This window comes from Passer montanus, unplaced genomic scaffold (genome assembly GCF_014805655.1).
Source record: "Passer montanus isolate IOZ18808 unplaced genomic scaffold, ASM1480565v1 scaffold77, whole genome shotgun sequence".
In the NCBI taxonomy this organism is placed as follows: Eukaryota; Metazoa; Chordata; class Aves; order Passeriformes; family Passeridae; genus Passer; species Passer montanus.
In genome coordinates, this window is record NW_024372923.1 from 2,872,368 (window position 1) to 3,012,751 (window position 140,384).

The 140,384-nt window shown below is 53.1% G+C and overlaps 3 protein-coding genes across 8 annotated transcripts in view; 2 read left to right on the forward strand and 1 right to left on the reverse strand.

The window, feature by feature from the left end:
• JAKMIP3 (Janus kinase and microtubule interacting protein 3) overlaps nucleotides 1-29,393 on the forward strand; it is a 52,545-nt gene extending 23,152 nt beyond the window's left edge. Inside the window, 23 exon segments of the mRNA XM_039731426.1 lie at nucleotides 104-293; nucleotides 1,401-1,898; nucleotides 6,879-7,094; nucleotides 8,705-8,824; nucleotides 9,226-9,372; nucleotides 9,764-9,895; nucleotides 10,377-10,412; nucleotides 11,814-11,873; nucleotides 13,804-13,932; nucleotides 15,323-15,451; nucleotides 17,200-17,283; nucleotides 18,062-18,124; nucleotides 18,798-18,896; nucleotides 19,324-19,422; nucleotides 19,507-19,566; nucleotides 21,301-21,366; nucleotides 21,704-21,772; nucleotides 21,844-21,921; nucleotides 25,076-25,279; nucleotides 25,556-25,621; nucleotides 26,664-26,705; nucleotides 27,420-27,435; nucleotides 27,438-29,393. Of these exon segments, the coding sequence (XP_039587360.1) occupies nucleotides 159-293; nucleotides 1,401-1,898; nucleotides 6,879-7,094; nucleotides 8,705-8,824; nucleotides 9,226-9,372; nucleotides 9,764-9,895; nucleotides 10,377-10,412; nucleotides 11,814-11,873; nucleotides 13,804-13,932; nucleotides 15,323-15,451; nucleotides 17,200-17,283; nucleotides 18,062-18,124; nucleotides 18,798-18,896; nucleotides 19,324-19,422; nucleotides 19,507-19,566; nucleotides 21,301-21,366; nucleotides 21,704-21,772; nucleotides 21,844-21,921; nucleotides 25,076-25,279; nucleotides 25,556-25,621; nucleotides 26,664-26,705; nucleotides 27,420-27,435; nucleotides 27,438-27,715 (2,826 nt within the window). The 5' untranslated portion in view covers nucleotides 104-158 and the 3' untranslated portion in view covers nucleotides 27,716-29,393.
• Nucleotides 29,394-37,949: 8,556 nt separating this feature from the next.
• DPYSL4 (dihydropyrimidinase like 4) lies at nucleotides 37,950-50,534 on the forward strand. The gene is made up of 14 exons (XM_039731378.1): nucleotides 37,950-38,258; nucleotides 40,238-40,326; nucleotides 40,594-40,778; nucleotides 41,534-41,698; nucleotides 43,057-43,118; nucleotides 43,204-43,284; nucleotides 44,711-44,779; nucleotides 44,895-45,015; nucleotides 45,628-45,784; nucleotides 45,952-46,093; nucleotides 47,055-47,225; nucleotides 47,899-48,078; nucleotides 49,046-49,217; nucleotides 49,732-50,534. Exons 1-14 carry the CDS (start codon nucleotides 37,950-37,952, stop codon nucleotides 49,821-49,823), a joined length of 1,995 nt encoding a protein of 664 aa, XP_039587312.1. The 3' UTR covers nucleotides 49,824-50,534.
• A 3,398-nt stretch (nucleotides 50,535-53,932) lies between these two features.
• STK32C (serine/threonine kinase 32C) lies at nucleotides 53,933-118,455 on the reverse strand. Of its 6 annotated transcripts, XM_039731437.1 has the most exons (12): nucleotides 118,312-118,455; nucleotides 81,980-82,035; nucleotides 65,223-65,374; nucleotides 63,120-63,293; nucleotides 62,665-62,702; nucleotides 61,896-61,985; nucleotides 61,242-61,345; nucleotides 61,035-61,151; nucleotides 59,546-59,671; nucleotides 59,291-59,422; nucleotides 58,610-58,677; nucleotides 53,933-57,802 (listed from the first exon to the last, which is right to left on the reverse strand). In XM_039731437.1, exons 1-12 carry the CDS (start codon nucleotides 118,394-118,396, stop codon nucleotides 57,685-57,687), a joined length of 1,260 nt encoding a protein of 419 aa, XP_039587371.1. In that variant the 5' UTR covers nucleotides 118,397-118,455; the 3' UTR covers nucleotides 53,933-57,684. The 6 variants fall into 6 exon arrangements, 5 of the variants coding, with proteins under 5 accessions (XP_039587371.1, XP_039587375.1, XP_039587372.1 ...); XM_039731441.1 differs by lacking the exon at nucleotides 81,980-82,035; XM_039731438.1 differs by lacking the exon at nucleotides 61,896-61,985.
• Between the last annotated feature and the right edge of the window lie 21,929 nt (nucleotides 118,456-140,384).

The window sequence follows — 140,384 nt, forward strand, 5'->3', positions numbered from 1 at the left end:
CACACCTATCCCAGGGAGTGCAGCCCCCAGCTGGCCCTCGGGGTGTTTCGGGTGCTGTGTCCCGGCCAGGCAGTGACAGCCTGTGCCCTGTCCCTCCCTGCAGGCCCCAGAAGATGTAGAGCGGGAGCAGCGAGCCGCGGGGCCGGGCGTCCCTCACCATGGCCAAGAGGGGCTCCAGCAGCCGCGCCAGGGGGGACAAGCCCGACGCCTTGGCCGCCCTGCAGGCTGCCAACGAGGAGCTCAGGGCCAAGCTCACCGACATCCAGATCGAGCTGCAGCAGGAGAAGAGTAAGGTGGGCAGCTTCCCCTGCCGTGGGTGCGGTTCGGTGTCAGCGGAGGGGTCAGGAATGGCACAGTTCTCCCTGCTGGTTCTTCCCTTTCCCTTTGACACTGATGCCATTTGGGTTTGGCACTCTGACTCCTCCAAAGCGAGTGCTTACCCACGTGTGCAGCACTAAACCCCAGCTGTGCCTCCTGCCTGACTCCCAGGTTCCAAGGAGGCACAGCTTCTCCCTCAGCCTTTGGGAGAGGGAGGGCAAATGGGGCTGGAGCCTCAGCTCTAAGAGTTCCAGCCCTTGCCCTCAGATCACTTCTCAGCAGGAGCATGGAATATTATTTGTTTTTCCCCAATTCTCCAAATCAGTTTCCACAGATAGACTTTGGGGGGGTTTCGGTTCCAGAATAGAAATGTGTTACCCTGCAGGGACAAAATGATAGTTTGCATTTTCCCATGAATTTGCATCACTATCAGGCATTTCAGACCATGAATCTGACACACAGGTATAAATACATAGAACATCTGTTGATCCTTTTGCTGTGCAGCAGTATTTGCAGTGTTAAGGCTGAGGACTTTGTTTTCCTTCTCCTTGTCCTTCACAGCCACTTCTGGCCATGGCTTCTCTAGAGTTTATGGCATAGATTTAAACTGAAACATCACTTGAGCCTTGTGTGGTCAGGTACAGTCAGTTATTTCTGCTGAATAATTCAGCACTTAAAAAGCATCTGGTAAAGTGCAGCTGTTTGGGGCTTCACAGGAGCTTGCACAGAGATTTTTGTGTCCTGCCTGTGCATGTGCAGGTTTAGCCTGTGTGCCTGAGCGGGCCACAGTGATGGCCTTGGCATCTGATTCTTCCCTTATCTTGGGGGTAATGTGCTGTGAGAGCTTCTGCAGAATAAAGTAAGGACTCGGACTTACTCGGAAGGTGCTGACTGATTCCTGAATGTGTATTAAACATGAGCCTGCAGTGAAAGAAGGGTCTTTGCCAGCAGCAGTTTGTAGACACAGACATACCAGCACTGAGGTGTAGTACTGTAAAGTCATCTGTACTACTTTTAAATAATATCATGATATGTATTCATTGTTTGGTTTACTGAAAATACTATTTTTTTTTCCCTTATAGGTCAGCAAGTTGGAAAGGGAGAAGAATCAGGAAGTGAAGCAGATCAAGGAGCACGAACAGCATAAAAGCACAGTGGTGGTCACAGAGCTCAAAGTCAAACTTCACGAAGACAAAATGAAAGAGCTCCAAGCTGTCCGAGAAACTCTTCTGAGACAGCACGAGGCTGAGCTGCTGAGAGTGATAAAAATTAAGGACAATGAAATCCAGCGGCTGCAGACCCTGCTGAACGCCGTGCGCGACGGGGCCCCCGACAAGGTGAAGACGGTGCTGCTCACCGAGGCCAAGGAGGAGGCCAAGAGGGGCTTCGAGGTGGAGAAAATCAAAATGCAGCAAGAGATCTCCGAGCTGAAGGGGGCGAAGAAGCAGGTGGAGGAGGCTCTGACGATGGTGATCCAGGCTGACAAAATCAAGGCGGCGGAGATCAGGAGCGTGTACCACCTGCACCAGGAGGAGATCACCCGCATCAAGCGCGAGTGCGAGAGGGAGATCCGCCGGCTGGTACGTGTCCCTCCCTGCTCCTGCAGCCCGTGCTCTGCAGGAAATGGGCACTGCTGGGCAGCTGTGGAACTCCGGGGCTTGCTCCAGGTCTGTCTGCGTTTGCTCGTAGAAAGGGCAAAGTGGTTTTTAAAGGTATCAGGATGGTTGGTGAGAAGCTCCTTTATCCACGTGGATAAAGAACCTGTGGATGTTGTTCACATTAAAGGTAGCAGGAAGAGCCCTCAGGTTCCTGGCTGCTCAGGGGAATGCTACAGCGGTTATGTGTCTTGGGTTATGCCCCTATTTCCTCACCCAGCCTTCCTTCCTCAGCCACCTTGGTCCCTCCTTTCCTGCCTTCGCTGGTTCCCATGGACATCCCATAGTGAGGCTTACAGAACCCCAGATGCTCTTTGCCTGCACCCCTGGGTGCTGCCCACGCAGCAGGGCACTCAGGGGAGTTCTCTCCATGCCCACCGTGGTGGTTTTCCCCAGGACAGGGCTGGTTCTGCTCCTGTGTGGCTCCCCCCTGAGCAGGTGCCTGGGATCTCACCTGGCCTCAGGTGTGGCTGCTCAGCCTGCCCTCACCTCACCCAACACCTGATCCTCAGCTGCAGCAGCTGCACTCTCAAAGGGATCAGCTCCACACCTGGGGAGGATGGAAGGGCTGCTGGTGCTTGGAAAAGGGGGCAATCCCTGTGGGAGGGAGCTCCTCACAGGGAAGGCTTTGCAGCAGAGCCTGGCAGGCCAGCAGCGCCTTGTGGGGCTCAGGGGTCACTGCTGCTGTCCCTGACCCACACGCTGAGCCCCCGAGGGCTGCTGCCCTGCCCAGGGCTGGGTCACACCCTGCCCTGAGCTGTGTGTTGGGTCTTGTCTCAGTGCCTGTGTGGTGTCACCATCGTCCTGTGTTTGCCATGCTGCTTTACAGCTCTCAGCGTCCTGGGGCAGACACAGCCAGCTCTCCTCTGTATCATTAGCCCTCGGCTGTTACCCAAACCCTAAATAAATTTAAAATGCCCACAGAGCTTCAGCCTGGCCCCAGATCAAAGGCTGGCAGTGTGGCCATGCTGCAGAGACCCCCTGCAGGACCCCTGTCCTGGAGGATGCTGTCCAGCATCACCTGAGCCCTGACCCCCAAAGGCCCTGGCAGGGACTTTGCAGTGTTCTTTGCCTTTATTTAGCCTCCTCTCAGACTTCAGGCTGTTAAGGTTTTTCATAGATTATTTTATTTTTATGAAGAGGATATTAAAAACCATTTACAAGCAACTGCTCCATTGATGCTGCTCAAATATCCTGCAGTGTAAGTACATTCTCCACTCACCATACATCACTGGTGCATTGATTTCATTCAGCACAGTGAATGGGGGGCTAATGGACATCCTAAATAAACTTGCTGCATCACCTGGAAAGGTCCCACTAATGGCCTTTAATGCAGAAGCTGTAAAGTAAATATGGTCTTAGTTACAGGGAACAGAGTGGTTCAATGGGGTGTCGTCTAAACTGCCTTTGAAAATCAAACTTTTTTTTAAAAGTTCCTGCTTGTAACAATCAGATTGGCTCACTGCACCAATGAAATGACCTGATGCCATGGCTTTGCCAAGCCCTGAGTGCCTCAAGTGCTCTCAGCTCCATGGGCTCCTCAGTTATCCTGGTGGGAGCTGGTGGCTCCTGGCACCTTGTGGGGAGAGCCCTGGGGTCTGGTGCAGGGCTGTGCAGTGCCCTGCTAACAGGGAATCGGGGACTGGCTCAGCTTCAGGGCACTGTCTGTGCTTGCATGGACTGGCAGCCAGGGACAGGAGCAGAGGGAACGGCCCCAGGCTGGGCCAGGGCAGCTCAGGGTGGGCACAGCAGGAATTTCCCCATGGAAAGGGGGCTCAGGCCTTGGCACTGCCCAGGGAGGGCTGGAGTGCCATCCCTGCGGGTGTCACCTGGAGGTGGCACTCAGAGCTGGGGATGGGCACAGCTGGCACTCCAGGGTCTGTGGGTCTGGGTGTTCTCCAGATAAACCCCAGCTCCTCACTGCAGCCATTCCCTGGCCAGGTGGATGCCAAAGGTTCCAGCCCCTTGCCGTGGAGCAGGGCTGGCAGCTCCCAGCACGGCAGGCGGCACAGGAAGGCAGTTGGGTGTTTTGGGGTGTTTTTGAGTGTTTTTAGGTGTTTTTGGGTATGCCCAGGCTGCTGAGCCCCCGGTGCCATGCTGGCACACGTGGCTGCTGTGCCTGTGCCTGCCCGGGCTGGTTCAGCTGCCCTGGCTCACAGCTCAGGGGGGCCCTGCAGGAGATGGAATCCCCCCGCAGATGGCAAAGAGCGCCTGTGGCAGCAGCCTCCCTTGGAGAGAATGTCTCATTTTAGTCAGCCGCTCTTAAATTTCAATTTGTGCATTCTAAACCGCCTTAAACCCCTGCATGGCTGTGTGTAATGACATTTGTGTGGCAGGAGCACGCCCTGCTGAGTGTGTGCACAGCCAGGCCAGCAGCTTTCAGCCTGCAGCGCTCCCCAAGCCTTGATGCTTGCTAAGTAGGACCAAAATTCCCTGTGGTACAGAGCATTTAAACTTTAATTAACTCTGGGTTGCTCAGGAAGGAGGAGCTCTGCACAGCCATGGCCACTGCAGCCTCCTCACTCCCATCTCCTTTTTCAGGGGACTGAGAAATCAGAAAAACTGAGGAAATGGGATTTGCTGGAGCCTGGGGAGTGGTTATTTTCAATCTAGATAAACTTTAGCTGATCAGGAGTATAAAAGCTTTAATAACCTGTGCCAATCCCCCTGTGAGACCACTGGAGATGGAGAGCTTCACAGCTCCCTGGAGGCAGGGCCACCCACAGCCCAAGAGGGGGTCAAGGTTCTGAGCCTCTGCTCTCAGAGACCCTGAGCCCTGCCAGACGGTGCTGAGGTAGTGAAGATGTCTGATGCCAAGGTGGGGTCACATGGAAGGGTAGGAAGCTGACTTTTAAATATTGATTTTATTGGTGATTGATTCAGTCTTTACCCTCTGCTTTTGATTCCCTCATGTGTTGAGGAACCCCCATATCTGGGACTGTACAGGTGGCTCAGCACCTGAAAGGCAGACACACGTTCAAGGTGAACTCTTCCTTCTTCCACCTGGGGATTTTTTAGTCATTTGTGGTTTACCACAATTACCATTACTCATTTACCACTTTTTTTTTTTTTCCAACTAAACCTGCCGTGCCCACAGACCCACACTGCTGCCAGTGAGTTCTGGGCCCTTGCCCTGCCTCTCCTTCCTCCCTCCGTGTGCTCAGCACATCTTTCCCCTCCGTCCCTGCTCTTCCCACACTGTCTCTGTCTGTCAGTGGCTGCAGGCTCCAAACTTGTGCATGTGTCATGTAGAGGAATTTGCTCAGGTGAAGGGAGATGTCAGTGCTGGTGTTTGCTTGTGGTTTATGAAGGTTATGTTTAGGGATTTGGTTTTTTTTTCTGGAAAACAAACCGTTAGTGAAATGCTGTGAAATGTTTTGTGTTTTCTCATCTCTTTGTTCCTCCCAATTTCATGTGTTGCCTTTGTTGTAATGTCTTTGTTTCCGTATAAGTAAGAATCAACTACCCAATATTCTGCTTATTTTCTACAAACAATCATTTGATGATGTGTTATCTTCTCATCTGTGCATCCATTAAGTTTCTCCTCATGAGGCATTTAGCAGGAAGACTTCAGGTGCTCTGGAGCCCCTGTGTCTTTGTTTCATCCAAAGCCAGCAGACGCTGCCTTCACGGACATTGCTGGAAGGGTCGTTAGTCATGGCACCCAAAATCCCTGTCATTTGCTCCATTTTGCTTTCCTGGTACCTGGGTGACCTGTCCTGCGTGGGCCACGTTGGCATTTACTGCAAACCAAGTCCTTGCAGTGACTGTTGCCTCCCTCTGTCGTTTTTTCCCAGGTTTACAGACAAAGCAGAGATAAAAGTAATACAGCTCTTACAAGGCAAAATGTTCTTATTTGAAGCAGGCCAGGTTTAAAAACTGACCATTGAAATTAAATGTCTGAAGTTTCAAAATCCGAAGGCAAAAATCCTGAGTTTCTGGAGGCTGAAAGAGCTGGCAGAGCCCTGGGGCAGGGCTGTGACTGCTGCCTTCCCGTGGAACCCCTGCCACTGGTGCTGAGAGCAGCTCTGCAGCCCTGGGGATGTGCCAGGGGTCCGGCCCGGGCAGCACCCAGCCCTGCTGGGACCAGGGATTGCCTGTGCTGGGCTGGGATCAGCTGGGCTGGGACCAGGGATTCCCTGTGCTGGGCTGGGATCAGCTGGGCTGGGACCAGGGATTCCCTGTGCTGGGCTGGGATCAGCTGGGCTGGGACCAGGGATTCCCTGTGCTGGGCTGGGATCAGCTGGGCTGGGATCAGCGATTTCCTTCACTGGCAGGACCCAGCTGCCCTCATGAACTCCAGCCAGACCCCAGGGTCAGATCCTGGCTGATCCCATGGGATGTGCACAGGCAAACAGGGAAGGAGAGTGTTAGAGGTCACTGGGCCTTTGTCATTTAAGCACTTCATGATTTTGCATAATGTTTATTATGTGTAAGTAAAGCCTCTCATGGAAGAGGAATTGCTCACAAGGGAGAGTTTTGGACAAAAAAATTTTTAAAAAAATTATATTTCTTCTAGGAATTTTGAGTATTTAAAGGATACTGAGGTTTAAAAATTAATAATCTACATTTTCTAGAGGTGACATCCAAGCAAAACGCTGCAGAATTGTTAAAGTGTTTGAGTGAAGCCATCCAAGTGTGATGCGAATGTCAAGCCTTAATTTTTTTTAAAGATACTCTGAAGTGGCGATAGGAATTTCAGGCTGTTTGCCAATATTTCACTGCAAGCTGCCTGCTGAAGGAGGGGTTTGCTGCTGCGTGGCCTGGAGCCGGGCGGTGCTGCAGCCTGGTGCTCAGTGTCACTGTCACTGTCACCGTGCTGCGGTGGCGGGCAGCGGTGCCGGGCCACCCTGGGGTGCTCGGTGCTGCCGAGCCCTGTGTGACTGTGTTCTGTTCTCCTTGTAGATGGAGGAGATTAAGTTTAAGGACAGAGCAGTCTTCGTGCTGGAGAGAGAGTTAGGGGTGCGAGCCGGGCATGCTCAGAGACTGCAGCTCCAAAAGGAGGCTTTAGATGAACAACTGTCCCAGCTCAAAGAGTCTGACCGGCACCTGAGCAGCCCCAAGCGGGAACTTCCTTATGCAAGTGGTGCAGGAGACGCTTCAGATCATTCGGGAAGCCCCGTAAGCACTTCCACGTGGTTTCACCTAAACGAGCGACCAAACGAGTGGCAGAATCTTGATGAGTGCACCCTGCAGCAAGGGCTGTCCCATGGCTGTGCAGGGCTCCTGAGGCACCTGCTCGTGCTCTGGCTTTTGTCGTGCCCAAACCGTTGAGATTTCCAATCAAACCTCGCCATGGGAGAGCTTTTGCTTTCTGTCGTTTTGTTTCCCAGTCAGTTTGGTTTGGTTTGGTTTGATTTGGTTTGGTTTTGTCAGCAGGGTGGAATTCTCTGTTCTTTCTCTCCTTTCCTCACCGTACCATGCTCAGCCACCCGCCTTGGTTTGACGGTTTGACACGGTTCTGCCAACAAACGATGCAAATGCATTTCTCACCAAGTGCTGTTTGTGTGCGAGCTCTGGGAGGCGCGAGCTGCGCCTTGGGGAGCAGATGTACGAGGCCAGTTCCAGAGGGGACGGGAGGGCAGGGCAGGGCAGCAGGAGCCCTGCAGCCCCCAGGGCAGCCCTGTCCTGCTGCTGGCTGTCAGCAGGACACCAAGTGAACCAAAGACCTCCTAACCTCTTCTCTGCTGTTTATTCCCTGCAATAGCCAGAACATTCGATTGGAGTGACCCCTCCACGGTGGCTTTTGCAGTGTAACTCTGGCCCCTCCCTGCTGGGACCCCCTTTGCCCAGACAAGCCCTGGGTAACTGCCCTCGTGCCTCTGATGTGTGCAGGTCGTCCTCATTGCTGATCCTCATCAAGATTTCTTTTGCGACAGCCTTGCTTGTCTCAGTACAAGTGTAAAACTTATACCTGAGCAGACCAATCTGTTTTATTCTCTGGCCCAAGCCTCTCCTGCACCTGTTGAATGAGGAACCCTAGACCTCCCAAAAGTGCCACCAGCACTGTGGGCACTAATTTGCCTCTCTCTAGCTGTACTCAACTTCTGTCAAATGCCAGAACAAGTCATAGAGAAGGGGGAAAGTCTGTCAGTAGCTGTAACTCCTCTCTGATTCTGAACGAGAACACATCTACCTATATCTCTATTCATTCCTAATTTGATTGAAGCATTTTCACTCAGATAAAGTGCTACCCCTGTGGCCTTACGAGTGACCCTTTAGGACCCCTTAAGGGCCACAGCTTTCTGGAAGAAGAGCTTATTCAATGCGCAATTGCATGGATTTTCCCCATTCAGTAATTCAGTAATTTTAATACCAGTTTCTTACGACCAAGTCCTCAGAGTGGTCGATGTGTCTGAAGCTCTCAGTTCAACAGTGGCATCATTGGAACACGGCCTTCAGTTTTGATATTTTCTGTTGTTTCCAAGTTTACCATTTGTAAACTTTGTGTTTGCACATTTGTATTGTCACATTTGTGACGATGTATTTGCATATGCATATACATATGCATATACATACCTCTGCATTTGCATTCTTTGTTACGTTTCCACTCCTCACTCCCCATTGGGCTCACCCTGCAGCTTTCCATGGTCTCTTGGGCTCCACGGGTTACACTCTGCCCGATGACATTTAAAGTGTTTGGATTCGGGATAAGAAAAGGTTTGAGCTTTGCCAATGTGCTCTTGCATGTACACTTATGAACAGTTATTTGCAGTTGATCTTTGTTTTAGGAACAGCAGTTGGATGAAAAGGATGCCCGGCGCTTCCAGCTGAAAATCGCGGAGCTGAGCGGGATCATCCGCAAGCTGGAGGACAGGAACGCGCTGCTGTCGGAGGAGAGGAACGAGCTGGTGAGTGCAGCAGTGCCAGGCCTGTCCCACAAACACCCCGGGGTTTGCTCCTGGGCTGCCTGGAAACCAGGCGCTGCCTCCTTCTCCTCCTCCTCAGCTCGCTGCTCGGGCTCGGCCGTGGCCCGCTTGGCTCGTGCAACCATGGATTTTTGAGATGGCATTAGCTCGAATTAGATGCATTTCTTCTTAAAAATATGTACATTCTCTACATTGACTGTTTGCTACACAGGCATAATGACTTCTCATGTGGGAATGCTCTCTTCCCAATGGAAAAGCACAAGAGTTTTTATCAGTTCTGCTTTGCATCGGGAGAAAATACTTCTAGCGTGATAGTTACAGAAAGTAGTTAATGTATTTGATGAAAAAGCCCCATAGGTGTTATTTTTCTCGTTATCTTTCAGCTGAAACGTCTCAGAGAAGCAGAAAGTCAGTATAAGCCCATTTTGGACAAAAACAAACGCCTCAGTAGGAAGAATGAGGAGCTGTCACATGCCTTACGTCGAATGGAAAACAAACTGAAATTTGTGACGCAGGAAAACATTGCCATGGTGAGTGCCTTGCTCCTGGGAGCAGGGGCTGTGCAGCTGGTGGGGCTGAGCGAGTCAGGCTTTGGCCCACACTTGCAGGTTCCATTCTGGCAAGGTCCCTTCCAACCCAAACTAACCTGGCATTCCATGGTTCACCTTCAACTTTCCTGCCAGAATCACCTCCCAGTCCCTGGGAATCTGCACCAGAGACCCTGCCCCTGTTTCCAGCTGGAGGAGCAGGATGTCTGGCACACATGGAGCCCGATGGGGCTCAGCAGAAGGGCAGCAGGAGAGCTGCCAGGGCAGCCACTGGACAGATGTCTTTTACTTGCTGTAAAGGGAAGGGCCAGACAAGTCCCTGGCAAAGCCTCCTGATCATTTCCTCTTCTGCCCTGTGGTTTTTGGATTCTAGAGGCAAAGAACGGGAGCAATAAGGAGACCAAGCTCCCTAAATGACCTTGACCACAGCCAGGAGGAAAGGGAAGTGGATTTCCTGAGACTACAAGTTATTGAGCAGCAAAACATCATTGATGAGCTCTCCAAGGTGAGATGGGAGGCTGCTGTCTCATGGGAGACTGCCCAAGGGCAGAGCAGAGGAAGCCCGAGGAAGGGGTGCCCGAGCTTCTGGCAGCTGATGGGCACAGTGGGCAGCAGGGGAACCTGGCAGGCATTTCTGTGCTTGCTAGTAATAGAAATTATCTGTGGTGTGGTGTTTGGGAAAACCCTTTCAGTCTGCATTGGCCTGGCATGACAGAGCCCTGTCCTTGCATGTGCTGGTGGCCACATCTGGGAGGGAAACTGTCCGAGCTCCTTCAGCTGGACACACCCCCAGGGCTGAAGATTCCTGGGTACAGGGAGGGGTCTGCAGTCCTGGGCTTGGGGTTTTGCTTCCTTCTCAACATGTTCTCAGTCCTTGGAAACAGAAAACCCCAAAATCATGATACTCCTCTGGAAAATAACTTTTGTTCCTTCCCTCTCTTTTTAAGCCTGTCCAGTTACTGACATTATTTCATTGTTTTCATTAGACCCTGGAGACTGCTGGCTATGTGAAGAGTGTCATGGTAAGAGTGACATTAGCTTCCTCCTCATCTATATATGCTTTAAATTGCTGTTCATGGAAAGCAGGCAGGGTACAATAATATTTATTCCCCCTTCCATCTGTGAAGGGAGCTGACCCAGGGGTTTCCTCAGAGCAGATTTTTATCAGCAGCTGTTCACGAGAGAAAAGCACAGTGAATGTGGGGAGGAAAGCTTTAATCCCCCCACCTGCCCTGATGGCCAAGGGAAAGTGTCCCCATCTCCAGGGCAGCTCTGTCCCCTTGGAACTGCATTTCTTCACCCTGGCTACCCCTGGCTTTGTGCCACCCACTGCAGGGTGTGCTCAGCCCTGCCCTTGCCCCTTCCCTGGGCTGGGGTGGGCAGGGATGGTTGGGGTTCCACCGGGGATGGGTATTGATGGGATGTGCTGTTCCATTGCCAGGCAGCGGGTGTTCAATGTCCCTGCTGCTGGCCCGGGGCTGGCCACCAGGCTGAGCAGCAGCACATGCCAGTGTCCCCAAGGCTGAGCAGCAGCACATGCCAGTGTCCCCAAGGCTGAGCAGCAGCACATGCCAGTGTCCCCAAGGTCACCACGGCCTGGCACCCGGCGGGTGAAATGGGACAGATGAGGGTTTCCCTTGTAGGGCCTCCCTCTCTGCACTCCTGGGCTTTACAAGTCCAGAACACAGACTTTTTCCTGAGTACTGTAAAAAATCCACCTAATACCACAGAGAGGAAGAAATTGTTCCCTGGCAGGGTGGGCAGCCCTGGCACTGGGGCTGCCCCTGGATCCCTGGCAGTGCCCTGGATGTGGCTGGGAGCACCTGGGACAGGGGAAGGTGTCCCTGCCATGGCAGGGGTGAAAGGAGGTGATATTTAAGGTCCCTCCAACCTGGAATTTGAGTATTCTATTATTTCCTCCAATTGGAAAAATTGCTGGCAGCAGTAAAGGCTCAAACCTCCCTCCAGAGGCAGAGGGAACCTGCAGGTCCTTAGAGAAGGGGCTGAGCCTGGAAGTGCAGGGTTCAAGAGGCCCTGCAGTGTGTGCAGGGCACTGCTGGGCGTGTGCCCCTTCCAGAGCCACCAGGTGCCACCAGGGACGGGGCAGGAGCAGAGCCAGGGCAGGGGCTGCAGGGCCACGGTCACCTAGGGAGCAGCTCCAAGGGGACACCCAAACCCTCAGCATAAAGCTCATCATCAGCTTTATTTTAGCTTGATTTTCATGGACATAAAGAGCAATTCCTAGCTGTCTGTGGCAAAGCTGGAAGATGTTGGAGTAAATAACCCAGGAGTGGTGACAGTGTGGGACAGTGGCCAGCAGGGACATTCCTGTCTGTTGCTGCCCCATGGCTCCTTGTACTGACGAGGTTCATGTCAGTACCTGCTCTCTGAAAACAGCTCACACGTGTCTCTGACTCTTGCAGGAACGTGACAAGCTGCTGAGGTTCAGGAAGCAAAGGAAAAAAATGACAAGAATTCCTAAGGTAAAAAACAAAGCCTTCCACGGTGGCATGCTGATGGACAGGGCTGGGGTGCTCAGAGCACTCAGGGCCAGGGCAGTGCTCTCCTCGGGGGTCTGCAGATGGGGCCTGAGCTCCACTTTGGGTGATGTAGTTCAGGGGCATTGGCAGACTGTATTGGGATATTCAGGGGACCTGTTTGCATCGAGCATTCTGAGCCTTTCCATGCTCTGCATTTACCCTGTGGGACTCTGGTGGGATGTGGTTGTCTTAAGAGCAGACAAATTTTATGAATTAACACATCTCCGAATGATCTTCTAATGGTGCTGCCTGAAAACATGTGTACATAGTAAATAATTCATGCTGGAGTTCAGTAACTTGTGAAAATTGCTGGTTAGGGAAGCGATGGATAGAGCTCAGGGAAAAGGGGATGCTGGTTAATGAGGGCTTGGCAGGGTGTTAATGTAAATATTAACACTAAAATGCCACAGGAAGGTTTAATGGCAGGGCTGCTGTGATCCACAGATGAACAATTAGAGGGAGGCTGGAGCTAATGAACCTATGAATAACTAATTGAGGTCGATGGGAGATAACTCCTGTCATCCTGAACATCTCATCCAGGCCTTCCAGGGAGCCACATTCTGTCTCTGAAAGCTGGGAGGGGCTTTGGTCAGGGCATGGAGGGACAGGACACAGGGAATGGCTCCACTGCCAGGGGCAGGGCTGGATGGGAGATTGGGAATTGGGAATTGTTCCCTGGCAGGGTGGGCAGGGCTGGCACAGGGTGCCCAGAGCAGCTGGGGCTGCCCCTGGATCCCTGGCAGTGCCCAAGGCCAGGCTGGACACTGGGGCTGGGAGCAGCCTGGGACAGGGGAAGGTGTCCCTGCCACGTTCTGGGATTCTGTGATTCTCCTTCAAAAGTTACCCACTGCAAATTAAAACCGAAGGCCAAAATCTAGGCATGTTTTTGTAAATCATTAATTAAAATTATCTTTAGATCTGTGAAGTGTTGTCTTTGACTTTCAAGCATTTACAGTAAATCTTTCTTCACCACCATTCCTTTAAACAAAAAGCAGCTTTGAGTGGAAAACTGGATTTCTTCAAACCATAGACACATTGCTGTGGTGATTAATTTCAAGTCAAATCCTTTTTGAAGATCTTTTCATGTGCAAGTCGTGGTGCTGACAGGAGAGACACCATGGTGATGACAGGGGATTAAAAGACATTTCAGTGCATGGCTCTCCCCTCGTGCTGAGCTGAATGCTCAGAACAAAAGTGGTGTTTGGCCACAGAGAAATGGGAAAAGGCAGGGCCTGGGAGGGGTCACAAATGTGCCAGTGCAGGGATCCAGGCAGGTTCTGCAAGCACGTGTGGGAAGGACTGGGCTGGTTCTGGAGGGCAGCAGGGGGAGACCTGCCAGAGGGGGAGACCTGCCAGAGGGGTGAGACCTGCCAGAGGGGGAGACCTGCCAGAGGGGGAGACCTGCCAGAGCCTGGCGTGCTGCAGGCACCCTGCTCAGCCCCAGGGCTGGCTGTCTGTGTGCAGACAGTCTGTCTGTCTGTCTGTCCGTGTGCAGGGCAGTGTGTCCAGGTGTCAGGGCAGTGTGTCCAGGTGCAGGGGAAGTGTGTCCAGGTGCCAGGGCTGTCTGTCTGTCCCTGTGCAGGGCTGTCTGTCTGTCTGTCCCTGTGCAGGGCAGTGTGTCCAGGTGCAGGGCAGTGTGTCCGTGTGCAGGGCAGTGTGTCCGTGTGCAGGGCTGTCTGTCTGTCCCTGTGCAGGGCAGTGTGTCCGTGTGCAGGGCAGTGTGTCCGTGTGCAGGGCTGTCTGTCTGTCCCTGTGCAGGGCTGTCTGTCTGTCCGTGTGCAGGGCTGTCTGTCCAGACGCAGGGCAGTGTGTCCAGCTGCCAGGACAGTCTGTCCAGCTGCCAGGGCCACTGCCTGACCCTGCTCTCTGTCAGAAGCCGGTGGTGGAGACGTTCTATGGCTACGACGAGGAGGCTTCCCTGGAGTCTGATGGTTCCTCCATCTCCTACCAAACGGACCGCACTGACCAGACCCCCTGCACGCCCGAGGACGACCTGGAAGAGGTACTCCCCAAAAACCCCTGTGGTTTGCTGCTGACCTTGGTGCTGGCTTTAATGAGCTCCCTGCTCGGTTCCATCACTTCTGTCTGTCATTGCTGCTCTCTCGTATCTGTTCTATCATTCTGTCACCCCAGACCACAAAATGAACACTTTGTTAAATTTGGTGCAGTGCCTGTTGGTCGGTATCTCTACATCTCAGGTTGTCAGTAACTTCACTACTTCCATCCAAGCTGGAAATCCCATATCCTAAGAATATTGAATTTATGGCAGGGTTGCAGGTCTAAAAACTGAGAAATTGGACAGGCCTTGGGAGGTGTGTTCACTCTGAGCCTGGCTGCATTTTGGCAGGTGCAGTTTGGGCCAGCCGAGCTCAGCACTGAGCAGCAAGGTCTGTGGTGGTGGGGGCTGAAAGAGGGAGTGAATGCTCCCCTGAGCTCTGGGCTCCAGGGAAAGGCTGGTTCCTGGCTGGGCTCCGGAGGCTCTGAGAGCAGAGCACACAAATGTCATACAAATTAAAGGGATTATTCCTTGGGTTTGCCAGGGCTTCCCCACAAACGCACTCCCCAGTGTGTGTCAGATCACTGGCCCATTACACAGCTCTGGGCTTAACAAGAATCTTGTAATAAACAAGAATTGCCCCTGATGATGTGCAGCCTTTTCACGGTGTGCTGGCTGCAGTGTGTAATTCAATCTGCTGAAAGGGAACCTGCAGAATTCCTCACTCCATCATGAAAGATACCTGATGGTTACCAGGCTGCACTGCAGGAAATCTGAATGTATTTGTGTATGCATGAGCCTGGTTATTTTTCATTCCTGTATTGACATTCTTCCCCCCCGTTCAGCCAGTGGGAAGTTGATGCGTGCACCCAGCAATGTAATTCCATTTCATGTTGAGTGAAATATTCCGGTCAGCCTGACATGAAAGCGTTCCATACTGGATATTGTAAGGAGGGTGAAGAAGATGAAGGGCTCCTTTCATGTTGCTGTCACCACTTCAACAACTATTAACTCTGGATTCGTGTTTTAATAATTGAGTGAGGCTGTCAGGCTTGGTTTCCTTTCCAAATTGAAACCTTTTGTTGTTAAAGAAAGCTGCATTTTCACCTTTAATGTGATGATTTTCCCTGTTGCAGTAAGAAAGGGTGGTGCAGTCATTAGTGTGCTATATGGAAGGTAAGCCTTTATCTTTCCAAGGCAGGATTATCTTTTTATTTCTGTGTTGCATTTCCTGGAGGTAAGAGCGTGCAAGATGTGTGTGGGACGGAGGGGACGCAGCTTGGGGGCACTTAACCGAGACTTTTTGCACCCTGCTTCCAAACTGCGTTTCAGAAGCGGCAATTCTGGCGCTTTGGAGAGCAAGCACAGCCAGCGTGCTGTTGCTTTGTGCTTGCAGGGCATGGCCAAGGAGGAGACGGAGCTGCGGTTCCGGCAGCTGACCATGGAGTACCAGGCGCTGCAGCGCGCCTACGCCCTGCTGCAGGAGCAGGTCGGGGGCACCCTGGATGCTGAGCGAGAAGTCAAGGTCTGCAGGGCTTGCATGGCACGGGCAGGGGGCCGGGGGCTGCCGGGGTGGCTGGGACCCACAGGGCCGGCTCGGGGTGTCCTCCAGCTCTGCTGGGGCTCGCCCAGGCGGCTCCAGGAGCTCTGGCTGCTGCCAGCCCCCTGGGAAGGGCTGCTGAGAATCCACCACGGCTGCAGCTCGGGCTCTGCACCTCTGAGCTGTTCAAGGGAAATCCAGGGAGAATTTTCCGTGGGAAATCCTTGAAAGTAAGCTCTTTTTCTGTAAAGAACTGGGACAGATAGCCTTAAATATATAATGCGTGGTCTTTAATTCCTTCTGGGCTCTGAGAGATTACATGATTCCTCATAAAATGTTTAGAAGGCTTATAGCTGAGATTTTTCTGTTAATTAAATTGCTAAGTGCCCTGTGCTATTCTGCCTGTCTGCCTCACAGTTCCTGTGGCAGCTGGCCTGAAGTGCTGCTTTTGTTAGGAGCTTGTTGTGTGCCGAGGAGTGACGGGGGAATTGTTCCTGGCAGGGTGGGCAGGGCTGGCACAGGGTGCCCAGAGCAGCTGGGGCTGCCCCTGGATCCCTGGCAGTGCCCAAGGCCAGGCTGGAGCACCTGGGACAGGGGAAGGTGTCCCTGCCATGGCAGGGCTGGCACTGATGGGATTTGGGGTCTCTCCCACCCAAAGCATTCCCTGACTCCCTGAAGGGCTGGCAGGATGGGTCATGCCCAGCCTGCAGGGGTGGCTGCAGTCAGCAAAGGGACAAATTTGCTGTTTAACAGGAGAAAGGTGCCTGGGGAGCCCTCACTTGTTCCTACACCTGTTCTGTGGAGGTGTTATCCAGGAGCACTGGGAGCGGGTCACGGTGTAATGCATGAAAACTGACATTCCCAGCATTGTTCCCAGAATGAGCACCTCTGAAACATCAGGGATTGCACCTGGAAGGAAAATCCCAGCGAGCCAAGGCGTGCCCAGCTGTGAGAGTGACTGGATTTTAGTCTTTCCATAGTGGGCCAAAGGAGGCAGCAGAGTGGGTCATGTAAACAAAATCACTTTCAGTGTGAACTATGGGATAAATAGCAGAGAAACGGCTCAAGGAAAGAAAACACGCTGTGAAAGTGTGTAACAAATACAACAACTGACAATAATTACATTTGCTCTCCAGAAAACACGTGTAGGAATGTGGTGTCCATTTCAATAAGCAGGAAGCTACAAATACAGTACAAACTGAGAGAGGGGCATGAAATGGATATGGCACTACATCATAGATGAGGTTCTAAGTCACAGATAAGGCACCAAAGGCACAAAGGTCAATGAAATTTGCCAGTTTGCAATGTGGGCTCTGCTCTGAGTGTTCAATGTGTCCCAGATTTAAGGGTGTGCCCAGAGTTGTGCCATCATAATTGTCATTGGTTTTCCTGGAGAAAGGGAGGCTCTGGCTGCAGCTGCCCAGAGCAGCTGTGAGGGGCCAGCTCTGCTTTGCCATCTTGTTAATCTTCAGTTAAATCTCAAAATCAGTAATCCTATCTCCCAGACTTGATTTGATTACATTTGATTATTTGATACTCTGTGCTCAGCTGCAAATTTCTTCTGCCAAAGAACTTTCAAAATCATTTGTTAAAAGCATTTGGTGTTTAAAACATTTTCTGTAACTCCATTAGGTTTGGTCTTTTGGAGAAAGTTTGATTCTATTTTAAATTTATTTTTAAATTCTTCTTTATAGATTTTTTGGGTTATTTTGTTTCTCTCTCCTATCCCACAGACACGTGAGCAGCTCCAAGCAGAAATACACCGGTCCCAGGCTCAGATAGAAGACCTGGAGAAGGCTCTGGCTGAGCAGGGACAGGTAATGCTGACTCCAGCCCTTCCCCACCTCTCTGCTGGAGGCCCAGAAAGGTTCCCAGGCTGGTTACAGCTTGTGCACCTCTTCTGCTGACAAACAAACAAACAAACAAACAAAAAAAAACCACAGCAGTAAACAGAAAATGGTTTTGAGGACAATAAAATATTAATAATTCAAACATTGCCTTCCCAGCTTAACCCCTTCTAGTTGTTCTTGCTGGGTTTGTGGGTTTTATATTCCTCAGACTGAGATTAGCTTCCAGATAAAGTTTAGTTTGCCTGATCTGCAAAAAAAAAAAAAAAAACAAACCAGCAGTAAACAGCAAATGTTTTTGAGGACAATAAAATATTAATAATTCAAACATTGCCTTCCCAGCTTAACCCCTTCTAGTTGTTCTTGCTGGGTTTGTGGGTTTTATATTCCTCAGACTGAGATTAGCTTCCAGATAAAGTTTAGTTTGCCTGATCTGCAGAAATATGTAATTTGCATTTAGCAAAATAGAAATTTGATAGTAAACACATAGTTGGGAATATCCCTTTGAATGCAAACCAGATTTTAGCTGAAAGAGTTTTTTAATCACTGGGATGTGTTTATTCCATTTGCCCACTACAGAGCTGTTAAAATGCCAGGGCAAGTTTAGCTTAGGAGGTTACTTTGGGAAGTGATGGGCTCCCAGACTGCCGGCTGTCGTTGCTCTGCCCTGTGAGGCTCAGTGAAACCCCTGCTGCTGTGCTGGTAAATGCCCAGCCTCACCTGCAGTGCTGTTCGTTTCCTCCCCAAGGACATGAAGTGGATTGAGGAGAAGCAGGCGCTGTACAGGAGGAATCAGGAGCTGGTAGAAAAGGTACTCAGCGTTTCCATTTGCTTTACTCAAATAACACTTGTGATTGAGGGAGGCAGAAGGGGCAGTACTCCACCTGTGTGGCACTGCCCTGCTGGAAATCACTCATGCCAATACGAGATGCTCAGAAAGCTGCTGGAGAAGCAGGGCTCTGGCAATGCCCGTGGTGCTGAGTGTGTCCTGTGCACGAGGACAGTGCTCTGGGGCCAGACTTGTGTGCTCTGGGGGTGTGTGTGTGTGCTCTGGGGGTGTGTGTGTGTGTGGGTGTGTGTGTGCCCTGGGTGTGTGTGGGTGTGTGTGTGCCCTGGGTGTGTGTGTGTGTGTGTGTGTGTGTGTGCCCTGGGGCCAGACTTGTGTTCTCTGGGTGTGCGTGTGCCCTGGGGGTGTGTGAGTGTGCCCTGGGGGTGTGTGTGTGTGCCCTGTGTGCCCTGGGGGTGTGTGTGTGCCCTGCCCTGGGGGTGTGTGCCCTGCCCTGGGTGTGTGTGCGCCCTGTGTGCCCTGGGTGTGTGTGCCCTGCCCTGGGGGTGTGTGTGTGCCCTGGGGGTGTGTGTGTGTGTGTGTGCCCTGGGGGTGTGCCCTGCCCTGGGTGCGTGCCCTGCCCTGGGGGTGTGTGTGTGTGTGTGCCCTGGGAGTGTGTGAGTGCCCTGTCCCATGCCCGTGCCCTGTGCCCTGGCAGATCAGGCAGATGGAGGCCGAGGAGGCACGCCTCAAGCACGACGTGCAGGACGCCAAGGACCAGAACGAGCTGCTGGAGTTCAGGATCCTGGAGCTGGAGGTGAGCCGTGGGCAGCCCCTGCTGCTGGGCACTGCGCTGTGGGGGCACTGCAGAGGGGCCAGCGGCTCCGTGCACAGGCTGCTGAAGGAGGAGAACCACAAACAGTCACAGACTCACACAATCATGAGGCTGGAAGAGACTCTGAGATCATCGAGTCCAACCTGTGTCCTAACACTCTAGCCCCAAGTGCCATGTCCAGCCTTTTTTTAAACACATCCAGAGACGGTGAATCCACCACCTCTCTGGGAAGAGCACTCCAGTACTTTATTTTTCTTTCAGTAAATTTTTTTTTCCTCCAAAAGCAGCACCAACACCGCCGGTGTGGTTGACAGGTGCTGTGGCAGGAGGGTGGGTGGGCTGAGCCAGGCCGGTCCTGATGCTGGGTGTGGCACAGAGGGGTAACCAGGGCTCGTTGTTGTCCTTGCAGGAGAGAGAGAGGCGGTCCCCGGCCATCACCTTCCACCACGGCCCCTTCACGGAGGGGAAGAGCCCCCTGCAGGTGTACTGCGAGGCTGAAGGTGTCACAGTAAGGGATGCTCCTTTCCTCTCCCTCCCTGGGCAAAGCCACGCGCCCTGTGCTGACTCCTGCTTCTCCCTTTCTCTCTGCCAGGACATTGTCGTGGCAGAGCTGATGAAAAAGTTGGACATTTTAGGGGATAACGCCGTAAGTGTATGTTCCTTTAATCAATTGTGCATGCTTTGGGAGCACCTGTCCTGGTGTGCAGTGGGCACAGCTGCCTGCCTTGGTCTGCACGGCCTGTCTGCCTCTGCTCTGGGCTAGAGCAAAGCATGTGCTGCCACGTGCAGTTGTGCTGCCTCCTGCAGAGTGACCTGCAGGGGCTGGTGTCACCACAGTGACACCACAGATCCCTGCTGCTCACACTGCTGCTGGGGTTTGCTGCTCTCTGGCCACTGGGCACACTCGGTTTCCTGATGTGCTTGTCTGCATTTGCTTTGCTTTTGCGTTTCAGCAGCTGTGAGCTTTGAGTGTGCCAATAACCCATTAACCCTTGCGACTCACCAGACCATTAAACAAGAAGCCAAGACAGCAGCGTGAAAAGGAGAAGCAAATACAAGAAACTTGCAGTGCTTCTCCTTCAGCCGGGGCAGTGAATAACTGCACTCATGGAAGGCACACACGTGCTGTGGGTCGTTCCTGTGCTCTCCTCTGTCAGCAGAGCCCCAGGGCTGTGAGGGGCAGGGAGAGCAGAGCCCCTCTCCAGCCCGAGCTCTCACAGAGCCCTCAGCCACGCCAGGGCCCTCCTGGGGACCCCACCCCAGCACTGGGGCTGCAGAAGGGTCCCCACTGTTCTCACAGCTCTGTCCCTGGGCTGCCCCAGCTCTGCTCTGGGCAGGCTGGGCACCAGGGGCTGCCCCAGCTCTCCTGGGGACAGGCTGGGCACCAGGGGCTGCCCAGCTCTCCTGGGGACAGTTTGGGCACCAGGGGCTGCCCCAGCTCTGCTCTGGCAGGCTGGGCACCAGGGGCTGCCCCAGCTCTCCTGGGGACAGTCTGGGCACCAGCAAAGCGCCATCCCCAGGACCATGGCACAACCTGGAGGTACCAGAACTATAAACACCTGAGGGTGGGCAGGGCTGGCACAGGGTGCCCAGAGCAGCTGGGGCTGCCCCTGGATCCCTGGCAGTGCCCAAGGCCAGGCTGGACACTGGGGCTGGAGCACCTGGGACAGGGGAAGGTGTCCCTACCAGGGCAGGGGTGGCACTGGGGGGGATTTAAGGTCCCTTCCCATGCAGAGCATGGCAGGATTCCCTGATTCAGTCCCTGCAGGGTAGCACTGCCATGTCCCAGCACTTCCATGTGCCAGGAGCTCTCCACAGTCCCCCTGCTCAGCACCTGCCCTGGCTCTGCCTCGGGGTCCCACACGAGCCAGGCCCTTCTGCTGTACCTGTGGTCACACTGAAGCTTGGGGTGAAATGCAAAGCCCAGTGCCAGTACCTTGGTTTCTTTGAGAAAGCAACAGGAGATGGATGGAATGGCCAACATCTCAACAAATGCTCCCCAAAATCATCACCTGGCTGCACCAAGTGAGGATGGTGCGTGGGATGAGCACTGCATCTCTCCTCCCCATGGCTCTTTGTGCTGAGCTTGACCTTGTCCTGTGTAAATGTCTGTTTATTCCCTGTGGGGTACAAATAGATCCAGTGTCCCTTTTCTTGACAGTAAATATGAGAATTTGGGAAGAATTATGTGTGGCAAGGATTGGTGCTGAATAGTGACAATGCCTTTTACAATGATTTGGCATTACAATATTAATTTTCTCTGCCTCAGTTTATGATTCTTCAGACATATTTAATTCCAGACACGTTTGAAACAGCAGTGGCCCAAGCAGTGGGTTAGTAACGAGGCACGGGGATTTGTTGTAATTGTGCTCTGTTTTTGGTGCAGAACCTGACCAACGAGGAGCAGGTGGTGATCATCCAGGCCAGGACTGTCCTCACGCTGGCCGAGAAGGTAAGGGGGAGCACAGGCTGGGAGGGGAGGCAGGGCTCCTCCCCTGCTCCTGGCAGCACCAGCCCCTCTGCCAGGGCAGCTGGGGGAGCTGACAGCCCCACACAAAGCCACGGTGCTTCAGGAGGAGTGGCGCTGGGCTTGTCCCAGCACAGCAGGCAGCAGCAGTGAGCACAAGTGCTCCAGTGGCTGTGATGAGCTCAAAGCCAGGGCGGACGGGAAGGGCCAGGCTCTGAGCTGTGGCTGCTCAGAGACAGCAGAGGCTGGCTGAGCTGGGCTCTGCTCTCGGAGCAGCGCCTGCCTGCTGGGCGCCAGGGCTCAGGCTCTGCTCTGTCCCCAGTGGCTCCAGCAGATCGAGGTGACCGAGTCTGCGCTGCAGCAGAAGATGCTGGACCTGGAGAACGAGAAGGTACCGGGGAGGGGCCGCAGGGCACGGGGCTGGGCCCTGCTGGCACTGACTGCCCCTTCCTTGCTCCCCAGGAGCTGTTCAGCAAGCAGAAGGGCTACCTGGACGATGAGCTGGACTTCAGGAAACAGTCCCTGGACCAGGCTCACAAGGTGAGGGCTGCCAGAGGCGGCTGGGTCAGCACACCTGGGGGAGCCCTGTGCCCTGGGCAGTGCTGCTGTGCAGTGCCCAGGGGCCGTGTGGGGTCACAGTCCAGCATCCTCTGCACCCGAGCTCACCAGGACTGCCTCGTGAGCAGAGCTCCTGGGTCTGAGTGCCCCCCCAGGGTTAGCACCTGAACCTTACCTTAACACCAGTTTTAACGCAGCCAAAGCTTCAGTAAAGGACTGACAAGGAAATTAGGTTTTCAGGTTTTCATTTGTCTTGTGTTTTAAAATATATATTTTAGCCTGCATGTTTCTTTGGGTTTTGGATTACACCCTCTGTAACCAGAGCAGCTGGAGGTATTCTGGGATGTGTACATTTGAAATGAAACTGCTTTTAAGTCAGGCTCATCATTAGCTGATCCTAAGGCATTTCACCCATCTTTTCAGTCATCAGCTGTCTTGTTTCTATCAATGACGGAGAGGTTATACGTATATCCACAAAAGGCATACAGTTTCCCCTCAGTTTATCTCATTTTCCCGGTTCTACATAAACCTAGAGCACAGTTTCACGTTCTGAGGAGCAGTGGGTGTTTATGCCTCTGTTTCTGCCTCCTGTTGGCTACTTGTGTCTTGAACCATTTGGGGGAGCTTTTGCTCCATGCATTTTCCGTCCTGTGGGTGATTTTTAGGGCTGATTTTGCCACGTTCTGAGCTGTGTCTGGAACCAAGGCCCAGTGGAAAGCTCGGAAAGCACACGAGCCCCCTGAGCTGTGGCCCCAGCCCTAAAGCACCTTGCAGTGGAATGTCCCTGCCCGTGGCAGGGGATGGAACAAGGTGGCCTTTGAGGGCCAGTCTGGGACTCTGGTTCCATCATCTCCTGTCCTGGCAGCAGTTTGTGCAGCCAAAGGCTGAGTCTGTGATGGGAAGCAGTGAGTGCAAGGAGTGTGCAGCCCAGGCAGAGGGGGCTGAGGCTTATTTGCATTTTCCTGTATTTTCTGCAGGCACCACACACGTGTCCCAGGCACAGCTTTGTTCCAGGGCACAAATGCAGCCTGAGAGCAGCAAAGGAAGCTTTGTTCTGCCCTGGAATTCAAGTGGAAAAAGCTCTTTTGCTTTACAAAATTCGCTTCACTTCCATGTTTCCTTTGTGCCCTGGAGATGAGGAGCAGCTAATCATGATCCCCTGAGGCAGAGCCAACAGGATTAGCAGGCAAAGCCTCAGCCTGGCTGCTGCAGGGTCCTCTCCAGGCAGCACTGGCTGGCCCTGCTGCTGCTCGGGGGGCCAGGAGGGTCCCCCTGCCCCTCTCTGCCCAGGTCAGTGTCTCCAGACAGGGCTGCGGTTGTGTCTGTGAGCCTGGGGCCCGGCAGAAATCCAGGGGTCAGACAGCACTAGGCTAGCAAGGTGGTGCTGTTGTTTTCAAAGGACAAGCAGAATCTTCTCCTGAGACCTGATGTGTTCTTCAAGGATATGCCTGGTTTTCAGCAGGGATCAGCAGTTACCATCAGTTTTCAGCAGTTATCACCAATTATCAGCAATTATCAGCAGTTATCACCAGTTATTGACCAGTTATCAGCAGTTATTGACCAGTTATCACCAGTTATTGACCAGTTATCACCAGTTATTGACCAGTTGTCACTAGTTATTAACCAGTTTTCAGCAGTTGTAGCCAGTTGTCACCAGTTATCAGAAGTTTTCATCAGTTGTCACCAGTTATTAACCAGTTATCAGCAGTTATCACCAGTTATTAACCAGTTGTCACCAGTTATCAGCAGTTATCAGCAGTTACCAGCAGTTACCAGCAGTTATCAGCAGTTATCAGCAGTTATCAGCAGTTATCAGCAGTTATCAGCAGTTATTGACCAGTTATCAGCAGTATCAGCAGTTATCAGCAGTTATTGACCAGTTATCAGCAGTTATCAGCAGTTATTGACCAGTTATCAGCAGTGCCACAGCCCCTGCGTGGTGGCACTGCTCTGCTGGGAGCACTCTGCTCCCCTGGCTCTGCTGAGACCAGTCAGACCCCAGCAGCAGCTCAGCAGGAAAAGGTGCTTTTGAGCTGAGCTGAATGATCACCACAGCCCCAGCAGGGATTTAGATCCCTGTGCATGTGGCACTCGGTGGCCTTGGCGGTGCGGGGGGACAGCTGCCCTGGGGGACTTGGAGACTTTTCCAGCCTCAACAATTCCATGATTCTGCTGCAGTGGGGTTCCCCCGAGGCCATGGAGAGCTCTGCAAGGTGCCACCAGCTCTGGAGGGGGTGTGCAGAGGTGCCACCAGCTGCTGCCTTTTCTCCTGCTCCGGATCAAAGCTGCTGAAATAGATTTCAGCTCGCTGTAGGCTTGCCTGGGGGAACAGCCTTCATCCTGGATTCCAGGGCAGGAGACCCTGCCTGCCAGCACCAGGAGGGTGCCAGGGATGCTCAGAGACCCCAGGGGAGGGTGGCCAGTCCCTCTCCTGCACTTCTCCATCCCAGTGGATGCAGGGGGTCCCTCTCTGCCTGGGAGGGGCAGGACCAGTGCAGGACAGGGTTGTTTCCTTGGGCACAAACCCTCCTGGAGCTCCCAGAGGAGGTGCTGGGAGTGTCTTCCCGTGAGGCTTTTCCCCTGGCTGGTACCCAGTGCTGCACACACACGGCAGGGAGTTGTTCCTTCTGGCAGGAGCAGGGATGGTGCTGCTGTGTGCTCTGCTGGGTAGCAGGAGAGCTGGGAAAGGACAACGAGGGGCTGAAAAATACATGTAAAAATATCTGTAACTCACAAAATGAGTCTTTTATGAACCTCTTTCCTTCTTCCTTTTCCTGTTTACAGTTTCCCTCCTCCCTTTTCCCTCTCCCTTCTCCCTTCCTTTACTTTTTTCCTCCTCTCCCCACGGCCATGTCCCATGCCCAGCAAGGAGAAGCTGGCTCCCACGTTTGTGGGGCAGACCAGGCTGGGCCCAGAGGCTGTCCCAGCCCCAGAGCTGCTCGGAGCCCTGCAGGATGGAGGCAGCCCGGGGTGTTTTCCCCCTGGATGAGTGTCCCGTGCTGGCCTGGTGGAGGCTCAGCACGCAGCCCCTGCACTGCTCCCGTTGCCTTTCAGGGTGGGATGCTCCTCTCCTCACAGACTCCTCACCCAACCAGGGACACGGTCCAGCTGACAGCTTTATATTGTTTTTGATTAGCAAATTCTGGAATTAGAAGCCATGCTCTATGATGCCCTGCAGCAAGAAGCTGGAGCCAAAATTTCCGAACTTCTTTCAGAAGAGGAGAAGGAGAAGCTGAAGAGCGCCGTGGAGCAGTGGAAGCGGCAGGTGATGAGCGAGCTCCGCGAGAGGGACGCGCAGATCCTGCGGGAAAGGATGGAGCTCATCCAGCACGCCCAGCAGGTGCGTGGGGGCAGGAGGGAGGGATGGCCCGGGGGCTGTCCCGAGCTGGCCAGGCCTTGCGTGGCCCGGGATGCCCCTGCACAGGGCAGCGTGCTGCTCCTGCCTTTGTCACACACGGTGACAGCCTCAGAGCGCTCACCCACAGCCTCACACCCACTTGGGTTTGGTAGAAGCACAGCACATCCAGTCCATGTCCCCCATAACCCCCAAACCCATCTTCCGGGTACATCTGTATTTGGTTGGTTAATAAATATTTTTTTATTTGAAATCTGACAGAGAATTAAAGAGCTAGAAGAAAGAATTGAAGGCCAAAAAAGACAAATAAAAGAGTTAGAGGAAAAGGTAAGGTCATGCAGATGGAACAGCTGCTGTGTGTGCACATGACCATTCCCCATCTCACCTGGGCCAAGGAAACCACCTCGGAGAGAGCTGTGTGTGTAGTGCAGTGAGGAAAGGGGACAGCTCCAGGCAAACAGCTTCTCCCTCTGAGGAGGGACATGAGCTGGTTGAATTGAGTCCTCCCTCCCTGCTACCCTTCAGGGCAGCCTGAAACTGGGCAGGGATGGAGCCATGCCCTGGAAGGGCCAGAGCTCTGGGGAAGGGGTGTTACTCCCTGTTCCCCCCATCCCATGCCAGCCCCTGGCCGTGCAGTGCATGGAGCAGCCTTTCCCAGCAGGAACGGGGGCTTTGCTCCCCTCCCTCACCTGCAGCCACAGTTCATGTCATAGTGTGTTCTGCAGGCAGCCAAAACTGCTGTGTTTTACCCAGAACGGCCTCAGTGAGCCCTGCCCTGTCCCAAAACGGCTGTGTTTTACCCCAGAACAGCCTCAGCGAGCCCTGCCCTGTCCCAAAACGGCTGTGTTTTACCCCAGAACGGCCTCAGCGAGCCCTGCCCTGTCCCAAAACGGCTGTGTTTTACCCCAGAACAGCCTCAGCGAGCCCTGCCCTGTCCATGGCATGGCTGTGTTTTACCCCAGAACGGCCTCAGCGAGCCCTGCCCTGTCCCAAAACGGCTGTGTTTTACCCCAGAACGGCCTCAGCGAGCCCTGCCCTGTCCCAAAACGGCTGTGTTTTACCCAAAACGGCCTCAGCGAGCCCTGCCCTGTCCATGGCATGGCTGTGTTTTACCCCAGAACAGCCTCAGCGAGCCCTGCCCTGTCCGTGGCATGGCCAGGCTCAGGTACAGCTCAGCCCCAAGCACTCAGACTTTACCTCACACTCCATATTTCTTCTCACCTGAGAGTTTTGTTGTGCTCTGTCTGTAACCACAGCTTATTTCTCAGTTAAACACACTGTAAACTCTTAATCTCTTTCTTCTCTTCCATTTTTTCCTCTCTTCTCTCCCCTTTTCAGTTTTTATTTTTGTTTTTATTTTTCTCTTTAGCTTTCATTCTTTGGTCATAGTCCTTCAGGCCACATGCACAAGGTAAGCCCTCGAGTCTCCTCTGCTCTCTCCTCTTCTCCTCCTAGAGCATCTCTATTTTCCCATAGAGAAAAGAGCTTCCTTTTGCTGTGTCAGCAGGATTGAAGGGTCTCTTGGGCATGCCAGAGAACCCAAAAATGGAAATCTCCAAATCCTTAAAAAAAAAACAAACGTGAAACCTGGACACCAGCAGGCAAAAACTTGTCAAACAGAACTTCCTTCTTTAGAGGGAAGGACAAGGAAAAATTAAGCAGGCTTAAAAGCAAGGAAACCTCTGGCAAGCCGGGGAGAGCCCCCAGCCTGGGGTGACTCCTGTGCACCAGGGGCAGCTCCAGCTGATCTGTGCTGGAAGCCCATGCAAACCCTCAGCCCCTCTCCTGCCAGCCTGTCCTGCCCCAGGACAGCACCAGGTGGGTTTGGGTGGCATTTACTGGGGTGTGTTCCTCCAGGCATTGGGCCCCAGGGCCTCCCTGAATCCCCTTTTTCCCGTGTAAATAGGGGATAAATTGCCCTATTTCTGTGCGTGCTGCCAGAAATGACCATGGCACGGAGGGAAACACTCCCCACTAACAACAGAAATGGAATATATCCCAGACCCTGCTTTATCAGTTGTACAGTCCAGCAGATAATTGTAAACAGGACCTCACAGAAGTTTAGTGAATGTTATTTTTGCCCAGGGGGGCTTTCTTTGACTGCTGTTTTCCTCTCCTGTTTCAGCCCCCCGAGGCCACTGCAGTGCTCCTGCTGTTCTTCCCAGAGGGACAGCCCTGCTTCCCGAGACCCGCACAGACTTTCCCCGTGCCCCCAGACCTGCCTGGCTCTGTGCTGCTGCCCAGGGCAGGTGCCCTCTGTGGCACTGCCAGCGAGGCTGGGCCGGGCTCTGGGGCAGCCCCTGCACCCCCGAAACGCCCGAGGAGCCTCTGGAGAGGACAGAACTGAGCCCACAGAGAAAGCCAAGAGCTCTGCTCCCGCCCCTCGTGCAGCCCAGGCTGCTCTGGAGTGCCCATCTCTGATTCAGATACACTGAATTTATTCCGCTTCCCTGCTAGGCAGGTGGCAAATTGCTTCTGTGTAGAAGTGCCCGTGTCCTGTTTGTATGCCACACGCTCACGTTCGTTCCACAGTTCTTCAAAAATCTGTCCTGAAAAAGGTTTTAGGAAGCGTTCCAGAGGAGTAGCTCATGAGAAGATGGATGTGAGTGAAAATGAAGTGGTTTGTTCCAAGGCATTTCTCTGTTGCACAGGGTACAGCCCATGCTTTGTTGAATATCCCACGAGCCCAGTTTTAGGAAAAAAACGTAGAGCTACGTTCAGGAAACCAAGCTGTAATTTTTTTTGTTTGTTTGGGGTTTTTTTGTTTTTCTTTTTTTTACTTGTCAGTAAACCATGACGAGAAAAATTACGCAATGATTTATAATTGGCTGTCCCTGAACAATGACAAAAGGCTTAACACTGTCCCAGCAAAAAGTTCAATCTGGAAAAGAGTGAGCTAAACCCGATTATCCCTGATCCACATGTGCTGGGCTGGGAGAGGGAAGAGAAGATGTTGTCACCTGGAAGATGTCCTCACCTGGAAGGTGTCCTCACCTCGGGGAGAGGGAGCACAAGTGCCACAGAGCCCAAGCCCGGGAGGCTGGCACAGGAACCAGGACAGAAAAAGAATCCTCTAGAGAAACAGGTGAAGAGGGGGAAATCCAGAAGAAATTCCAGAGTGTGACTGACCACGCTGGATCCACAGCCAAGCACAGAAATGCAGGGATGAGGAACAAAGCCAGGGATGAAGGACAAAGCCAGGACCAAGGCCAGGGTGAGGAACAAAGCCAGGGATGAAGGACAAAGCCAGGACCAAGGCCAGGGTGAGGAACAAAGCCAGGACCAAGGCCAGGGTGAGGAACAAAGCCAGGGATGAAGGACAAAGCCAGGACCAAGGCCAGGGTGAGGAACAAAGCCAGGACCAAGGCCAGGACCCTGCTGGCAGCCAGGGTCCCACGGTGCCCATTCCCTGGGAGCACAGGAAGGGATCAGAGCTCTGGGCAGGTAAGATGGGCTGACCAGCTGGAAACCCCTTTATCCTGGGATTCTGTGGAACTCCCTCCCCTGCTGGTCTCTCTCACTTGGGTTAAAATACTTCAGGTGGTAACAGAGGAAATACTGAATTTGGTATTGGAATTACCAAAGTCTTTATGCAAATACTATTTAATTATTGCTAATAATTTTGGTGTTAAATTTCTGTTGTGATATAATAACAAATGCTGGGTTTGTGTTTTAGATCAGTGGTCACTCTTAATACAAAATTATTGGGAGGTAATTAAATGCACTGTCAGATTTGTATGGACAGCAAGCAGTCATGCTGCTTTTAAAGAAACATGTTTTAAATGCAGGAAATGAAAATATTTTTCATTTTGCATAGAAAATATAAATACTAATCAGAAAAGTATTTTATTTCACAGTTTCCCCTCACTTTTTTTTTCAAATTTGTGCTGATAAGGAGTTACTTGGCAGATAAACAGGGTGGGGAGAGCAGCAGAGAAAGCTGCAGTTGCACAAGTTTTATAGAAATGTTATTTACATGCCAAATGTATGTATTAATTAGGCATCAAATTGTAATTCCACTACGAGAAGAAGCTCTCCTGTGGGCCAAAGTGGGCAGTGCCCAGGTGGAGTGTGGGCACCCAGGGGTGCCCCCCAGCAGAGACCCACTTTAAAAAGAAAAAAGCAAAAACATTTTAAATGCAGGAAACAAAAATATTTTTAATTTTGCATAGAAGAGATAAATACTAATCGGAAAAGTATTTTATTTCACAATTTCCCCTCACTTTTTTTCAAATTTCTGCTGATAAGGAGTTACTTGGCAGATGAACATGATGGGGAGAGCAGCTTTATAAAAGTGCTATTTACGTGCCAAATTTATGTATTAATCAGGCATCAGATTGTAATTCCACTATGAGAAGAAGCTCTCCTGTGGGCCAAAGTGGGCAGTGCCCAGGTGGGGTGTGGGCACCCAGGGGTGCCCCCCAGCAGAGACCCCATCAGTGGCACCCCAGTGCAGGGTGCTGCAGCCCGGGGAAACTGGGAGCTGTGTGCCCTGGAGGAGAGAATTCTGCTTTACAGGCCATCTGATTGTCCCAGGCAGGATTGGGATGGTATTTCAGTTATTTTTCAGTGTCTCTTTAACTTTGGACACTGGAGGCTTGCAGGGATGGGTAGCACTTGCCTGTGACCAAATAAATAAATTGTCAGTTACCTAAGAGAAATTTTTTATTAGAAATTAACTCTTACATCTATAGAAGAGGCTTTAATGTCCATATTTTTTTCCTTGATTATCTTAATTAATTAAAATTCCCAGCATTTATTATAGCTCCATATGATATTTGTTCATTCAAAGGAAGCAACGTGTGGAACGTGCTGGAACAAATAATATTAAATTATTGCTTTCAATTTTCCAGTGACAGAAGGATAGGGAAAGCACCATGGCAGAGGGGGGAACTACCTGATCTCTGCAGTCCCTTGCTCCCCAGGCCAGTCTGTGTTTGTGATTCTGAAAGCAGCTTGCTGTGTTTAGCTGGGGTCTGTGGAGCTGAGCGTGCCCTGGGGCCGTGGGGAGGTGCCTCTTCCCCAAATGCCAGCCATGGCCACCAGCAGCAAGCCAGTTTTGGCTTCATGGTGGACCCACCTCTTTTCAGATCCTCCTCTAACCCTTGTGTTTCTTACAACAGTATAAATTCTCTTTAGAAATGGCCCTTAATATTTCTAATTAAGAATAAACAATGTATTTCCTACTGCAGGCAGCAATCAGAAATACCAGTTGCAGGAGTTCAGAGCTGGGTGGTTTTATTTCACCGCGGTTACAGGTGTGGTGGGATGGGGACATTTCCCCGGGGGAACCTCCTTCACCCCAGAGCAGGATGGGGACATTTCCCCAGGGGAACCTCCTTCACCCCAGAGCAGATCTGTCCCCGTGAGCCTCTCAGTTTTGTAGGTAATTCCTTTTCCTTGATGACTTTGCCCACGGATCAGTTGAACAGCAGCAGGTTGTTCTGTGCTCCTGGCGTACCCCGCTGTCAGCAGAGGGTGGCTTTGGGGTTTTTCCCCCCTTCAGAAAGGATCCACAGGGGGATGAGGAGCTGCTGGAGCCCTGTGTGTGTGCTCAGCCCCTCTGGAAATGACTTCCTCCACAGGGGCACTAATGAGCTCAGCCTCAGAATGCTAATTGGCGAGTCTGCTGTGCAGGGTGACCCCGGACATCCTTGTTTGAAGTGAAGTGTGGGCAAATTCAGGCAGTCAAGGAGACTCCCATTGAGCAAAGGCGTTCCTGGGAAGGCACTGACTCAAAAGCTTTTATTCCTTTTACCGTGCTGTAAATCTTGCAGGTTTCTCTCTCTCGGTGGAGAGCAGGATTGGCTCAGCAATGGAGGAGAGATTTCCAGTGTGTTAATAACTGTCAATTTGTATAAGAGCAGGGGGTGTCTCCTTGCACGGCGGCTCTGCTCCGCTGTCTCGGGGCTGCTGCAGACTGCAATGCACAGAAATGACAATGTCGGTCTGAATTTGTGCTGAGGCGGGGGACATGGAGGCCCTGGGGCAGGCGAGCGGGGCTGGTGCTGGAGGAGGGCATGGCTGGGAGCTCACCCAGCTCCCCACCGCTCACCCAGCCATCTCTGCTGTGCAGAGGCTGCTCCTCCATGGCTCTGCCAAATCCCACGGGGAAACCCTTCAACAAGGCCAGCTGGGATTTTCCTTCTAAGCAAAACATCTGCTTAATTACAGCAGGCACTTTTGGTTGTGCTTCCTGGGCAGGCTCCGGGGGCAGCCTTGCATTTACCTCTCTGCAGCTAAAGCCTCCCCCTCCTGTGCTGCTGTGGGGGTGTCACACACAGCACAGGGTCCCAGAAGGGTTTGGGTTGGGAGGGCCTTGCAAGGTCACCCCTGCCACGGGCAGGACACCTCCCACACCCCAGGTTGCTCCGAGGCCCCTCCAGCCTTCCCTCCAGTCATTTACATGGGCGTTCCTCTTTCTGTGGGAAATAGAGAAGAGCTTTTTTGGGGTGTGAATTTGTGCAGCAGCAGAAATTTGGTGTCCTGTGTGCTTCCCCCTCAAAACCCCGGTGCCTTCCATCCTCAGCCTGCTCTCAGAAAGAAAACTCCACCTAACTGGCAGGGTAAAAGCCTGCTCCACCAAGCTGGTTTTAAAGATAATCATTCATTTCACCTTTCATTCCCCAAATGGGGATGAATGAAGCTGGGCAGAGCAGCTTCAATTCTCATCACAGCTGAAGGGTTCTACCCGTAATCAGAGTCTTGCTGAGCTCTTGCAAATAATAAGGGCACGTATCTTTGTAGTTTACCAAACTCAGTGTTAGCCTGGAGAATTATTCAGCTGGAAAATCTATCATAAAGCTAGTTTTGTTAAAAGAATGCATTCTGTTTGTAAGCTGTGTTTGTGTAACTAGCCCTGCCCTGGAGGGCTGGGTGCCCAGCGATATGTCTGCACTTGCAGGGCAGCAGAAATGCCAGAGGAAGCTCCCCGGGAAAGGAGAACGTGTCCCAGTCACTAAGGCTGTACAGACCTCACAGATCCGCAGAGGCAGCTGAGGAGGTGCTGCTCTGTCAGTGGCTTTTCCTAGGAGAGCTGCCCGGGGGGCACTTTGCTCCTTGCTGTAAACAAGGATGCTGTGAACACCCCTGGGAGTTGGGGAGGGCAGTGACAGGATTGTCGGGCTGTCACAGAGGGCTGCGCTGGCAATCCAGTGTGGAAAGAAAATGCTGTGGGTTTCTGTGCACATATTTGTATTTATATATGTGTGTGTGTGTAAAATGAGTAGTACCAAGATTTTATCGCAGGTAAATAGTTTGTAATGGAAGGAAACATCTTTTAAACCCCTGCTGTTATGCCTCGAGGGAGCAGCCCTGTTTTCTGCTGCAGCAGACACAGTTTGCAGCAGGTCTGTGTCAGAATCCCCCCGTGCCCGTGGGGCAGAGCCTGACTGTGGGGCCACAGGAGGTGATGCCAGTGCCAGGGCCCAGCCTGGCACGAGAGTGTGCAGGAGGTGGGCAGGAGGGGCTGGAACCAGCCGTGCTGGCTGCTCCCTGCACTCCTGGCCTGGCCGAGCAGGGCTGGCACTGACGGGCACGGCTGCAGTGATGCCCAGCATCCCCAGCCCAGCTCCAGCCTCCCCCGGGCTCCTGGCGCTGCTGGAAACCTTCAGGGGGCCGGGAACAGCGTTTCAGATTCCAGCCCGTGAATATTGATGAGGTGAAGTGCTTTTATGCTCGTGGGTAGTTCCTCTGCTCAGCAAACACTCACAGCGTTTGTCAGCGTAAATGGATATGGTTGGGAACGCTCCTTCCTTGGTAAATTGGACTGGAAAACCCCAGAATTTTCCAAGTCAGTATAGACAGGAACAAAATACACCATGGACATGTTCACTGGGATGTCCTATGAAACAGTGCTCTTAATCATTAAATCTAAAATGAGGAATTAAGTAAGAAATTAAGTGGACAGTGAGGGGCTGCTGATTGCTGGGATTCTCAGGGCTGGTAGCCCATCCCCCAGCCACAAAAACCATGGGACTGGGGCCTGAAATGCAATCAAGAATCTGAATTTTTGCAGAGACTCTGTAGTGAATTGCCTGAGTGTGTTCATGCCCTCACCCTGCTCACAAAAGCAGGTGTTAAAAAATAGCATCTTAAAAAAGAAGGTGCACTTTGTCAAAGCTGGGGGTGCAGCTGAGATTTGGGTAAGTCTATTTGTGTAATCTATTAACTGTTGTTACCCTGATCTTTGGCTGCTTCACTGCAGCCAGCAGTTTCCTCTTTCTTACCAGGAAAAGGGGGAAAAGTAAAAAGAGCTTCCTCTTCTTCCCCAGGGACCTGTCCTGCCCTCTTCCCTGACCTCAAGTGTTCCCCTTTCTGTGGAACCTATTGGAACTAAATGGCCACCGTTTTTAGATGGTTAAATATCTCCCCTCTGTATTTTATTCTGCTTGTGGTTTCTCATCTTCCTGTTCTCTGGGCCCCCTCCCTGCCCTGCAGTATGTCCCAGTGGGTTATTTGCATTTGTGTCCATGTGCACAGGAGGGGTTGAATATGCCATAAATGCCCTCTGTGAATCCAGTGGAGAGGAAGGGAAAAGGCAAGGAAGGCAAGTCTAGCCCATTGTTCTTTGCATGGACGTGAAACTCCACCTGTTTATTCTCAACGGGGGCATGAGTGGGAAGATGAGAGATTCCCCATCCCCACCTCCTGGGGCTGCTGGGGTCCCAGTGAGGATGGGGTCCAGCCCCCGAGGCCACAGCCCCCCGAGGGGCTCTCTGATCCCCTCCTTCCCACTGCAGGGATCCCAGAGGGATCCATGATTTACTGTCCCACTGGCAGGCAGCAGCGGGTCCCAGGCTGGATTCAGGTTTAGCAGTGATGAACCTCAGGCTCCTCCAGGCAGACTCTTCGTTGGGAGAGAGGGCTGAGCTGCCTCAGAACCACCTCCAGCATCGCTTCACCTGCTTGGTAACTCTGCTCAAGGGGCTCAGTGGGGCATTCCCTTGGCCAGTCCAGGTGCTGCCCGGTGGTTCTGGTGCCTTTTCCTTACTCCCCAAACATGTCCCAGCTTTTCCCAGCAGCCCAGGATGCTGTCAGGTGCCTCCCCCAGCCATATGGTCCCTTGTGATATATATAAATAAACCTATGTATATATAAATAAGCATGTAAATATATATGCATAGATAAGGATGAATGTGTAAATATGTATCTCCTTCACTGCAGCCTGGGTAGGAGGCTGTGCTGATGAGGGTGATCATTCTTCTTCAGAAGTGTTGTGACAGGACAAGGAGTAATGGATTCAAATCAGGGGAAATTTAGCTTACATCTATGGAAAAAACTCTTCCCTGGCAGGGTGGGCAGGGCTGGCACAGGGTGCCCAGAGCAGCTGGGGCTGCCCCTGGATCCCTGGCAGTGCCCAAGGCCAGGCTGGACACTGGGGCTGGAGCACCTGGCACAGGGGAAGGTGTCCCTGCCATGGCAGGGCTGGGATGGGTGGGATTTGGGGTCCCTTCCCACCCAAACCATTCTGGGGTTTTGTGATTCCTTTCTCACATGAAATTTGATCCCTGATCTTCGAGGAGCTGCATTCCTGCCTTGTTCTTTTCAGCAAAGCTGCTGTTTTCCACAAGCCAGGAGTGCCCAGAGGCACAAACATCAGCGCTCCAGCCGTTACCGTTTTTCAAAGGCTGCTGTCCCAGTTTTACAGCTCTCTGGAACAGGTCCGTGTCTTCGGCGGGGTGAGCGAGGGGTGACTGTGCCGTGTGCCAGGCTCGCAGCAGCCCCGGCGGGGACGGAAAGGAAAGGAAAAGGAAAAAGGAAAGGAAAGGGAAAAGGAAAGGAAAAACCCCGTGTCAGCCGCTCCTGCTTCCTCTTCTGCCGCCTGCTTCTCGGTCTCTTTTCAGAATTGCTCCTGAAATCCCTGGGGTGCTGTTGCCAGCCGTGAGCAGCATCCCTGTCTCAAGGCTCGGGGGACAGGAGCCGCCTGGCCTGCAGGACCTGCTCTGTGCAAGGTGTCCCGGCTCGGTTCGAGGGCAGCCCGGGGTTCTCTGCCCTGCCGGCCGGGCTGGGAAGGGTTAACCCTTTCCCGCACAGTGGCTGCGCCAGGGAGGGGATTCAGCTGCTGCTGGGACTGGGGAGGAGAGGCATGGAGCAGGGGATGGAGAAGGGACAGGGAGTGGGGGATTCCCTCGGCTCCAGCCATGGGCCGGCTGTTCCCTCCCCCGCATTCCCCGTCCGGCTGCTCCCGCGGCTGGGTGGGAGGTGGGAGCCGGGCACGGGGCCAAGGAGGGCACGGGAAGGGCCGGGCAGCTGCAGCAGCCCCCTCCCACCCGCGGGCACCGCGTCCTTGGAGCCGCCTCGCCTCCCCCGGGAGGGGGAATTTGGCTCCGCGGTTATTAACTCAGATGAGGCAAATTTTAAATTCATCGTTCCTCACGATCATCACCATATTCTGAGTGTTACCCAAAGCTGTTAGGGGAGTGCTGCTTAAGGAAAATTAATTGTTTGATCTGTGGCACAGCCTGGAGAAAACAGTACATTTAACGTTTAATAAATTATCTCTTTTTTCAGGGAAAAAATAGTAACTGGCTAAGCCTACTCCAAGTTAGACTTAACTGTGAGCTGCTTAACAACCCAGCACAACCTATGGAATGGAAATGTTGTAGATTGTGGGATTAAAAATCCCATGTGGAGGAGAGGACCACAGCTGTAGTTAAACTTGTGTTTATTTTATTCTGTAGGTACCTGCGCCACTGGAGCTTCTAAAGCTATGAAGAAAAGCCTTGATGCTGAAATTGTTCAACCTCTTCCTGCTCTTGTACATCAACCATGTTTTAACCCAGCACAGGGAGCTCAGCTGCAGAAACAGAAGGAAGGGAGTGGTCAGAGAAGCGTGGTATTTGAACCAGAGGAATGCGAAGTTTTAAGGCCAAGGTTGTGGATTTTGGTATCAGCAGATGACTATCATGGAAATGATTTAACAAGCTCCGATCCTACCAGATACCAATACCAGTGCTGGGATTCTGGGATGAGCTGCGTTTTTGCTTCTGCGTTTCATGCCTAAAACAAGTTCATTTTGGGTTCTACTGAAATACTTCATGTCTTAAAATACTGTATTCACTGGAAGCCCTGCAGGTGGTGGTTGAGGTGACAAGGGCACGTTAGGAATTGGCTTGAGCCCATCTCATGGCTCTTCATTCAGGACGTGCTCTTGCCCGGTGTGTCCGTGTGTCTCAAATTCCGGTTCTGTTTTCCGATTGACTTCCTTGATCCTGGGGGTTTTAAGTACAAATCCAATTGTACAGGACAGGTGTGTGTGTAAATAAGGTATTGTGCTTATCTGTATGTCACTATAAATATGTATGAAATTTTGTACATAGGGAAGAGAAAATGGCTCAAAGAATGTTTCCAGAACTGTTTTCTCCGTTTAAATGCACAGACAGGAGATGACCATCCACGGGCTCCCTCTCTCCAGGAAGGGATCCCACTGGTTCCACTCGCTGCCCGTGTCCCGCCGGCTCTGTGAGGAGTTTTTTGGTAGCCCGGGGCCGGGCTGGGCTCTGTGTGAGGAGTTTGTGATGGCCCGGGGCCGGGCTGGGCTCTGTGAGGAGTTTTTCGGTAGCCCGGGGCCGGGCTGGGCTGTGTCGGGTCTCGGCTGCTCCCTCCTCGCTCTGGCCCCGTACATCTCTCACAACCACCGTCTCCGAGCCCCGGAGGGCGGTGGGGCGGTGGCCCGGCCCGGGGCGCTCCCGCAGCCCCGTGCCCGGCGCGGGGCAGCAGCCGGAGCAGGGGGTGCCCCGGGCCACCCCCGCCCCAAACCCGCCCTGTGTGTGCGCCAGGCACGGACTGCTTGCTCCCGCTGCTGGAGGACGTGGCTGTCATTTCCAGTATTCCGCTCTATATCTGTAGCCTTCAGTGATTCCTTGAGTGCCTTACGTGGCTTGTGGACAGAATTCCTGACCAGGAGGAGAAAACGCCCCTGGACCGGCGCCGGCTCCTTCGCACCCCTGTGCCCCTCGGCGGCAGCGTGCACAGGAAGAGATTTAGCTTCGACTCAGGAAATCGCCCTGTGAATATGTGTATTAAACCCTGTATGATGTGCTGTACAGTTTATTAAAAGGGACTATTGTAAACTTATGCAAAACGTAACACAGAGAAGATGGAGGTTTTTGGTCCACTGGCTGGCGTGCCGTGACCCGTGTCCTCTGATCCTACTCCAGAATCATATCCAAAATACAGAACGCTGGGTTCAGTGCTGTGACAGCAACCGACAGCCCGAACACAGGGGCTGGAGCGATCGACTAGAGAATTTTACAGATATTTTTGTATTGTGATTCCTATGATATATATCGAGAGACTTTCTATTCCTTTGTAAAATACATAAATTATTGTCAACTTTTAATTAAAAAGATCTGTTTTAAACCTTCAAATTAGAAGAAGTGGTTTGGGGTTGAGGGGACGGGGAGGCTGGGCGGTGACAGCTGGGGGACCGGGAGCTGCCCGGAGGGCTCGGGCGGGGGGCGGTCACCCTGTCCCGGCGGCAGCCAACCCCGCGCTGTGTCTGCCCCCGCAGACGCGGGAGATGTCACCTCGCGGTCGTACGTGGGGCCGGGCACGGGTGGATGGGCACCGGGAGGGACGGGGGTCCCTGGGCGGCTCTTAACGCGGCGCGGGGCTCTCCTGCCCAGGGCGAGCGGCGGCGGCAGCGGGGCCCATGTCGGGGCGGCAGGAGCAGGCTCTGCCCGCCTGCTTTGCGGGGCTGGGTGCGGGCAGCCCGCGGCCGCGGCAGAAGCGCAGCGGCATGTTCTGCAGCGTGGAGGATGCCTTCGACAACAAGACGCTGAACTTCGCCTCGCTCGCTGCCTCCGGAACAGCAACACCCGTCGGGGGGCAGCGCCGCGACACCCACCCTGGACCGAGCCCCGACGCGGGACCGAGCCCCGGTCCCGACCCCGATCCGGGCCCGGCCGCGGCCGCGCTGCCCCCGAGAGCTCCGGCGGCGCTGCCCGACGGCTGCCGGCAGGTAACGGGACCGCGCCGGGACAGGGGTCTGGCCGAGACCGCGCCGGGAGGGCGAGCGGGGACCCGGCCGGCTGTCCCCCTGCCGTCCTGTCCCGTCCCGTCCCGTCCCGTCCCGTCCCGTCCCATCCCGTCCCGTCCCGTCCCGTCCCGTCCCGTCCCGTCCCGCGGAGCTGGCCCGTCCCTGCGGCGCGGGTTTGAGCGGGGCACGGTGCGAGGGCGCGGAGCGGCCGCCTTTCGCTCGGGGGACAGGGCTGTGAGCGCCCGGCCCGGCTCGTCCCCGCTCGGCCCCGCTCGGCCCGTCTCAGCCCGCGGCCGGGCGCGCACGGTGAGGGTGCCCGCGGGCGGGGGCTGCGGGGCTGCCGGCCGGGGGTCGCTCCGGCCGGCGGAGATGGAGCGGGGCGGGCGGTCTCGCACAGCCGGGGAGCGCCGCGGCTCCTGCCCGCCCGGGCTGCCGGTGCCGGTGCCGGTGCCGGTGCCGGTGCCGGCGGTGCCGTTGCTCGGCGGGGCCGTTGCCGGCGGTGCCCCGGGGCCGAGCCCTGCCCTGTGCCCTCGCAGCCTGCCCGCTCCGCTCCGCTCCTTTGTTGCAGCCCGGCCGGAGCCCGGCTGTCCCGACGCTTTGTCCCGGGGCCGCCCGGGGGGACAAAGGCGGGCGGGCTCGGCCGCGGGGCTGCCCCGCCGTGCCCCGGTTCCCGTGCCGCGGGGCCGGGGATGTGCTCCGGGCACGCTTTCACCGCGGGATGGGCTGGGCAGCGGGAGAGCATCCCGCGGCCGGGCTCTGCTCCCCGCCTCTGCCCGGGGTCCCCCCGCGGCTCCCCCGGCCCCGGCCGCGCTGCGTGGGAGGGGATTCCCTCCCGCCGGCGCTCCCCGGCAGCAGCCGGCAGAAATCCCTCGATTGCGGTGCCTTGTGTTTTGTTTTTTCTCCTCTTGCTGGCTCGTGGCAGAACTCCTCGGGAGAAGCCCGGGGGGTGCGGGAGCCGGGGACCAGCCGCGTTACTGGCTGCGGGAGAGGGTCCTGGGCCTGGGGTGGGCATGGGGTGAGGGTGAGGACGGAGTGAGGATGAGGATGGGGTGAGGATGGGGATGGGGTGAAGACGGGCCCCACAAGGGGAGGGGCCGTCAGGCTCTCCCGTGGGGCAGCAACACTGAGGCTGCTTTTGATTGATGTTATGGGACAAGAGGAAACAATAAGGACAATAAGTCCTTGACAGTTAGGAAAAAAAAAAAAAAGTAATGCACTTCTTTAGTTTTCCTTTTATATGCCAGCGATGCTCTTTTAAACAAGCCCCAAAATGTTTCCCGGCAGTTTTGCCTCCGGACCCGGCTCTTTGTGGTGTACATCTCCAGGCTGTGCTCCACGTGCTCAGGCGTCCCTCGGCTGGTTTTGTGCCAGGCCATGCTCTTTGTGTTGCCCATTTCAGCACTGGAAATAATTTTTCAAGCAACACCAGAGAGCAGGAAAGGAATCCTCTGAAATTAGGCTGCAGCTCCACATAGAAATCAGTGCTGCTGCTTCCCAAATTTTCTAGTTAAAGATTCTGGGTGAAGATTCTGCAAATCTGAAAACTGTGCCAGTGTCTGGCTTTGAAGTGAGGCGAGTCCTCGAGGCTTTATCTGCCTCTGCCGAGGCAGTGAAAGCGAATGAATGGCAATAAATTACCAGGTTAATGAGATGCACTGAGAAGCCTGCAGCCGGAGCTGAGGCAGGAGCACGGCTCAGCCTTGGAGCTGGGGGTGCCCAGGGCTGCTGGGCTCAGCCATGCACCCCCGGCTCCTGCCACCCTTCAGACAGCTGGGCTCCTCCAAATGACAGCTTCATATGGTTCCTCTTGCAAATGTACTTGTAGAACAGTCTGGATAGTCGCTGAACTTGAGTGATTGGAGGGAAAATACTAAACCTAGATTTACTTAGAGCCTGGAATGAGTGAAGTGGAATCCAAACAAAAAAAATCTTTTAAAAACTGTGGATTTTTTTCCCATTAGAGTGACCACATCCTAATCAAAGGAGGAAAAATTGTCAACGATGATCAGTCATTTTATGCAGACGTTTATGTGGAGGATGGCTTAATAAAGTAAGTTAAAAATTTATATTTGCTAATGTAATTTCTTAGAATGATGCAGTGCCTTGGGAGGTTCCTTCCCATAATTTTTTCTTCAAAATCTTTTAGAAAAGTAAGGCAGCACTTCCGAGTAGTGTCAGGAAAGAGCTACCCTGGCGTAGCTGCAGCTGGAAAGACTTGCAAAGCACTGGCAGCCTGGGGAGGAGCAGCAGAGGTTGTTTGGGCATCCTCACTCTGCAGCTGCTGCCGGTTAAGAGGAGGTGTTGATTTCCTTTGCAGACAAATCGGGGAGCACCTGGTGGTTCCCGGCGGCACCAGGGCCATCGATGCCCACGGGCAGCTGGTGATGCCGGGGGGCATCGACGTCCACACGCGGCTGCAGGCGCCCGTCATGGGCATGAGCTCGGCCGACGGCTTCTTCCAGGGCACCAGGGCGGCGCTGGCAGGAGGCACCACCATGATCAGTAAGGAGCAATCCCGGGCTGCTGGAGTCACTGCAGGCGTGTTTGTTCGCCTTCATGGCACAGAAATGTCAGTTTCTGCTGGGCAGATCCAAACACCACACAGCTAATTGGAGGTGTTGTGTACCGTGCAGAACCTCCTTCCCTTGCTGCACGTGGATATTAAAAATACACACGTGTATTAAAAATATCTGTCTGCTCCTGCCTCACCTCATCAGAGAGCAAGACAGAAGAACACTTTAAACGCCTTTTAATATGTTTTTAACAGCTCTGCAAGTGTGGGGCATTTTTGAATTTCTCAGCTTTAAGCACAGGCTCCATTTTTGTGTTAATGTAAAATAATTTTGCTCTCTGTTCTGTTCCTATTCCATTCCCAAGAAGCACTGCAGGAGCAGTCTCAAGAGTCCTGGCACAGCTCCCCAGCGAGCCCACGGCCAGTGCTGCAGGGAATGGGAGCAGAGCTGGGGGAAGTGACGGGCAGTGGGGGCTGCCCTTGGGAGCTGCCCCAGAGCAGAACCCTCACCAGCACTCACGGTGCTGTGCTGGCTGACAAGCATGACAAAGCCAGGGTTTGTTTGGGGTTTTTGCACTTGTGTCCCTTGGTGTGGGAGATCCTTCCCCGTGTCCCTCTCAGCGCTGTAATGAGCTGGCCCTGCCGTGTCCATCCCCGCAGCAGCAGCTCTGTGGCCAGGCCACGATGCCCAGCGTGTCCCCTCCCTGACACGCGTGTCCCCTCCCTGACACGCGTGTCCCCGCAGTTGACCACGTGTGCCCGGACGCGGGGAGCAGCCTCCTGGCCGCCTACGAGCAGTGGCGTGGCCGCGCCGACGGCCAGGCCTGCTGCGACTACGGCCTGAGCGTGGACATCCCGCGCTGGCACGAGAGCCTGAGGGAGGAGCTGGAGGCCCTGGTCAAGGACAAGGGTAAGGGACGTGCGGGGTCGGGGTCACCGCAGGGTCCTGGGGTGGCGGTGGCACCCCGCTGTCCCCAGCGCTGCAGGGACATGCGCAGGCGGCCGCGCTCCTGCCCCTGGAGCTCGGACCTCCCTGTCCTTGGCCATCCAGGAGGGAGCTGTGGACGGGGATGTGGGCACCATAACATCTGGGTCTGTGCCCTCACCTTTGGGCAGCTGGCAGCATGGTCATGGACAGGGGTTTTGGAAACTGAAGGAGTGGGGTTGGCCACCCTGGCGTGGGCTGCCAGACATACAGACGAAACATTTAAAGGAAAACCTCTGAGACAGGGCTCAGAGAAGGAAACTCAGCTTTAAGCATTCCATAGTGGTTCCATTGTGCCTGTAACTCCTGTGCATCCCCAGGTATCCCTGGGACATGGCTGGCTGGAAAGCAGGAAAGTAGACCACGGCAGGGATTCATGCATTCATTAATACCTATTGCCGTGTTTGGAACTACACTTTCCTTCAGATATGCTAATGCAGAGCTAAATGTCTTCAGTGTAATTTGTAGTCTTGCAAGCAAGGGTTTAATTGGCCAATTACCATAGAAATTCACAGTGAATTTCCTATTAAAATGCAGAGTGGCTGAAGTAATGGAGCTGTTCCTTGGAACACATATGAAATACAGCTGTAATTTGATCATGGTTTGGTATTGCTTATTGCCTCTATCCATACAAAATACAGCAGCAATTCATAGAATCATGGAATGGTTTGTATTGGAAAGGACCTGATCCCTTTTCCTGCCATGGCAGGGACACCTTCCCCTGTCCCAGGTGCTCCAGCCCCAGTGTCCAGCCTGGCCTTGGGCACTGCCAGGGATCCAGGGGCAGCCCCAGCTGCTCTGGGCACCCTGTGCCAGCCCTGCCCACCCTCACAGGGAACAATTCCCCATTCCCAATCTCCCATCCATCCCTGCCCTCTGGCAGTGGAGCCATTCCCTGTGTCCTGTCCCTCCATGCCTTGTCCAAATTTGAGAATCAGGCATAGACTGAAGCCACCAGTGGAGGAAAACCAGCCTGGGAGTGAGGCAGCTGAGTGTGCATTCAGAGCCAGTCACAGAGGGTACCTAACCCCAAACATGGACAAACCCCCCCAAACAGGGGGTTTCATTTTTTGCTTCAAGTGCACCATAAAGTAGGGGTTTATTGTCTTTCACAACTCCCAAGCTTTGGGGTCAGTGGGGACATTTCCACATCAGCCCTTGGCTTTGCTTTGCTCCCAGTGTAACCCTTGTCAGCACAACCCCCTGGTCCAACCAGCCCTGCCCAGCCCACACCAGGGCAGTGGCAAAGGGACAAGCCACACGTGTCACTTTCTTTTTTCAAGGTGTGAACTCCTTCCTGGTGTTCATGGCTTACAAGGACAAGCTGCAGTGCACTGATGGCCAGGTAGGACACCGGGATGCAGGGAGAGCCGCGGCCTCGCTCCGAGCCGGGCGGGCGGTGGGGGCTCACCTGGGCTGTGTCTCGGCAGATGTACGAGATCTTCTGCGCCATTCGGGACCTGGGGGCCATCGCCCAGGTGCACGCGGAGAACGGGGACATCATCGAGGAGGTACCGTGTCCCCTGGGAGCCAGGGGCACCAGGCCTGGGGAGGAGAGCCCCTGCCCCAAAGCCTTGGAGGGAACGGGGCCCTGTGCAGCAGCGGCTGCAGGCAGAGGGATGTGCAGGAGCATCAGGGTGTGCTGTGGAATCGCCAGAGTCCTCATGGATCTTCACATGTGCTTGGGTTCCCAAAAAGCACTCTGGGGGTTCCTAATGGATGACTGACTGCCTTAAGTGATGCTTTGTCCCATTATCTGTCATGTTCAGGAGTTTGGTTTACTTGAAAAAATCAGGAGGTTTGAGGATTTTACAGTAATGTCCATGACATTGGCAGTGTTTAACCCCACCTTCAGCACTTGGGAATTCCTTGGTGTTGCAGCCTCTGCTCTTATTTTTGCTTTTTACCTGTAGAAAAGACAGTCTTGGCTCCAGCATGGGTCAGATACATGAGGTGGAGTTACAGTGGCAGTTCCTCAGGCTCACAGTCACACCAGCCTTCAGTCTGGTGTGGGAGGAAGGCTGAACGGAAAGCCAGATCCAATCCTTCAAATGGGTTTATTTGAACAATCAGGATAAAGGCTAATTCCCACCTCCTGGGATTTTATCTGGAGCCTGTTCCTCAGCTGGCTGTGGAGCCAGGCAGCTCATAGCTGCAGCAGTGTTTCTGCAAGCTGCCAGTGTGGTGACACTTGAGCCCTGGGGACAAACCTGGAGGAGATCTGTGACAAGAATACAGACAAATAGGCAGGCTCTAAGAGCAGGGTCCTTTAAGGATCCGGTGGGATCTGCTCCGTGGTGTTGGATTACATCCCTGCCTTAGTGCCAGCTGCCTGGGAGGTTACATGATACAGAGCAGCAGAGGGACAGGGTGAGGTGTGTGCTGGACATCTGCGTTCAGATGCCACGGGAGTGACCTGGGACATCCCAGAGCTCATCTCAGCATCTGTCACTGCACGTTCCCTTTCCTCTGTGCCACATGGTGAGGCACAAAGGGACAGGAATGTTTGGGAGAGGTGGCACTTGCTGCACCCCAATGCCAGTGTCACAGCCCTGTGCCCATCCCTGCCTCCTGCAGGGGCCCTGGGCAGCTCCGGCAGGCTCAGGTGGTGGGATCCCTCTCCTTTGCTGTAGCTGTGCACCAGGGCTGGGGCAGCCCGGGTGTGAGTCCCCTCCAGAACCCTGGGTTTGGGGGTGGGAAGGTCCAGAGGTGCTGCTGGGACACAGCAGCTCCCATGCAGGAGCATTTCTGCCGCACAGGACGGGTCTCTGGAGGTGGCCCCGGGAGTGGATGTCCCAGGGGAGTGTCCCATGCTCGGGTGGGTTCATCACTCGGCCCCTGCCCTCGGGTGGCTCTGGACGAGGTGTGCTGTGTCCCGTGGTGCTCCAGCGGGCTGTGCCCGTCACTGATGCTCTCTCCTTCCTCCTCGCCCCCCAGGAGCAGAAGAGGCTGCTGGAGCTGGGGATTACGGGCCCGGAGGGGCACGTGCTCAGCCGCCCCGAGGAGGTAACGCTGCCAGCCCTCACACCAAGCTGCAGCCCGCCGTGCAGAGGGGCTGGGACACCCGTGCCCTGGGACACCCGTGCCCTGGGACACGTGTGTCGTGTTCTTGTGCCCACAGGTGGAGGCAGAGGCCGTGTTCCGCGCCATCACCATCGCCAGGCAGGCCAACTGCCCCCTCTACGTCACCAAGGTCATGAGCAGGGGCGCTGCAGATGTCCTGGCTCAGGCCAAGAGGAAAGGTAACACTGGCCTGCACAGGCAATCCCTGAACCTCTAAATCCAGCAGGAATCTCATCTGACTGTGAGGTCTGAGGAGTCCTTATCTCCCGAGCTCCCCCACACTGAGGGCGCTGAGGCTCGTGCTGGTTTCCATGGTAGGGTGTGCCAGAGCTAATTGCTTGGAGCTGGGAAGATTGGATGTGTTGGAAACTGTGACACTTCCATCTAGGCAGACACAGCTGAGAAACGGGGAATAATCCACTTGTGATTGTTTGGTGTGAACTGAATGAAAACCAGATGTGGAGCAAGCTCCAAATTGTGGCTGGGGGTGGAGTGGGAAGGGCTGGGATCAATCCTGTGGGGAGCAGGGTGGAAGGGGAGCACAGTCACCGCTTCCCCCAGCCCGGTGGCTGCCAGACAGACACAGGTTTGGTTTAAAGGAAGGCGTGACAGCTCGTAGGAATGTGTGCCGGGTGTGAGGAGAGGACAGGCAGATCCAGAACTTGCTTTGACAGTGTCTCCCAGTCACGTGAGATAATCTAAAGCATTAGCGCGACTCTGGAGTGCTGGCAGTGCTGCAGGAGTGGCACTGCCGTGTGTGGCAGCTGCCCTGACAGCGCCCTGCTCTGCAGGCACCGTGGTGTACGGGGAGCCCATCACGGCCAGCCTGGGCACCGACGGCTCCCACTACTGGAGCAAAAACTGGGCCAAAGCCGCCGCCTTCGTCACCAGCCCCCCGCTCAGCCCCGACCCCAGCACGCCCGATCACCTCAGCACTCTGCTGGCCAGGTGGGTCCCGTGTCACCCCTGGGCACACCTGCGGGTCTGCGTCCTGCCACGCCCACCCACTGCCATTTCCAGCGCTGGCATCGCCCGTGGAGCCCACGGTCTGCCCAGCAAGGGGGCTGTGCCAGCCTGGGGGTGCCATCAGTGACCCTGCCCTGTCCTCTCCCCAGCGGGGACCTGCAGGTCACCGGCAGTGCCCACTGCACCTTCACCACTGCGCAGAAGGCCGTGGGCAAGGACAACTTCACCCTGATCCCCGAGGGCACCAACGGCATCGAGGAGAGGATGTCCATCGTGTGGGAGAAGTGTGTGGTAGGTGCTGCAGGGCAGCTGGACGGAGCACACGAGAGCTGTGCCTGGGCTCCAGGCTGTCACAGCCTCGTTAATGCAGACAAGCCAGAGCGGTGGCACTGTCTAGACACTGCTGCAGCTTCAGAGAGCTGCTGAAGAGAGACTGTGACACACAAATGCCTTCAAAGGCTGCTGTGCAGGGACCACCCTCCGCTCTCGCTCAGTCACCCACCAGGGAGCTCTGCAGCACTTTCTCCCAGGGGTGGTGAGGTGCTCCTGTCCCCTCGGGCTCACAGAGGCCTGGGGAGGTGGATGGGGACAGGGTGTCTCTCCCGTGGGACTTGGCTGTGGCCATGCTTCCAGCTGCAGGTCACCCCAGGCCCCAGCAGTCTCCATGTCACCTCAGTGTCTGCCTGGCAGCAGGGCTGTGACCCGAGGGGGGGATCAGCCCATGTCCCTGCATCCCAGTGCACAATTCCCTGCCAGCAGCATCCCTGGGCATGGGGGCTCTATCCTGCATCCCACAGAGCAGATGTCCCTGTGCAGGCTGCAGGAGCTTGGGAGCCAAGCCACCCTGAAACCTCTCTTAGATGGGCTTTGTTCAAAGAGAAACAGAACTTTTCTTACGATGATGAGTGAAGAAGGTAAAGAAATAGCACTGTTAGGTTCACTTGCAGTGTTTCTTCACGGGGCTGTCCTTAACCCTCTTCAGTGATCCTGGGGTGCCTGTGCAGGAGTTGGAGCCAACCAGTGAAGGTCTTGTTTTTCAGAGACTTCAACCTTTGGAGTCCAAGGAAAATAAAACCTGTGTCTCATGTCCTTTATCCCACAGGGACAAGGCTCATCCTCACATCCCCCTCCCCTGTAACCACAGCTCTGTGGCAGAACAGAGCCTCACCCCACATGGGCACAGGGGTGGGGACAGCCACGGGGAGGGACCGTGCCCACAGCCCGTGTGCTCCTGGGTGTTTGCACTCCCCAGGTCCCCGGGAAGATGGATGAGAACGATTTCGTGGCGGTGACCAGCACCAACGCTGCCAAGATCTTCAACTGCTACCCCAGGAAGGGGCGCGTGGCGGTGGGCGCTGACGCTGACCTGGTGATCTGGAACCCCAAGGCCACGAAAATCATCTCAGCAAAAACCCACCATTTGGTAAAATGTATTCTAGATCGTTTTCTGGGGCTGGTTTTAGAGTCAGGAGAGATCTGGAAAGCAAGGCATGTTCTTAGGTCATTCAGCAGAGGAGGAGTTGTCTGTGTGGGTAAACTGATGAAGGACCTTGCATTTGCTTTTAAAAATAGTAGGAAAATATCCTTTTATTGCTGTAAAGGGTGGGATTGGTACTGAGTGACCACTCCAAGACAGCTGGCATCTTGTAAGCAAATCTTCAGGTCAGTGTATTTGCTGTGGACTAGAAAAATGTAGGTTCTGAACTGAAGTATTGAGCTATTGCTGAACTGCAATGTGTATTAGTTATAGTTTAATATGTATTGAACTATTGCTATAGTTTAATATACAAGGGTATTAATCTTAATACAATAAAAAATTAAATATTCCATAAGGAATATATAAATAATATAATCATATAAATACAATTTAATAAAAGTATTAAACTACTGCTGTAGTTTAATATGATTGGTTTTAAGGTTTATTTTCTCCCTTCCAGTTTGCTTCCCATTGGAATCTTGTTATTTGAAATATGGGATAGTGGGGGTTAGTTATTTCTGACTGATGGTGCACGAGGAGCAGTGTACAAAAATGGGGGACATTGTTGGCCTCCTCTTAAATCCCGCAGGCACTGAAAATCAGGGTTTGCTTTTTCCAGAACGTGGAGTACAACATATTTGAAGGCACTGAGTGCCACGGGGTCCCAACCGTGGTCATAAGTCAGGGAAGAGTTGTCCTTGAAGATGGAAATCTGTGTGTCACCCAGGGCTCCGGTCGCTTCATCCCTAGGAAGACATTCCCTGACTTCGTTTATAAAAGGATAAAGGCAAGAAACAGGGTAAGGAGAGTTTTATTTGCCATAATCCTGTGCTTTGATCACAATCTCCCAGCTGTAGTGTATTGGAGCCTCTGTGATGGCAAACTTGCAACAGCAGCAGGAATATTATCAAAGCTATTCTTTCTGTGTGTAACTGCCTGGCTCCTCAGTCAAGAATTCTTAGTATTAGAGCTAATAATGACACTTTTATTAGCCTATTACAATGTTACAAAGCAAAAATATGACTTTAGCAAAAATATGACTTCTTTGTATTGATGTAGAGGGAGGAATTCCTCTCTTACCTGTGCTGGAGAAGTTTTTGTTGCTCTATTCCCAGTGTCTGCTCTGCAGCCTTGGGAGGGTAAGGGATGTACATCCCTTGGTACTGGAATACAGTAAGACAAATCCTCCTGTGTGCTGGCACAGCTCTTTAAAGAGACACAAAGACATGCAAATATGTAAAGAGCTTCTTAACAGCTCTGTCCTCCTTCCCTTTTCCTGTGCTATAGCAGACACTGTAATTCTGCATCCTAACAAAGGCAGAGCAGGAATCAGTAACTCAAATTACCTGCAGAGGCAGGAGCCTTGACTCCAGTGTGCCTCAGGGTGTCTGGGGTGCCTGGAGGGCAGGATGGGGATGTGCCAGCTCCCTGCAGGGTGGGAACGGGACCCAGAGAAGGTGTAGATGCCCCATCCCTGGAGGTGTCCGAGGCCAGGTTGAAAGTCCTTTTAAGACCATCAATTCCAATCATTCTCCCAGGCCACCACTGCCCCACGTCCCCAGGTGCCACATCCACACGGTTTTGAAATCCCTGTGGGCATGGGGACTCCAACCCTGCCCCGGGCAGCTGTGCCAGGGCTGGGCAGCCCTTCCCACGCAGAAATGTTCCCGTATGCAGCCTGCATCTCCCCTGGCACAGCTGGAGGCCGTTGCCCCGGGCCCGTCGCCCGTGCCCGGCCGTGGCTGACCCTGTGCTCCCCTGTGCAGCTGGCCGAGGTGCACGGCGTGCCGCGGGGGATGTACGACGGGCCGGTGCACGAGGCGGCGGCGAGCGTCAAGGCGGCGGCGCCGGGCACGGCCGCGCGCGGGGCTCCCTGCGCCGGCAAAGCCGCGGCACCGCCCGTGCGCAACCTGCACCAGTCCGGCTTCAGCCTCTCCGGTACGTGGGGCCCTGGGGAGGGCTGGGCAGCAGGAGCTGCCGTTCTAGTGGCGCAGAAAGCTCTAGAATGTTCTACGGTGTTTATGTCAACGCACAGAGCCTGGTGGGGGCTCTGTTCCCGGCAGCCAGAGCAGGCAGTGATTCAGCATCATTTGTTCTGCAGAAACCTGCCCAGCAGCTGTCGGGAGCTTGGAAAGCCAGTGCTCTGCCCTCAAACCACTCCCATAATGGTTTTTTAGCTGGTTGGATCCCATGGGTCACATATTGTTTGATAAATGTTATCAGTCCCCACATTTTATTATATACAAAATTTATCTCTAGGAAAGCCATTTATAAATTTTCCAGAAAGAAACAATGAAAAATTAAGTTCAGGCAAATATAGCCACTCCAAACTGTGCCATGCTCATAGAGCATCCAAAATGACATATAATGAAATTATTGATATTTCCTGAGGAGATGTTGTGTGATTGTGGCGTTTAGGCAGTGGGACTGCCCCGCTCTCTCTCTCCCCCAGGGTCACAGGCGGATGACCACATTGCCCGGCGCACGGCGCAGAAGATCATGGCCCCGCCGGGCGGGAGGTCCAACATCACCTCGCTGTCCTGACGCCGTCCCCGCGCCGGGCTCGCCAGCTGCGCCAGCCCCTCCCCGTAGGTAGAAAGTAGAGTGATCCCGAGGTAGCGCTCCCAGTTGGGTTCTCTGTCCGTGTTCTTCGCTAGCTGCTAGGAAAGCCCTTCCCTGTGCATGCGGCACGCCACGGCCCCAGGGAGCGGGGCCAGCCGGGCCCCCGCGGCCGGCGTGGGCAGGAAGGCACAGCCAGGCTGGATCGCGCTCTTCTCCAGCAGCACCCGCCGCCCGCTCTCATCAAAGGACCTCCAACAGATGAGCACTTGCGTGGTTTCCAGCCAGAGCCCTCCGCCCTGGCCGAGCTCCCAGAGCCACCCCCAGAGCGTGTGTCCCCAGGGGTCACAGCTCAGGGGCGAGTCCAGCCCCGTGTCCTGGGGCACAGTGGTGCTGGCCCTCCAGGACCCGGCCGTGCCGTGGGCTGGTGTCCTTCTGTCAGCCTTGCTTTTTAAAGATCATTTATACAGTTTTTCAAGAACTGAGTGTGAGATCAATACCCAATACCAGGGCTCGTTTGGAGGCCAGGTGCATGCAACACACTTTTTTATAAAGATTATTCTAGCCCAATTATTATATTTAAAGGTGTGTACACAGAGTGAACCTCTGGCTGCAGAGCCATGCATGTACCTCCAGGAATGGCTTTCCATTCCTGTCTGCTCCTTGCTTGGAATAAACTTGGTTGGAAACCACGAAATGGTGGAAGTGGTTGATCCACCCGAGTCCATTTTGTTGTTTTCTTCCTCTGAGTTTTTCTGGGTGAGGCTTGCACCATCCCATCCTGATTTGCAGGTTCCTGTGGCCCCTTGAGGGGCTCGTGATTACAGTGTGGGCAGATCCCTCCCTTCTCCTCGGCCGTGCTCGGGGCTGTGCAGCCTCTGCCGCGTGGTTTGCAGATGAGCCCAGCTCCAGGAGTGGGGGCTGGCTTCCCCTCGGCCCACGCTGGTTCCAGCGCTGGTGAGATGTCATGGCATGTCCGTGGGACACTGATTTCCCTCAGGCACTGCCAGGCTTGGCTCTCTGCTCTGTCTGAGCCAGGCACGAGAAAGGGAGCAGGGGTTGTGGTGGCTCAAGCAGGGATCTGATTTGTGAGTGGGGGCTGGAACCACACATATGGCAGCTCCAGATACATGAATCCATTAATTAGGAATGAACCCACAAATGTAAACCAGGGAGGGATTTAATTTTTTGCTGGGGGTTTTTGCTTTTTTTTGATTATCTGATATGACCTACATTTCACAGCTTAATGCTGCAGTAATTTCTGTGTTAGGCATATGGGAATGCATTTGTTTGGATGTTTTATATTTAATTTTAATTTAAATTTAATAATTTCATTTGTTGATTTTCTGATTTTCCCTGAAATTGCACCAAAGCAATTAACATTTAGTGGAAGGTGTCCCTGCCATGGCAGGGGGTGGAATGAGTTGAGCTGCAAGGTCCCTTCCAACCCAAACTATTTATGATTCTATGATCTCTTTTCATCCTGAATAGAGCTTAAATTACAGCAGTGGGAGATCCATAAGGAATGGGAAAGATAGAAGTCACAGTCTGATGGCAGTGACCTCCCCATCACCCCAACATCACCCTGTGGGGTGACAGGGACACCCCAGCACCCCGAGCTTGTAAACACTTGGCAAAGGAAGTTCTGAGGTCCCTGTGCTGCAAATTCCCTTTTGCACAGCTGCTGGTTCGTGCCGGGCCCCCATGGGCAGTGAGGACCCAGCAGAGTCACTGCTGCCTGTCCCACATCCCCCAGTTGAGGTGCCTCCCCGCTCTGTGCCAGCCGTTCCCCTGGGGAGGGAGGGTTTGTGTTTATTCCCTCTGTCAGGGGGCTGTCGGAGCCGGCACAGCTGCCCCGTGCAGGGAGAGGCTGAGCCCCTCAGCCGCCTGCTGATGGAGCCAGAGGCTGCAGGAACCAGCCCGTGGCACCCAGGCGGTGTCTGGCCCTAATTCCTTTGGACAGCTTTCCTGCAGGCTCTGGGTCAGGGACACCGCCGAGACGCGCCGTGCCCTTGACTGACGGCGCAGCCCCGGCTGCAGCACCACGGCCACCAGCGAGGAGCCCCAGCTCCCCAGCCTGTGCCTGGGCTGGGGCCGGACCCCCAGTTCCCTCAGGACAGCAGTGCCGACCCCAATTCCCTGCAGAGCAGCAGTGCTCCTCAGGGATGGACCCCCAGTTCCCTCAGGCCAGCAGTCCTCCTCAGGGATGGACCCCAATTCTCTCAGGACAGCAGTGCTCCTCAGGGATCGACCCCAATTCCCTGCAGAGCAGCAGTGCTCCTCAGGGCTGGACCCCCAGTTCCCTCAGGACAGCAGTGCTCCTCAGGGATCGACCCCAATTCCCTGCAGAGCAGCAGTGCTCCTCAGGGCTGGACCCCCAGTTCCCTCAGGACAGCAGTGCTCCTCAGGGATCGACCCCAATTCCCTGCAGAGCAGCAGTGCTCCTCAGGGCTGGACCCCCAGTTCCCTCAGGACAGCAGTGCTCCTCAGGGATCGACCCCAATTCCCTGCAGAGCAGCAGTGCTCCTCAGGGCTGGACCCCCAGTTCCCTCAGGACAGCAGTGCTCCTCAGGGAGCAAATGAGCTGGCAGGCAGGCACTGAACTATCCCTGTGCTTATCCCTGGCTTTCCATGCTCACTGTGTCTTTTTTCTTTATTTTTATTTTGCATGGCTTCCCAGTGCCACAGGGCTGGGTCAGGCCCTGGCCCAGGGTGCCCAGAGCTGCTGTGGCTGCCCCTGCATCCCTGCCCAGGGAGCAAATGAGCTGGCAGGCAGGCACTGAACTATCCCCATGCTTATCCCTGGCTTTCCTTGCTCACTGTGTCTCTATTTTTATTTTGCATGGCTTCCCAGTGCCACAGGGCTGGGTCAGGCCCTGGCCCAGGGTGCCCAGAGCTGCTGTGGCTGCCCCTGCATCCCTGCCGTGTGGAAAGCCAGGCTGGACACTTGCTCCAGCCTGGCCTTGGAGCACCCTGGGACAGTGCAAGGTGTCCCTGCCTGTGGCAGGGTGGAACAAGCTGTAATGTCCCTTCTCACAGAGCACACCGTTCTGGAATTCTGTGGTTCTGTGATTTCCCTCACATCCAGCACCCTGATCAGCAGCAGGATCAATTGCAGCAGGTGAGAAAGACAAAGCTGGTTGATGAGTGTCGTTTGTCCCTGGCAAATTCCAGTTGCCACGGTTTAGGGTTTAGGCACAGTGGTGACGCTCAGGGCTGGCAAGCACTGGGCTCTGCTGGCTGCTGTGGGCATTTCTGGGCTCTGCTGACTGCTGTGGGTGTTTCAGTCCCTCAGCTTCCCCTGCCCTGGGTTTCAGGGCTGTGTGCCCTCGCTCTGTGACCCTCACCTTTCCCCAGCAGTGCACAGCCCAGCTCAGTGGGGGCCCTTGGTCCCTCAGGGACACCCAGAAGGTGCAGAAGGGACGAGTCCAGGCTCAGACATGGATTGTCTCAGCCTGCACTGCTCCCTTGAAGTGAGCAGCAGCTTTGGGAGCTGCGTCTGCACTGCAGCCAGCGAGCAGCACGTTACAAGCATGACAAAATAAGTCATTCCCGCACTGAGGGGGATCAAAGAGGAAAAGCGGAGATCTCCTGACACTTCCAAGGGTGCTTTTATTGAGGTTAAGATACAAACTCCGGGGCTGTGGGGGAAACACCAAACCCTGTGAGCCGTGGCTGTCGTGCCCTCGGTGCCGCAGCGAGGTCGGGGTCCTGCCCATCCCCTGCCCCTCTGCCCCACCCTGGTGCCCCCAGCACGGCTGGCAGCAGGGCCAGAGTGGGCACAGCTGTGCCAGGCTGGCTCTCGTCCTCCCCGAGATCCCCACCCAGCACGGACAGTGCCCGCAGCCCCAGGTGAGCAGCACAGCCTGCCCACGGAGCACGAGCCCTGGTGGCACCGAGAGGGGCACGGGGGCACGCCTGGGTGCTCCCCTGCCAGCCCCAGTGTCTGAGGTGCAGTCCCACAGCTCCTGTCCCACCCAGCTCCGTGCTAGCTGGCACTGTCCCACCAGCCATTCCAGCTGCGTCCCAGAACTCCAGCGTTCGGACGCTTCCCTGCTTTCATGCATCAGTGTCCTGGAAATGACACCAAATCCTTGGCAATGTTAAAAATACACTTTTATTACTCCACATGTGCAATGGCTTCCGACGGTATCTGCAAAAACACAGCCTTGTCATAACTTAAATATTCTGTGATGTGGTAAAATTGTCATGCAAGAAAATTACGGGAATGTATTAACATAAAATACAAAGATATATTTACATATATCTGCACTGAAATAATTTTTAAAAATACCCTCCCAAGGCAGCAGGACTTCAGTCCAGGGTCAAGTCCATATTACTAATATTTTTGCTATTATTTTATTACTCTTAGATTCTTTTTGGCAAGCTCTGGAGTAATAGAGAATTGGCAACAGAAGAAACATCAGGACCTGACCTGCCATTTGTCTTATGCACAAAATTCCCAGTGAAGGCTGTGGAATTCAATGCAAACACTTAAAAATATGCAACTTTGCAAAACTTCATAACACAACAGAGATAAGAAAACAATCTCATGGCAAGTGATTAAAGGAGAATAATTTATAGGTGCTGTAGACTTTTCACAGCAGATAATGGCACACATTGTATAAATCTGTCATACAAAAAAATACAGGTATTTAAATATTTATGTACAGAAAATTCCTGTGTTCTGGCTGTAGTGGAGGTGCAGCCCAGAGCTGTTGGTGACACCTGCCAAGCTGGGACGTGGGCGCAGGGCTCTGTCACGACTTCACTGTGAGGTTTGCTCAGCAGCAGCAGCCAGGGCTCAGCCAGAGCAGGGCACCAACACGGGCACCACACCCGTCCTTTGTCCCCATCCCCAGCCCAGCGTGTGCCAGCAGCCAGCGAACACCCACGGGAGTGGCACAGGGAGGAGAGAGGACCAAGCACCCAGGCCTGCATTGTGGATGGGGTGAGCTGGACATGGGACGCCCTGGCAGGAGCCACAAAGATGTGTAGGGCCAACAGGACCAGCGGGGCTCAGCTGGCACTGGCTCGGTACAGGGACACAGCAATGGGGACAGAAGAGGGGCCCAGAGTGGGGCAGGGGGGCAGCAGGCCCCCGAGCACTGAAACCCTCCACAGGGGTTCTGACAATAACACTGAGCTGTTTCCTATCACTTGTCCCTTTTCCAATTGCTCTTTTCATGCCATTTCTTCTCCAGGGACTGAGTGCAAACAGGTGACAATGTCAGTGTCCCCTGTGGGCTCTGGTGAGGTTATTGAAGACCAAAACCAAGCACTTGAATGATGTGTCCACGGTGTCTCTCCCACTCAGCACAGTGACCCCACAGCTCTGTGTCCTGCTGCTGTTCTCAGGGATTCAGGTTCAAGAGTGCCCCAGCACATCCCTGGAGGTGCACTGCTGGATTCCAGGGGTGGCAGGACCCACCCAGAGTGCTTCCCCTGGCAAGGAGCCATTCCCTGGCACCCCCCCAGCAGCCCTCCTGGTTTCTGCCAGGTGCTGCTGAGCTGTTCTGCACAACGCACTGGAGAAGAGGAGTGCTGCAAGGGGAGCAGGTGACTGACAGAGAGAGGGCTTGGGCTGAGAAATCTCCATTTCAGAAGCAAGCCAGCTCCTCCCCACACACACCAACCCCCACCGCAGGGCCCACTTGTCTCTTGTCCTAAGGAAAGCGATGAAAACATCAATTACACACGTCCTGGAACTGCCAACACCTCTCCTGGCCTGAGAGCTTCTGGCTGAATAGGATGTATCTTCATCACTCATCTGTGGGATGTTTTGGTCAAAAAATCAGCACTGCTCCTCGTCATTCCAATAGTCCAAATTTTGCTGTTATTTACAGGAAGTTTCTAAATAGTGCAGGGGAATTCACTGTAAAACCCTACCCACACCACTGGAGTAAATCACCTGTAATACATAACTCTGGAATAAATACATGGTTGAGCCTCATCTGCTGTGGCAGGACAGAGCTGGTGTTCCAGCTGAGAGATGTGGCATGGAGACACAGGGTGAGCACAGAGCCCTGGGGAGAGGACCAGGCTGCCCGTGTGGAGAGCAGGGGCTGCTCAGCACACAAAGGTGAGCTCTGACAGGTGAGAAAAGGTAACTAGGCCTCCCTGGTACCCAGCAAAGAGACTGGAAGTTACTGGGGGCAGGGAGGGCAGGTTCCCCCAGCACTGCCTGGGATCAGAGCCAGGGTAGGCACACTCCTGTAGCTGGGAGAAGGAGCAGGAGGACACAGTGATTTCAGCCCTCACTCAATGACTGACCACAGCCCTGAGCCATCATTAACACAGCTCCTAACGAGGCACGGGGTGTGCAGGACCCATGGCTGACACCAGGAACCCTTGGGCCTGACAGCATCTCCTGGCTCTGCCCTGAAAATAACCATGCAACTGGACCCAGAGCTTCAGCTCCCCTCCTGCACACCTTTAAAGACTTCCATGAGAACACATCTCTGCTCAAGTGCAGCCACACACTGATTCCCACATAAAACTGTGGGAGACACACGTGCCATGTCCTTGCCTGTGGAAGATCATTTTGTACCATTCTGCCTTTCTGGTTTGTTCATGGAAACAGAAACTGCAGCAAAACTGGTCCTGACAGAATCTGATCTGTTAGAAACATCTCCCCTCCATTTCTGCACTAGGAATACCCAGCAGGGATGCAAGCACTGCAGCCTGCCAGCGTCTGGCAGCAAACAGCTGCTGGTGGTTTGATGGTGCCTGTGGTCCCACCACGCACCTGGAGCAGTCGTGTGGCACTGCAGGGCTCACAGGGCTCAGCCACAGCAACCAAACACCCTCTGCAGCACCTTCCACAACTAATACAGTGAAGGCCCCTGAAACAAGAAAGGCAACACCCACGGCTGGAGCAAGGGAAGATTTCCCGTCTTATTAAGAAGTTAAGACAGGTATTGGCAAATTATATACAGTACTTGTACTTTACACCGAAAATAAAGTAAATTGAGAGTGAAATACGATATTCCTGTCTTTCATCACCAAGCAGCCTTGCAAGGCCACCTACTCTGCCTCCAACAAAACCTCACCTGTGATAAACTGTGTCCTCTGAACTTGGGCACGTGGAGGCAGACCCTCCAACCCACCCCACAGCTCCTCACTGCCTGCAGCAGCCACGTCAAGGAAGAAACATTTCAATGTTCTGCATCTCAAATATGCATTGAACCATTACCCAGACCCTGATGAATCCATGTAGTACACAAAAAACATTTATTTGCCTTGACTCGGGAAAGGAACTGACAGGTGACACAGGGACAAGGAGGTGCCTGGGACATCCTTGTGCTGCAGGACACAAGCAGCTGGAGACTCCCAGGAGCTGGTGCCAGAGAACCCCGGGGCTGCTCTGGTTTGCACAGGGATTGCCCATCCCCAGAGCAGCATTTGTGAACAGGGAGTGCCAGAGTCAAGCTCACATCACCTCTTTGGCCTTGCTCCCTGCTCCTTGTCTCTCCCCATGGGGCCCAAGGACATGGCTTCATTCCCTGTCCTCTCACTGCATTAAAAACGTGTAGGTCAGCAACCTGACATTAAAACAGAAAGACTGAATAAGTTGATCTCCTCCCCTGACAAGTTGCATAGGCCGCATCTTCCCCGACAGGCAGCCATGGTGCCGGGCTGATGCTCCATGGCCCGGGCAGTCCTGTGGGAACTCTGGGCTGGCTCCAGCTCTCAGGGGAGCTGGGCTGGTGATGCACGGCCCGGGCAGTCCTGTGGGAACTCTGGCTGGCTCCAGCTCTCAGGGGAGCTGCGGTGCTGTCCGGCGGCAGCGGGCGGGCTCGGGTGCTCAGCACACCTGAGGGCAGGTGGGGCGGCCTGGCCTGGCCTAGCTGCTGCCCGAGGAGCACACGGAGCTGCACATGTGCAGGGGCTCGGCCTCGGCCTCGTCCGTGGTCTCGGAGGCAGACACGGAGTCGCTCGGGGGCTCTTGGCTCTTCTTTAGCCTGTGGGAGCAGAGAACAGCAGTCACAGAGCTGTCCCCCACGCACACACCCCAGCAGTGGGCAGGGGGGTCCGGGCCCCGTGCCCACTCCCTGCCTGAGAGGTGCCTCCAGCAGAGCCACGGAGAACGAGGAGTCCTCCCAGAGCTCACAAACGGGCCACGACAGAGCCCAGCGCATCAGCAAACCACACTGAACTGCTCTGAAATGCCCCAAAACAGCCTGCAAGGCTTCAGCCCGCCCAGACCTTGGCCATGAGCACCCACAGCACAGCCAGGCTCCTGCCAACCCCTCCTCCACAGAGCCTGCCTCACGCTCTGCTTATGGACCAGACAGCCCCAACCCTGGGGAAGCAGTGGTTTTAATCCAGCACTTTCACTGACTGCTTATTCCCACCAGGGACTCTTCCAACCTGAATGATCCTATCAATCTGTTCTATGTGTTAAAGATCTCCACAATCATTGAGTCCAACCTTCCTTGCCTTCATTTCCCAAAACATCATCTGCTAAAAGCAGGATGGGTGAGGAGGTGCCACAGGGGGACGGAGGCAGTGTCACACACACATGTTAAATCCCAGAAGTCTCTCTACAGCATATTTTATTTAATGGCAGTTAATAATCCTTGATCTGCCTCCTTTGTGGCTAGAGCCATTTTTCATACATAGGCAGACCCAAGCTCCTCTGCTGACACCAGTCACCTGGGGCTAAGCCGGCAGCAAGGTGCTCCTGGCTGTCAGGCACTGGCACTGATTCCTAAGGGAAGTCAGAAAAAGGAGTATTTTTCCCTAAAAAAAGCACCCCACACACTCACTTCTCTCTGTTGAAGATGACAAAGTCCTGCTGGATAGCTTCAAGGCATTCCTGGAGATAGTCATTTTCCTATTGAAGAAAAACAAAACATGCATAAGCAGCCCCATTTGCATCTCATTGCTGCCTGCAGCCCCCAGCACTCCCAGCTGTGGGCAGGAGCCCCCACCCCCCTGAACCTCAGGCCAACAGCTGGAGGCAGCAGGGCTGGTGGCCATGTGGCTTTCACCAGGGGCTGGTGCCATCTGTGGCAGCAGTTTTCCATAACACACAGATCACACCGCTCCTGACATAAACATAACTCGTTTCTCCATGTATCCTGTATTTTGGGAGTGCTGTCAGCCCAAAGGAAGCTCAGGCAGCGTGGGGAGAGCCCAGCACACAGCCCAGGTGTGGGAGTCCCTGCCAAGGCACACAGGGAGCTGCTGCCCTGTGCCCAGCCCGGGGCTGTGCAGGGACACAGGCTGAACAGACCTCTGCTGCTCATCTCGCTTTCCACAGTACCCACTACTGTGAAAGTTTGGTCAAACGTCCATTAGAGGAATATGTGGTTGTTGAAACGTCTCCATGGGCAAATGTTTTCATCAAAATAAACCCATGGCTCCCACAGCATGGCTGTAACAGCTGCAACACCCGCCCAGATCCAGCCTTTTCCCAGCTGCAGGTCACCCCAGGGAGCACATACAGACTGGGAGCTGTCTTTGCTGTTATCCCTTGACTTGTTCTTTGCGAGCCTCTTCTTCTTCTTGTGCAGGGGCCTCGACTCCAGAATCATCTCCTCCAGCTCGAAGGTGGGGTCGCAGTGCAGGCGGCCCTTCTGCCGGACACAGGACACACTCACTCAGGCACAGCAGACTCAGAAACCTCTTCCCCTCAGGAAACCCCTGCTCTCGCAGTGCAGCGAGAGGGCAGCCCTGCTCAGGACAGGGTCCCCACTCACGTTGGGGACGAAGGCTGGCTCCACGCGCTTCTCGCTCACGTCGCTCCACACCACGGCCGAGAGCTGAGCCGAGGCCTGGATGTGCGCCAGGCAGGAGAAGCGATGCTCGGGGTTCACTGTCAGCAGCTGGGGAGGGAAAAGCACTGCTGACACAGCGCTGCAGAGAAGAGCATTCCTGCCAGAGGAGGAGGCGAGGCAGCCAGCAGCAGCCTGCCCGGGCCAGCTGCAGGGCTCAGCCTTTCTGCTGGGCGAATAGATAACTGACTGCAGGAAAAACACCCGAGAAAATGTTCTGCAGGCACCCCAGCGCTCTGGGGGACATGGGAGTCCCCTCCCGGCTGAGGGGGCTGCTGGCACTTGCCTGCTGAGAGGCTGGATTCCCTGGAAGGCCGGCTGCCCAGCAGATGGCAATGCAAACCCGCCGAATGCGCCTCGCAGCCTCTGCCAGCAGCTCCTCATTAAACTGAATCTAATTATGCAAATTGCCCACCCAACATTAACTCCTATCAGAGGCACTTATTTGCTGCCGGCACCGGCTGTATCTTTCCTACAGCAAACTCACCAGCTACTTTTCAGAGTTCTCAAGCAAGCCAGAGCTAAACCAGCAGCCCCAACCCATCCCAGCTTTCTCCAGCAGCAGCACGAGGAAAGCACAGAGCATTCCACAGAGCTGCAACCCCCAGCAGCTCTCACAACCCCGTCAGACCCTTCAGCCCCAAAGAATCAGCGAGAGGGAGCAGCCAGTGCTGCAGTGCAGCTCCACCTCAGCTGCCACCCCAGCCAGAGGTGCTGCCTTTACAGGGGACACTGACCACGGGATGCTAGAAGGCACAATTCCAGCCCAGCTGGGAATCTGACTGTCACACCAAAACCAGCCTTTTTGCTTCCCTTCCCATCAAACATCGTGCATCTTATTACAGGGATAATAAACACACAACACACATAATTAATCATAGAGTCCCAGACTGGATTGGCACCAGTGCCACCCCTGCTTACCCAGTGCCCCCCCTGCCATGGCAGGGACACCTTCCCCTGTGCCAGGTGCTCCAGCCCCAGTGTCCAGCCTGGCCTTGGGCACTGCCAGGGATCCAGGGGCAGCCCCAGCTGCTCTGGGCACCCTGTGCCAGGGCTGCCCACCCTGACAGGGAACAATTCCCAATTCCCAATCTCCATCCAGCCCTGCCCTTTGGCAGTGGGAGGCATTCCCTGTGTCCTGTCCCTCCCCAGCTTCTCCTAGAGCCCCTTTAGGCCCTGGCAGGGGCTTTAAGGTCTCTCTGGAGCTTCTCTTCTCAAGGACTAACATCCCAAACTCTCTCAGCCAGTCTGTTGTGTATTATTATTATTACTCTTTATTATTCTTTGTTTATTAATACACTGGTAATTTTCCAGCTAGTCCTGCCTGCCCAGAAGCTGCCATCCAACCCAAAGCCACCCCAGAAGGCCAATTCATCCAACAATTGCTCCAGCTCCCCCCAGAAGGGCCATTCACCTTCCGCAGCAGCGCCACCATTTCCTTGGACCAGGCTGAGGAGTACTGGACGCTGACGGTGCTGAAGAGCTGCACCAGAGACTCCACGGGGTTGTTGGAGTGGATGTCATACGGCCTCTGGGGACAAGAGCACACAGGTGAGGATGCCCTGTCCCTCCGGGCCGGCCAGAGCACACGGTCAGAAGGCCAGGACGGCCGGAGCCCTACCCAGCCCCGCAGCAGCTCGTAGGCCATGATTCCCAGAGACCACCAGTCCACCTCGAAGGAATAGCCCGTGCCGCCGCTCAGGAAGGAATGGAAAATCTCCGGGGCTGAGCAGAAAGGCAAAACACACAACAGGTTATTTATTGTCTCTGCTCCAGCAGCTCATGTCAGTCAGTGCACAACGCTTAGGGTGGTCCTTCTGCACGGCTGCCCCAGGGAAGGCTGCATGAGGCAGGGGAGCAGCAGCCGTGTGCCTGCCCTCACTGGGACCTGGGATGTCAGCCACCTGCAGGGACAGCCCTCCCAAGACAGGACAGCACAACCATGGGTCCCCAGGAGACACCAAGTGCAAGGCTGGAGCCAGAGAGGGGTGGGGAGCGCAGGAGGAGGGGGCTGGGTGGGATGAGGAGGGCAGGGTGGGATGGAGGGGACTGGACAGGCTGCAGTGCAGAGGGCAGGACAGGACAGGATGGGCTGGGGTGACATGCCAGCCCCAATGCCTTCACACTGGGAGCTGCCCTTCTCAAACAGTCAGGCTCTGCTGAACCACTTGGACACGAGCAGGAGTGTCCTAAAAGAACTGGAGGCCCTGGCTGGGGCAGCAGGTGCTGAGCACGCAGAACGTGACACGGCACGAGAGCAGTGATTGTCCCTTACCCATGTATGGCTTTGTCCCAGCCAATGCTGTCGCTCTTTCACCGTCCCTAATGATTGTTGCAATATTAAAATCTGTTAAATGGGCATGACCTTAAATAAAGACACATTTTAAGAAGGAATTAATGGCAGTGCAGTGGCAATGCAGCATCAGAACACATTTGTTTCATAAGCTTCTGCCCTCAGACAGGGTAGCAGACATGGGCAGGTCAGGGTCAGATCCCATGGCATGGCCATGGGAGACCCCAGAGGTTTCCCAAGATTTGGGTTGGCCAGGTGATTAAAGGGTAGAGACTTGGAGATTTTATTTTAAATCACACTTGGAGCTAGCCAGTAACCCCCAGCAGCTTCAGCACTAGCCAGATTGCTCTGGCCAGAAGCTACAGGAGTGAAAAAGACACCAGGGAAACACTATCATAGAACCACAGAATGCCTGGGTTGGAAGGGACTTAAAGATCATTCATTTCAAGCTCCTGCCATGGAGCTTCCACTAGGCATGGGTGCTCCAAGCCACTGAAGCCATTGAACTGCAAATGACTCCAAATTCCCAGGGCTGAAGTCAGGCTGACCACAGCACACTGGACAGGACAGCTGGGTGACCCTCCCCACATTAAAAAGCACAAGGATGTTCAGCCAGACATGATCCAGTAAAAGCAGAGCAGCTTTTCCCACACTTTCCCCAGGTACAAAAGATGCCCAGTACCCAGGACTATAAAGAATCTGTCCCTGGAATGAATGAGGGAGCAAACAAAGAGGAGCAGAGTGATCCTACCTTGTTCATCGAGGAGGATGTTGTCTGGTTTTACATCTCTGGGAAAAGAGGGAAGATTACAGCAGATGGAGTCTCAGTCAGACCAGGGATGAGACTCAATGACAAAAATCCTGCAACTGTTTATCTATCAAAAATTAGGAACAAATAAAACAAAAATATTCTAACATGAGGCAAGCCCCTTTATGATGGACTAGAAATAAGCTTTTCCTGGGCAACTTGGTGAAAAACTGGAAGGATTAGACTTGTTCAGGAAGGAAAGGAAATTCCCAAGGAAAAAGGAACAACAATACTGGGGATATTTGTGTGAGGTCCTGGATGGCTTTAACTCCTGCCCTGAAATGTTCAGCCCCCAGTGAGGCATCAGACCCCCTGTGAGTGGTGGGGGCAGGAGCAGCACGGACACCATGAGCCACCCCAAGGGCAGCAGGGCAGGTGCCAGCAGGGCCTGGAGTTACCTGTGGATGATGTGCTGGCTCCGCAGGTAGTCGAGGGCCAGTGCCATCTCACAGATGTAGAGCTTGACTGTCTCCTCAGTGAACTGAACGTTCTGCTGCAGGTGGTAGCGCAGGTCACCTCCCAGGAGCAGGTCCACCACCATGAACATGTCCTCCTCGTCCTGGAAGGAATACCTGCAGGGCAGGGGAGCAGCTGAGCCTCCCAGGGCTCACAAACCCAGCCAGGCTTTTCCCCTCTCCCAGTCACACAGCTCCAGAGAGAACTGCACGTGGCCCCACTGTAGGCACAGAATCCCACAATTGTTTGTGCTGGAAAAGCTCTCTCAGACCTTCGAGTCCAACCATTCCTAGCACTGCCCAGGCCACCACTGCCCATGTCCCCAGCTGCCACACCCACAGGGCTCTTAAATCACTCCAGGGACAGGGACTCCACCACTGCCCCGGGCAGCTGTGCCAGAGCTGGGCAGCCCTTTTGGATAGAAAATTTTCCCAGATATCCACCCTGAGCTGCCCTGGCCCAGCCTGAGGCCGTTCCCTCTGCTCCTGTCCCTGTTCCCTGGAGCACAGCCCGACCCCCGGCTGTCCCCTCCTGGCAGGAGCTGTGCACAGCCACAAGGGCCCCCTGAGCCTGCTTTTCTCCAGGCTGAGCCCCTTCCCAGCTCCCTCAGCTGCTCCTGGGGCTCCAGCCCCTTCCCAGCTCCATTCCCTGCTCTGGACATGCTCCAGCTCCTCAAGGTCCTTGCAGTGTTGGGCCCAAAACTGAAGATGCAGCTTTGCTGCTTGCACCTTCACAATCAAGCACGTCCAGCTCAAGATGCTTCCTTGTTTTTTAAATCAATTCCTACACTAACCAATGCTTCCCTGAAAGAGATGAGTATCCCAGGTAATGTCCCCCTGTCCCTGAGCAGCTGTGCCATGTCAGCCCACCAGCACAGAGCTCATGCTCTACCAGACAGACACTTCAGAGAAACTTCACATTTTCAACTGCAAACAATCTCATAAAACCTACTTAAAATATCCCAGCCTATCTTGAAGATGAATTGGAAAACACAACTGCTAATTTAACCAGATAAACCAGAAAAAGAGATTTATATTTACTGTGGAGTAAACCGCCTCTCTAAATCTGCTGTGGGTCCCACAGGAGACTGACAGCAGTGGGGATACACCAAAACAACGCTCATTGTTATATTTGGTGACTGCAGATCCAAGGAAAGAGTATGTGGGATTGTATAATACTTATGAATCACTCACTTCTGCTCCCATCTTAAATGTAGGTTTATTCTAAAACTATGAGCCGAAAGGGTTTGCTACGAGAATAAGTTCTCTCCAGAATTTCATTGCTTGTTGGGGAAAATGTTTGCAATTGCTAAGAAACTGAAAAATATCAATATTAACTAAATTGGCTATTCTGGAGCAATGGATCAACAAAAACAAATGTGACACATCACCCGCTTCCATCACTTGGGTATAAAACTTCCTCAATTTTTAGAAATCTCCTCCTCCCCATCAGCCTGGCACACATCCAGCACTGCTGGAGTGGGAGGAGGGGACCCTTCACTGGGCAGGAAGGCTGAGAAAGGACAGATCACTGGAGCAGGGGGTCCCAAGGCCTCTGCCTAGGGCTCACCCCAAACCAGCCAACGACACTAGGATATAAAGCTCTATTTTCTAAAACTGTCAATTGGTTTTTCCTGCCAAATTTGATAATGATATGTCTGAGCTCCAAAGGAACGTGTTTTATTTGGCCAGTGAGCATGGTGCAAAGCATGGATGCTGGTGGGCTGAGGGGTCAATGTGGTTGTAGGGCAGATGAGATGGACTGCAGCCCTTGGTACTGCCACTGCTAGACAGGATACATTTCCCAGGCATTGCCAACTCAAGCTATTTGTTAGATTTCAACCTGGTTTTAAGAGTGTTTTTTAAAAGTAGATGTTGCTCAGTAATGAGGATATTTCTGCCAGCGCACACAGAATGAAGTCACTATTGAGCAACCTGAAATGCCACTATTTGTAGAGATCTGCTGCTGAAAAAGTTATGAGAGCCCCTGGGATTACTGGGTGTGTGGCTCTGCGAGCAGCGGAGGCTGGGGAGGGAGCTGCTCACCAGAGATTCACCAGGAACACGTGCTCGATCTCCTGCAGGATCTCCAGCTCCCGGAACACGTTGCGCACCTCATCCCTCTCGATGCACTGCTGCTTGTTCATGTACTTCATGGCGTACATCTTCTCCGTGTCCCTCTTCTGCACGATGCACACCTGGGCCGGCACGAGAAAACAGTCAGGAGCACGTTCCACGTCCTCAGCTGCTGCTCTGGGAGCTGAGACCCACTGTGCTCAGCACCTGACCCCTCAAACATCCCTGATCCCTGAGACTCGGAGCTACGGACAGCAGCATCCCTGCTCTGGGATGCACGGGCTCCGCTCCAGCCCCTGCCCATCGGACACTGCAGCTGCCTGCAGGGCATGACGGCCGGCTCCCGAGAGCTTTCCAAAGGGACGGCTTTTCCAGCAGCTGTGTCCGGGAGCTGTGCTCTGGGGACACCTGCGGGCTCGCAGTGCGTGGATGGAGAGGGCACTGGCAGGCACAGGCTCCTGGCAGCCTCGCCGCCCGCTGCTCACACCGCTGCTGCCCAGGGCGGCTCCGACCCGCCGCGCATCGCTGGGCCCCCAAAGGGGAAAATAATCCCTCTGCGGCAGCAGAAAGCCACCAAAGGGCAAACTGGTTACAACAGCAAAGAGCAGGCCCGCAGGGATACCCGGGGCTGTCCCGGAGCCCCGCTCTGCCGCCGCCCTCAGCTCCGCTATGACACCCTCATTACCAAGGTGACTACTTTCCGAAGAGCTAATTAGCGATCACGGTACCTCTTTTTAAATTACTAACGGCTTGCCTACATCTGCTGTAATTGTGCCTGCCCTCTGTTAATTAGCAGCCGCGGCGGTAATTAGGATGAGCTGGAGCGCTCCCTGGGCAGCTCGGCAGGCACGGAGCGGGTCCCGCTCTCCCCGCGTGGAACGAGGAACGGGAGTTGCTGTGGGTGGCAGGGAACCGAGACAGGTGGGAGCCGCCGCACCCCGCGCCTCTAAACGCTGCCACTAATAACCATTTGCAAGTGCTAATGGTGCTCGGTATAATAGCATCAAGGACACGCTGCCGCAAGGAGGTGACAAAATAATGGGTGGTTATCGTTAGCCCGATATACCCCCTAATTAGTGATGCACAGGAATTACCGCGATTATTTTCCGCCGTGGTTACAACTGCGGTGAGAGCTGATAATCAGCTGTTGCCATAACTCTCTGCACACCTCGGAGCTCACGATAAGGGCGCCTGGTGGGCAGAGTGACCTGAGCTGTTTCCCTGCGTCTGGACCCCTCCGGTGCCCATGGGCGAGCAGAGCCCTTCAACTCCAGCTGCCAGGGACTGTTCCAGGTACAAAACACACGGGAAAACCTTCTTCATGCAAACTTAATAATAATAATAAACGGCCTACCACAATGCACACCACCAGCAGGATCCAGCCCCTGCCTGGAGCAGGCTGAATTGGTTGCACGTTCAATAAACCAGGCAAAAATAACTTCATATTTTATAAATTCTTTGAGCAGCAAAGCCCTAACAATTTTCCTTCAAAATATGGTCATTGCTGTAGAATTGCTCCGAAAACAATTCAGTCCTCTGGGTAACAGCCATCAAGGCACTGAGCAACATTCTCTCCTGATGTCAGCTTATTCCACATTATTGCTGGAAGCTCATTAATTTCTAGGCGCTTTAATTTTTAGGTTGTGACTTGCTGTACCTTAATGAGTATTACATGTTATTCTGATGTCATTTGTCTCTTGTTTCTCCACAGTGAAAATGGGAGCCCAGCATAATAAATGAGAAAATGATGAAAACTTCATGTACTCTGTAATTATGATAAACAGTTTTCTGCAATGGAACAGCATCACTTCCACACAGAGCAGCACCAGTTCCGGGCACTCTGGGAATGTTTGTTCTCTGATTTCTGCAGGAAAAGTGGATGCCAGTGGAGAGGCCCTCCCTGCAGCTGAGCCCGTGGTGTGAGCGTGGGCTGCTCTGTGACAGTGAGCCCCACGGCCCAGGAACAGCTGGGAATTGCACAGCGAGCCCCAGGGACAGCTGGGCAGGGGTGCTGTGCCTGCAGCACAGCCACCACCAGGTACTGATCACATCACACCGCTCTTGGTCGGGGTCTGACTCGGGTCAAACCAACACCAGGACTGGTGCTGGTGCTGCCTGGCTGGGCTCAGCCACTCGGTGCCCCTGCCACAGGCGGTGACCATTCCTAAGGTGCCCCTGCTTACAGAAATGCATCGATGTGTTTGTGTCCCCCAAAATGGCAGTGACACAAAGTGTATCTTTTTCTTTTTGTGCTTTTCTGTTCATGCATCTGTTCCTGGGGAAGGAATAAATATCTACATGGTCACAAGTCAAGAGTGCGCTTTTGAAATTAATCCATTTTCAGGCAAGTCTACAATGTGGAGCAAGGCAAGAAGCAGAAACGACCGTGTCCTCATTCTGCACATTGCAGCCACACAAAGGGAGTGTTTGGTGGTTAAATACAGCATTAGGAAAACGAGTGGAACGGAGCCAGCCCTGCGAGGCAGAAGGCGGGCAGCAGCTGGGAGTGGATTGCTCAAGACACGGCACAGAGAAGCTTTCACTGAGCCCCGGGTACCCGGGCACTCCGCACTGCCAGGGGGCTGTGCAGCTGCCCATCCCGCAGGGACGGCTGCAGCCCCTCCCACGACCCCAGCCGGGACAGGGGCAGGTGGCACCTCCCGGGCCACCTCACCCCCGGGCCGAGATAGTGACAACACCTGTGCTGTCACACTGTCATCACCTGAACTGTCACAGTGTCAACATCTGTAGTGTCACAATGACAACACCTGTGCTATCCCAGTGACAACACCTGTGCTATCACAGTCACATCACCTGCACTGTCACAGTGACAACACCTGCGTGCCACCCCAGCTGGCAGCTCAGCTGAATCCCTACCCTTCCCAGCCTGGCACGCTGCCTGCAGCGGGCTCTGCCTGCTCTCCTTTAGAAATCCAGGAACTTTCTGCCCTGCTGACTCTGAAGGAGTTCATCAGGCTGAAATGCCCACTCAGATGAGAGGTCACCTAATCATTTGACAGCATGTCCTGACTTAGCTTTGCTATCCAGGGAGAGCAGTTTTCCTGGGCTCAAACAAAGCCATTCTGGGCAGGATCCATGCAGCTGGCAAACAGTGGGGATTGCTCTGCCTCAGCTGCACAAAGACCTTGTTTCCTCCTGCATGTGCAGAGCTCACCCAAAGCGAAGGTACTCGTGGTCCCTGAGGGACGTCACCGTCACGGCTGGTGACAAACCCACAGCTGACTCAGGGATCTGTCTTTGGGGCTGAACTGGGAGCACTGGGCTTCCTTCTTGAATTTCTGCTCCTTTGGCTTCTGCCTCTGTAAGACGAGACCGATGCCCTGTAATCCTCCCACACACAGACACTCCTGACTGCAGCTCAGAGCTGGGGGCATTTCAGCGTACAACCTGGGTTTCACTCTTTTTGTTTTCAGAGCAGAGGCAAGGCTTAGAGTCAGCCAACACTACACACCTACATCAAACACCTTAATCCCACCCAGTTCAGAACCGTGGCCACTGCTCTAGTTTATAAAAATGCTTTGCAGTGGTTGCACCTTGCCCACATATATTGATTTCTCCTCCAGCTTCTGCTGGGTATTTATCTCTCCTTGTTTTTCCCCAATATCTACAGAACTGCCATTTACCAGAAAGGCTGAAATTTGAAATGAGGAGCATTAACATTAAATTGCCCATGGCACCCAGAAGCAGCAGCAGGCTCTGGGACTGCGTGGGGAAAGAAGCCTCTGCTGTGGGGGAAGCACGGCAGCAGCCTCGGGGTGTTGGGGACACGGGAGATTTGCAGCCTCTGGAGCAGGAGGAACTAAGTCTTTCATCCTGAAGGACCAGAAGCAGTGAGAAGGCACTTAGCATGATGCAGAAACAGCTCAAGTTTTTTTGACAACTGATTTAATCTTGAACACTAAGTTTTACTTTGGAGACAGACTACAAGGACAAGGACAGGCTGGACAATTGTGTTCACTGGTTTCCTGAGCTTGTTGAGCCAAGAGTAAAGCAGGTGAGAAGGGCTTTATTGCACCTGTGCACTTCTGAAAGGATAACCTCAATATTGACTTCTAACAAGTTCATCTCCTTCAGCCAAGCTCTCCTTGAATAGCACAGCTCTTACACCAAGACGTCATTCACTTTTCCCAGGGTTTTCATCCTTTAGAAAGTGGCTGGAGGGAGATCCCTGTCACCCAGCATCCCCAGGTTCCCTCTGCTTTGCTCTTGGACCAAGAACTGCAGGCAGAATCTTGCCAATTATCTATTAAAAACAAACAAACAAACAAACCAAAAAAAAAAAAAACAAAACCAAAAAAAACCCCAAACCAAAACAAATTTTAACTCTCAGCTGCTATCAGGAAAGCTGTAAACAGGGATCACTGTTCTGGACATGGCCACAGCTGCACAGGACACAGCACTACTTCCCCTGGCATTCAAATGCATCTTTGTATCCATATTGTATTATGATGGTGCTGTTGGCAATTAAAATACAACCCTTCCCTGGTAATTAGCATCTGTGTAACACTGGTAATCAAAAAGTTCATAATAATTTGTTCTACAATCCTCACAAATATCAAGGATAAAATCAGCTAAAGAATTTTTTTTTAGGCACAGCCAAGAGAACAAAGCCTAAAGCTGCCTTGCAGGTGTATCTGCAGTGACACAATTCAGTGTCAGGGATTCACTCAGCACACGAGCACAGAACAGCTGGATGAAGCTCTGCTGGAAGCATCTCCCACAGGCACCCCGGGAGCAGCTCCCCTACACCAGCAGGCCCAGAAGGGACAGGCAGCCCCCCAAGGATGCTGCTGGTGCCTCAAAGGGGCTCCCCCTCCACAGTGCTGACCCAGAGCTTGGTGCCATGAGCACGAGAGATGGAAACACTGAAGGCTGCCAGCACCTGCAGCCCCTCTGCATCCCCTCAGGGCTGGACCTGGGAGGGAGCTCTGGGCACAGCAGATCCTGCCACACCTACCCTTGGTGGGCAAGGGGTCCAATAACACCCAGAGGGACCTGTGGCACCATGTCCTGGCCCGGGGCTGCAGCTGCACACAACCTGCCCGTGACAGTGACACTCGCCTCACGCCCAGCGAGGATACAGAAACATAACTGGCTGACCCTGAATAAAAACTTACTCTGAATCAATCAAACCCTTCACTGCCTGACTGCAGAGCTTATTTCAGCAGCACTTTGTCCTGGAACAGCTCTGACAGCAGAGTCCCTGGCACTGTTCTCTCGGCCATTGTCTCCAGCACACAAAGGCCCGTTTGCAGGGCCAGGACATCTGCTGCCATCCCCACGGCCACCTCTCCATGTGACCCAGCCCAGGGACACCAACACGTGAGGGCTGCTGCCTGTGACAACAGCACCCCTCAGCCTTTCCACCCAGCTCACAGAAGCACGGACTCACAGAAGGGTTTGGGAGGGAAGGGACCCCAAATCCCACCAGTGCCACCCCTGCCATGGCAGGGACACCTTCCCCTGTCCCAGGTGCTCCAGCCCCAGTGTCCAGCCTGGCCTTGGGCACTGCCAGGGATCCAGGGGCAGCCCCAGCTGCTCTGGGCACCCTGTGCCAGCCCTGCCCACCCTGCCAGGGAACAATTTGTAATTTCCAATATCCCATCTAAACCTCTAAAGTTGCAGTGGTAGCCAAACAAGTGGGACCCTCAGGAGCCATGCTCTAATTACACAGTTATCAGCTCGACAAATCTGCCTTCACATCTTTAAGTGCTGATTTTGTTTCCATTTTCAGACACCTTGCCAGGTTTCACTCCTTAAGATATTTTTCATGGAGTCTTACAACTTTAGCTTTTCCCTGCTGTAAAGCTGTGCTTTTCCACAAGATTGATGGACTCGTTTGTCAGAACACCATAAATCATTAAAATCTCTTTTATGCAGCACTGCTGTTTGCTGCAGCCAAGTTGTAACAGCAGCTGATGAAACTTTTATTCACAGCAAGCCTGTTGGTGTTTCCAGGTCGTGTCAACACTTCCATAAAAAATCTCTTTCTCAGTTTGTTATGCTAGAGCCAAAAAAGTCTTCTGACCCAAAATAACACCTGCTGTTCCCAACAGCACTTCAGCGCTGTGTATCGGAGGATCACAGAATCCTAGACTGGTTTGGGTTGAAAGGGACCTTAAAAATCATCCAGTGCCACCCCTGCCATGGCAGGGACACCTTCCCCTGCTCCAAGCCCTGTCCAGCCTGGCCTTGGGCACTGCCAGGGATCCAGGGGCAGCCCCAGCTGCTCTGGGCAATCTCAGTGGCTTCACTCTGGAGTGCTAAGAAAGTGTTCCCGTGCTTCCTTGCAGGTCCACAGCCCCCCCTGAGGCTCAGCAGACCCCTGTGGATCTGATCCCCCTGGGTGTGCCCAGCACTCTGTGCAGGCAAAGGAAACCACGTGTGCAGGTGCAGCTGGAGTGCCTCAAAACACGGGCAAAGCTAAGCTTGTCCACATTTTTTGAATTTTTTTTTTCTAGAATGAGCCTTCTTCTGTCTCACTCACAAAAATGGGACAGCCAGCACACTGAAACTGTGTCAAGAAAAGCTCTCCTCATTGGTACCCTGCAACGGGGCCTTCCAGTTGGTATCCATCAGGGAACATTTCCTCATTTCCCTGCAAGAAATCATGGAAGGGGGCTGCGGAATGATATCTACAGGGTCTGAGTCCTGTGACTTAATGCAATTTAAGGTGGTTCAGAGTAAGCATTTCCCTTTAATGTCATGCTGAGAAAATAAGATCCCATCAGACATTGAGCAGATGTTTCTGTAATTGAGTTTGGATATGGGGGATTATTTGACTTGAAGCTCCAAAACACGTGTAAATTTCTTTTCCTCAGGAGAGACACTAATCCAAATAAACAAGGAGAAACTGAAGGAGTGACAGGGGAGAGCCCCAAAGAACAAACAGAAAAGAGAAGTGTTTTTCCTTGCTTTTACTTGTCCTGGTTCTCCACCTCTCCCCCTGCACACCAGCTGAGCAGCCCATCTCCAGCCAGACACCCCAAAGCTGGTGTCTTCACCCGGGGTTCAAACACAAACGTAGACATTTGGGATCCCCCTTTGGCCACTGCCCTGAGCACATCTCTGGTGGGGCGTGGTGTGATTTGCTGACCTGCAGGCCATGGAGCAGCCCTGGGGAGGCCCTGAAGGGGACAGGGGCTGTGCTGGCACCATGCAGAGAGCAGGGACGAGCACAGCCCAGGAGATGTGTTCTGGAGCTGCCACACTGCCTACAGAAAGGCTGTTAATCTACATTTCTGTCTGGCTTTAATCACATGCTCAGAGATCTCTGCTGGGCTTTTCTTTCTCAATAATTAAAGTAGAATGATGAAAGCTCAGACCAACCTGCAGAGATCCCTGAAGACACTGTGACCCATCTTTCTGCCTTTTGGGTGGATGCAGACCTGGATCCACCATTTCCTCCAGCTCAGCAGCACTCCATAGATTTACATGAGCACCTGGACCCTGTGCACAACCACAGTTGTCTGAATAAATTGTGCAATGTCTCCCTGTGGGCGACACGCATTTTGAGCTATGTCTAGTGTTGGAGCCATCTCTCCTTATGGCCATGACTACATTCTGTGATAGACTGGTTAAAGAGGCAGAATTATTTTTTTTTAGCTGCATATTTGACAGATATTGGGAACAGAAAGAAATCTAATTACTTCCAAGGAAGATTGGAGGGCCTTATTTAATCTCTGAACGTAAACGGATGTTGAAGTTCCCTGACCCCGAGGCAAGAACACTCGCTGTGCTATTTTGAAAAGCCTCATCACTCATCGTGACCCAGCCCTGGCAGGCACTGGCATCGAGACCCAAGTGGCCCCAATGTCCTTGTTTGTGCTGCTGCCACCACACGCCCCCAGGCACCAAAGCTTCCCTTCTGTGCTGAAGGAAATAAACACGGGTCTTTCTTTTCAGCCAAGGAAGAAGGGGATAGTCGTGTTTCACAGCGCAAAACCCTCAGGAGGAATCAGTGCCACTTGCAGCCAAATGCTTGATTTTCCCTTGGCAGAAGCTCGCTCCATTGAGCTGGTGTTCAGCACCAGGCTGCACAAAGGATCAGCCCTGGAAGGGCAGCTGTGGAGGCTGGGCAGATGGAGACCCCTGCCAGAGTGAGGGCACAGGGGCTGGGGTGGGCCTGGGCACAAACCCCTGCCCTCCTGGCTGCTCTCCTTCCCTGACACTGCAGCCACCCTCCAGCCAAGCTCCAGCAGTCACTGCCCAGCCCCAAGGAGCCTCACCAGCCTCACCAGCCCTTCTATCAAACCCACAAACAGCACTCCATTGCCTCGAGTTACCAAGATAAGGAAATGCGCTTTATATTCCTCCATGCTTCCAGGGATGGGGCTCCTCTGCCCAGAACACCCTGCAAATCTCAGAATCACAGAATCACAGGATGCCTTGGGTTGGGAGGGACCCCAAGTCCCACCAGTGCCCCCCCTGCCATGGCAGGGACACCTTCCCCTGTCCCAGTGTCCAGCCTGGCCTTGGGCACTGCCAGGGATCCAGGGGCAGCCCCAGCTGCTCTGGGTAACAATCTTACCCTGACAAGCCCAAAGACAGCAGCAGGGGCTAAAATCAAGTCCCAGAGCAGGGCAGAGCTGATGTGAGAGCCTGAGCATGCAGCAGCCACCCAGAGCTCTGTGAGGGGCACACAGGGGCACAATCCCACCATGGGGAGAGGGCTGGCTGCAGCTCCTGCAGCCCAGCAAACAGCACTGCTCCAGCTGGGTTGGTGCTGGGTACTCTTCAGTGTGGTTTGGTTAACTGCACCACTTGCTGTACATGAACAGATAAGTGTTTCATACTGCACTGCCCTTTGTTGAGAGGAATTTTTAGCACTTACATTTAAAAACAATTTTTAGATCAAAAGTAATAATATGGCACAACAATCTTACTGCAACTACTTGAGAAAACGACAGGAACAGAAGGAATCTTGATGAATTTTGGACATAAATAGTAAGTAAACGGGAGGTGAGGGTGGAAAGCAGAGACACAAAAGGCTTCTGTTCAATAATCGTGGTTTCTTTCTATGCTCTTCTTTCTTTAAAAATTCCAATGGACTTACACTCCAGAGTGTTTTCCAAGGGGAGGTAGAATCCCTGATCATATAGATAAAATATAGTCTATCCCAAATGTGAGGGGTCAGTAAGAAGAAAAAAGTGTTAAGAAAAAATAAGAAAAGTCAATTTGCAATTGTCAAAGTGATCCTGTACTCACAGTTTCATTTCAGAGAACAAAATGGCCAGTTGGTACAAAAATGGAAAGCACTAAATTTAGAATTTGTCAACATTTTCACTCCTGATATGAAAATATGAGTTCTATAAAATGTTCTATAAAATGAATAGTTCTATAAAATGAAACAGACGTGATTTTGCTATGCACATTACATAAATTATGATGTCCAGGCCTTTTCAGCCATGACCCTCGCTGGGTTGCACCTGAGGGCTCCTCGCTCCTCACCCCGGGCTTGGCAACAGCATCAGGGGTGGAAAGAGCAGGGGGGAGCAACCCAGCCCCACCAAAAATCACAGCCTGATACCCACGCTGCTCCCAAAGCTGGTCTGTATTTCCTGGCTGTTTTCTCAGGAGCCCTTTGCAGTGACAGCCTGAGCAGCCTGACCTCTCGTGGCCCTGCTCCCGGTGCTGAGCACACAGACGCACCCCAGGCAGACAGAGCAGGTGCCATGGGGATTTCCCGTGCCTGTCCCTCCTGGCAGTCGCTCCATGAGTGGGGCAGAGGCAGTGGCGTGGGGCAGCCCCAGCACAGCTCCCCAGAAGGGCTCAGGTTCTGCGAGCAGGGCTCTGCAGGCCGGCCATGGGGCAGCGCCCGCCCGCCCCGCTCCGAACACGGCCCCAAAACCACTGAGCCCGCGCCTGGGGCTCCGTGCAGGGAACCTCCTCAGCTGGAGGAGACAGCCAGCCCTCCACAGCACCTTCCTGATCCTCCTCTAAAGGTCTGTCCCACGACAGCTTTCCCACATCCCTTCTCGCCCCTCTCCACAGGCCACCAGCAGCGTCCCTCTGGGAAGCAAGGCAAATGGCCTCCCCAGAAGAGGGGAACAGGGATTTCAGAGGAGGAGGGCTGCAGGAAAACTGACAGGGAGGGTAAAAGCACCTGGTGTGCTGATCCCTGGGAAGGACACTGCCTGGCTAGCCGGGCCCACACGAGGGCCCTGTCCCGTGGCAGTGTGGCACCGCCGCTGGCTCTGGGTGCCCAGCTCAGGCCGCGGGTCCCTCAACCTCAGCAAAATCATGGCAAACCCCTCGCCACAACACTGTTTCTATTGTCAGTTGTGCACCAGTTGCGTCAGTTTCTGATTCTATTTTTCATGCTCCATCTTTAATTCATTGCTGAGACACAGGAAATCCCAACGGCCTTGTAGTGGCTTGTGGGCAGCTCTGCCTTCACCACAGAAAAACCAGAGCAGAACTGTATCCAGCCTTTTGGAGCTGTGTCCATACAACTCCCACAAGATTCAGAGCAGCTCCTAAGCAGTGCACAGACACTTCAATAAGAATTCATGAACTTTAGACCCACAAGAAAAAATAAATGCTGTGAAGAAGAGGACAAAGTCACCTTCCAGACACCACTGCCCAGAGTAACAACAGGGTACACCCGTAATGCTCTGGACAAACCCAGGCAGTATTTTCCTTAATAAACTCTATTTGCTGTATCATGCTGATGAACCCATAATTTCATAGGAACCGAGGACACTGCTCCCTATCATTTTTGACATTAAGTGGTTTGTAATTGAATTGTCCAACCATGAGCATTAACACAACATCCCAAACTCACAAGCTGCAGCTTCCAAGGACCTGTAGATGACCTCGATGTCCAACACAGCTTCAATTTTATTGTTGCCAAAAGCTGCATCTGATGCTGGAACCTTCCATCTCTCAGTTCCATTTACGAGCTGGTGGGGGTGTGGGCTATGATGGCTTGTCAGAACAAAAACAAGATCCAAATGCTGGCCACATTTCAGCCTCTGAGAAAATTGTAATTATCTTTAGTGACAAAGGATGGATTTTTTATTTTAAAAGTGAGAGGTTTTCATGTTGGCCATGTGAGAGCTGCAGTTTGGCGTGGCCGTGTGGGTCCTACTGAGGGCAGGAGGAGCCTCTGCCAGTGGCACACAGGGGAATGGGAGATTCTCCCATGGGCAGTGCTAACAGAACTCAGAATGTAAGCTAAAATTACATTTCCAGTCATTAATCTGATCAATGCCAAAACACTCTGCTCTCTGCCCTTACAGGTGGGTGAATGTTTACAGAATTCTGTGATGCACTTAGGCGGTAGAAGTCTCATGGAATTACAAGATTGGACCTCCAAGATCGAGGTCCAATCTTTGACCAAAGAGCACCCTGCCAAGCAGAGCAGAGCACTGAATGGCACATCCTGTCATTCCTTGAACACCACCGGGGGGGTGGGCACTCCCCCACCTCCCTGGGTAGCCTATCCCAATGTTTCTCCAAAGCCAGGTCACCCTGACTCAGCTCCATCCTCCCCTGCTTCCTCTGCAGCTTCTCCTCCTCCTCCTGTAATGCTTGCAGCTCTCTGTCCCTTACCCCTCTGCAAGGCCAAGCGTCAGGGCTGGATTCAGGCACATCTGCCACTCAACAGGCAGCACTGCCGCGCTCCAGCACCCTCTGCCAGCAGTGCCAGCCCCCGGGGAGAGCTGGGGGTGGCCCAGGGCCACCAGTGCGAGTTCGGGTGGAGGACAGGCTTCTGCCCTCTGCCCTCTTACAGCTCTTTCCTGTCCACGGGCCCCTGGCTGCTGAGTGAGGGTCCGTTCCACCTCCCAGCCCACCTACACTCCCACACCAGTGTGATTCACCCACAGGGAATGATGGGGGCTCAGGAAAACCCCAGGCAGCTTCTAATGCAAATGATAATAAGGCACCGGGTGTATAATAAAAACAAAGGTGGGCAGCTTGCTTGATAAATCATGGTCTTTAGAAGTCTGATCTTTCAGAAACCCCAAACAGCTCCCCAGTGGGGAAGTGCAGGCTAATCCCCAGCCCCTTCCAGCTGAGCTCACTGCTCACCCAGTCACTCCAGACCCTTCAGGGGCACTTCCCACTCTGTAATTTTCCTGCTGCTGCCCCCACAGCCTGAGATGCAGACAGTGAGGAGGTGCTGGACCCCACCACCACTGCAAATTCATGCTCTGCCATTCTCTCCCGTGGCTTTTACCAATGACATGCTCACAGCTCAGCAACATCCAGGAAAGAAGATAAATCACTTGGTGCTACTGGGGAGATGGTATCAGAGGGAGGATCCCCCTGTGTGTGCCCTGTCCTTTCTCACCCCCTGCTCCTGGTCACTGTCCCCAGCCAGGCAGCTGCTCCTGTGCTGGATGCAATGGTGGAGCACGCTGTGGAATCAGAGAACCCCACAATCATGGAATATCCTGAGCTGGAAAAGACCCACAAGGAGTCCAGCTCCTGTCCCCGCCAGACCCCCCAACAATCCCACCCTGGGATCCCTGGGAGCAGGGTCCAAAGACTCCTGGAGCTCTGGCAGCCTCGAGGCTGTGCCCATTCCCTGGGGAGCCTGGGCAGTGCCAGCACCCTGTGGGGATGAACCTGTCCCCAGTGTCAATGTCTTTCACATCACCCCTGCTGCAGGTCTCCATCTCCTGCATGCTGCAGGACTGCCTGGGCAGCCTCGGGGCCTGAGCAGCACGGGATGGCTCCACAGCAGCAGCTCTCCAGCACCCACAGACACACCTCAGGCTGTCCTGTCCATACCCAGGCTGCCCTTTGGCAAAGCCAAGGCAGCCCTGGCTCCAGAGCCTGCCAGTGACATGGTGTGTGCTCGAGTGACAGGAGCAGTGTCCAGGAGGGACAGCCTCTGTGCAGCCCTGCCGGTGGCTCCAGCAAACCCTTGGCCTCAGGTGAGATTAAGAACAATGAAGGAAAAATCAAGGGCAAAAAATATGTGTGGCAGCTAAATACCAAGGGATTAACTTTCCAGCCTTTCTTTAGAGGGACAAATCCAACATTTATAAAGCTGGGAAAAAAGAAAATGGATCAAGCTAGTGTTGATGTCAAAGAGGGATTCAGTTGAGAATAGACTTGAAGGGAATTTTATTTATGGTGCAGCTACTGGGTGGGCATCTGTGACCTTTAGAAAATGGATTAAAGCCTTTCTATACCCAGCTCCAGGCTGCATGAATTATTAAAGCAACAAAACCATGAAGCTGAAGTACTTGTGCAAAGCAACCCAGACACAGCCAGCCTTCCCTGGGAGGCTCACTGGAGCTGGGCACAGGGAGCAGGACCCCCAGCCCCTCTGGAGCAAACTGAAAGCCAGGCCCCCACAGGCTTCCACCCCAGGTATACTGGTTCCCTCTGAAGATTCCATTTCCTGCTGCTGCTCATTCCAGCCCCAGCCCTGGTTTAATCCCCTATTTCCAATGGCACACAAAGCACAAATCCACGCTGAAAAACTTCAGACGTGCTCTTATTTCTTCTCAGCAGCAAGTGTAAATAATGAATTCCCACAGCCCCATCCAGCTCCTTATCCCTTGGAAAAGGCAGCTGGGGCTGGGGCTGCAGCACCACGAGGGAAGCCCAGGGAGGAGGAGGTCAGCAGCAAACAGCCCCAGCTGCCACAAGAGGCCAGCTAAAACAGGCAGAGGTCCCGGTCCTGCAATGCCACCGCTGCCTTCAGAGATCTCTGGCTCTCATGCTGGCTCTCGTGAAGCACAATGAGCCTCAGAGCATACTTCCCACAAAAACAGGGCCACAAACTGCACCCCATTCCAGAAACCCACTCCTGGCTGCTGCTCCTCGGGAAACGGCATCAGAGCAGCCAAAACCTGGGCAACTGCTGCTGCTGCCTGGAAAGGAGCCTGTGCTGCAGGAGGAACACCATGCTGATATTAAATCACTGAAAATCAAATAACATCACCTCTACTATGGATGGAAAATATTCCACACTTGCTAATTGGCATAAACATGGAATTGAACCTGACCTTCATTTGATTCATTGTATCTTAAAGCTCATTAAACCCATCTCTAGAAAACAGAAATTGGCCATTTATTGAAGATATGCCAGAGCCACAGCTCTGGGGCTCTCAGGCTCTTCAAAAGGGATTTCTGAGGTCCTTTTTCCTTCCTTTCCTACAGTTCCCGCACTGAGCATGTCACAGTGTGTCCTGAGAGGTGCACAAAGTGACTGTGGAAGGAAATGCTGTGCCCAAGAACACCCCAGGCGCTGGGCCCTGTCCTGTCACCATGAGATCACACGGTGCCACAGCTCCCACAGGTCACTCACACACCGAGGGTCTACTCACACACACTGGCTCCTAAATATCTTCCAGAATATGCCAGAGAGCCATTTAATCAAGCAAACCAACTAAGTCACTCCTAAATTTTTAGTAACACTTGCCAGGTAGGCAGTTTTATGTTTTCTGTAATTAAATGTGAGTTGTAAACGACTTGGTAAACGCAAAAAGCTTTTCTCAGTGTCAGAGGAAATTCAGCATGTTGACAAAGTCATCCAGAAAGATGACAGATGAATCATTTCAGCATTTTGTTGAACGTGTGTGTACAGTTCTGATGCCTGATAGACTGCTACGTGCCAGACTTAACCTTTCTGCAACGCAGAGCGCAGAGCGAGCAGCTGCAGGGAGCAGCCACAGGCAGCAGCTCTCTGCAAGCCAACACACTCCTGCCCTGGGACAAGAATTGGGTTTTCTCTCTTTCATGCTCTGAGCAGAATTAATTCCAGCTGCTGCTCCTCAAAAGAATAAAACCTCCTTGTCTGGAAAGTTTATATGTGAAGTATGAATCTTCTATCAGCTCAAAACAAGCTGCTCTTTTTCACTGAGGTTTGGAGTTAGTGTTTGGCCTTTGATTGTGAGCTGAAGACACAAGATCTTGAGTGTTCCTGTTCTCACCAGGAGTGTCTGGGGAGACTTCCTTCAGCTGTTTGCCTTATCCTCACAGCACAAGGACTGAGCTGGTATTTAATCATTCGCCATCATTCAACAGAAGCCCAGAAATCTGACAGAGCTCTGCTGCACGCTTTCGCCTCTCCTAGCTCAAGGGATGTGGCTGCAAAGAGGGGTGAGTGTTTCAAACCACCCCCTCAAACTGTCACAGTGACTTGCACACTGCTGGCAATCCATTTCCATTACCCTGGAAATCCCAGGCAGACCTTCGTGGAAGCCCAGCAGGAATTCACGTGGGTGGGTTGTGCCAGAGCAGGGTAATCATCTCCTGGTGTTCATCAGGGAGCTGAGGCTGTATGGGAACATCTCTAGAAAGAAGCACTGATGGCAGCACTGGGACTGAGTGTCCCCTGTCCTGCCTCTCAGAACAGCTGGACCCCCCATACAGACCATGGCACTGTTACGCAGCACCAAAACCTCTTAACACACATAAAGTATTCAAAAAGAGATTTTGGTAATTGGTAAAAATTTGGGTTCTTCTGACCAAACAAGTCTTAGATCTCCTGGGAAATTCCTGCTTTGGCAAAGTCTCCATCTTCCAGCCATCCAAGTCTAGCAGGTCAGGCTGCTGCCCTGGCTGTGGCCCAGTGGAACAAGATCTCACCAGGCAATACCACAGAGGGAGAAGGCAAAGGACAGTGTGGGCCATCTCCAGAGCCAGATCTGGATGTTCTCACCCTCGTGCCATCAGCTGATATCAAAGTGTGATGGGAGAACCAGCCAAGATGACCTGACCAGAGGGAAACGCAAGCAGGTGCAGTTTGCCCAACCACTCAGCTGTCCTGTTCATGTCCCCAGTGCATGGGGACACTTGTGCCACACGCTGAGCCAGGCTGGGCCCTTCCACAGCTTTGACACTGCACGTTTCACACTATTTCCATGGCTGTGTCTCCGTCCAGAGCCCCAGTGCTGGCACACGTCCCACCCCACACAAGAGTCACCGGGCAGGTGACACGCCTGAGCCAGCAGTGTCCGGGATCATCGCTGGCACTGTCGCTGCCAGCTCTCAGCCACCACACACGGGTGGGTGAGGCTGCACGGGGGGCACCACTGCTGCTGGCAGTGACAGAAGGGCTGCAGAGCTCCCAGTGCAGCCCTGTGCTCATGTGACATCCCATGGACACTGCTGGCACTGCCAGACCAGGGGGCAAACACCGGAGTCACCCGCACAGGGGCAGGGGGCCAGCCAGAGGAACAGGGAATGGAGAAGGACTGACACGAGGAAACCAACAGTAACTGACTCCCAGAGATACACAGCTTTTTGATCATCACCTCCCACATCCTCCCACATGCTTGGCAAGAAAAGCCAGTTAAAAATAAACAACAAAACCTCCTCAGCATAACTGATTTCTGATTGGGAAAACAGCCCAGGACTTCACAGAACCCTCCTGAGCTGTGTGCCAGCTCAGTCAAGCACCAAGGACACCTTCCAGCACCTCAGCACCTTCCTGCCTCACTGCCCTCCCCCCCGCCAACCCAGACTTCCCCACAGGAAACTGAAAACATACAGAATGTTTGCTGAAAAATGGTCACAATTGTGCTGGTAACTTACAACACATCTGTTGCACCAAGATGCCAAGAATTACAGCAAAGCCAAATGGCAACAAGGTATTTTCCTGAACATTTTTCCTGCGTTGACTGAGAAGCCATCACAAAAAAATACAAAAATTTCAGCCTCGTTACTGTTCCAATAAACCACAAGTAAATAACAGCAGACACCTGATAAGCCATGCAAGACTGAGAGCTCAAGCCTACCTTGCCAAAGCTTCCCTTCCCAATGGCCCGGAGAATCTGGAAGTGGTCAAAGTTCACTACAAGGTAAAGAAAAAAGAATTTACATTTGTAAATGCTTTACCACAAATAAGCTTGCATTTAAAAGAAAGCAGGGAGACAACTACAGAGCGTTGGCCAAGCTTTTATGAAAAGTTTTCCTCTGGGGAAGCTGCAGGACAGCAGATGCTTTCCTTTCAAGTCTCTTCATGAGCTGGCAGAGGGTTGGATGAGGTTACTAAATTAGTGGTTTAGCATAAAGTAAAATACAGCTTCGACCTGTGTGGATCCAGAGGGAGCTTCACGGAGCTCAGGGGCAAATTGCGAGTGTGGCAGAGTGGAGACAGTGCTGAGATCTCCCCCACACTCTGCCCTGCCCTGCCCACTGCCCACTGCCCCACAAACACTGCCCCTGCCCCACAAACACTGCCCCACAAACACTGCCCCTGCCCCCTGTGCTCAGCTGTGCTGCTGTTGGTGCTGCCAAAGGACAGCATTAGAGGACAGGGACAGCCCTTCACATGCAAACCCATCTGGAAGGGATCCATAGTTTTTTCCAGAGCCACCGTGAGGAGCTATGACAAGAGATGATTGTGCAGCTGTAACACTCAGCCACTGACTCCATCAGCTGCTGCTGCAAACAAAATTATTTTTATACCAAAGTACTGCTGTGATTTAATTTAATATCAGTTTTAAATAAAGAAGACAAGGTGAGGAGGAGCTGATGGACTGAGCCCACCTGCTCAGATACAGCTGTCAGCCCTTGACAGCTGTACCATGAGACCCTCACCATGCAGGGGACCCTCAGCATTCCTTGCCACATGTCTGGATGAAAAGAAATGCCTGGCATGGGCTTGGGGGTTTGCAGCATAAGATGGTCAACAATGAGCACTGAGCCTGTTGGCTGGCCACAGAGACCAAAATCACTCAGGAGGAGTGGGAACAAAGAATTCACTATAAATATTACGAGTCCCACTCCTAGATCTTAAATAAATGCACATCTGTCATCTCTGAGGATGAATCAAGAGCCCACGCATGCCCGTGGAGTTCCTATTACCCTTTTGTGCTAGGCTTATATCCAAAATATTGTTATTGTCACTTTTGTGGGACGTTTTCTGCAGGAGAGCTCAGAAAACTTTGCCAAATGAAACTGGGAACAGAATCTGGGCCAGCTCATACTCCGCGTGTCCCTGCTCTCCTGGTTCCCTCCCTCGGGGATGCTGAAGGGCAGAAGCACCAGGACTGCTCCACTCAGTTGGTTTAACTGACTGTGTGGTGATCGGTCAAAGGCTGCACTCCTTGATCTTGATAAGGACATTATTCCACCCTCAGTGACTCTGTGATCTGCCCGAGATCTCTGCAGGAGATCCCACAACAGACCCCATGGGGACACCAGTGTCCCCACAACCTTCTGACAGCCTCCCACGTCTCCAGGGGAAGGGCTCAGCTCCACGGGTGCTGTGTCACCTCCTCATCACCTCTCTCCCCTGTGGGCTTTTTGTTTCAGCAGTGATTTTATTGAGGATTTTCCTACCACCCCTACTAGAGGGGCTGCAGTGAGCAGTGCAAAACTACAGCTTCAGCTTCATAAATACTCTGCCTGAAATCTTCTGTCCGAAGCATTTGGAGCAACAGATCAAATGTTTTCCAAGTGCAATCAAATGCACTGGCTGGCCTCCTGTCACCAAGAGGATGCCCAGCTACAGAGAGCCCTTGGAAGGGCAGCATTTTCTTGACAATTAAACCACATGCAAGTGCTCAGGATCTGCCATCACTCCAGGAGGAGAGCTTTTGATAATTCTTTGTTATAATGTTTGGAATATTGTGTAAAAAGGCATTGCCACTGAGAAAACAAACCCCAAAGTGTCATTTCCATGTATCCATGACTACAACTGATCTGGGAAGCCTGCTCAAGTCAGCAGGCAGGAAACAAACCTAGATATGAATATTCACCAGGCCCTTGAACCTATCAGAAGAGATGTCACTTTTAATAAATTAATACAGAGTTCTGCTGATGGGAAGTTCGGATGATGCACTAACTGGTTTCCCAGTTCCAGTATTTTCTGCAGGATTCAGCAGGCATCTGATAATTCTGTGTAAGTAAACGGTTCTATGATTACACAATCCCAATAAAGCAAAAGCAATCTCAGCATGTGAAGAAGAAAATCATAGTAGCAGTGTGTTGCTTTTTGTGCACAACACAGCGGATTACTAAGAATGTTAACTTATCACTACAGAATACGTGATTGTCCCTAAAATAGCAATCCTGAACCTGCCTGGAACAACTGCGTGTGCTCCAGAGGCTCCGCTCCCCGCGCTGGCAGGAGCAAGCTGTCATTCACCCACAGCCAGCAGAGCCGGCTCTCTGGGGGTGACTGCCACGAGCCTGAGTCACAGACGCCAGCGGAGCTGTGGTGGCAGGGGCGGGAGGTGACAGTGCCGCCTCTGCCAGCCCTGCTCACCCGCTGCCCTGGCTCCTGCGCGGCTCCGGCAGCCGCGGTCTGCAGGGGCAGAAACGGCCCTGCTTGAGGAGGAACAGAGCCACTCCCGAGGGGGGACAGGGACCTGGGAACCTGGGAGCTTTAGGAAGCATTTCTGCACCGAGAGGCTGCTCAAGCCTGGAACAGGCCTCCTGCAGACATGGGCATCACCCAAGCCTGTCCGGGCCCAGGAGACACTTGCACAATGCCCTTAATGGCACACTTTGGCTTTGGGCAGTCCTGAAGCACCAGACTGAGGGACTAGATCAGCCTAGGCGAGTGGGACTAGTAGGTGCCTTACAACTGGAAATATTCTGTCCTTCTGTCCCATCCCATCCCATCCCATCCCAGACCCACCCGCAATGTGCAGACGGGAGGAGCTGCCTTGCCCACCACCCCCAGCCCATGCCCTCTGAGTGTGCAATGCCCCAGGGTGCTCCCTCAGCTCCTCACAAGAACAGGACACTCACTGTTCCACCAACTCCTTCAGCAGCTCCTCATCAACGTGGCACCTCCCCAGGGGAGGGGAACCATGGCACAGGAGTCATTGGCATTTGCCATGTGCTGCTTCCCGGCTCTCCCTGGCACCGAGTGACAAACCATGAATCACAAATAAAGATAAATACCATAGCCTGGCTTTGCTGTGGCTCTGTTCTCCAGTTCCAGGAATGCGTGACAAGCAGGACGGCAGGGATGGCAGGATGGCAGGGATGGCAGGGCTCCACGTGCCCACAGGACCTCCCCAAACCTCACGCAGCCCAGCCCTGCCCACTGCACAACAGAGTGCCAGGTGCTGCTCTGACATCCCTGTAATTAAGATCTCATTACAATCACAAGATGTACTGTGGGATAAAGCAGGCTGGATAACAGCTTCCACTTGCCAGTGAAATAGAGAGAATGAGGAGTACACTTCCCTGCAAAAATTCATTATACAGAAGGAAGAGGGATGAAAAAAACAAAAAAGAAAGAGGGCTTTGTCTTCACTATTTTAAAATTATTCATGTTTTCATTATTTTTTGCTGTTTATTCTGCATTTATTTGCAAGATACCTGAAAGTAACACTACAGAGACACAGCAGACTCCCAGTCAGAGTCCAACACCAGGACCTGGCATTAATCTCCAGCAGCAGGAGAACAATATTGTAGGATGCAGTTAGTAAACCTGGTCTACAACACCCTCAAATCTGGGGAAGCCAGCAAAATAAATCACATGTTAAGGTTCAAGTCAGCCTTTTACTGTTCAGCCGCACGCTTTCCAGTGTGATTAATATCAACAGGGACATTTAACTCTTCAATGCAATTATTTTTTAAATCTTGTAACAGCAAATGTGTCAGGGAAGTATGACATGATCCACTTCCTATCAATGTATTTGTAGACTTTGGCATAATTAATAGCATTTCTCTACCCACTATCTTTCTGCAGTGTAGCTTAGAAGGAGCACCCCAGTAACCAATGTAGAAACATTAAACTGTGGCCACAGAAACCACAAGTTTGCTGCCACAAAATGCTGTGAGTTTCATGTGGCAGGAAGGAGAGTTCCAGCTTTGCTGCCAAGCCATCACACACAGGGTGACACGGGAGGTGAGGCCACCCCTGGCAGGGACAGGGCGGGCATCAGGACACGGGCACAGGGCACGGCAGGCAGGGCAGCAGGACAGGGCAGGAACCCAGCAGGATGAAGAGATGGGGCATTTGGGACAGCTCTGGAGCCACAGGGCACCTGGGCACGGGCCAGGCACAGAAGGGAAGGGGGCAGAGCCCACACGGGAAGGGACAGCACCACGGCAGACAGAGAGCATCTCCAAGGATGGGATGAGCTTCCAGGACCAGCAGGAAGAGGGGCAGGACAAGGGGGGGACGGGAGGTAACTCGCTTGAAAAGCTCTCACACCAGAGGATCAGCCAGGGAGAACTGGGAAGGTGGGGAAGATCAAAGGTGAGATTTGTGTTCAAACGCAGAGGTATTGATGGAGAAAGGAGCAAAGGGCCTTGGGGAGAGGCATCAGCAGTCCCTCCCCAGGCTGAAACCCTTGGAACACAAGGCATCCTATTTGCTCCAGCCAGAGGGTCCATGCAGTGCAGGAAACCACTGCCTTCCCTGCTGTCCCTGGACAAAGCACAAGCAGCATGTTTGGTCTCCAGAATCTCAGGCCAATCTGCTTTGCCTGTTCATAGCCACAGAGAAGATTACACAGGTGAGGAAAATGGAAATACAGTGTAATATGGTTGTCAGGAACCTCAAGTGAGCATTCACTACCCAGGAATCCAGAGAATGCTAGTAGATAATGGAAGAAATTAAAGACACAATGCCAGCCCAGTGCTGTAAATGAGCCCCTTTAGGAACCACAGACTCTAACCTACTACTAGGAAGCAACGCTAAAGTCGTGTAAAAACAGAGACTTTTGTGTAATTAAAAATGAGTCCCTGCAACTCCATAAGGAATCACATGCACCATGCAAAGCAGCTGCTAAGTCAGTTTAAGAAGACTGGGTAATGGATATGCAATACAAAAATATTTGCATTGGCCAGAAACCATTCCTAAACAGCAAAAAAATACCCTTTGCATTGGCCAGGAGCTCTTCTAAAGAGTGTGAGCACGCTGCATTCATCTGATCACCATCAGCAAGCTCAGGAGGCACTGGAGATGGAGAAGCAAACCCAGCACCTCATCCCTTGTGCTCCGTGTGCTTGACCAGTGCTATTTCTGTTAGAAAAACACGTGTTACTGTACAACAGAAACCCCGGGAGGCCAGCAGGGCACTCATTACCCAGCTGAGCCCTGGCTGGTGCAGATTAACGAGCACTGAATGAGCTCCCAGGGGTCCCAAAAGCACGGAGATGCAGTCACACGCACAGGCAGGGTGAGCAGGGCTGCCCTCACAGCCATCAGGGCTCAGGGCAGCACGTCGTGGGGCTGGCTGCAGGGCAGCTCCAGAGCCCTCAGCCACCCAAAGAGAGTGCCCAGAGCCCCAAGGCCAGACCAAGGACGGGTCTGTTTCCCTGTGCTGCCACGTGTCTGGCTGGTGTTTCCACAAGGGCACTGCCCCTCAGCAAAACTGCCTGGCAAATGATCCTTGGCACAGGGTACCTGTGCTCAAACAGCATCCCGGGAAATCAGAGCAGAGCTGCTGGAAAAGCAAAGGTCACCCCGGCATCCACCCGCCCATAAACACACCAGGTAAACACACCTGAGGGCCAGGGCTCCCCTTCCCTGCCACAGCAAGGGCCAGTGCTGGGCTGGCAGGGGACAGGGACAGCCACCACCCAACACTGCTGCCCAGGAGCAAGCGGAGCACCAGCAGCCACTGCACCCCTGCACACACCTTCCTGCTGCTCCCAGGAGCAGCCACTGCACCCCTGCACACACCTTCCTGCTGCTCCCAGGAGCAGCCACTGCACCCCTGCACACACCTTCCTGCTGCTCCCAGGAGCAGCCACTGCACCCCTGCACACACCTTCCTGCTGCTCCCAGGAGCAGCCACTGCACCCCTGCACACACCTTCCTGCTGCTCCCAGGAGCAGCCACTGCACCCCTGCACACACCTTCCTGCTGCTCCCAGGAGCAGCCACTGCACCCCTGCACACACCTTCCTGCTGCTCCCAGGAGCAGCCACTGCACCCCTGCACACACCTTCCTGCTGCTCCCAGGAGCAGCCACTGCACCCCTGCACACACCTTCCTGCTGCTCCCAGGAGCAGCCACTGCACCCCTGCACACACCTTCCTGCTGCTCCCAGGAGCAGCCACTGCACCCCTGCACACACCTTCCTGCTGCTCCCAGGAGCAGCCACTGCACCCCTGCACACACCTTCCTGCTGCTCCCAGGAGCAGCCACTGCACCCCTGCACACACCTTCCTGCTGCTCCCAGGAGCAGCCACTGCACCCCTGCACACACCTTCCTGCTGCTCCCAGGAGCAGCCACTGCACCCCTGCACACACCTTCCTGCTGCTCCCAGGAGCAGCCACTGCACCCCTGCACACACCTTCCTGCTGCTCCCAGGAGCAGCCACTGCACCCCTGCACACACCTTCCTGCTGCTCCCAGGAGCAGCCACTGCACCCCTGCACACACCTTCCTGCTGCTCCCAGGAGCAGCCACTGCACCCCTGCACACACCTTCCTGCTGCTCCCAGGAGCAGCCACTGCACCCCTGCACACACCTTCCTGCTGCTCCCAGGAGCAGCCACTGCACCCCTGCACACACCTTCCTGCTGCTCCCAGGAGCAGCCACTGCACCCCTGCACACACCTTCCTGCTGCTCCCAGGAGCAGCCACTGCACCCCTGCACACACCTTCCTGCTGCTCCCAGGAGCAGCCACTGCACCCCTGCACACACCTTCCTGCTGCTCCCAGGAGCAGCCACTGCTGGCATCCTGGGCCACAGCCAGCAGAGATGTGGGATGGAAAGCTTCCCATGCAGCTGGAATAAAGCCTCCCAGGCAAAGAGCCAAAGCCTTTGGCACGCTGAGTCTGGAGCACAGCAGAGCTGCAGCCGTTTGAGCAGAGCCGTGGCTCGGGGCTGGAGGAGCTGCCGCTGCAGCCCCAGCAGCAGTGACAGGAGCCCAGCTCCAGGCAGCTCCTGGGCTGTGTTACCTGCCAGAGCCCAGGCTGTCCCTGTCCCCAGACACCCCTGCAGGCAGTGCCACGGCAGCACCCACGGGCGGGCAGCACCAGCAGTCACAGCACTGCACTTCTTGGCTTGTTGCTTTTTTCCTTATTTCTACTAATAAGAAAATTTTATTTCAAGGAACTATAATTGATTTACGGAAAAAAAATTAGAAGGCCTTTATAGCACATGTTTTTAGTAGCATAATGTTAGCAATAAACAGCTGCTGGATGTTACTTAATGTTTCTGCAGCATATGTTAGGAATGATAAATGGCTGAGTTTCGGTGCCTCATGAAAGACTGAGGCTGTACCATGTTCAGGGCTTGGCTGGGACTGCTAAAATCCCCAAAGTGAACAGAAGCACCTTTGTAAAGCTACGTTACAATTAATTTTAGACAAATTAATTCCAACCAGGTTTGTAAAGTTGGCTGGAACAGGACACTGAATTAATTGCCTCCATTCTTTGTTTACAACGTGCACAATTGTCTCTTCTGGAGCATTTTCAATACTGGCCATGCCAGCACTTCTTAGCACAAAAAAGACTCTTTTGTAGTTTTATTTTAAAAGTTATAAAAGGAATGAATAGTTACACAAAATGAAGTGATTGAACTCAAATGAAGTTTTCATTTCTCCTCTGAAAAAATCTGAATTTCAGGTGAAATATCTAAACTGGGTATTATTCATGACTTCTGTGGAGGGATACTCTCAGCTCCTCACCCAGCTCCACATCCTGACCATGCAGGAAGGGACTCCCCAGCCCTGGCCAGCACTCCCCACAGACCACAGGGAACACACTTTGCTTTGGGGGAAAACTCATTAAAAAAAAAAAAAAAAAAAAAAGCTTAATCATAGAATCACAGAATCATTAAGTTTGGAAAAGACCTTTGAGTTCACCAGTCCAACCATCCCCAGCACCACCACGGTCACCAACAAAACTCAGCTGCCACACCCACTCGGATTTTGAACGCTTCCAGGTATGGGGACTTCACCACTGCCCTGGGCAGCCATGGTAACAACCCTTTCCATGGATAATTTTTCCCAAAATTCACCCTGAGCTGCCCTGGCCCAGCCTGGGGCCGTTCCCTCTGCTCCTGTCCCTGTTCCTGGAGCACAGCCCGACCCCCGGCTGTCCCCTCCTGGCAGGAGCTGTGCAGAGCCACAAGGGCCCCTGAGCCTCCTTTGCCCAGGCTCAGCCCCTTCCCAGCTCCTCAGGGATTCTCCAGCCCCTTCCCAGCTCCTCAGGAATTCTCCAGCCCCTTCCCAGCTCCTCAGGAATTCTCCAGCCCCTTCCCAGCTCCTCAGGAATTCTCCAGCCCCTTCCCAGCTCCTCAGGAATTCTCCAGCCCCTTCCCAGCTCCTCAGGAATTCTCCAGCCCCTTCCCAGCTCCTCAGGAATTCTCCAGCCCCTTCCCAGCTCCTCAGGAATTCTCCATTCCCTTCCCAGCTCCCTCAGGTGTTCTCCAGTCCCTCCCCAGCTCTGTTCCCTTTTCTGCACACTCCAGGCCCTCAATGCCAAATACAAGGCTGAGAACAAAGTTCGGGGTGTCTTTGCCATTTCCATTCAAACTAAAAGCTGACAACCAGCTTTGCTCAGCACAACAGGAGGTTTGGGCTCATCAGCCTGGGCTCACCCCTGTCCCTGGGAAAACATCCATGGTTTTATGCAGGTTCTGCACGCTCTGGCTCTTCTGTGTCCAGGTTTGCTGAGCAAGCCCAGCTTAAATACAATTAAGGAACTCTCATAGGGATGTAGAAGCCTTTAGTAATCAGAAATAAAATCCAGCCAGCAGACATACACTGCTTCCAGGAAGAAACTCATGACTACTATTCCAAGCCAGCTCAGTCCACCCAGTTCCATGAGATGATGGCTATTAACATCTGATGAAGCAGAAGTCCACAGGGGACCCTTGTGATGAAGCAGAAAGCTTGAGGAAGAAGAAATGAAGAAAATATTGTTGAAATCTGTAATAAGATTCAGGATGTGGAAGTTCAAGAAGCATCTCCAATATTAAATTAAAAGATGTGGCAGAGATGGATCATGGAGTCACAGTATCCCAGACTGGACTGGGTAAGAAGGGACCCCAAATCCCACCCATTCCACCCTGCCATGGCAGGGACACCTTCCCCTGTCCCAGGTGCTCCAGCCCCAGTGTCCAGCCTGGATCCTGCCAGGGATCCAGGGGCAGCCAGGGCTGCCCACCCTCACAGGGAAGAAATCCTCCAGTACATCCAAACCAAATTTAACCTCTGTCAGTTTAATCTTTTAAAATCAAAGACAGTAATTTAATTAGAAATCTCCTTGAGGCAGGATCTTTCCCCCTTTATGGGATGTGTGTGTAGCCTCATGGGATCCCAGTTCAACAGCTCATGTCCTTAAATTTAACTCCAATAAATGTGTTTTAGCAAGAGAGGGTTTATGTTACCGCAGCCCTCTCAGAGCAGTCCTCCCTTAAGGACAAGTGCACCCTTGTATTTTACCACCAGCCCAGAACACACAAAGGGTGGAAACTGAAGATGCCCAAGTCCTCAGCACTCCCCTCGTGGCCCAGGCTCTGCAGAGGCTGCACTGGACCCTCGACTCATTCCTTCATCCCAGCTGTCCTCATCAGACCCATCACTCATAAAATATGGATACTGCAGCACTCCTCAGCCTCCACACTGGAGCAGAACACCTGCCCTGCACCCTCGAGCTGCAGCTGAACTGTAAAATATTTAAGACCATCCAGAGATGCTGGATGAATTCTGGAGGCGGGACACCAGCAGGGCTGGCAGCTGAGCTGATGCAAACCCAAATTTAGGTGGAAGGAGGATGTGTCTGAAGACCTGCAGAGAGCTGGTGCCTCTGGATTCCCATCCTGAGGACACAACCAGGGCTGTTCTCCTGCCGACACGCGAGAGGCCCTACAGCCAGGAGGAGCAGAACCAGCTGCTCTTATGGCAGCCTGGCCAACAGCCACTGTCCTGTTTGGCTGTGCCTTTGGCAGCCCTCCAGCATGTGGGATGGAATCCCCAAGAGGAAGGGAAGGATCACATCCCACAGCCTGTGCTGCAGGGCCAAAAGCGACGACAGGGACCTGCCAACCCGTGTGGTTCACCTCACCCTGGGCACACATGGCAGGAGCTCTGCCGGGCTTTCTTCTGAACACAAGCAGGGAAACAACTGATGGCAGGTTTTACTGCTCTGTGGGGAAGCAATTCCACCAGCCAAACTCCACTGCCTTGGCTGAAATTCCAGAAGGCACAGCACTGGAAGGCAGCAGGGCAGGAGCCTCTGGCTACTGAGCCACCAAGTTCCATCCCTGCATCCATCCGTCCATCCATCCCTCCATCCCACCATCCCTCCATCCTCTGCTTTAGTGTTTGCTGTCAGGTTTAATTCTGTCTGTGCCAATAAAACACACACTGCCTGGGTGAGGGGCAGATTGAGCTGCACTGTTCTGGTACAATTTTAAGCATTAACCACAGTTCAGTTCTGTCTAATGCAACAAGAACAGATTTTTTTAACATTTATGGCATGGTAATAGTTCCACTGAGTGTCCCCAACTTGGAGCGTAATAAATACAGGGATTATGTCAGAAATAAATCTGCTTATTTCCACGAGCTTGGCTCACCCTGTGGTCCTGACTGTACAAGGGAAACCATTAAACAAGAAGTTAATTCTTTAAATAATTTCAAATCACAATTTAAAGAGAAGTTGTTCCATGACAAAGCCCCCTCTGAGGGTCTGACACACAAACTGCTCCCCACCCTCAGGTCTTCAGTCCACCTGTGCCCTGAGGATGAGAGAAGCCTAAATCTGGCCCCTCTCCCAGCAGGAACTTGGAGTGAATTCACAGAACCGAAAGCATGCAAAGGGTTTGTGCTGCCATCCTGCCCAGGAGCGTGTCTCACTCCACCTTCCATGCTCCAGTCTCTCCTCTATGTTAATCACTTCAAAGTTGCTAAATTATTCACTGCTCAGAAAATACATTTTCATTTCTTAGAGCTGGCAGCCAAGAATGACTTACAGAAATAGGTCATGCTCATCCCATAGAAGAATTACCATACACTTCATGTGCTCCCCTCCCCAGTTTCCATTTTTAAGCTCTGCTCCACGTGAGGATGGGCCAAATTTAAACTGTCTGCATTTTTCATGCTGCTCCCACTGTCTCCACCATGTGCCCTGTCTTTCCATTTTTAATAAACTGTACCCAGCAAAAATATTAACAGACCAACTTCTGTCGGGTGTTCCTGTAGACCCGAGCAAAGCTTTAATGATAACTGCAAAGGAAATAACCCCAGTTTTCCAATGCCACGACCCTGGCTTGGGAAAACTCCATCCTGCCTGGAGCCAGGATGCTGCCAACCAGTGCCCTTGGCCAAGTAGGGTTTGCACCTGCCTAGACAGGGGGAGCAGGTTGTAGTTTTTCTTCTTTTCATTTTTGCTACCTAAATATCTCCAAAATAAACAGATTTTAATGTGACATTAAATAAAAAAAAAAAAGAAAAACAAAATAACTTCTTGCTGGCACATTTAACTTTCTGGTTTTACACATCCCCAAACAAAACACAATTGGCTGAGGCCTGTTTGCAGCAAGCTGTCAGCCAGGATATGCCCAGCCTGCTGCTGTCTGTTGGGTCCACGGGAATTTCTCCTCACTGGGAGCACAGAACAAGGGCCCAGTTCAGGCTTTGTGCTCCTGTTGTGCTTTGCACAGGCAGTGCCAGTGCTGGATTACCTGGAGACCACACGGGTGCCTGCAGCCTCCAGGGATTCAGCCCAGGGGACACAAGTGGCACATGAAACCAAAGTACAAAGCAGGAGACTTTAAATAGACTAAACAAAGACTCACAGATTGGTTTCTCTTGGAAGGGACCTTAAAACTTGTCCAGTTCCAATCCCCTGCCATAGGCACGGACACCTTCCACTAGAAGAGGTTGCTCCAAGCCTCATCCAACCTGGCCTTGGATATTTGCAGGGTTGGGAATGTTCAATACCGTCACTAGAACTGACAAGTCAGAGGAAAATCAAGACCAAGCCCATCCTGAAGCAGGGGAGGGAAGGAAACTGAGTGTGGCAGGTGCAAGGGAGGATGGAGAGGACCACAGCACCTCAACAATGTCACCGAGGACATGGACAGCCACCAGCCCTGCGCTCTGTAGCTGGTGCCATCTCTGATCCGCAGTGAATCGCACTGCCTGTCTCCCTGTGCTGCTCGTTGAACAGCTCATTCTGCAGTGCCAAGTGTCCCCGAGCTGTGCCACCCACGGGACCAACACAGGGGCTCTTGTTGCCCACAGAACTCTGCAAAGGCAGCAGAATCATCTCCGGGCTGGAGAGGCTGCAGCTCATGGGGCAGCACCTGCAGCTCCCAGGAAAGGAGAAGGCAAAAACAGTGAGGAGAGGTCCTCTATGCACAAAGGCAGAGGCAGAGTTTGGGGATGTTTTGCCCCCGTGGACTCCTCAGGAGACTTTTTTGACTGGCTTCAATGAGACACAGATTCTCCCAGCAAGGCTCTGGGAAGTGCCACCCCATGGCAGCAGCTGGGTGCTCAGTCTGGTTTAGCACGGGCGGGGACGTGCCCTAAGGCAGCCCCAGAGACAGCCCAGCACCCTCCAGCGGGGTGCCAGCGCTGCAGTGCCCAGCCCCTGGCAAGGGCCAGTCCCTGCAGCCTGACTGTGCCCCGGGATGCTGCTTGTTTGAGATTCATGCCACCACAGAGCACAGCTGCCCTGCCATATGCAGTGGATTAATTACGGTATCGTTTGTTCCCATGGCAGGTCAAAGAGATCATTACCAACTCAGGAACAGAGTGCTAATAATAGTATTGCTCCCAACCATATTCCAGCATTCAGCTTGTTCCGATTGTTCGGCTCAACAACAGCTTACACTAATTCCCACCAACTTTTAACACTCGTGTATTGAGAAGTTCACACTGAAACGGCACACATTCTAATTCACAGCAGGATTAACTCTTCATGCTTTAAACTTAATTACGTGCAGTCAGGTGGCTCTTGATGTTCCTTCCTCCTTAGCTAAACCAAACGACGCACATTTAATGATTCCTGTGTACATTCACTGATGGAGCTAATTAGGACTCCTGGGGGGCCAAGTGCAACTTTTCCAGTGTTGTCTAAACTGAAAACAAAATGTTCCAGAAGCCATGCTGTGCACCCAGGCTCTGCGACACAACTCGCTCCTGTGAGTCTGCAAAACCCGACAGTGTTTGCTGGGAGAAAGGAAAAAAGCTCAGAAAAGTGCTGCCCACAGAATCACACAATTGTTTAGATTGGAAAAGTCCCCTGAGACCATCGAGTCCAATTGAACCTCCAGCAGTGCCACGGCCACCAACCCATGACCCCAAGTGCCACATCCACACGGTTTTCAAATCCCTCCAGGGCTGGGGACTCCAGCGCTGCCCTGAGCAGCGGTGGCAGGGCTGGGCAGCCCTTTCCATGGAGGAATTTCCCTGATACCCAATATAGAGTCTCCCTACAGGTGTTTACAGCCCACGCAGTATTTCTGTGGGCACTCCCAGACCTTGTGAGACCTTTCTGCCCCGGGCAGCAGAGGCAGGAGAGCAGGCACAGCAGCACTCGGGAGCAGGCAGGGCTGGGATGGCTCTGAGCACCCGTGGCCGTGCCCCGAGGTGTGTCCCAGCCAGGCACACCGCACACGAGGAGCGCACAGTGGGCACACAGTGGGCATGGGCTGGCAGCAGGACTGCACAGCACACTGTGCTCCTGGAAGCTCAGCAGGCTCCTCTGGTCATGGACAAACAGCCCACAGGAGCAAACATCTGCAAGGCTGAGGCCACTGAGAAAGCATGGCAGGCTCTGCGTGCCCAAGGGCTGCTGGAGCTCTCTGTTAAACACTGGGCTCTGTGATTTATCTGGGCACCGGGATTTATCCGGAGCTGAGGGCTCCCAGTACGTGTCAGGGGATTTATCTGGAGCTGAGGGCTCCCGGTACGTGTCATTGGGATTTATCTGGAGCTGAGGGCTCCCGGTACGTGTCACTGGGATTTATCTGGAGCTGAGGGCTCCCGGTACGTGTCAGGGGATTTATCTGGAGCTGAGGGCTTCCGGTACGTGTCAGGGGGATTTATCCTCCCCACGATGTGGCTGCTGATGCACTGGGTTCACAGCAGCCCCTCTCTGCCGTGACAGTGTCCCTGTGCAGCCGCTGCACACCCAAACCTGCCCACTGGCATCACAGATTTCCACAGAACCAGGGCAGCCCTCACACAGGGGGCTGTGCCGGGGCTGGCACCCTGCTCCTGGCACACGCTGTCCATCCTCGCTCTCAGCAAACCAGAGCAGTTGAACACAACCCTGCTCGTGGGCTCTCTTATCACCCAGCAGCCTCTCCAGCCTGGCCACAGGGGCAGGAGTGCACGGTGAAGCCACACCACGACTCACCCCCAAAACAGCAAAAACCTCAAACCCGGCATCCAACTGACGCCAAAAGCACCCAAGTAAATAGACACGGGAATGAACTCCTATGAAACGCCATAAACACAACTCTGAAATCCCAAAATAAGCCAATGAAGCCCTGTCTTTGCTCAAACTAGTGCAATTACCCCCAAAGGAAAAAGAAGGGGAGGAGACATTCCCAACAGGCAGGTGGGGCCATGCCACCCTCTCACCTGCCTGTGACACTGCCCAGATCCCTCCCGCCTCTCCTCACTCCGACTGCTTTCCCTACAGCTGGGTCACATCTTTTGTCACGCATCTCACTGTGAACAGCAGTGAGAAATATTATATTCAACAAATTCCTGATAAACCATAGAATCAATTGAATGAAATCAAAACCTTTCCCTTCTCTCAGCCTCTGTTTTCACACTTGACATCTTGAGCATTTTCCAGTTAGATTTAATGAACAGAAAGTGTTCTCTTTTTTATTCCCTGAAGGCAAATACTATTTTCTACCTCCTGGGGAAAAAATTGTTCAAAATCTACTTACTTTTGATCAAGAAATGGAGAGAAAAAGACTAAATGTTTCTTAAATTAGCCTGCTAGTATCCAGAAATACCAAAAAGCCATTATAATGGATACATATATGTCTTCATACAGTGGAGAATATGTACATTTGCTGCCAGAGGAGGGGCCAAGTGCTGTGCTCGTGGTCAGGATGGAGCTCCAGCGTGTGGCAGGCACACAGATACACCCTTCCTGGGAAAGCTGTGAGAGCACAACCTGCTTGTCCCTTCCAGCTGGGAAACCAGCCTCCCACCACAGCCTCATCCCAGCACAAATGATACTTGTGGGGCCAAAGGGAAAAAATGGGGAAAAAACGTTCTGTGTATCCAAAACCTCCTCTTTTCCTTGCATTTTCCTCCTCTTTGTGTGGCAGTTTTCCAGAAGGCCTTTAAGCTGCTGGCCCTTGAGCAGTGCTCTCCCTGTGCAGAATGGAGCCGCCAGTGCCCGGCGCTGGGGATCACAGCAAGGCTCTGAGTGCTGGAGCATCCCTGCGGAGCCATTCCCCACCCAGCTGCACCTCAGGGACACAATGCCAGCAGGAACAGAGCAGCCCGTGACACCAGAGCTTGGCCACAGCCCCTGCCCGGGGAGCTGCCCTCCCCTGGGGGACATGGCCACGCAGAGCCCGCTCACGGCCACCACAGAGCCCCGAATCCCAGCAGCAAAGCAGCACTCCAGCCCTCTCCTGGAAACACCACCAGCGCCTCAGCTACCTGTCTGCAATTCCCACAAAGCATCTCCAAGGGAAACGGAACCAAGTGCTGACACTGAATCATCCCCAGACAGGAACCTCTCCACACAAGGCCCTTCCCAGCTGCTTCAGGCAAACCAAGGTTGACTTTGCATACACGTAGGCATTTGTTTTTCCTTTAAAAACTGCCGTGTTAGCTGCTGGCTGACTCCACTGGCTCTGGCAGGAGCTGGGGAGTCCAGAGGCAGCTGCTGCTGCATCCCCAGTGCGGGGGGAGATGCTGGTCCAGCTGATGCCTGTTATTTTTTTTTAATAAATATGTAATTTACAATATTGAACAAAATATGGAATAAATACCACTTGTCACTATCCAGTGCTACAACTTCCCTTAAGCCTGTAATTACTCAGAAAAGCCTTTCACTGCTGTACAGATCTCCCACAGATTTTCCCTCAGTACGTTCAGGCTGAAGCTGATGACTGTCAGCCGAAAGACAGGAGTTGATTTCAGCCTATTTGTCCTCCAGATTGATCCATCCCACAGACGAGGAGAGAAACCACCTGGATGTTATTCATGTTTACTGAAGTCCTGCCCCAGCTCCAGCCCGGGCTGGCGTGGCCGTGCAGGTCACACTGCCCAGGTGCCCCGGTGATGGCTCCCACAGGGATGCCAGGTGCCACACAGACAGGGAACAGGGGCCACACGGACAGGGAATGGGAAGGACACAGCCCATCTCCCAGGGGACAGCTGGGCAACGGCCCCTGAGTCCGGAGCCAGCCCTGGGGACAGTCCCCGCGGGTCCCCAGCCTGACACACCTCACTCCCCTCTGGCGTTTCCTCGTGGCTGCCGAGGTGACAAAGCCCAGGTGACACCAGGGAGGCTCCTGGTGCCCTTCCACGGCTCACAGCCACGCCCCGAGTGCCACCCGCTGCAGAGCCACGGAACGGGAGCCAGTTTGCATCTTTAAACATAAGGTGTTTTTCCACATCTTTTGGGCAAGAAGTACTCAAAATGCATTAATGTCTTGCTCTGTTAACAAAGAAACTATGGCAACACACACCGAGCTGCCAAGAGAATTACTGAAACAAGGCTTAATAGTTAATAAGCAGCCAGATGATGTCAGATTCATCTATTAAGACCAGTTTATATCTGCCTATTAGAACTTAATGTCCCAGAAAGTTGGGTTGGCCAGGATTAAATAGTCTTCCTTTTAGCCCAATTATCAGCAATAAAACCAATTTTCTAAAGAATAGGGTAGAGTTATCCAAAGTGTGGCCAGACCAAGCCTGTATTTTGTAGCATGCCTATAATGTTCCTTTTGTTAAGGAGCAATTTTCTAGATGTCAGAGATGTGAATCAAAATTTAATGTGTGTGCGTGTGTGTGTTATGGAAATGGCAATTGCAGCAGTTGCTCGCAGCACACCCCGACTGCCAGGCTGCACAGGAAACCAAAAGCTTTTATTCCCATTTATGCCAGTGCATTTCTGAGTGTGCTGGAATTGTTCTTCTTTCTAATTGAGGTGATCAACAATTCTTAAGAAATAATTTTCAGCAAAAATTAGTTTCTAAAATGGAATAATGAATATTTTATGGGAAAGCATTAAGTTGCAGATGCACCTGCAGCGGGTTTTGTTTACCTAGCTGGCCATTTCCACCACGAGAGACCCTGAGGTCCCACAGCTCCTCATGTGGGAGCCTGCCCCACGGAGCTGGCCGTCCATGCTGTGAGGAAGCCTTCCACAGCCCCCAGGCACGGCATCCTGCCTGTTTGAGCAGCTAGTGCTGGCTTCGCTGCTGCTGGAGATGCAGCAGCAGGTGCCTCCCTCCCGCTGGCACTGCCGCCTGTCCCAGAGCAAAGGCCAACCCCCAGCTCGAGTCCCTGGGCACAGTCCACCTCTGGGCCCTCCCCGGGCTGCTGCCACTTTCTGTGGATCACGCACCCCAGCTCCAGGCACAGCTTCTGCTCCTGCAGAGCTGCTCTCTCACCAGTTTCCTCCAGTCCCTCATGCCTGCTGCTGCCATGGCCAGAGATGCCGCAGCTGCAGGAGCTTCCCTCCCCTCACGCCTGACACTGCTCTGCCTCTGCCGCGCTCTATTCTTAGCAACTCTCGGATCACCAGTCCTTGAAACCATCTCATCTCTGACCTACCACATCTGCAACTTTCCTTCACTTCAGCCTCCAGTGCCGCTTCCCCTGAAATCAACCAGAAACTCTCAAAGCTTTCAGAGGCAAAGGCAGGAGATTATTTCTGGACAGCTCCCCGCTCCCTCCTGATTATGTCTGACTCCTTCCGCTCCCCTTACGCTCAATGCAAAATTAAAATCTCTGGCAAAAAAAAACTCCTCCTGCACTTCCTAAAGCTTTTTGTGCATCCATCTCTAACCGTGGCATCCAGCACTGAACTTCAGCAGAGCCCAGAGGAGCTGCCAGGCACCTGGAGCCAGCCCAGGAGATGCTGGGGGACGGGGTGGTTCCCCAGCACCCCCTGATCAGCCCTCGGCTGCCCAGGCAGGAGCAGAGCCAGCAGCCACTGCCACAGCTGCCCTGAGCCCTGTGCACTCCCAGCTGATGGCTCTGCCTGGCTGTGCTCAGTCTGAACAGATCTGGCACCTTCACACCACAGCCGGGGGGCTGGAAAAGAGGCATTGCACCAGTGCTCCCAGCAGAGCTGGCTGGCCACGGGACGTGGGACGTGGGTCACCTGAGCCTCCTGTGGGAGCCTGGGCTGCACACCTGCTCTTTGGGAACACAAATGCAAGATTTGGAGGAATTTCTCACGTGTACACAAGCCCTCGGCAGAGAAAGCCACTGAACAGCTTCACAAGGCTCAGCTCCTCATGTGAACATCATGGCAGAGACACGGAAACGTTCCCTTCTCTGTGAAGTGAACAGCTGAGGAACTTGCACCAGATGGACCATATTTGGATGTCTCTCTCATAAATACAAGATTCACCATTTGGAATTACACGAGAGGAGCAGCTGTCCATTGTCCCACTTGGAGGGGGTTTGTTCATCAAATAAGCAGAAACCAGGTCTCTGTGGAAGGAAAATCACAGAACCCCAGAGTCACTGGGGCTGGAAAAGCCCTCCCAGCCCATGGAGTGCCAGTTGTGCCATCCCCACCTTGTCCCCAGCCCAGAGCCCTGAGTGCCACCTCCAGGAATTCCTTGGACACCTGCAGGGATGGCACTCCAGCCCTCCCTGGGCAGTGCCAGTGCCTGAGCCCCCTTTCCATGGGGAAATTCCTGCTGAGCCCACCCTGAGCTGCCCTGTCCCAGCCTGGGGCCGTTCCCTCTGCTCCTGCCACAGACTGCCAGTCCATGCAAGCTCAGAACATGTGTCAGTGAGCCCCTGATTCTCTGTTGCCAAGGAATCAGAACAATGATTATTGGAGATTTAAAACCAGACAAGGCTCCTGCTCATCCAGAGTCCTGTCATTTCATCCCAAGAGCAGTGCCACTGGAAGGGGTACAGCTATTCCCCCAACCCTGCACAAAGGAAGGGCTGGAATTTAGGGAAGGTGGCTTCTGCTGTCTGTATTTTGTTACACAAAGCCCACAACAGCTACAAAAATAAGCAATAATTAAACTGCAACCTAGTCTATTGTCTTTATTTATGATAAATTATGAATTACTGCATTATGGACACTCACTGAGCCCAGAAGGCTGCTAAATAAAATGTATCAGCATTCAGAACTCCCTGACCTAGTGCCCACATAACTCAATGCCAGACTTCCATGACTCCAGCGAGGCCAGCAGCAGGCTGTGCCAGGAGGATCTGGGTCCTGCTGGAGTAGGCGTAGAGGAGCATAAATCTAAACTAGGGATGAGATGACTCAGTGGAGACCGTTCGAATGAGGCAGGCGATAAAAATACCCGAAAGACGTAAGGCAAAGCTCACAAACACTCCTTTGCTTCCCAAGCAGCACGGCTGGGCCATGTTTGCTTACTCGGTGCCAAGCCCAGCTCTGCAGCGAGACAGGGACAGGCTGGGATGGGCCCGGGGTGGCCAGCAGGGCTCAAACCCTCCAAGCCCCAGGCGGGCTCTGCGTGCCACCGCTGGCACCCTCTGGTGACACAGCTCCTGCCAGGGCTGCCTGGGAGAGGCTGGAACTGCTCGGAATGCCTGGGGAACGACTGCAAACACAGAGCCAGCTGGGGTGCGGGCACCCCAGAAACACCCATGGGCCCCAAAAGCACCCATGGGCCCCAAAAGCCCTGATGGCACCCCAAAAGCACCCATGGGCCCCAAAAACCCTGATGGCACCCCAAAAGCACTGATGGGCCCCCAAAAGCACTGATGGCCCCCAAAAGCCCTGATGGCCCCCCAGAAGCACTGATGGGCCCCCAGAAGCACCCATGGGCCCCAAAAGCACTGATGGGCTCCCAGAAGCACTGATGGGCCCCCAAAAGCACTGATAGCACCCCAGATGCACTGATGGCTCCCCAGCAGCACTGATGGGCTCCCAGAAGCACTGATGGGCCCCCAAAAGCACTGATGGCCCCCAGAAGCACTGATGGCCCCCCAGAAGCACTGATGGCTCCCCAGCAGCACTGATGGCCCCCCAGTAGCACTGATGGCCCCCCAGAAGGACTGATGGCCCCCCAGAAGCACTGATGGCTCCCCAGCAGCACTGATAGCACCCCAAAAGCACTGATGGCCCCCCAGAAGGACTGATAGCCCCGCAGCAGCACTGATGGACCCCCAGCTCCCCCCAGGGCAGGGAGGAGCTGCGAGGGCCAGCCTGCAGCAGGACTGTCCCACAGCACATGGAGACACTAGCCCCCCAGAAGGACTGATAGCCCCCCAGCAGCACTGACGGACCCCCAGCTCACCCCAGGGCAGGGAGGAGCTGCAAGGGCCAGCCTGCAGCAGGACTGTCCCACAGCACATGGAGACACTGCCAGGGCTCTTCCCTTTCCAGATCAAACCCCCCCAAGGATGCACATTCATTTCTGTCAGGCTTCAGTTCTGGAGCAGAATAAGCCACCTTTATCTTGTTATTTTAAAAAGCAAATTTTCCTTAGGAAAGTGGAACTTCACCTCTTTCAGAAATAAGGATTTTCTCTCCATAATTGTCATTAAGTAATGGACACTCATTTAATTAAAGGCTTTTTGTAATTTGACAAGAATCTCTAAGAATAATTTCTCCCTCTGATTACTTCTTTGAGAGGTTTTCTGACAAGATGGAATTGAGAGACTGACCTGCACTGGGAGTGGGGGGAGCTCACAGAGCTCTGTTTGGGAGCTTAAGGATAAGGGTTGGGGGATCTGAAACACAGCCAGTGGTCGCTTACACCCTCCTGGATAACCCTGGAGTCCCACGGTATTTTTTTCAGAAAGAATTTCAAACCCTTGCCTTAATCTGGCCTCGTCCCTGTCAATGGCCCCATGGAGTGAGGGGAAATAGGAACTGTTGCCAGAGTTTGAATTTCCTATTTTTAATTAATAACGTCAAACGTGTGCTGCACATTTCAATGGGATTTGAGAGACATGCTCATTGAAAATGATTCCTTGTTAACTAATTATGAAATGCAAAGTCATTGCCAATTTACCATTGCCAGACAATGCTACAGCTGCTTTCACACGACACAATAGGCTCAGGCTTTAAGACAGATTCTTCAAAGGCAGTAAGTGATGAGCAGGAAAATCGGGCCCTTTTCAGGATGGCAACTGAGGATCCCCACTGTTTTGAACAGAGAACTTACTCAGAGACTGAAATATTGCATTCCTGCTATGATACCTGAAGCTGCTGCCTCAAAGTCACTGAAGACACAACGTGGTTTTCTCTCTTTTCCTGTGTTTCTGTTTCCTCTGCCACCCTGGGTGCCACCTCTGCTCAGCCCCTTCCCCGCACACAGCACACGGGCCCAGGATGCAGATGCTGGAAGCTGGGCTCCAGCTGACTCCAGTGTCAGGGCTGAGGCTGACAGGGTGTCTTTAATAACCATATCTCATGTTAGCAGAACATCTTTGTTTACGCCTAGCACACCACATGACACTCGGCAGTATATGAGGAAGGAGTGTAATTAAATCTCTAGTGTAATTGTCAAAACAAACAAGCAACGTTTATTTTGCTCATTTGCCGATACAGATTTGCAGTGGGAATGGGGGAATGCAGCTGTTGGGGGGTGGATGTGGGGTCAGAAGAGGCAGAGGGTGGTGGGGAGGGGTGAGCAGGGATGATGGCCGGGCACTGGGAGCAGCTGCCAGTGCCTCTGGCACATCCCGAGTTCCACGGGCATGGGAGAGCCATGGGGCACGGCCAGTGGTGTCACACAGAAATGGTAACAAGATCAGCCCAACAAGCACCCTGTGCCCCCACTACCGCCCCTCAAAGAGCTCTCTTCTCAACTGCTTTTTAATCAGCTGCCAGTAATTAGTGTCACTGAGCAGCCTCAGCAGAGTGCCTCTCAAAGAGTGTGCTTTAACTAGGAGTGATCTCAGGCAGGCTGTTGGGTCTGTGTGGCACCAAACCCACCCCCCTGGTGCTGACCCGCTGCACCAGGGCAGCCACGGGGCTCCCGGAGGGGGAACCAGCAGAGGATGTGTGTGAGCCTCCCCCTGCAGCACACCCATCCCTAACACCACCCCAGGCGACCCGAGCACCCAGGCTGGACACAGAGCTTTGAGATGCAGATGGCACTGCACAGCACAGCCCCGGGTCAGAGGGACCAGCAGAGGGGACGAGCTTCAAACCACTGAAGTGATCAGTCCAAAGGAGGCAGAAGCCCCAGCAGCAGAACCAGGGACCATTTCCCGCTCCCTCTGCCCCTTCCTCCAGTGCATGTCCCAGTACACCGGCTGCAGGGGTGCCTACCAGGACACCCCCACGCTCCTGGTGCCAGGCGTGGGCAGCACGAGCCCAGTGTGGGGGCCCAGCACGGCCTGGGGCTCCCAGCCCAGAGCTGCAGGTGGTCCCTACACAGAGGAACGGGTCACTTCCACCCATCAGTCAGAGTGGCACCTGTAACACCTCCACACCCACGTGCCTAAAGAGAGGACCCTGGCACCCAAAGGGACACTCAGGACCAAGGACAAAGCAACATGGCCTAAGCAAGAGCTGGGCTGTGCTGGGACCACCTGGGCAAACACCTCTGGCTCAGAGGCAATGAAACCCTAGGGTTAGGGTTCACCTGCAGGCAGAGGTGTACCACACCCTGATGGACCAAACATCCCCGGGAAGCACCTGCAGGAAGGGACTGAGGTATGTAGGGCATGGATCTGACAACGCTGTACAGCTCCACTGGAGCCCAGCACCAGCACACCCTGCGTGTACAGACCTACTTTGCAGCAAACCTTGTGCTGCATTTGCATCACGCTGAGACACAAAGGACTTGCAAGCAGTGGGGCTTCTCTGAAAGGTTTATAAACAATCCTGGGGAATGGAGCTCCACTTGGGTCACGCGTGGGGAACCTGCCCTGTCTGTCAGAACAGCCCCAGTCACTCCTCAGCGCAGATCCTCGTGAGAGCAGCAGCGTGAGACACGCTGGGGGCACCAGGGGCCAGAGAGGGAGCCTGTCCAGACAGGTACATCCATGGGACATCCCCGGGACATCCCCATCCTAACGAAAAGAATCACTCCCTCTGCAAATGTGTCTGCAATCGTGGCGCCACAGGCAACGTGCTGTGTTTAATGCTCATTCCTGGCTGCAGCAGCAGGTGTGACCTTTCCCCACGCTGCGGCTGGTGGCACAGAGGAGGCTCTCTGGCCACACACACCCACAGCTCTGGGCAGAACGATGTTGTATCCAGCTTTGGCCAAGGCCAAGGACATTGGCACTAGCTGTGTGCTAATGAAACCTGAGGGTGGCTTCCCCAAAAGCTGGCTGGGCTGTCAGCTGCCCTGGCACACGGCCCTGCTCCTGCCTGCCTGTGGCAGGGCCACGTCCCACGTCCCACGTCCGCTGCAATCCCAGCAGCCTCGCTCACCTCCTCGTTCCTCACAAACCCTGACAGTGCTGTGCTTTGCTCCAGGCCCGGGCCGGGCACGCAGGGCAGGGTGTCTGGGGTGCAGGCACACACACAGGTGACCTGGCAGCCCGGGGGACTGAGCAGAGAGGAGCAGCAGAGCCCAGCCAGCCGGGCACAGCCACCCTGCTGCCCCTGCAGCACACACTGCCCCAAAGGGTGAATTTGGAAACAACAGACTGCTTCTGTATACAGCAGCAGCCAAGCTGTGGAAGGCAGCGCCCCGGGACTAGGGAGAGCAGACTGCCAGCTGGGGCAGGAGCTGCCAGGCTGTGTCAGCACTGCCAGGCTCAGGGGCAGGGGCACAGCCAGCCTGGGTCACAGCACACAGCACACAGCAGCAGCACACCTGGAACGGGCTGCTCGGGGCTCAGGCGTGGCACACAGCGTTACGGAGGGCAGCTCGAGTGCTGGGGCAGAGCTGTGCTGGGGCTCCCCGAGGGACAGCCAGCCTGTCCCCGCTGCCGGGCTGGGGCACAGGGGACCCTGCCCGTTGCCATGGGAACGCAGAGACCACCGAGCAGCACCACCCATCCCAGAGATGCGCCAGTTGCTAACGCGACATCCACTGCACTTCTTCACGCTGTAACCTTGTCCCACCCTCCTGCAACTGCACAACTGCGTCCTGCAGAGAAGGAGCCGGCCGCGAGAAGGGAAACAACAGGGCTTTTGTGCTGAAAGGTCAGGAAACAGCTCACAAGGACACTCAAAGCGCACAGACCATGGCTGACTTCAGTACCACAGCACTTGGGAAGGCCCTGACACTGTATTTGGCAGGTTAAAAACATTAATTAATAGAAAAACCAGCAATATTAATAATTAAGAACACTTTTCCAAGAAAGAGCCACATTAAATCCAGTCACCACGGGTAACTGAAGCCCTCAGACCTGGTGGGTTTTTTCTTTGCACCCAAGGAGAGCCACAAAAGCTGCTCAGGGCAGGGAGGAGAAAGAGCCACCCACATCTTGTCTAACTTTGTGTTCTAGGCAGCAACACACAGTGAGGTATTGTGACAAAACTGCTGGCTCACAGCAACAACCAGTGTGTGACGGATCACACACGAGCATTTTTAAGTGAGAACTTAAAAACTGTTGATAATAAAACAGAATTCAGCATTCCTTTTTTTTTTTTTTTTTTTTTTTTTAGATCACATTAAGAGGGTTTAAGAAGTCTGAGATAAACAAAGGTCTTTTGGGGAACAACCTACCCATTCTCTTTGATAGCATTTGTTTTATGTCTCCTGATCATCACTGCTTTTCCCAAATCTATCCAGAACCACTGCAGTTTTCTACAATATGTAACAGTCCTAGGACAACAACTCTTTGTAATATAGAGACCGCAAGAATATTTTCTACAGTCAGCTGCTTCTGGTTTTCCATCAAAAGAGGCTTTTACTACTTGCCACACCAGCAAATTCACTGTGGGTCATGAAAGACAGTCTTGTTCCTCCTGCTGTGTCACTGGGGCTGGTGACAGCTACCAGAACACTGGGAAAATACACCGAAGAGTGAAACTGTGCACCAGCCACATTGCATGTGAGCTGCAAGAGATGCAAGAGCAGAGACGGTTCATTTGGAAATGCCATTTCCTTGTTCTCTAGCACTCCAGCACTCTGCACACACTGCACTGAAGGATGGTCTCTGCTGTAGCATTTCACACCACTGGAGCACCAAAGAGCAAATCAAAAAGAACAGAAAAAAAATCTCCTGAAAAGAGCTGAATGGCAGCTATGCTAATTTCTTGGCATGGATCAGCACCATGACAATATAGTGATGTGTGGTTTGGGGTTGTGGTTTTCAACACGGGCACATTGGTGACTGCACACCCTCCACCACCACCTCCTCCATGGCTTGGAAAGGGGGCTCAGGCCTTGGCACTGCCCAGGGAGGCTGGAGTGCCCATCCCTGCAGGTGTCCTGGGAATGCCTGGAGGTGGCACTCAGAGCTGGGGACAGGGATGGGCACAGCTGGCACTGCATGGGCTGGGAGGGCTTTGCCAGCCCCAGTGACTCTGGGACTCTGTGTGAAACAGCTGTTGCAAAAGGCAGGAGCCCCTTCTGTGCCCCTCTGGGCGGTGAGCAGTGTGCACCCTGTGTGTACACTGCTCTGGGAGTTAATTCAGACATCCCCAGCTCAGAGCGCGCTCCTCACACAGCCTTGTCAACACAGCGATGATGACTTGAAAACAAACTCTGGATTTCCCTCTCGAGAGCAGCCACTGGTGGGGTGTGCAGGCTCCAGGGTGCTATTTCAGGCACACGGTCCTATCTTTGTCCCAGAGGCTCGTGAGCAGCAGACGTGCTCCCAAAATCCCTGTGGCTGGGAGCAGTGGATGTGCTGCCTGGCAGAGCTGCTGCAGCAGCAGCTGAAGGGCTGTGGCCATGCTGCTTCTCCCCGGCCCTCCCTCCTGTCACAAGCTCAGCTGAGGAGGGCAGGCACGGGGCAGCAGCTCACCAGGGGCTCAGAAGGGACCCGAGTGCCCTGGGCACCACCAGCAGCTGCAGGGTGCAAGGCTGGTGAGCACCACCACCAAGGCAGCACCAGCAGGGCTTTGGTGTCCCCAGGACACCGGTGTCCCACATGCAGCTCTGTCCTCTGCCACTCGCTGAGCTGGGCAGGCATTTCCCACAGCTCTGGCAATGGAAGAGGCTCTTTCCAGCAAAGAAGGAAAAATTAGGAGCAAGACAGTGTGAATGAGAGGGTATCACTGACATGCTGGCAATGACACTAAAGCTGGGAAGGAAAAAAGAAAGTGTGAATATCTGAATGTTTTGCTTGACCCCAGGTGGGAGCAGTGATCCCCTCTGGTGCTCCCTGTAGTCAAGAACAAGCCTGTTCTTTCTTCTGGAGGTGTCAGAACAGATTCAGCCCATGGGCAGACCTCAGCCGAGCTCACAGGAGCTGGGCTGGCCCAACTGCACCTGCAGGACGGTGGCCAAACCACTCAGGACTCATTTCAACTCCACAAGAAGAGAGCAGACCCAAATTCACAGCAGATGTCAAACAGAATTATTCACCAAGCCCAAATTCTCCGGGGAGAGCAGGCATCCTCCTTGTGTGATAAGGAATTCTCTGGAGCACAGCGATGTGCAGCTCGCTCCGGAGAGAAGGAACATCTCCTGGAGGGCTCAGCACAGGCAGGGGAAAGCAGGGGAGCAGGGCAGTGCCCCCTCCATGGGCTGGGCACCCTGGGGGCTGCAGGGGCAGGCTGGGCACCCTGAGGGCTGCAGGGGCAGGCTGGCCCCGGGAGAGCCCCTGCTCGCCCTGCACAGCGCCTCGGGCCGTGCTGCCTGGGCACAGACAGGGCTGAGCTGCCTCAGCATCCCCAGCACTGCCCCTGGCACCAGCGCCTCCCGGCCCAGTGCCACCCGCCCTGGACACCCCAGGGAACAACCTGGGCAGAGAGAGCAGGCAGTGGGAAAACCCCAGTGCAGCCGAGAGCAGGAGCAGAGTGGCCTCTGGAGAGAGCAGCGGGGCAGGCAGGGGTGCCTTTGGAGATGCCAAGCTAAGAGCATGGAAAAATCCAAACCAAGGCCAGGAGAAGCACTAGCTAAAGTGATTTCCCAAGCAGTGCTGAGGGGCAACACAGACTGAACTGTTTGTTGATGTTACTCGGCCTTTTGATAAACAGAGGCAATTTGTTCTAGTTAAAAGAAACCTGCTATTTTTTAAATAAATTCACAGATTGATCTTTACATCAGAACGCCATGTAGCGAAACACACAACAGGCTGGAACTATTCATTAATCAATCCCTAAGTTTGTCTGGCTGCAGCTGTGCTTGTTTTGACACCTGCTTGCGATGCTCCTGCTGTGGCATTTAACGTGGAATAAATCCCAGTGGAGCAGAGCAGCAGCCCCTGCACCCGCCCCACGCTGCACCAGAGTGGCCACAGAGCCCCTGGGCTGTCCCTGCTTTAAGGGCACTCTGAGGGACCATGGCAGAGCCCCTGCTGGACTGGAGCAGGAGCTGACAGCTCAGGGCAGCTGCCCCATGGCCCCTGGGTCTGCACTGTGGGAGCCCTGAGCCCTGTGCCGAGCTCACAGCCGCAGCCTGCAGCCACGCCAGCTCTCCCCAGAGCCTCTGGTGCTGTGGCAGGACACACGGTGCACTCTGGAGAGCCAGCGTGTCACGGCCAGCTCAGCAGAGACACCCAGCTCTGGCCACTGCCCCAGCCACGGGCAGCCCACCCAGCTGGGCTGACAGGGCAGCTCCCAGCCCTCAAGGACACACACACCCAGCCAGGACAGGGGATTCTTTCCTCCTGTGCTGAAGGGCCTGCCAGGCCTCCTCTGTGCTGGAAGAGCCACTAATCCATGCCAGTTCAAAGTTCTGAGCAAATCTAGAATCAGGCTTGAATGTGAAACCATGGGGCCTGTTTGCATGTGCATGAATTATTCATGTGCTTACCATATGCAGCATGGAGCCTTTAGAGTGCAAATTATTTGGGACCAGGCTTTGGCCCTATTTTCTGTGAAGCATAAAGCACGTTTTCCAACAGTGCAAACAATCCAAACACAATGTGTATCATTTTCTGTGTTCCCTGCTGGCTGGTCTTGCCTGCCAGTTCCCATTAAGACTGGAACCAGTGCACAAAAAGCCAAGGTGCAGTATGTGGCTTCCCCATGGACTCTGTGTCACTTGTTTCACAGGGCAGTCTGACGTGCCACATCTCTCGCACAGGGGGTGACCTATAACCTATATCCCATATCCCATGTCCCCTATCCCATACCCTATATCCCATATCCCGTATCCCATATCCCATATCCCATATCCCATACCCTATATCCCATATCCCGTATCCCATATCCCATATATCCCATATATCCCGTATCCCATATCCCATATCCCATACCCTATATCCCATATCCCATACCCTATATCCCATATCCCATATCCCGTATCCCGTATCCCATATCCCATATCCCATATCCCATACCCTATATCCCATATCCCATATCCCACACCCTTCTGACAGTGAGGCACTGAGCCTGTGGGTGAAGTGGTGTCCAGCCAGCAGCAGGGCCCAGAGCAGATTCACCCTCATTCACCCAGAAATGTTTCTCCTAATGCTCACGGAGATCTGCCTGCTCAGAGCAGGAACCTGAGCTTTAGCCCAGGCCTGCCCAGCCCACCTTTCTGACCTCTGCACACACCAGAATTAATCCAGGGATTCTCTAAGGAACCAGCGTGTGCCTTCTGCTGACTGCCCCACCTACACACCAGCGCTATTCTCTGCTGGGGCTGGAAGTGTCTCAGCTCTTGGGTTCCCAAACACTCCAACAGGTTAATCTCAATCTGAGTTTCTTCCCAGTTTCTACCAAGTTACCCTGTTCCCTTGCTTTTTTCCCCCACCCTGGATATCTGAAACACTCATAGGATGGCCTTTTGTTGCCACCACGCGATCCCTCTAAAATCCCAGGACACAAATCACACCCCAGGATTTTAAGCAGTGATGGCAACTGTTGTTGAGTTATGCATTTTTCTTTGTCAGAGGGTAGGAGGGGGTTATGGTCAGGAGAAACAATGAAAGGGAGAAAGAGCCCTTTTTTCCAGAGCAAAGACAGCTCAGGCAGGGATGGAGACCAAAGTAAGACAGCAGTACCTGCAGTGCTCCCACAGCCTCACTCTGCCCTCCCCACTCTGGGCACTTCCACCAGTGCTCCAGTGCACACATTATCCATGTAAATACAAAATATCACCTGTCTTCGGACAGCTCAGCTGTAACCAAGTGCAGATTTGGACAATAAGGTAACTCTGTGCTGGGACAGCCCTTTGCAGGTTACCTTGAAAGTCACTCATCAGCCTTAGGAGCCCAGCAGCTCTCTGCTGGAGCCACTGGAACCAAGTAAAGGTATTTTCTGGACTAACAGATGGAACTGATCAGCTTCCAGAAACATCAGCAAAGCTATAAAGACATTACATTGCAGTTTAATTTAATTTAATTCCACAGCAGGGCTAACCATCGGCCTGTAAGGATTCGTGGGCACAGGCAAACCAGCAAGCCACGCAAGTCTGTACATCATTCAGTGCCCACATGTCCTCAGCACTGCCGGGTGCTGGGAGAGCCCTGGGCAGCACCTGAGATGGAAATGAACACATCAACACTCGCACTGTCACGCCTCATTGCCTGGCAGTGCTCAGACACGGCTGCTCCCACACACCCCGAGCACTTTGAATTTTCCATAACTGTCACCGAAAGCAATTTAATTCCCGAAGAGCAGCGGCAGAGGGAAAGAGGGCACTGACATTCTCTTCTCTTGTGCAGAGGAGCTGAGCTGCCCTCAGGCTGTCCGAGATAAGCACCAGTCCAGGAGATAAGCACCAAGCCAGGTGCAGCCAGCAGGGCTCCCCTCCCTGGCACACAGCTGTGCTGGCACACCCCACAGCTGGAGGGACACCCTCACCCCTGCCAGCCCTGGGAGCTGTCACACCCGGTGCCACGCTGCTCCCCAGCCCAGGATGGTCCACGGTGGCTCAGGACAGGAGGGGCAGGCAGGTGTGGGCACTGCCTGCTGAGGGACCCTGCCTTCCCAGCTGCAGAGCAGCTCCACTGAAGAGAGTGGGAGAGGCCAGGCCTGCTGCCATGAACAACGGGCTCAGCAACGTCCCCTGTCCCAGCCACGCTCAGAGAGTCCCCTGCATCTCAGGGGTGCACAGCCAGGCCCTGGCACAGGGCACGCCACCACTGTGGGTGAGCAAGGCTCCATTCCAGGCACCCCACAAGAAATAAGGCAATATTCAGAAGGGAACGGGCTCTCCCAGCCCGGGTGGGCACACACCAGCTCCACACCCCCCTCTCCTGATGTGACACACACCGAGAGCCCAGCCAGCTGCCTCCCCCTCCAGCAGCCCAGCTTGAGATGGTGGAGCACCCCAGTGCACAAAGGGCAGCTTTTCCCATTCCTGGGGAGGCTTCCCTTGCCAAGAGCTGCTCACGGCCATTGCCGCAGGCTGGGCAGAAGGTGTTCCTGTGCTGCCCGCAGCCAGCACTGGCAGCACGGCTCTCCAGCCACTGCTGGCCCTCTCTCCAGCAGCTCACTCTGGGACCTGCAGCCCAGAAAGCACAGCTGCAGCCACGGGGAAGGTCCCCACGCCAGCACTGGGGACACGGGGGAAGGTGGGCAATCCCCAGCCACGTGCCCCTGCATGCTATTCCCAAATCACAGCGAGCCCATTCCAAGCTAGTCATGAGGACTCTGGCCTCCACAGAATACACCAAGTATTAGTCTGATTTAATATTTCACTTGAACGGTACTTCCAGTGACTTTTCCTTGATTGCCCTTGTCCCTCCCTATCCATCAAACGTCCTTCAAATTGCTGTTGTGTTTGTTTATTTTTTGTTACTCCAGCTCCATGTGAACAGTGTGGGCTGCCCTGAGGACTCATTTCACCCTGATCTCCTCTCCTCAGATCTCCCACAGACACATGAGCCCCTTGAGAAGAGCTTTTCTTGAGACTTGAGCCAGCACTACTGCGAAGGGACCAGAGCCAGCAGGGTGGAGAGGGACAGCACACTCATGGAACAGCTCAGAGCCAGTAACCCCCAGGCTGCCCACAGTACCACACACCTCTGAGACTTGAAATTGCTGAATTCCCAGGATTTAACCTATTTCTGCACTTCACGACACACTGCAAAGCCTCACGCCCAGGACAGTTTTCCATGTGTGGTGGAATGAGGGGCAGGGGCCAGGGACAGATCCATGGAGGAGCAAGTCCCTGGGCACAGCATCCCAGCTCCGGGGGCAGCCGGAACAAAGCCCTGCTGGCAATGCCGAACACAGCTTTGCTGACACCTCCTTGCAATTCCCACTCCCTCCTCCCCCCGCCCGCTTTCTTAGCTACCACTTTGATAATACAGAAAGGCTTTTTTCCCTTGTGTTTAAATATCAGGGAAGGCATCTGTGCTCCCAACCCACAGCCATGAAAGTCAGGCTATGGGAAAAGTTCTCTTGCAGTCTGAGCAGGGAAGACTTTAGTCAGTGGTTTGCAGAGCATGGAAGCTTAACACATCTGTATCTGACCCCAGATAAGTAGTATTTGGGATTTTGCAACTGCCTTACTGGGCACTAGACCATAGATTTCCAACAAAAGGGCAACGTTTCCTGCCCAGGGCTGGCACGCCCTGCCCAGCTGAGGTGACAGTCAGTTCTGTGAGGAGCAGCCAAGCTGGCAGGAGCACGGCTGGCAGCAGCAGCAGCAGGGACAATGCTCAGGGGACCCTGGGGGACCAGGCTGCTTTACTGGGACAGCGCCACCCACGAGCTATAGAACTGGAAACGTGTTCAAAAGTTGATTTGGATGCAAGTAGGATAAACACAGGCGCCTGCACCTGACCCCCTTACAAAACACCATCTGCATTCTGGCAGAGTCAAACAAGGGATGAGGGGAAAAGTGATTGAGACAATATACTAATCACGATGAAAGTCACTGGGCTGCACCATTAAAACCTTGTACATCAGCAGAAAAAACTAATTCAGCATCAGGACACGGACAGGAGCCCTGGACCGCTCTCCTCGTGTCAGCGAGGGGAGGCACAGCAAAGCACAAAGCAGCAGATGGCTTCACAGATTCTCATGTATATTTACACACAGTTTTTTTAGTAAACCACTTCGATTCAGGAGAAACCACATCCAAAATGCACTCTTGAAATTCCTCTTCAGACATAATTGCATAGAGAGATAAATCTCGCTGTGGTTTCCCCCCTCTCTCGTGTAACACAACTGTGGGCAATGCTAATAGCACTAAGTGTGCCCTGTATTTCCTCCTGCTCTGCCCCAGTGCACGAGTCCAACAACTCTGCTAAGCATTTTTCAGATATCTGGGTTGAAACATTCCCATTGCCTTCACAAATACAGGTTTTCCTCACCTGGCATAAAAAATAAATTTTAAAAAATAGGGTTTTTTTTCTTCTAAAAATGAGGGAGATGTCAATAAAACTTGCTTGGCTGCTTCCCAGAACAACAGCATAATTCCTGCCCAAATGACAAACAAGCCTCATGACTTCCATGCCTCCTCTCTCTCTCCAGCTCCTGGCAGGAGGGGACAGCCGGGGGGTCGGGCTGTGCTCCAGGGAACAGGGACAGGAGCAGAGGGAACGGCCCCAGGCTGGGCCAGGGCAGCTCAGGGTGGGCACAGCAGGAATTTCCCCATGGAAAGGGGGATCAGGAACTGGCACTGCCCAGGGAGGGTTGGAGTGCCCATCCCTGCAGGTGTCACCTGGAGGTGGCACCCAGAGCTCTGGGCTGGGGACAAGGTGGGGATCCCTTGGTGGGCACGGCTGGGACTCAATGATCCTGGAGGTTTTTTGCAACCCAAATGATTCTGTGATTCTGTGAGACACCCCAGTGCCCCGTGCCCTGCACAGAGACGTGTCTCAGCAGACAGGCAGTGCCCACCTTTCCTCTGGGCTGGAGAACAAATCCACTCTCGAGTGAGGAGTTTTTAAAAAATCCTTACAGGTATAAATAACAAACCCTGAAAAGTCCCTACAGACAAGGGTGTGTTTTTCCTGATGGAAAACAGCCCACAGTGGTAATGCAGAACCCACAAACCTGCTACAATTCACTCCAGCTCGCTGAGCCCACCTTACTCCAGCACACCACAGCTCCGAGTGCTCCACCCTGCAGTCCTTCTGTTCTTTTGCCTTCTTTTCTTCTTCCCATAGTTTTCTCCTTGCTGTTTCCCCTCCTTCCCCTCCATTCATTGACTTTCTCTGCTCATGAACAGGGTGCAGTGCACCTCGCCAAACCCGAGCTCTCACAAAGGCATCCCTGGGCAGTATCTCAGCTGGACGGGCTGCAGCTCCCTCCCAGCTGATGGAAGTGCCAGCTTTCCTGTGGGACTGGAACCAGCTGCAGCAGCGGCTCCCACAGCCAGAGAACCCATCTCCCGCACGCCAGGGCTCCCTGGAAGCACACACAAACACACAGGCACTGTCCTGTCACAGTCAGTTTGCTGTTGGCTGAACCCCAGCTGTGAGCAGCCCAGCAATCCTGGCGGGCTGTGTGTGCAAGCAGGGAGCAGCACGGTGGGCACGCTGCAGCAGGAGGGCACCCCAAGGGCTCACAGAGGGGTGCTGTGCCCCACACACAGCACCAGGCTCACCTGGCCTCAGCGGGCACCACGGCCACGGGAAGGCTCCTGAAGGGGGAATGGGGATGGGAGCACCACAGCGGCCAGGGAGGGAAGCAAGGAGGGAGCAGCACAGCTGTGTCCTGGGCACGGCTCCCCAGAGCCCAGCTCTGCACCGCCCTGGCCCTGGGTGGAGCAGGAGCAGCCTGAACCAGCACCAGCTTCCCTCTCTGCCAAAGAACAAGCCACACTGACAGGAAAGATGCTGAGGAAGAGGAGAGGGTTGAGGGAAGGTCCTTAGGACATACTCTGGAATACCACGTTTACCCTTGGAGTCAGACTCGGAGAGCCCACCCCACACACCCCACCAAGGACAGCAGCAGCCGTGGCTCCCAGAGAGGGGTGACACGGGAGCTCCTGCCCGGGTCCACAGAGATCCTGCAGCAGCTGGGGCTGCACCGGCGCAGGCTGAGGAGAAATGGCAATTCCTAACAGAGGGGAAACAGTGCAGAACCCTCTGAGGCAGGAGTTTCACACCAAGGGAGAGCAAACACAGCACTGCCCTGCCCCAGGACATCCCCCGGGCACTGCCTCTGCCACAGCGCTGTGACAGGAACCAGTGACACAGTGACAGCCCAAAACCAGTCCCCACAAAGTCAGGGACACACACCAAAAGGTCTGCAACGATCTGGAGTACGATCTGAGTACTGATTGTGTTACTAGTGACCACAATAAATGTTAACCTTCTATTTACACCCTGACAAATTAACAGGGATTATCTGCTGGATTTCAGCAGTCAGGCTCATCCTTGTGCAAAGATCCATCACAAGGAACCACGTATGGGCAAATTTTGACATACTAAATGGTCTTTTCCTTTTTATATTTTTAATTGATTTCTCATTATATTGTTGTCACTAGTAACTCTTCCACATTATGTCACACACAAACCCAAGTATCAACCAGCTTCTTTATCTAAGGAAGTTATTGGGATGTCTTAGGAGATCACCATAGCAACTGTGCCATGACAGTAAATATGAGTTCACTGGAACAACACTGTAATTGCTCTGAGCACACTCTAACAAGGAATTATGGAAAGGCAGGAGCTATCAAGGAAGCAATGTGCCAGTAATTGGGACACAGTGAAAGCGCTGATTGAAAGTACCTGGAGAGGTGTTCCCAGGCTCCTGTCAGCAGCCACTCAGCTGCACAGCTCGCTCACCCTGGCTGCCCGCACTCAGGCTCAGGGCAGAATTAAAAGCCTCTCAGAAAGAAATTTTGTTTTCAGAATGTAATTGCAGCGAAGCCTCCGATTTAAGTGTCTTTACTCAGCTTGCTCAGTGTGAATTGCTAATAAAAACTTGTTGGAGAAATAACCAGCTCTTGTGCCAGGAAGTTTGCCTGATTTAACCCGTCAGCTGCCAGAGCAGCACAGACAGGTGTGGTTCCCTCACCGAGGGAATTCCAGCACACCCTGAGCCTCACATCACTGCACTCAGACCCAGGCTGACACATCCAACTCCAGCTTTGTCCAGTGCACAGTTCCAGCACCCCCCCACACAGGGGTTTTTGTGTGTGCCCGGTTGGTGCCACAGGGCCAACGCAGCACTCAGGAGTGCCCCGGCACCTGTCTGCTGGCCCCATGGCTCTCCCGACAATTCCCCACCCAAGTCAAAGTTTCCTTCCTTTGCTCCTCTGAAATTTCACCCTGCACCCACGATTTCTAATGCAACGGTGGTATTTCACGGCGTATTCCTAAAACTGCCCCCCACCCCAAGCTTGTATTGTGGGGAAAACCCCAGAGCAGCTTTCTGCACCGGCAGCAGCGCTCGGTGCTGATGCCGGCGGCACTCGGTCCAAGCGGGCTGTCGGTGCACAGACTGAACTCCGCTGCTCGGCGTCCCCTCGCCGCCCCTTCCCAGCCCCCGCTGTGGCGGCGGCCGCCCCGTGTCCGCGGGGTGCCCGTGGGCAGGGTCCCTGCGTTCTGCGGGGAGGCAACGCCGGCCGGACCCCGCACCGGGCACGGCCCCAGACAGGGGCACCGCCGGGGGACCCCAGTGCCGGGCGGGCAGCTCGGCACCCCGGGATGGGAACCAGGGCACCCCGGGACGGGCACCGCGGGCTAGGAACCGGGGCACCGCGGGATGGACATCCCGGGCTGGGAAGCGGGGCACCGCGGCAACGAGGGCACCCCGGGACGGGCACCGCGGGCTGGGAAGCGGGGCACCGCGGGATGGACATCCCGGGCTGGGAAGCGGGGCACCGCGGCAACGGCGCCGCCGGGGCTGGGCAGGGCACAGTGCCCCGAGCTGCACACCCGGGCTGGGCAGGGCAGAGCATCCCGGAGCTGCACACCCGGGCTGGGCAGGGCACAGTGCCCCGGAGCTGGACACCCGGGCTGGGCAGGGCACAGTGCCCTGGAGCTGCACACCCGGGCTGGGCAGGGCACAGTGCCCCGGAGCTGGACACCCGGGCGGAGCAGGGCAGAGCATCCCGGGCAGGGCGGGCATCCCCGAGCATCTCGGTCCGCACTCACCGTCCTCCCGCTCGTCGAAGACGGGTCTCTTGGAGGAGGAGGCGCTCGCTCCCATCCTCTTCTTCCACTTGCTCCAGTGAAACATCGGGGCGGGCGGCTGGCATGCCCTGCGGCCTCTCCCGCCGGCCCGCGGCTCCCGCGGCCGGCCCCTGTGTCCCCCGACCCGTTCGCTGTCCCCGGCCCGTTCTCTGTCCCCGGCCCGTTCTCTGTCCCCGGGGCCGTTCTCTGTCCCCGGCCCGTGTTTGGCTCTCGCTGGCACACCCCGCACGGGCAGCGGCAGCCGGCGCGCCGCGGTGCAGCCCAGCCTCTCCCCGGCGCTCGGCGGTGTCTGCCAGCGCACACCGCTCATCCTGCCTCGGTCCCTGGGGCTCGCTGCCTATCGGAACTCACTAGGAGCCATTCCCCCGCGTCCTGGCACTTGTAAACATCTCTCTCCATCCCTTCTGTAGGCCCCCTCCAGGCACTGGAACGCCACGATTAGATCGCCACAAAGCTTTTTATTTTCCATGCTGGCCAATCTCAGCTCTCTCAGCCTTTCCTCATGGGCCAGGTGCTCCGTCCCTCAAACCATCCCCGTGGCCTCTTCTGGACTTGCTCCCAAAAGCCGATGTGCTGGCGTGCCCAGGCTGGAGTCAGCTCTGCAGGTGGGGTCTCACCTGAGCGGGGCAGAATCCCCCCTGCCCTGCTGCCCACGCTGGGGGATCAGCCCAGCACAGGTTCTGGGGCATGGCCAGCTCTCACCCCCCAGCACCCCAGCTCCTTCTCCCAGGGCTGCTCCGTCCCCAGCCTGCCCCGAGAGCAGTGGTTGCTCCAATCCAGCACCAGCACTGGGTCTTGCTAAAGCTCGTGAGACTGTTGAGCTGGAACATGCTTGTGACTTGGGCATTCCTGGCTTGCTGAACTGGAATGCCTCGTGGAATGGCTGATGAAAAGCATCTCAGGAATAACTCTCAGTGCCAGCAGACCACATCAGAAACGTCATGGCAAGGGAGAGCTCTTGAGCCAGTAGCCCACAGCTGTTACACCAGCAGTACTTTCGTGGTTCCTGAGATGCTGTTTCACAAGTTTTCATTTAAAATTGATGCTGTTTTCTTTCCCAGCATGTTTTGAAATGGATACGTCAGTTATTGTGCTCCTCACAGAATGTGTGCGAGGAGGCAATCATTATTTCAAAGAGCCTGGAAGTTGTAAAGGGATTACAATGGAAAGGTATCATTTAAGAACAGTTTTCCAAAGGCAAAGAATAGTTCTCAAAGAGTAGTTCTTTGAAAAATCAGAAAGAATTTGCTCTCAAATAAAAAGATAGAACACTTTTATACAAGGCAGTAATTTTAGCTTTGTTTCGGTATAGGTTTGTGTCTAAATACACTGTGAATCTCTGAGCTATCAGCTTTCCTCCTTCCTTTCTCCTGCCTTTACATTCTGTAGGAAAAGTATGAAAGATGCTGTGTAACAGCTGCAGTCAGTTGTCATTTTCTCATTCTCCACTAATATTTGGACAATGAAATCCAGAGCACAAAGTCAGAGTCTTTTCCCAAAAAATTTTCAATATAGGATTGGGACATAAGAATGTGTTTGTCCCCATGCCAGAGGGAGGGTTTCATTCCACTCCATCTCCTAATTCCTTTCCCTGTGCAGAGACAGACAGTGCAACACAGGGTTTGTTCAATTTATTCTTCATTGAGCAGCGTAGTAAGTGGTTTTACCTTCCTAAACAGGTGTCAGAGACGAATAAAAGATCTTGGGTTTTTTTTTGTTTGTTTGTTTGGTTTTTTTTTAGTGCTCCTTTATTACAGCAGAATTATGTTCATTCTCACTGTATTAATGTGCTACTTCAAGAACTCGAAACGTGGCTCCCTTTCTGTTCGATGGGCCTCGTGTCTGACACCAGTTTTAAGCCCAGCGAGGAGCGTGCAGTGAAAGGTGTCAATCCCTCAGCAGCCCCTGCATGTCGGGAGTCTCAGCACGGGTCACCCTCCTCAGTGACACAACCCCAGCCACCTGAGGAAAATGACCAGTCATAGTTGATGCCAGTCCTGCAGGAGGGGAAAGGGAAAATCCAAAACCTGCTCTACAGTGGTCCAGTGTAGGAAGGGGAAATGGAGAGAAAATTCTGCCTTCTTACATATCCCGGTCTCCAGGGAAACAGAGAACCACTTTGTGTTTGAAATGAGGGAGTTTAAATAAAAGCTGACTTTCACAGTAATTTATTCCTCAAACATCTTTGGCTGTAGCTGTGACTGCACCTCTAAGGGGCAAACGTGCAATTTGGGTGGCCAAAGGGTCACTGGGAACAGGCTGTCCTTGAAACACTGAGGGTTCATTACTCCTTTTTTCAGTTTTTCCTCTTTGTTTTCCAGTCCTTAGTGGTGTACATTCTGAAAAGCCAATCAGGCATTTTACCAGTGGAAGTCCTGGGGATACTCTGAGCGTGTCTGGCAGTCCTGGCAGCTGCGAGCATTCAGCAGATTGGGTGGTTTGCTTAGATCACAAAAGCCAAATAAGCTGCGAGAAGGTTCTGTTCCTCCTCGGGAAAGCAGGAGGGAACCTAGTGGGAAGCAGAGGTGCTGTGGTGGGCAGGGGGCAGTGCCCGGCCCTGCCTGAGCTGTGCCAGGTGTGCAGGGAGGGCAGGAGCAGCCGGCTGGGCTCCGAGGCTGCCGGTGCCAGAGCAGGCAGGGCAGCAGAGCTGGGCAGCAGAGCTGGCTGCTGAGCAGCCCCAGGGCAGGGCAGGGCAGGGCAGGGCAGGGCAGGGCAGGGCAGGGCAGGGCAGCCTGGGCACGGGAGCTGGCACCACAGGGTTGCACCCGGCTGAGAGCAGAGCCTGCCAGAGGGCACAGCCACCAGTCGCACCTTTGGGAGTGTTTGTCTTTTCTCTCCACCTTTACTTTTGTGTAGTCACTCTTTCCCCACAGATTCGAAGAGGTAAGAGTTTTCTTTCACTTCAGCCATGAAATCACCTCCAGCCTTACAGAATTGCATATGCTGAGCCAAACTCACTCTCTGTCCAGTCAGAACCATCATCAAAATCCACTGACATTCAATGTGCAAAGGCAATGTGCATTCATTTAACTGGGAGACACAATAAAACCAAATAAATCTTTATTAAATTCTTGGATTATTATTTTAATCAAAGTATTTGTATTCATTATTACTCCATCCCACTTTTCTCAAATGCCTCAGTTCTGCAGATGAATGAGTCTTTGAGGAATGACTGATTGTTCTCATTGCCAAGCATCGTGAGCTGCGTATTTCACATCGTGTCAAAAGTAGTATGAGGGAAACTGCAGATAATATTTAAACTTCTGCTGTTAATCTCACATTTCAATTAAGCAGCACAGATCCTGGAGTTTTCCTTGTTATGCTGTACCCTACTGGGAGCTCTTACAGTTCCCATTCTGTCGTGTTTCTGGTGGCACAAAATGATTACAATTTTCTCCTTTCATTGCTGTACATCAGGATCAGGTTCCCTGGTATCAGTGAAGCTATCCTGAATGCAAGCAGTGTAAATAGAAACAGAACTGCCTGAAGCAGCATTATGTTCTTCATGGTTATCTGGTCTCGGGGAGCTGATGAAGCGGTTTCTAAACAAAAATACCAGCAATTACCACAGAACTGCAAAGGAGGCAAATACTGTGAGAAACTCCTCATTTGGGCATAGAAACAAGGGGGGCAAGATACCATGACATTAAATTCCTTAAAAAGCCCTGTCCTGAACATAATGGCTGTAATTGCAACATGTTTAAGATGATGAAAGGAATATTACTGTGATTCCCAAAATTCACATGCCTTCTTCATCGAGAAGAAAGCCTACAGAGAAAAGCCTATGTTTATTTTTAAAAGTCCCTCTAACGGAACACATAATTCTTTCAATAAACATTACATAAGAGGGAAATTTCACATATTTTCCTATCATTAGTGTTTCTGTAAATACTGCCAATTCTATTTTTAAAGATGCTAATAGTAATGACTCGGAGCCAGCTGTTCAAAGTCTTTTAACACCACCAGAGTTAAGTAATAAACTGAGTTGGAAGACAGGGATTTGATGGATGGAGCACTCAGTGGATGTGGAATTGGCTGGATGGTCACACACAGCGGCTGATCAAGGCCCCTGGGTCCCAGTGGAACCCAGTGAGGAGCGGCACCCTCAGGGGCTGGGCTGGGCACAGTTTAGTGTCCCCGAGACAGGGACAGTGGCACTGACAGTGCCCCTGAGCTGTGTGTGGGGCCACGCTCTGGAGGGACGGGATGGGGCATGCAGAGGGACCCGGACAGGCTGGGGAGCTGGGGCTTGGGGCAGCTCCTCAAGTCCAGCAGGGCCCAGCACAGAGCCCTGCACGTGGCCAGGGCAATCCCAGCCCAGACCACAGCAGGCTGGGAAGGACTGGGGGTGCTGGCACGGCCCAGCCAGGGCCCTGGCATCCCAGAGCTCCACCGTGTGCTGGGCTGGTCCCCCTGCGTGGCGTGGGGACTGTGCCCCTCTGCCCCTCAGGTGAGAGCCCACCTGCACAGCTGCCCCAGCAGCACATGGACTGCTGGGGAGATCCAGAGGGGAGATCCAGAGGGGGCCCCGGAGCTGTTCCAGGGCTGGAGCCCCTCTGGAGCCAGGCTGGCACACCTGGGGTGCTCACCTGGAGAGGAGCAGCTCCAGGGGGAGCTCAGAGCCCTGCCAGGGCCTGAAGGGGCTCCAGGAGAGCTGGAGAGGGACTGGGGACAAGGATGGAGGGACAGGATACAGGGAATGGCTCCACTGCCAGAGGGCAGGGCTGGATGGGAGATTGGGAATTGGGAATTGTTCCCTGGCAGGGTGGGCAGGGCTGGCACAGGGTGCCCAGAGCAGCTGGGGCTGCCCCTGGATCCCTGGCAGTGCCCAAGGCCAGGCTGGACACTGGGGCTGGAGCACCTGGGACAGGGGAAGGTGTCCCAGCATGGCAGGGGTGGGATGGGTGGGCTTTGGGATCTCTCCCAGCCCAAACCTTGCGTGGCTCTGTGCTCCCCTGCCACAGGGAGCAGAGCAGCCGTGGAGCCAAGGTCTGGAGGTGCTGGCAGGGCAGGCTCTCCCCTCTGAGCCCGCAGGTGCCAGCGCAGCCCCAGGGCCTTCCCCAGCAGGTGCTTGCACCAAGTGTGATAAAGTGCTGCCTCCCTCCTGCCAACCTCCCGCCTCCCACGCTGCTGAGGTAAGTGCAGCTACTTCAGTTGCTTGTGGATCTCTCCCAGCCCGAACCTTGCGTGGCTCTGTGCTCTCCTGCCACAGGGAGCAGAGCAGCCGTGGAGCCAAGGTCTGGAGGTGCTGGCAGGGCAGGCTCTCCCCTCTGAGCCCGCAGGTGCCAGCGCAGCCCCAGGGCCTTCCCCAGCAGGTGCTTGCACCAAGTGTGATAAAGTGCTGCCTCCCTCCTGCCAACCTCCCGCCTCCCACGCTGCTGAGGTAAGTGCAGCTACTTCAGTTGCTTGTTTTGGTTTAGCCTTTTGCAGTATCAAATATGCATCCTGCTTAATTTTCTCGATGCTGTACTGCTTGCCTAATCGTGTGAAAGAGCCATTTTATTTCTGGCACTACTTGAGCAATTCAGCTCTTTAATTTTTTGGTGACTTCTGCCTCCTTTAAGTTGTTGTTGTTTTTCTTTCTATTTACACGTCTATTTGCTTTTCTCCTTGTGTCATTCATTTATTTAGATTAACCAAATGTTTTACTAAGAAATTAAGGACATATGCTGCTACAGTTTAATAAGATGCATTCTGAGAATTCAGTCTTTTAGTTCTGGCTGCTGCTTTGGGACTGGAGCTCGTGACTCTGGCTTGCTGAAAGTCAAATGAAGCTATGGAGAGACGTATTTATTGACTTTTGCTCTACAATTTCTTTCTGCCTCATTAGGATAAAATCTTCTTAGACAGTGCCATGTTAAAAAGGGAGGGTATTTTGTTACTGTGCTGATGCTGCAGAGAGCTCAGGCTTCACTGAGGAGCTTGAACTGGACAACCAGATTTGAAAGTGGAACACTGAAAGTCCTGCTTTAAGGTGATTTACCTAAGTTATGGATCTTTCCCAGTCCACTTTCTCTTCCTGAAATGTCAGTGAACTTGTTTCACCATTACTATTGTGCTACAAAATTCTAAACACAATGCTGAGATCAAAACCAGCTGAAATAATCCCTGCTTTAATTAATGGGATGATGTCATTGCTTTCAATCCTAATGTATTTTCTTATGTAACCTTAAATAAAATTACACTCAAATATTTTTTTGTTTTGGGTAAACAAATACAAAGTAATACTTCTTCCAGCACTTCCTTGCCATTGATCCATTTGTATTCACCATGAGCGTTGCCCTCTGGTTTACAAATGCTGCTTGTAATTAGGATTTAATTACCTAAGTAGCCTCAACGAAAATCTGTTCCAGGAAAAGCATGATGTAATGACTAGTCATACCTGCTTTTCCTTAAAATCAGTAGTAGCCTCTTTGGTAGCACCTGTCTGTTCAAAGCAGACGTGCATCCATGCTGAGGAACAGGTCCCTTGCCTCCTTCAGTCCCAGTAAGGGCATTTTTAAAGAACTTGTGCCCCCAACAAAACAAAGCAAAAACAAACAAACCAAAAACCCCACATAAAACCCCACGGAGATTCAGGCCAGCTGAGCTGTGCGTTGGAGGCAGCTGCTCCTGTGAAACAGCAGCACGATGTGGCACTGCAGGACAGCACGGGGGTGGGAATTCCGAGGTTTCTGGGGAAATGGAAGCCTTCAGGGTCCCAGGGGCTGCAATGCACAGCAGGCTCCTGCCTGGGCAGCCCTGCAGGTCAGGAGTTCCCAGCCCAGGGGCTGATCCAGGCAGCCAAGGTGGGGGCAGAGGGGCCCTGGCTGGGGGAGGTGTTCAGTTTCCATGCATGGGATGTTTCCTGTTTGCCCAAAAATGCATTTCCCAGGCTGTCTGGTTTCTCACACCTCCAGGTGCACCCCATGTGAGGGTGCCAGCTGTTCTCCCTGCACAGGGACACACCTCAAGGACAAGCAGGTCTGACCCTGCTTTACAGGGCCAGTCTGACCTCCACCTCATATTGAGTGTTTCATGGAGTCACAGGGGCGTTGGGAGGACATCAAAGCTCATCCCACCCCACCCCTGCCCTAGGCAGGGTTCCCTTCCCCTATCCCAGGTTGCTCCAAGCCCCTGTCCTTGGACACTTCCAGGGATGGGGCAGCCACAGCTTCTCTGGGCAACCTACAGATTCTTAGCTATGGTCTTTAATTCCTGGATTTTATTGCTTTTAAGAAAAAATCCTAGACTAAATCACTTCCATGTGCAGTTGATGTAGTTGTGCATTCTTTAAAGCCCTTTAGTTGTTCTTGCCACAGAAACATGGAGCCCCTCACAGTGCTCACGTGTGACATTTTACAAATCCTCTTTTGGGTCTAAAATATGTTTGTGTTTTTCTCTCTCAGAACTGGCATCCGGAAGAAAATGTCCTATCAACAATTCCTGACAAATTGTTTTGGAAGCTGCCAGATCTGCTTTGGCTGGTTCTCCAGTCTAAAAGGATTAAAGCTCCCCCATGCAATTGGTTACCACAAGTAAGATCACTGGTCATACAGGCAATCTAATAACAATTGTATTTATCTTCCTCTTGCCTGACTGTAATTTCATTGCAACAGTCAGACTTTGAGATGCTTTTTTTGGTACTGACTTTGGTGCAGGGGAATGGTAGAGAAGCTTGATGCTGTTTGCTGAAGCTCAGATGAACAGAAAGGTCCAGCTGATATTACAGGGTGAATCTCCAAACTCGTTTAACCTCAGAAATGTAAGAACTGTTTCTTTTTTGATGTGAGATTTGTACCATGTTCATTGGGTGGCTATTTTGATGGTGGTGTAGGGGAAGTGGAAATGCAGACCCACAGCCACAAACCCGTGTCTGTCCTGGTGGCACTGAAGGACAGCTCTGTCAGACAGAGCTCCCATCCATCTGCTGCTGATGGCTGTCTGACAAGGTGTTGGTCACCTCTTGGGAGGATTGACTGTCTGTCCCTGTCCAGGTGAACTGTGCAGGGAGGAAGGTTCACCACAATGACAGCATCACTTTGGGAAGTGACACATGCTCTCCCCTTGCCATGGCCACCAAACTAACTTCTCACCAGCTTTGTGGTGTCCTTGCACAGCTCCTTGCTTCCCACTCCAGAAGTGGAAGACAAGTCCCAATATGTGGTAATTAACTGGAACAAAGACATTTTTTTACTGGAAGGAAAGAAAAGACCAGCACAGACCAGCTTGTTTGCAGTAGTGGCACTAAAATAAACATTTCTGTGAGAATGTTGATGAGGAAAAGGAGACAGGGAAAAAACCAAACCACAAACACAGTATGATGGTGCCTCCGGGGAAATTCTTCATAGGCATTCCTCCCTGTGAGGGTGGGCAGGGCTGGCACAGGGTGCCCAGAGCAGCTGGGGCTGCCCCTGGATCCCTGGCAGTGCCCAAGGCCAGGCTGGACACTGGGGCTGGAGCACCTGGGACAGGGGAAGGTGTCCCTGCCATGGCAGGGTGGCACTGGGTGGTCTCTAAGGTCCCTTCCAACCGGACACCTTCCCCTCCATGATTCAATCTTGTGACTGAAACAAGGTGCTTAAAGCATTTTAAGATCTGTTTGTGAATCATTACATATTCTACTTGTGATTAGACAAATGCAGCAAATGAAGGTTATGTTCCAAAAATAGCTGGAGAATACCAAGGTTTTGAAAAGCAGCTCTCATGTCCAATTTTTAAATTGGACAGGACTAAGAGTATTTTGATATGGTTTTAAGTTGTATGTTCCTCATTCTATGAGGGGTTCCTCAAATCCAGTGGCAGTTATCCGTCCCTTTGTGTGTTGTACTTTGTCTTTTTTGTGTGTTGTACTTTGTCTTGTTCGTGTTTTCCCACTGACTTCAGCCAGCAGCTCAGCTTTTAGGAAATGCCCACCAGAAATATCCACTGAATATTCCTCAGTTGCATTTTGTCCTCATTACATGTCGGTCCACAAGCTGTATTCCAAGCTATTTGGGAATTCTGTGGGTATCCTTTCTCTCCTTTTGCTGCTTTAAAAGCCATTGAATTCCTCACTTCAAAATGTGAATGTGAACACAGTGCTTTCAGGCTTTGACTGAATTGAAATGTCTTTAAATATTGCCACAAATGTTAATGTGGTGTTGAACAGCTGCCAAAATGTTTGTTTCTCCTTCCTAGAGGTAATGAAATATTATGACTGAAACTACCAAGCTTCCTTAGCGTTTGTTTTGTTGAGTTTTAACAGTAAACAAGTCAATTTGCAATGCTAGGAAATAAACCCAGCCCTTTGTCTAGAGAGTTTCACTCGAGCTGATCTGCTGCTGGAGAGAAAAGCTGTTTGAAGGAATGTTATTGAAATGGTGAAAGGGAAGCAGTGGAAAATCGGGAGTGGCTGAGGCTGGTTTGTGTTCAGGCTCTGCTTGGCTGTGGGGACAGTCCCCCTGCCTGTGCTGGCATGCAGTGTGCTGCACTTGCAGCACACTCAGCAGCCCTGAGCACTTCACAGCTCGGCAGCAACAGCTCTCTCCTGAGCCTAGACGTGCTGGCATGCTTCAGAGCTTGGGCTTCGACTAAATGCTAACAGGTTTTCAGGCAGATCAAAAGCTATTCTCTTATATGTGACACGGATGTCTGCTGTGCCCAACGCAAAGCTGCTTCCCAGAACACGAACAGCAGAGGTTTTCAAAAGAGGAAGTTGATGAAATTAAATAAAAACAGGGCATATTTCTTTCTAATCTTATTATCAGGAATGGCTGAGCAGCTTTAGCTCAGATTTGGCCAGAGGAAGGCACTCAGCAGCCCAAAGAGCTAAAGCTCAGCAAAAATATAAACAACAGCAATGATGTGTTTATAACGGGGACAGTCAGCATCAGACTTTAAAGTGATAAGCAGGATTTGCAAAGATCAAATACTAAATATTGGAGCAGTGTATAATGAATGGGCATAAATGCAAACTTCAGATTGTCAGGCTGGAAAGCTTTGGGCTGCGTTGTTTTCCAGCACTGATGTTAATGCTGGAGAAATCTGGAATTGGCTTGTGTGCCTTTCCCACTCCTTTCTGCTGAAGGAAACAAAGGCAGGAAAAAAATTAAAGAGGAAAAATATCTTTGTGTTTCCATTCAATTCAGTGAACTTTGCTTTTGCAGTTGCTACTCTTTTCCAAATTATTGATAAGGCAATTGAAAACCCTGCTTTTGGAAAGGAATCCTATAAACAAGCTCCCACAGAGCTTGGTGAGTGCTCACTTCTGGTATAATGTCAAAGATTTTTTTGCTTCTCAGTGTTGAATTCTGTGATTAGACTTAAAATACTTAGATATCTATGTAAATGATGGGATTAATTTATTGCAAATGTGTTATGAGAGAGGGGGGAAATTATTTGTGTTATTTGTAATGACAGAATGCCAGACTGGTTTGGGTTGGAAGGAACCCCAAATCTCCCCCAGTGCCACCCCTGCCATGGCAGGGACACCTTCCCCTGCCCCAGGTGCTCCAGCCCCAGTGTCCAGCCTGGCCTTGGGCACTGCCAGGGATCCAGGGGCAGCCACAGCTGCTCTGGGCACCCTGTGCCAGGGCCTGCCCACCCTGCCAGGGAACAATTCCCAATCTCCCATCCATCCCTGCCCTCTGGCAATAGGAGCCATTCCCATTCTGGTCCCCCCAGGCTGTGTGCAGAGGGTGCAGAGAGCTGGGAGGTGACCTGGGCTGTGTGGCACCTGTGGGTACCTGTGGTCACTGTGTGGCACCTGTGGGTACCTCAGGGTCACTGTGTGCCACCTTTGTTCACTGTGTGCCACCTGTGGTCACTGTGTGGCACCTGTGGGTCAGTGTGTGCCATGTATGGTCTATGTATGGTACCTGTGGTCATTGTGGTACCTGTGGTCACTGTGCCACCTTTGTTCACTGTGTGGCACCTGTGGGTCAGTGCCCCCTCAGACACAGCTCCCAGGCTCCATCCCTGTGCCAGCTGCTGCTGCACATCCTGGAGCAGGGCGCTGTGCCAGCAGGAGCATTTGCAGCAGAGCTTTGGACAGGGACCCAAAGCACATCAGGGAGCAGGGAGGTGCCGGGGCTGGAGCTGGGCTGGGCCAGCACAGGCCCTGCTGCCCACCCTGCTGCCCATAGCCCAGGCCACACACACTCCATTCCTGCCTCCATGAGCCGCCTGTTCCTGGAATAACCCTGTTCTGTTTTCCCCAAGCTGAGCAGTGACAAATGCAAAGATAGTATTCGACTGCTGAGTGTCTGTGTGTCCCTCAGAGCAGAACGAGCCGCGGTCTGCTGCCTGCCTGCAGTGCAACTGGTCCATGCAGAGCCCTTTTCTGGCCAGCCCGGCTCTGGATTTGTGCCCTGTCTCCCTGTGATGTCGCAGGTTTCCCTGGCCGTTCCTGAGCTCAGGGTTTCCTGCCGTGCTGCAGTGCTGGGGCTGTGCAGGAGCTCCTGCCGTGCTGCAGTGCTGGGGCTGTGCAGGTGCTCCTGCCGTGCTGCAGTGCTGGGGCTGTGCAGGTGCTCCTGCCGTGCTGCAGCTCTGCTCAGCCCGCAGCAGGGCTCGGAGCACGCAGGCACGGGCAGGTTTGGAGCAGCACAGGGACAGATGGCTGAGGCACCAGGCTCCCTGAGCTGCGCTGGCTCTGGGCACAGCAGAGGTGCCCGTCCTGCCAGCGCTGCCCTGCATCCCTCCCTCAACCTCCTGGTGGCTTTAGCAGTGCCAGGGCCTGCGTGAGGCTGGCACGATGGGGCCAGCCTGCTGCTGTCCTACCAAAATCCCTGCTTTGGCTGCTCTGCCGCCCTGGCAGAGCCCAGGGTTGTGGCACCGGGGGACAGTGGCACAGTGGCACAGCCACCAGCCCGTCACACACAGGGGCTGTGTTTACAGAGCCCTGTCCCTGTGCCCAGGGCTGCTGCAGGCTCTGCTCCTGCAGGGACAGGTGAGCCCTGGCCAGCACGATGCTCTCCCCTGGCTGAAGGGGGCCCAGTGCCAGGACTCGCCCTGGTGCACAGCACCAAAGCATTTCCCTGCGGGGGAGCTGTGCCTCCAGGCTCCTGCGGCACCTCACAGCACCTGGACACTGCCAGGCACCCCACCTGGAGCCTGGGGGAACACCTGGAATTGTGCCTGGGACACAGGCAGCTGTTGGCAAAACCCAGTGTGTTTTTACAGAACACACATTTTCACAAAGCAGTTTTTTCTGAGAATATGTTTCTGAGCTGAATTCCAGCGCACTCCTCCTCCTCCGTCCTGCACTGTCCCCGGGCTCTCACCTGCCATCAGAAGCACCTGCACAGGGACAGAGCAGGACACAGAGGTGCAGGGGCAGCCCTGACTCAGGGGAGCCACCCTGCCCTGCTGCCTTCTCTGCCAGGGAGTAGGACACCAGTCTCATGACACTGGTCCCAATCAAAATATATCAAAATACCAATCAATACTACCAAAAATCTGTAAGGTCATCTGAGGTCAGTTTGGAGGCTGATCCATGATAATTCTGCCTCAGCTGTTAGACTTGGGCATGTTTTCCTGTAGACCTGGAAGGAATTCTCAGTGTTCACCTTTGCTGATTGAACCTTTTGTTGTTGTCAAAAGTCACCTGCTCGATGAATATGTCACCTTTGGAAGGGAGGCAGAAGGCTGAAAAGTGACAAATCACTTTTGTTATTTACCTGTGGCTGTTCCTAAATCTGGTTCACCTGATTCACGTAGAATTGTCATGAAATAGCAAAGATGAGAAGTTCACTGCCCAGGCTCAGCCTCCTCTGCTGTCAGAGGGCTGAGAGCACCGTTATCAACTCTTCAGCGCAGCAAAGAAAGCCCAGGCACTGCAGCCCCTACCCAAGAGCTCTTCACAACTGTCAGTGATTTAGGAGCAATTCCAGAGTGAAGCTTCTCAGGAGGGGCTGTGGTTTGGAACTGCAGTGCCTGAATTTGTAAGGGGTACTGAAAGGTGCAGTGCCAGCTTGCCCCCCGGTGTGCCAGTGGCCTGGGCAGCTTCCCCCTGCACTCAGATCAGAGTGTTCAAACCTCAGTGCCTTCCAGCAAGAGAAAAAGAGATCACATTTTTTCAATAGTGAAGTCATCTGTGACTCATTTTGACAATTTCTGTTTAAAAATAGATTCAGTTTCTTCGTAATAAACTATTTTAAATCTAATTGTATTCCCAAATAGTCCTTTACAAGGTGCATTTTCAAAGCCATTTCTGCTTGTTGATAACTAAACTCTTCCATTTCTGCGTTTGTAATTTATTATTATTTGAAGTAATTTTCTTATTTGTGACTCATGGCACTATGGAAAGGTGTTCTGGTAATTGTATCTTGTTAGCAAACGTTTGGGTTTGGACGGAATGCGTTCTGTGTGCTGAAGCCCCAAAGCCAGCAGTCCAAGGGATGGCTCAGGGCACAGGGGATGCTGGCTGCTGTGACAGGGACAGGTCCTGCAGGAGCTCTGCACACACTGTCACTCACAAACCAGCAGCAGCCATTGCACAGCAGCACATTCAGTCTGTGCAATGAACACGTGCTTTCAGTTTTATCCACTCTTGTTACTCTGTACCATAATTACATGTATGGGCTCCTGGGCTGGATTTTTGCTTTGTAGGCAAATTCTTCCTTTATGTGTTTTTTCTTGGCCATTTTGCCTGCCTGGAATATTCCACTGCTCTGTGGTCCCAGGTAATTCCTTTTTCCCGACCTCTCCTCAGAGCTCCTGGACTTTTTACAAGATCTTGTAGGGACAGGACAGGGTGGGATGGCTTCAACCTGAAAGGGAGAGTTAAGATTAGATATGAGGAAAGAATGAGGGTGGGCAGCCCTGGCACAGGGTGCCCAGAGCAGCTGGGGCTGCCCCTGGATCCCTGGCAGTGCCCAAGGCCAGGCTGGACACTGGGGCTGGGGTGGGACAATGGGATGGGACAATGGGATAATGGGATGAGCTTTAAGGTCCCTTCCAGCCTGGGCTGTTCTCTGATTCTGTGAGACACTGGAGGCTGATTCCACCTTTTCCCTCACGAACTTTAGCTGCAGTAAATGAAATGCCTGCTCTGCAGGCAGTATGGGGCACATGTGCAGTGCAGTTAAAGCTTCCTCCAGCCTTCAGGGTAAGAGGGACAAGCCCATGGGGTGGAGCCCTGCAGGCAGCAGCGTGTGGGTGCCCTCTCCTTGCAGTGAAATCCACCTGCCCTCGGAGCTCAGCTCTCTGTCCCCAGGGAATGGGCCATGGAGGATGCAGCTCTGTCCCACGGTGGTGCCTGGAACAGCTCCTGCTCCCCCAGGGTCCCAGAGCCCCCCGCTCCTCCCTCGGCTGCTCCTGGCCTGCAGCTCCTGCATGCTGGGCTTTGTTTTTTCTTTTCAAGTGTACCTTGTCAATATTGCAGGAGTTGACATTTCCAGGGAAGTGCTGTCAAATGGAGCTGCTAATCACACTGCAAGATTTGTTTTGTAACATTCCTTTCAGCTTTAATTACTGGTAATTTAGAACCAAAGAGCTGTGCCGTGAGCAATGTATTTGTCATTTCTGAGGTTTTAGAGAAACATTCAAAAAGGGCAAATGCATTATTTCATACTGGAATGAGGGAGGCAGACAGACACAGGCAGAATTTTAAGCAGCCAGCCTGTCAAAGGTGAGGCAGGTTGGACTGTGCAGTTGAGCTGGGAATGGAGATTTGCAGTGACTCCTGCAGTACAATGTGGAAAATATATCCTGATTGGGATTGGCTGTGGGGCTTTTGGTGCTGCGCTTCCAAAATACATCTTTATCAACCACATGTCCATCTAAGATAAATGTCAGGACAAAGTATGATGCTACCCTTCTCTTAGAGGCTTGGTACATTTATTTCCTCAAAGATTTACCAGATTTCAGCTGTTGTGGTTTTGTTTGAATCAAAAATAATGGAAAGTAATATTTAATTCTTCAAAATCTAGTTAGAAAGGGAAGATTGCTTCTTTTATTTTACTGTTATGAAACATAATTTATAAATGTTTATAAATAATCAGCAGAAACCTGATTTCTGAAATGGGCTGTGCGTCTTTGGCACTGTGTTCCAGCAGGCAGTGAGAGAGGCCTGACAGTGACTGCCACCCTACCTGTCACCTTCTCTGCACCTGTGCTGCACACATTTCTGCTTGTGGGCAATGGGTGCTCGTGGTTTCCTTGGGCAAGGACAGTTCTGGTGGTGCTGGGACTGAGAAGCAACAGAGACCCAAAGATTTCAGCAGCAGCAGAAAGTCACAATGGAAAACTTCAGTTAAAAACTTCACTTCCTTTTCTTTCATATGAGGAAAAATGATACAGTATAAAAATTATTTATCAAAAGAATGCATTTATTTATGAGTGGGTGGTAGCACTGGGGTAGCTGACAAAGTTCATTTTGTCTGACTAAGCTGGAATAGGGCAAACAATTTGCGTAGAGAAACAGTCAAAAATTTTAAAACCCAAATTTAAAAATCCATGAAAATTTGCAAAGCTATTAAGCAACATGAGAATATAAGGAAAAAAAAAAAGAAAAAGAAGAAAAGCATGCAGACAATCACGACACTCTGGAAGCTCTCTGGAGCACGGAGAGGAGCCAGGAGCAGGAGGCTGGGCTGGGCTGGAAAGGGCTGCTTGCACGGCAGGCACTCACCCAGCAGCAGAGAGCAATGGCAGCTGACATTTTACAGGGCGTGCAGGGGAAATGGGGATATTAGGGAAGAAAAGAGGACAGTCAGTTAGCAGAAGGCTCTGGGGGAAATGGAAATGCAGTACTGCACACAGAGGAAATGCCTTCTGTGTGCTCGTGTGTCAAGGGACAGTCATCACATTTGTGTACAACTGACGCTCAGACCTACTTTAACGAAATCATTTAGCGCACTGTAATACCCCATAAGTCACTTTTAGAAGCAGCTCAGTATCGTTCATCCGCACACCAGAAGCCTGAGTGTTGTCTGTGTTTGCATGAGGTGTTTGGGCTCATGTTCTTAGAGCAAATTCTGTTTGTCTCTTCTCACACTTCCTTTTTTTTTCCCCAGTGTTGCAGTTATAAATTTACATTAGGAGGGTAGAATTAAGAAGTTGTCAGCAGAGAGGGAAAGATGCATTATTTATGGTCTGATGGATTCCAGAAGCCATTAATAATGGAAATACTGGGCATATTCCCACAGAATGCCTCTTCTCACAGTTAAGCTTTCCTGTAATGAAGGCTAATTACTGTGGGTACCATTAGTATCAGACTGGAATTAGGGGTGTTAAATGTGGTATCATTCAAGGAAATGCAGTAAACTTAGGGTATAAATAAGCTACTTGAAGTGAAAAACCATGTGGGTAAATATTAAAATACAAAAAATATCAACTCAAAATACCATGAGACTGGAAACTAAGTCAAAATACTGATGTAGAGATGACTCTTTTTAACAAATTTCAGTTCCATGTGTGGTATCATTAAAGGCAACCACATGCATGCCCAGAATGTCACATGATTATTGTCTTTGTGTTTTAAGACCTTGGTTTTAATTCTTGCTATTTCTTAATTAGGTGGTACTGTTGAATAATTAGCACTATTTACCTTCAAATTTCACCACATTTTAGCATGACCTGACAGCAAGCAGTGCGTTTTTCTAAGGAGACATGTTTTATCTGCCCTACCTGTGCTTAATGTTTGTATCATTTTCCATGTCAGTGCACGTTTATGTTAGCATGCACAGCGTGTAGAACCCTGCTTACCTAGATTTGAAGTTGTCAGGATCTGTGTGACCCTCCTGGCCTGGCTTTCTCCCCGGCAGGAGAGCTGCCCTGCAGGGATCTGGGGAGAGGCATGCAGAGGGGCAGAGAGCGCAGCTCTGAAGCTGAGCTGCTCTCTCAGGAGGCTGGGCTGGGGCTGTTTGAGCCCCGTGAGCTCCCCAGCCACGCACGCCGCCCTCGGCAGGGCTCGGCACAGATGGGCACTGCACCAGGGCTGGGAGAGCAGAGCTGCCCGCAGGACGGGCTCCTCACCTGCCTCCAGCCACAGCAGAGCTGCTGCCAATTAGTGACAATTAGTGTCAATCCATCCGCTGGAAACCTTTACAGTTTTCCAGGAACAAGACCAGTGATGTATCAAATAGATCTCTAAAAGCATACTTCTGTGCTTTTAAAGACATTTTGTGGTTTCAAAAGTCCAGCCCTAGTATGATTTTAAATCTGGTGTTAATGATATAGCTAGAACTCCAAAGTTCCCTGTTTCACAGAACTGTCCTTGTGTCAGGGCCTGAAGGGGCTCCAGGAGAGCTGCAGAGGGGCTGGGGACAAGGATGGAGGGACAGGACACAGGGAATGGCTCCACTGCCAGAGGGCAGGGCTGGATGGAGATTGGCAATTGGGAATTGTTCCCTGGCAGGGTGGGCAGGGCTGGCACAGGGTGCCCAGAGCAGCTGGGGCTGCCCCTGGATCCCTGGCAGTGCCCAAGGCCAGGCTGGACACTGGGGCTGGAGCACCTGGGGCAGGGGAAGGTGTCCCTGCATGGCAGGGGTGGCACTGGGTGGGATTTGGGGTCCTTCCCACCCAAACCATTCCATGGTTCTGTGAATCAGAACAGGCCATTGCTAATCATGGGAATAAATCAGAGGTTCCTCTCCAGAGGAGGCAGCTGTAGAGTGAGTTTCATTGAGTGTTTCAGGGGTTTTGGTAGATACTGGCATTTTAATGCGTTTGGTTTGGAGATGAGCAAAGGTGACAAGTGTGTGTTGCTTGTGTAGTAAAGTGGACTATTCCTGTTGTTTTCCCAAACTCCCTCACCATTTGTAACAGCCTTCCTTTCCAACAAACAGCATACCTGAATCACTCCTGCTAGTGATTTTGGGTTTTAACTCCCCTTCAGTGAGGCTCAATCTTGAAAGTTTTCAGGATTTGATTACTGTTCTTTAAAACAGCAAATCAAGTGTTGTTCCTGCTGATTTTTGTCCGTGCAGGAGTACATGGAGTTGTGTTGTGCTCTGTTTAACTCACCCAGGCTAGAACGACAAACCAAGTGTAAATGATGGTCTAGAACAGCGTTGTGGCTTAGTTCTGTGATCACGTTTAATGGCAGTTTACACAGTGTGTATTTAGAGAAAAATATTCCCATGGTCTTAATATTTAGAATCTGTGGGCATGGACATGAGGTTTGGGAACCTTGTGTAACAGGCGAGTTTCTGCTCCCTCCCACGTGGCCCATCTGTGAGTGCTGGGCGGGAGCAGAGCAGCTCCACGCTGCTGCAGGGATGCTGGAGCTGCAGGGATGCTGGGGCTGCAGGGATGCTGGGGCTGCAGGGATGCTGGGGCTGCAGGAGCTGCGGGGATGCTCGGGCTGCAGGGATGCTGGGGCTGCAGGGATGCTGGGGCTGCAGGGATGCTGGAGCTGCAGGAGCTGCGGGGATGCTGGGGCTGCAGGGATGCTGGGGCTGCAGGGATGCTGGAGCTGCGGGGATGCTGGAGCTGCAGGAGCTGCTGGGATTCTGGGGCTGCAGGGATGCTGGGGCTGCAGGGATGCTGGGGCTGCAGGGATGCTGGAGCTGCTGGGAGCACTGCTGCTCTCCAGGTGTGAGCACAGGAGCGAGGGAGAGCCCCGGAGTGGGTCTGCTCCGGGATGCAGGGAATCCCCCGAGTCTGCAGCTCAGAGAGAGCCAAAGCTTTGCTGGGACAGAGCCAACCCCCCCGTCTCTGGGCAGCACAGTGACGGTGGCAGCAGCAGCTCTGGGCACTGGGAGGGTGGCTGGGTGCTGGGGTGGTCAGCTGATGAGCTGGGCACCTCCAGGGGCACCCGAAGAATCCCTGACACAGCCCCAGCGAGTGAGCCAGGCTTTGGAGCACAGTGCAAAGGTACCCTCCAATGAATCAGCAGCAGGTAAAGCAAGATCACTGGATCAGTTCTGCACCTATAAAGGTGTAATTTGAGATAAGGCTACGTTTGTTTAACCTGAGATGCCAGCTGGGATGAAATGCAAGGTGTGCAAAAGCTTTCACTTCATAGTTATCATCATTGTATGGCATTGTGTCACACATTTAGAATCACAGGATGACATCAGGGTTTGGGTTGGAAGGGACCCTAAAGCCATGGGCAGGGACACTTTCCACTAGCCCAGGTTGCTCCAAGCCCCATCTCATCTGGCCTTTACATTTAAATTGATTATGTTAGAAGACGTCTCTTGTTTTGACTCACAGATTGCATCTGGGTCCTCGTAGTATGTTAATGATTATTGTAGCTGTTTGCTTTGCCTTTTTGCTTCCTCTGATACATGGAACATATTTTTAACTCCGATTCATCATGCAGAGAGCTCTGTCTTCAGCTCAGTCATACACAGCTCATGCAATACTTATTTATACCCCAGTCAGCACTGGCAGGCTGTAAATGCTGCAGGCAAATGAGAGAAGTTGGGGTTATATATGGCTCTAACTCAGTCCTTATATGCACATTAATTACGTCACTCTTGGCTTGCACTCTGTTTTTTCTTCAAAGTAGAGATCCCAGCACAGAGCTGGGATTTTCCGCTGGCATGCCCTGCTCTGTTTCAGAATTCCCTGCTGTTTAACAGGATTAGTGCATTTGGCACACTTAAACCTTGCTGGGGGCTGTGGTGGACTTTGCCCGGGGTTGGGTGACCCTGACAGAGCACAGGCTCAGGCAGCGATGTGGGGTGGTCTCAGCCCTCTGTGCCCAGGGCCACCAGGGACCCTCAGCAGGACTGTGGACACAGTCCTGGGAACTTCATTTCTGCAGGGTGTTGGGGACAGGGGCCTCTCAGACCTGGCATGAAACACTGAGCGCTTAACAAAAGGGGTTGTAAGTTGGATTAGCTTCTGCATGGTGGGATGGAAAAACTCCAGGTGAAGGGTTTGCCAAATGATGAGATCCATTAACTCTGTGAATCCATTAATGATGAGATCCATTAATTATCCGTCAGAAGGATGCTGTGCTCATGTACATCAATAGTTTGCTGGTTTCCTCCAGAACACAGGTTGCTTTGTGAAAAATCCCTGGCAATAAAACATGCATTGAAAGAAAACAGACCAGTGAGCCCATTTCATGGGGGGCTGACACCACACACGCTGTTTTGCCTGAAGCCCCAGGGGTCTGGCTGGTGCACAGCACTGCAGCAGTCCCCTGTCACCCCACAGAAATGGCTCGTGCTGGAAGCTGGCCTTGGGTGAGCTGTCACAGTCCTGTGTGGGTCTGCAGGACAGTGGCCCAAGGGACAAGCCAAGAGCTTGGGAGCTGAAGGAAGAAACAACAAAAGATGTAACAGAAGAATTTCTTGCTGACAAACGTGTAGGTGCAGCCCAGGATTTTACTGGAACGGGGAAGAACTGCTCTGCACCAAGGCAGCTCCTGTGGGCAGGTGACCAAGCCTCTGTGTAACCAGGACCATGCTGGAAAACTCTGCTTTTCCACTCAAAAATATAAAAGCAGTTTTATCTACATCATTATCAAATCTGTATTTGATGAATGAATGGTATTTTGACATATGTGGATAGAATACTGTCATAGCACATGTCACAGCTGAGATGGCCACAACACACCGAGTGTCACCACACCATTTCAGAGCTGCACCCCGTGCACAGTGACACAGACATGGCAGGAGGCTCCAGGCATCTGCCTTTCCTGTTCTGCACCCAGTCTTTTATCCCTGGTGTTCACACACTGCCCTGGGTGCCCCCTGTGCCCTGTGTGCCCTCTGTGCCCTCTGCTCCCTGGGTGCCTTCTGTGCCCTGTGTGCCCTCTGTGCCCTGTGTGCCCTCTGTGCCCTGGGTGCCCTCTGTGCCCTGTGTGCCCTCTGTGCCCTGGGGGTTGCTCAGCACACCTGGGCACTGCCTGGCTCCCTGCTGGCACTGCTGCTCGCCTGTCCTGCACAGCTGCACCCACTGGGGATGAGGTGGGCCACAGCCCCATCCCAGTGACCACAAACTCTGTGCCTGCAGGATACAAACCAACTTTTCTATTTTCTATTACTGAAACTATTTTTTTTCCTCCAGAATTAAAAGTACTATCAATATTTTTTTTATTTTCTCAGTTGTTAGTTTTTGTATTCCTATATTGGTAATTGTACCCTTGAATATCCAGATTCCTTCTACTGAAAACCAACAGGATTTTATAATACTGAATATGGTGGACTGTAAAATCCTACAGGTAACTTATTTTTTTCATTTCTAGTACATGCAATATGATAAATTACAATAGATAAATACAAGACCAGATGTTATGTTCCTTTACGTTGGCATAGAAAGCACTTTATGAATGTTTTATGTGTCACATTTTGCAATATGCACAATACAAACCCTATTGGAGGGAATGTGTTGGTGAATCCTTTCTGAAACAGGGAAGTAGCTGTTTGTGTGGAGGGGAGAATAAACCCACTGGAGCTGTTCCTAATTCTATTATTTGGCCATTCATTGCCACACTGGCAATGGGGGTTTTTTCCCCCCATAATATTCACTAACATTTTGGAGGGAATTGAGTCATGCCTGTAATTCTGCATCTTGTGAATCCTGTTCTGTATTTTCACATCTGAAAGTTTTCTCTCGGCACCGTCGTGCTGCTCTTCCCCCCCAGGTTCAGCGGCCTCATTAGTCCTCCTTTCTGCGAGGTGGAGGAACGTGCACCCTTCCCCGGGCTCCCGGAGCGCCCCCGGCAGCCTGCGGGACCGGGGCCGTGCGCTGGGAGCAGCGGGGGCTCTCGGTGCGGCTGCGGCACTGCCGGCTCTTGGTGCTCTCGGTGGTCTCTCGGTGCTCTCGGTGTCTCTCGGTGTCTCTCGGTAGTCTCTCGGTGCTCTCGGTGTCTCTCGGTGCTCTCGGTGTCTCTCGGTGGTCCCGCAGCAGTGCCGCTCTCGGCGGTTCCCAGCGCAGGGCAATGCTGTCCTCTGGCGTTCCCCGGCAGGATCGCCGGCCGCACTGGGAGCGCTGGAAGCACTGGGGGCACTGGGAGCACCGGGGGCACTGGGGGCACTGGGAGCACTGGGGGCACTGGGGGCACTGGGGGCACTGGGAGCACTGGGGGCACTGGGAGCACAGGGAGTGCCGGGAGCACTGGGAGTGCCGGGAGCACTGGGAGTGCCGGGAGCACTGGGGGCACTGGGAGC

Coding starts and splice junctions, on each gene's coding strand:
- STK32C (XM_039731437.1), bottom strand. CDS start 118,396: ATGTTTCACTGGAGCAAGTGGAAGAAGAGGATGGGAGCGAGCGCCTCC. Junction 61,346..61,895: donor TGGGACAAAGCCATACATGG/GTAAGGGACAAT, acceptor CTTTCTGCTCAG/CCCCGGAGATTTTCCATTCC. Junction 59,672..61,034: donor TGGTGGCGCTGCTGCGGAAG/GTGAATGGCCCT, acceptor TTCCCTCCCCAG/CTGCTGACAGTGAACCCCGA.
- DPYSL4 (XM_039731378.1), top strand. CDS start 37,950: ATGTCGGGGCGGCAGGAGCAGGCTCTGCCCGCCTGCTTTGCGGGGCTG. Junction 38,259..40,237: donor TGCCCGACGGCTGCCGGCAG/GTAACGGGACCG, acceptor TTTTCCCATTAG/AGTGACCACATCCTAATCAA. Junction 41,699..43,056: donor GGCCCTGGTCAAGGACAAGG/GTAAGGGACGTG, acceptor TCTTTTTTCAAG/GTGTGAACTCCTTCCTGGTG.